The 123,684-nt window shown below is 35.7% G+C and overlaps 4 protein-coding genes and 1 long non-coding RNA gene across 12 annotated transcripts in view; 2 read left to right on the top strand and 3 right to left on the bottom strand.

Annotated features, from left to right (window-relative positions):
* The window catches only part of LOC127833411 (nardilysin-like), a 119,846-nt gene extending 100,698 nt beyond the window's left edge, over window positions 1-19,148 (top strand). For both annotated transcript variants that reach the window (XM_052358640.1, XM_052358639.1), the window contains exons 29-32: window positions 6,951-7,041; window positions 8,517-8,633; window positions 9,756-9,848; window positions 14,859-19,148. In XM_052358640.1, the coding sequence (XP_052214600.1) occupies window positions 6,951-7,041; window positions 8,517-8,633; window positions 9,756-9,848; window positions 14,859-15,020 (463 nt within the window). In that variant the 3' untranslated portion in view covers window positions 15,021-19,148. The remainder of the gene's footprint in view (window positions 1-6,950; window positions 7,042-8,516; window positions 8,634-9,755; window positions 9,849-14,858) is intronic.
* Window positions 19,149-25,660: 6,512 nt separating this feature from the next.
* LOC127835427 (uncharacterized) lies at window positions 25,661-38,317 on the bottom strand. The gene is made up of 3 exons (XM_052361853.1): window positions 38,311-38,317; window positions 33,097-33,171; window positions 25,661-30,624 (listed from the first exon to the last, which is right to left on the bottom strand). Exons 2-3 carry the CDS (start codon window positions 33,166-33,168, stop codon window positions 29,299-29,301), a joined length of 1,398 nt encoding a protein of 465 aa, XP_052217813.1. The 5' UTR covers window positions 33,169-33,171; window positions 38,311-38,317; the 3' UTR covers window positions 25,661-29,298.
* A 15,421-nt stretch (window positions 38,318-53,738) lies between these two features.
* Window positions 53,739-55,558, bottom strand: LOC127834187 (uncharacterized). Of its 2 annotated transcripts, none has more exons than XR_008027831.1 (3): window positions 55,484-55,558; window positions 54,536-54,691; window positions 53,739-54,260 (listed from the first exon to the last, which is right to left on the bottom strand). It is a non-coding gene; the product is annotated as an uncharacterized LOC127834187 (long non-coding RNA). The 2 variants fall into 2 exon arrangements; XR_008027830.1 differs by having other exon boundaries at window positions 54,536-54,702; window positions 55,484-55,550.
* A 5,605-nt stretch (window positions 55,559-61,163) lies between these two features.
* LOC127834186 (adhesion G protein-coupled receptor L3-like) lies at window positions 61,164-83,317 on the top strand. 5 transcript variants are annotated; one of them, XM_052359828.1, is made up of 31 exons: window positions 61,164-61,316; window positions 61,648-61,879; window positions 70,338-70,468; window positions 70,827-70,847; window positions 71,333-71,542; window positions 72,440-72,661; window positions 73,013-73,198; window positions 73,379-73,561; window positions 73,917-74,117; window positions 74,642-74,824; window positions 75,161-75,262; window positions 75,549-75,649; window positions 75,834-76,016; window positions 76,196-76,297; window positions 76,676-76,796; window positions 76,901-77,023; window positions 77,322-77,394; window positions 77,506-77,602; window positions 77,700-77,743; window positions 78,062-78,173; window positions 78,785-78,888; window positions 79,016-79,118; window positions 79,458-79,608; window positions 79,827-79,896; window positions 80,023-80,089; window positions 80,279-80,364; window positions 80,733-80,859; window positions 81,235-81,276; window positions 81,490-81,576; window positions 82,036-82,276; window positions 82,549-83,317. In XM_052359828.1, the coding sequence occupies exons 1-31, from the start codon at window positions 61,262-61,264 to the stop codon at window positions 82,599-82,601; spliced, it is 3,813 nt and encodes a 1,270-aa protein (XP_052215788.1). In that variant the 5' UTR covers window positions 61,164-61,261; the 3' UTR covers window positions 82,602-83,317. The 5 variants fall into 5 exon arrangements, 4 of the variants coding, with proteins under 4 accessions (XP_052215788.1, XP_052215790.1, XP_052215789.1 ...); XM_052359830.1 differs by having other exon boundaries at window positions 76,919-77,023; XM_052359829.1 differs by having other exon boundaries at window positions 72,452-72,661.
* Window positions 83,318-116,675: 33,358 nt separating this feature from the next.
* On the bottom strand, window positions 116,676-119,823 carry LOC127835234 (kelch-like protein 24). Of its 2 annotated transcripts, none has more exons than XM_052361559.1 (2): window positions 119,703-119,823; window positions 116,676-118,649 (listed from the first exon to the last, which is right to left on the bottom strand). In XM_052361559.1, the coding sequence occupies exon 2, from the start codon at window positions 118,596-118,598 to the stop codon at window positions 116,838-116,840; it is 1,761 nt and encodes a 586-aa protein (XP_052217519.1). In that variant the 5' UTR covers window positions 118,599-118,649; window positions 119,703-119,823; the 3' UTR covers window positions 116,676-116,837. The 2 variants fall into 2 exon arrangements, with proteins under 2 accessions (XP_052217519.1, XP_052217518.1); XM_052361558.1 differs by having other exon boundaries at window positions 116,677-118,649; window positions 119,642-119,733.
* Between the last annotated feature and the right edge of the window lie 3,861 nt (window positions 119,824-123,684).

Genomic DNA, 123,684 nt, shown 5'->3' on the forward strand with positions numbered 1-123,684 from the left:
AATTATTTACATGGGAATCACCTGATATATGTTCACACATGCAAAGGTTTGCAAAAAATATTTCTTCTAAATCATGAAATATTTGCAAATTTGTGTTCAAATCACCTGCCAGCAAAACATGGTGTTCTGCGTAATTCATATTGCATAACAGATAATTGCTATACCCTTGACACTACATTTGTTTTTAGCAGGGGAAGAGTTGAGGGCTATATAAGTTGCAATTAGTATCATATTGTTTGTGTATTAAATGGACGTTTATTAGTATTTTTAACCAATCCAGCTTTTAAAAAAAACTACGTTAGACACAAAGGCACAAAATCAGTTTTTAATTCCTACTAGTACACCACCTTTATTTCGACCAGCTCGCCTAGGAATTTTAAATGGTTAACAATACCATACATAACAAAATAATTTGTTAAGCTTTTTAATTGGGCTGTCATACGACTCCCAATTTTTTCATTATATCGATATAAGTGTAAGAAATAATGGGTCAACTAGTTTGGATCTCAGGCATGCAACATTCAATCACAGTAAAGAAATATCTGACCACGGAGGGCCTTGGCCACAGCCCTAGTCTACATTTTGAAGGAATGTCGCTGCTGTAACTCGGAACTGTCGGTTGTTTTTGGTGTAGCTGTGATGTTGAGCCTTATGTCTAGCCTGTATATTGACCCTGTTTTCCACTAACTCTTGCCTTTGATAGAGGACACCATTCTTGAATAAGAATTTATACCAAGCTGATGCAGCTCACAGACTTTTGAGTACTGAAACTGAGTTGAGTTCACTGTATATGCCTATACTTTTAACACAAAAATGACACACCCTACAATATTTATGCCCCCCTTTGAAGAAGAGTGGGTATCTTGTTTTGCTGGATGTCGATGGCCACTGCTGGTGGGTCGGTCTGTCTGTATAACAGTTTGTTTCTGATCATTGATCAATAACTAGTCCATGAATTGACCAATTGGCATGATGCTTCCCATGTGCATTTGCCTTGGACAGTAAATGACTGAATTGAAATTAGGGTCACTTGGTCTAAGGTCAAGGTCACTGTCTCAATAAGTGTGAACATTGTTTTGGATCATTAACTCATCAACGTATTGACTGATTGGCTTGATTTTTCCCAAGTGCATAGGCCATGGAAGTAGATGACCCCTATTGAAATATGTGTCACTAGGTCAAGGGTCAAGGTCAATGTAACAATAAGTATGAAAATCGTTTCCAATCAATAACTCATCAACCAATAGAACCATTGGCTTGATATTTATGCCCCCCTTCGAAGAAGAGTGGGTATATTGCTTTGCTCATGTCGGTCGGTCGGTCGGTCGGTAGGTCGGTCGGTATGTCGGTCCGTCCACCAGGTGGTTGTCGGATGATGACTCAAGAACGCATACGCCTAGGATCATGAAACTTCATAGGTAGATTGATCATGACTCGCAGATGACCCCTATTGATTTTGAGGTCACTAGATCAAAGGTCAAGGTCACGTTGACCCGAAATAGTAAATTGGTTTCCGGATGATAACTCAAGAACGCATACGCCTAGGATCATGAAACTTCATGTGTAGATTGATCATGACTTGCAGATGACCCCTATTGATTTTGAGGTCACTAGGTCAAAGGTCAAGGTCACGGTGACCCAAAATAGTAAAATAGTTTCCAGATGATAACTCAAGAATGCATACGCCTAGGATCATGAAACTTCATGGGTAGATTGATCATGACTTGCAGATGACCCCTATTGATTTTGAGGTCACTAGGTCAAAGGTCAAGGTCACGGTGACCTGAAATAGTAAAATGGTTTCCGGATGATAACTCAAGAATGCATACGCCTAGGATCATGAAACTTCATGGGTAGATTGATCAAGACTCGCAGATGACCCCTATTGATTTTGAGGTCACTAGGTCAAAGGTCAAGGTCACGGTGACCCGAAATAGTAAAATGGTTTTCGGATGATAACTCAAGAACGCATATGCCTAGGATCATGAAACTTCATAGGTAGATTGATCATGACTCGCAGATGACCCCTATTGATTTTGAGGTCACAAGGTCAAAGGTCAAGGTCATGGTGACCCGAAATAGTAAAATGATTTTCGGATGATAACTCAAGAACGCTTTTGCCTAGGATCATGACACTTCATAGGTACATTGATCGTGACTCGCAGATGACCCCTATTGATTTTCAGGTCACTAGTTTATTCTGTTTTCACACTGTCCAGTAAAGAGACTTACAAATTGAATTTTTGACACATGTTCATTCATAATGATGTATAAGCCTTTGTTTCTGTGCCAGTAAATACTATGTTTATGGAAATGACGTGAGAATTCAACATTTAAAAAACCAATGTAATATGATATGTTATATTATATGGCAACAGGACAGTTGTGATTTGCTGGTTCAATTCTATTTAGCTTGACCATCCAAGCGGTTGATAGCTTTGACAAACTGGTGGTCTGAAACATTGAGAAAATGTCACGATTCACTGACAATAAATCAAACATGTAATTCTTGCTACGCAGTTTGCATTTAATTTTGTCAATTCAAATTATACATAAAAATATAATTAATTTTTAATCTGCTTGTTAATTGAAAAACAGCAACACAGTTTGTATGTATAAAACAATGTTAATACATAAATAGGATCAAGCATTTTAAAATATCAACTTAGATTTAGTTTCCTTTACTGTACAGGATTTGTAAAGTTAGGTTAATATTTGTGTATTGAACAAAAATAACAACAGTGTAAAGAAAAGTTAATTTGGGGATGTTCTATCCAAACTCTGAGAGTTCAGATTTCCTCAAATGCCAAGCAAAGATTGTAAATTTCAACCCACTCTGGTTAGTTTTCAGAGGCACATATAATTAACTTTTGAGCTTAGTGTCTCATTTGTAAATGCATTACTGTATTAACTCCAAATCAACTAGTACAAGTGGTAGGCCAGTATTACATGGACTGGTGTTCACTGTTTACACAGTTTCACAACCCCATCTGATACTGGTCAGTATCTTGGCAAGTGGCCAAAGTTGGGAGTGGAATTAATGGTCTATTACATAACTGACTTCTGTGTGTGGTAAACACATGATACTGGTCATGTGGTCAAGTTGCACTTGTATACATTTGCCCAATACACAACACTAGCCTTGGCTATTTTTAATCAGATTGCATTGCTATCTATGGTGGTCATTGACTAGGGGAGTTAACTGCTATAAATAACATGTTTCATTACCATTAATAAATAAAACATTACAAATTGTGTGCACGTTTCACATATTGTCAAATAAGTCAAAATGTGTGAAAGGAATCCAAAAAATCAAAGACTCAATCATATAATGGATATAATTGATTAGTATAGGTCCTGATTGGTTTTTGCACTATTAATTGGATACATTTCACAGGTCATTGACATACAGTGACAAAAACATATTCACACAATGGCTGTCACTACAACGAAGAGCCCATATTAGGGGGCATGCATGTTTTACAAACAGCCCTTGTTCACATGTGCCTTTGCCTCGGACAGTAGATAACCCATATTGAAATTAGGTCACTAGGTTAAAGGTCACTGTCACAATAAATGTGAAACCGTTTCCAATCAATAACTCATTAACAAATTGACTAATTGGCCCTATACTTTACATGTGCATTGGCCTTGGACAGTAGATGACCCTTATTGAAATCGGGGTCACTAGGTCAAAGGTCAAGGTGTCTTATAAGACACTGATAAGTGTAAAAATTGTTTCTGATCAATAACTTGTCAACCAATTGACTGATTGGCTTGATACGTTCCAGTGTTGTTGTTTTTATCATTTTGGTAATGGGGCCAGGTCCCTTTGGATTGGGAAAATTTGCAGCTTTTTGATGGAAATTTGTGCTTGAAAAACATGTCTGCCAAGGGGTGGGGCATTTTTCCTAATATATAGTAAAACCTTGTTAACACTCTAGAGGGCACATTTATTGTCCAATCTTGATGAAATTTGGTAGGAAGATTCATCTCAATAATATCTTGGACGTGTTCGAAAATGATGCCAGTTGGTTGAATAACATGGCTGCAGTGCATTTGTCCTTATATGGCTATAGTAAAACCTTGTTAACACTCTAGAGGCCACATTTATTTTCAGATCATCATGAAACTTGTTCTGAAGATTTGTCCCAATGATATATTGGACAAGTTGGAAGATGGTTACTGTTGCTTTAAAAACATGGCCACCAGAGAGCAGGGCATTTTTTCTTATATGGCTATATATGGCTTTAGTACAACCCTGTGAACAATCTAGAGGCCACATTTATTGTCCAATCTTCATGAAACTTGTTCAGAAGGTTTGTCCCAATAGTATCTTGGACAAGTTTGAAAATGGTTTCGGTTGGTTGAAAAACATGGCCGCCAAGAGGGCGGGGCATTATTCATTATACAGATATACTAAAACCATTTTAACACTCTAGAGGCCACATTTAATTATTGTCCAATCATCATGAAACTTGGTCTGAAGATTTGTCCCTATGATATCTTGGACAAGTTGGAAAATGGTTCCGGTTGCTTTAAAAACATGGCCACCAGGGGGTGGGTCATTTTTTCCTAATATGGCTTTATATGGGTTTTGTAAAACCTTATTAACACTGTAGAGGCCACATTTATTGTTCAATCTTCATGACACTTGGTCAGAAGATTCATCCTAATTTATAAATTATATCAAAACCTTATTAACACTCTAAAGGCCACATTTATTGTCCAATCATCACGAAACTTGGTCAGAAGATTTGTCCCAATCATATCTAAGATAAGTTTACAAAATGTTCCGGTTGGTTGAAAAACATGGGCACCAGGGGGCGGGGTATTTTTCCTTATATGGCTATATAATTGCTATATTAAAACCTTGTGAACACTCTAGAGGCCATATTTATTCTCTGATCTTCATGAAACTTGGTCACAAGAATTTCCCAATGATATCTTGGACAAGTTTAAAAATAGTTCCAGTTGGTTGAAAAACATGGGCACCAGGGGGCGGGGTATTTTTCCTTATATGGCTATATAATTGCTATATTAAAACCTTGTGAACACTCTAGAGGCCATATTTATTCTCTGATCTTCATGAAACTTGGTCACAAGAATTTCCCAATGATATCTTGGACAAGTTTAAAAATAGTTCCAGTTGGTTGAAAAACATGGCCACCAGGGGGCGGGGCATTTTTCCTCATATGGCTATTGTAAAGACTTGTTAACACTCTTAATGTCACATTGATTGTCCAATCTTCACGGCACTTGGTAAGAATATTTGTTTTAATGATATGTTGGATGTGTACCAAAATGTATCTGGTCTGTTGAAAAACATGGCCGCCAGGGTGTTCACTATTCATAAAAGTTGGTTGCAACATTTGTTCTAATGACATATTGGGCTGCACAGATCAGGTCAGTTCCTTTGAATCTCAGGTGTGCGACTTTTGGCCTTTCAGTCTCTCTTGTTGTCAATTTAAGTGGCAAATGGCCATGGAGTTTGAATTTTCTTTAGAATAACACTTTAGGATTTGTTTGCAAAACGCTTTCAGATATACTTACCTTATTTTTGGTGTGTGGGTTAACTTACATGACTTACAGATCAAGTGCATGTTTTTTTTGCAGTTCATTAACTTTTTTACAAAGTACCGGGCCTTGGACTTAAAATTTTTTGGTAAAATAATACTTATCCAAATTTAGGGTACTTACCTAATTTTGGGTGTGTGAGACTACCTTCATGACTTACTGATCCAGGCTGAGTTTTGGTTTGGTCCATTTATATGTGATGAGATTACAAGTGTGAGACTACCTTCATGACTTACTGATCCAGGCTGAGTTTTGGTTTGGTCCATTTATATGTGATGAGATTACAAGTGTGAGACTACCTTCATGACTTACTGATCCAGGCTGAGTTTTGGTTTGGTCCATTTATATGTGATGAGATTACAAGTGTGAGACTACCTTCATGACTTACTGATCCAGGCTGAGTTTTGGTTTGGTCCATTTATATGTGATGAGATTACAAGTGTGAGACTACCTTCATGACTTACTGATCCAGGCTGAGTTTTGGTTTGGTCCATTTATATGTGATGAGATTACAAGCCTTTGAATTTTCTCTTAAATAACATTTTCCCAGACTTTTTCCCTTAAAACTTTCAAATATTGACTTTTTGGGAATGTATAGGTCATAAAGCGCTTCTTTGAGACCTAAGCTCAATTTGAGACATGTGTGGAAAGTGGTGTGACTGGTACCCTTTGGGCAAGTGTCTTGTTTAAGTTTGTTTTGATAATTAATTACCTCTTTGGTAATCACACTTTGCATTTAGGTTTCGAAAAATGCTCATAGCTTCTATGTTGCTTCAAATGTAACATTCATATTTGGTATGCATGTGTATATGGATAAGGCCTTTCCATACGCACACAAATTTTGACCCCTTTGACCTTGACCTTGAACTTAGTGTCCGCGTTTAGGTTTCAAAAAATGCATTTTGGTTTTGAAAAATGCTCATAACTTTTATCAAAGCGTTTATCGGGGGCTTATGTCATTCTATGGAGACAGCTCTTGTTTCTAATGGCATGAGTGAGTGACACCAACACTTTTGTTTTTCTGTTGAAGAAATTAACCCTTCCCCTCTTAGAAGCAAAGTGAAAATGGCAATTAGCAAACAGCATAAAACAAGAACAGCCTGTGAGTAACTGGCAGTCTGTTCAGGTTTTATTTTGTTTGCTGCTCATCAGCATCAAAGGTTTGGAAATGAAGCCTAAAAACTTGAATCTTGTAAGAAAGGTCTTAAATATAATTTTATAAGGGACTACAAATGCATGCAAATACTTATCAAAATGGTAAAGGGTAAAAGGGTTAATCATATGTTGAAATTATATTTTGCTTTTGGTAACGCCAATATTACGGAGGCTCATGTTTGCATTTTTGAGCGACTTTGGTCCTTGTATGCCTGCAGTATGCGCTATGTGGATGATCGGCTCGAGGAGTTCATGAAGGAGATGAGACAGCTGCTGGAGAACACGACTGACGAAGAGTTTGAAGAACTGGTAAACATCATGTACTATTGAGCAGCGTTATGGGCAAAGTGTCGTCACAGATTAGTCTGTGCAGTAAAAACAACAGATACCGCCGAAATAGGATTTTTATTAAGAAGGAACTTTCTTCAAAAACAAAAATTGCATGAAAGCAGACAGTGTTGTCCCTGATTAGCCTGTGCAGACTGTGCGGGCTAATCTGCAATGATACTTTATGAACATGCATTAAGCCTGGTTTATGATTTAACAACATCATTCACTGATGGAAAGTTTTAGGTTACACTATACTGTGAAAAAACAAGTTTATAATTAATTGTATATTTGTTTCTGATTTATTTATCAAGATCTTTTTTTCACGATATAATAGCAAAACTACTTAAAATTTAGTCATATAAGTGTTAAGTATTTCAAAACAGCGTGTATTTTCTCTTATTAAAAAACCCAAGTTTTTTTATGCTCCCGGAAATTTTTGGAGGGAGCATATTGTCGCTGCTACGTCTGTCCATGCGTCCGTCCGTGCACAATTTTTGTCAGCGCTTTTTCTCAGCAATTAATGACCGGAATTCAATTAAACTTTATGGGAAGCTTCACTACCAAGAGGAGATGTGCATATTATCAGCCGTTTCTGGTCGGATGATTTTTCACAGAGTAATGGCCCTTTGAAATTTTCCATTAACTGTACATATAGTGCAATTCTTGTCCGGGCTATTTCTCAGCAACTTATGACAGGAATTCAATGAAACTTTATGGGAAGCTTCACTACCAAAAGGAGATGTGCATATAATCAGCCAGTTCTGGTCGGATGATTTTTCACAGAGTTATGGCCCTTTGAAATTTTCCATTAACTGTACATATAGTGCAATTCTTGTCCGGGCTATTTCTCAGCAACTAATGACTGGAATTCAATGAAGCTTTATGGGAAGCTTCACTACCAAGAGGAGATGTGCATATTATCAGCCAGTTCTTGTCGGATGATTTTTCACAGAGTTATGGCCCTTTGAAATTTTTCATTGTACAAATAGTGCAATTCTTGTCCCAGCTATTTCTCAGCAACTTATTACGGGAATTCAATGAAACTTTATGGGAAGCTTCACTACCAACAGGAGATGTGCATACTATCAGCCGGTTATGGTCAGATGATTTTTCACAGAGTTATGGCCCTTTGAATTTTTCTATAAACTGTACATATAGTGCAATTCTTGTCCGGGCTATTTCTCCCCAACTACTGACAGGAATTCAATGAAGCTTTATGGGAAGCTTAACTGCCTTGAGGAGATGTGCATGTTATTTGTGGGTTCTGGTTATATGATTTATTTAGAGAGTTATGGCCATATTTCAAGTTGCTTAACCATCTATCGTATTATTTTGTCCAAAGTTATGCCCCTCAAGACGTTTCCTTTTATCTGAATATATAGTGCAATATTGTGACAAAAAATCTTTGGGGAGCATCACCTGTCTTTGACGGTTTCTTGTCTTTTTTTAAACAGATCGAGTCAGAGATTACCAGTCGTATGATAGAGGACACCTGTCTGGAGCAAGAAGTGGGTCGATACTGGCACGAGATCACAAACAACTCCTATGTGTTTGACAGGCACTTGAAAGAGGTATGAATAGTCAATAATTCCTGTATGTTTGACAGACACTTGAAAGAGGTATGAATAATCAACAACCACTGAGTGTTTGTTAGGCACTTGAAAGAGGTACCAGGTATGAATAATCAATAACTTCTGTGTGTTTGACAGGCACTTGAAAGAGGTATGAATAATCAATAACTTCTGTGTGTGTTTGACAGGCACTTGAAAGAGGTATGAATATTCAATAATCCTGTGTGTTTGCAAGTCGTCTTTTGTCTGTTGGGTGTTGTCAATATTTGCTTCTGAACACTCTCGAGGCTACATTTATTGCCAAAGCTTTATGAAACTTGGTCAGAACACTTATCAAAATGTGTTTAATTGGGTCAGGATTTCTAAAGCTAGGTCTCTAGGTCCAATTTAAGAAAAAAACTTCTGAAAATTCTAGAGGTCACATTTATTTCCCAATCTCCATGCAACTTGGTCACAACATTTATCCAAATGATAGATTGGAAGATTTTAAAACTGGGTCATATAGAGTTAAAAACTAAACAAGTAGGTCAAAGTAAAGAAAAAGCTTGTGAACACTCTAAATGCTGCTTTAATTGTTGCCAAATCTGCTTGAAACAAAGGCAGAAAATTTGTCCCAATTAAATCTTGGCTGGGTTCGAAAATGGGTCATGTGGGTTCAAATACTAGATCTTTAAGACAAATTAATGTAAAAAGCTTGTGACCGCTGTAAAGAAGTCACATTTCTGTGGGAAATATTCATTAATTAAACTTTCTCTGCAGATCACATTGAGCACTAATCTGATGCTTCGGTATGTCAATAAGATATATTTGGTTGACAGCTCAATTATTATACAAATATACAGAAATTTTAACACCAACATATGAGAAGCAAGGCAGTTTGTAAGGCACCTTTTGAGCATTTAATTGATTCCATTTAAATAAATAAATAAATAAAATAAACTTTAATTTGTTAACATTTCTAGTTACGTGTGTGAGTTACACTTTGTTGCTGGATAATAATTGACACAGAAATGGTATGATAAATAATACAATTATTTCAGATAAGAGATACTTTTATTTCAGATAGGATACTATTTTTTTAAATAAGATACTATTATTTCAAATAAGATTCTATTATTTCAGATAGAGATATTGGAAGACTTAACCAAAGAGGATATCATTGATTGGTTCACTGCAGAGTATTCTGGAGAGAACACGAAGAAGCTGAGTATACAGGTATTGTACACTAAACTTCAATTAAGGGGGTTTGCGCTGTTTATTGCCATAATTGATAAAATTGACCAAAGTGGCGACAATCTTTTTCATGTTGCGTATTTCATTTTAAATGTTGCATATTTAATTGCAGACAGAATATTTTTTTACTGTGAAAATCTGTACTACCAAGAATCTCATTCGGTATATTGACTCCTTGAAATGTTTCAGTATAATTTATAACCATTACGGTACTTTTAATATTTTTATTATTATTATGGACGAAACGTATTGAAAGTGTCTAAATTAAGTGGCACCAACTTTTTATGAACCAGTGAAACCACTGCAATTGCTTATGGTCAGATTGTAACCAGTGAAACCACTGCAATTGCTTAAGGTCAGATTGTAACCAGTGAAACCATTGCAATTGCTTAAGGACAGATTGTAACGGTGTACGGAAGAAACCCCCTCCGGAAGAAACCCCCTTCGCTAAAAACGGCAGGGCGGAAGAAACCCCCTTTCATAGTTTGCATACGCGGAAGAAACCCCCTCGCTAGTTTTGCATAGGCGGAAGAAACCCCCTTCCATAGCGGAACAAACCCCCTTCCAGACGATTTAGTAACATTAAAACGCACGGTAATTGTTTACAGAAGTTCACTTTAATTTTCAGAAAGTTCCCGGGAAGCATGATTCAAATTTTTTTTTAAAAACGAATGCTTCGGTTATTGAAGGAACATATGTACGAAATATCTTCGTCACTATCGGCTCTGGGCGCTAATTTTGTTATTTTTATCAACCTATTACAAGTTAACGCATATAAAATGGTATAATCTCACTGAAACAAGTGCAATACAAATTCACACGAGCATCTCATCATTAACAACTTGTGAAAATACGGCCAGTACACCTCTTTACTCAGCACATAACAGTTTGGAAATAGATTTTCGCACCTTCATTTAATTATGTAAAAGGTCCTTTAATGTACCGGCTATTGTAGATAATGATGAGAAGTTGTGTCATGATCGGCGCCTTTGCGGCTCGTGTGAAGTTATGTACAGTTTTGTTTAATTACATTAGTATTCGGCTATAATTGTGTGATTTTAGGGAATGATTTGATTTTTGTAAATAAATGTAAATATATGCGTGATCGTTAATAAATGCGTGTCTTTTTTCAACAACAAATTGTTTATTGCTTTTTAATATATGCTTGTTTGAGATATTTGTAAATAAATGTAAATATATGCCTGTTTTATCATTAAATGCGTGTCCTTTTTTGCAACAACAATTTGTTTAATGTTTTCTAGTATATGCTTGCTTGATCTTTGTACATAAATGTTAATATATTTCATTCTATTTTTGTCTATTTTATCCTTCAATAATAATTATTTCCCCCATTTCATACATTATTCGTTTTATTACCATCTTGATTAATTCTTCACAGCTTGTGAACAAACGGCCAGTACACTTCTTTAATCAGATTTTCGCACCTTCATTCAATTATCACGATAGCGATGTTTGAGTTTCACAGATTGAATATTTAGTGTGTATCATTAACAACTTCATTAACAACTTGTGAACAAACGGCCGGTACATTTCTTTACTGTAAATCCGAAACACACTCCCGTAAGTTGGTGTAATGTGTTTAAAACGAAACACACTTCCAAATGTAAATGTTACCGCAACGTTGAAGAAATATTTTTGCAGTGTAAATTTTATTTTGTGTCGACTCTTTTTCTCAATAAAAAGGGCGCGAAAATTATGCAGCATAGAAAGTGTGGGTGTATTGAGCGTTGTAACAAGCACACATCAGGGGATTGATGCATGTCCGGAGGGAATATTTCATCAAGTCTATAAATAGTCACTTATGCCGAAATTTATTTGATACAAGAGAAACAAGGGACAAAATTGTCACAAAACCAGGTTTTCATTGTGAAAAAAAAATCTGATAAAGGGAGAAAACTCAAACTGAACTTTTGAAATGACCAAAAAAAATTAACCCCCTTTGTAAGTTTTTTTTTTTTTTTTAAATCTATTTTTAGTCGTGGCGACCTTGACATTGGAGATATTGACGTGATTCTTTCGTGGGACACACCGTACCATGATGGTGAACAAATGTGCCAAATGATTTTAAAATCTCACAATGAATGACATAGTTATGGCCAGGACAAGCTCATTTATAGCCATTTTTGACCTTTGAACTCAAAGTGTGACCTTGACCTTGGAGATATCGACGTAATTATTTCGCGCGACACACCGTCCAATGATGGTGAACAAATGTGCCAAATGATTTTAAAATGTGACGATGAACGACATAGTTATGGCTCGGACAAGCTCATTTATGGCCATTTTTGACCTTTGAACTCAAAGTGTGACCTTGACCTTGGAGATATCGACGTATTTATTTCGCGCGACACACCGTCCAATGATGGTGAACAAATGTGCCAAATGATTTTAAAATCTGACAATGAACGACATAGTTATGGCCCGGACAAGCTTATTCCGCCAGCCCGCCAGCCAGCCAGCCCGCCCGCATTCGCCAATCTAATAACCAGTTTTTTCCTTCGGAAAACCTGGTTAAAAATGGCAAGGTTTGTGTTAAAGATATTATTGAGAGCTTTTATCGTTAATATTTACCAGAAAGTGCTTTAAAAATGTTATAAACGGGATTATCGGGAAATGAATATAAACTTGAAAAGTAGCAAGCATGCAGTAATAGAGTCGGGTTGAAACGGATGTATTGGGGAATCGTTCGAGTCGGGATTTTACTACCTCTGCGGGAAAGACTTAACACTTAGGTTCCGCCTCTCTGAAAACACGAAGGGGGTTTATTCCGCCTGTCTGAAAACTCGAAGGGGGTTTCTTCCGCCTATGCAAAACTAGAGAGGGGGTTTCTTCCGCGTATGCAAAATGGGAAAGGGGGTTTCTTCCGCTATGCCGTTTTTATGGAAGGGGGTTTCTTCCGAAGGGGGTTTATTCCGGTAATCGATTGTAACCAGTGAAACCACTGCAATTGCTTAAGGTCAGATTGTGACCAGTGAAACCACTGCAATTGCTTAAGGACAGATTGTAACCAGTGAAACCACTGCAATTGCTTACGGTCAGATTGTAACCAGTGAAACCACTGCAATTGCTTACGGACAGATTGTAACCAGTGAAACCACTGCAATTGCTTAAGGACAGATTGTAACCAGTGAAATCACTGCAATTGCTTAAGGTCAGATTGTAACCAGTGAAACCACTGCATTTGCTTAAGGTCAGAGAGTAACCAGTGAAACCATTGCAATTGCTTAAGGACAGATTGTAACCAGTGAAACCACTGCAATTGCTTAAGGTCAGATTGTAACCAGTGAAACCATTGCAATTGCTTAAGGACAGATTGTAACCAGTGAAACCACTGCAATTGCTTAAGGTCAGATTGTAACCAGTGAAGCCACTGCAATTGCTTAAGGACAGATTGTAACCAGTGAAACCACTGCAATTGCTTAAGGTCAGATTGTAACCAGTGAAACCATTGCAATTGCTTAAGGTCAGAGAGTAACCAGTGAAACCATTGCAATTGCTTAAGGTCAAAGAGTAACCAGTAAAACCACTGCAATAGCTTAAGGTCAGAGAGTAACCAGTGAAACCATTGCAATTGCTTACGGTCACAGAGTACTCAGTGAAACCACTGCAATTGCTTAAGGTCAGAGAGTAACCAGTGAAACGACTGCAATAGCTAAAGGTCAGAGAGTAACCAGTGAAACCATTGCAATAAGTTTAGTTTAAACCTATTTATTTTAGCTCGATTGCATCGAAAGGCTTAGGCTTATATAAACACTCTCGAGTCCGTTTCTTGTGCCTAGAACCAGTACTTGGTGTCTTTGGGGGAGATCAAAGAACGCTCCCACTGTGGGGATTCAACCGGTGACCTCCCGGTCGCTAGGCAGACACCATATCCATTACACCATGGCAACCCATTGCAGTTGCTTAAGGTCAGAGAGTAACCAGTGAAACCACTGCAATTGCTTAAGGTCAGATTGTAACCAGTGAAACCACTGCAATTGCTTAAGGTCAGATTGTAACAAGTGAAACCACTGCAATTGCGTAAGGTCAGAGAGTAACCAGTGAAACCATTGCAATTGCTTAAGGCCAAAGTGTCATTATGCCTTGCCAATGTGTTCATGCATAAAATTGATCTTTAAACCAATCTGCCGAAAATTGGCAGATTGTTATAAAACTACGTGTCTTTTATGTGGTCATCAGTCATGGTTTTTCACATCAGGCCTTTCTTCACAGAGAACCTTTGGTGCATCTTTTAATGTTACGTCGAAAATATTTAGTCCTTGAATCATCAGAATATTATTCAATTCAATAGAAGTGTGACTGCATGGTCCGTCTCTTTAAAAAAATATCTTGCTTGTTAATTAAAACCACTAACCAGCTTGCTATACACGGTATTCATATTCTATCAGCAGTTACCGTACATTTGTAACCCTTTACCACTTAGTTACGTATTTAAACCTTTACCACTCAGATACATATTTAAACCTTTACCAATCAGATATGTATTTAAACCTTTACTACTTAGATACGTATTTAACCCTTTACCACTTAGATAATTATTTAACCTTTTACCACTTACTATTGTATTTAACCCTTAACCACTTAGATACGTATTTAACCCTTTACCACTTAGATACGTATTTAACCCTTTACCACTTAGATACGTATTTAACCCTTTACCACTTAGATATGTATTTTCACCTATTTGTAGTCCCTCAGACAAATATATTTAGTTAAAGACATTTGTTACTAGATTCAAGTTTTAAAGGCTTCTTTCCAACCCTTAGATACTGATGAGCAGCAAACAGCAAATAACCTCAACAGACTGCGAGTTACTCTGTGCTGTTTACACTTAGCCATTTTCACTTTGCCTCTGAGCAGGAGAGGGTTAAAGAAGAACATGTTCTTAAAAAAAAAAGAATTGTTACCACGTTATGCAATGATCATCTCACTATATTTACAGCTAATGTAACATTTTTGCTTTGCTGTCAGGTTGTTGGAAAACAAAGTGCGTGCTTCACCAATGGCAACTTTCCAGATGAATCAGATCACACCATCAAACTTCTGAAGGACCCTGAACAGTCTGCCACGCCTATTGAAGATATAAATGAGTTCAAAGCACACCTGCCCCTTCATCCGTACACTTGTGTATAAAATGGATTAGTTTAAACATATCTGTTTCCAGGGTAGAACCATTACTTGGTGTCTTAGATTGTTATGATATAGAAAATTTGTTTTAATTTTTGTAACAGAAATGTAAAATAGGGTTTTACAGTCTTGAGCAGGAAAATAATTGATTTCTAAATTACGTCTTGGAATGATCTAACAGCCCATAATTATACCCCCATTACCATTGGTAATGGGGGCTATATAGGAGTCACTTTGTCGGTCGGTCCGTCAGTCGGTCTGTCTGTCTGTCCCGAAATTTTATTCGATCTTCACCAAACTTGGTCACAAGTTGTATCTAGATGATGTATAGGTCAAGTTAAATTATGGGTCATGCCGTGTCAAAAACTAGGTCACAAGGTCACTTATTGTGTTTTTAACCGAAAGTTTTCCGGACCATAACTATGTCATTTATTGTTAGATTTTAAAATAACTTGGTACATTTATTCACCATCATAGGACGGTGTGTCGTGTGGAAAAAGTACATCAACATCTCATAGGTCAAGGTCACACTTGGAGTTCAAAGGTCAAATGCATGTACGGGCCATAACTTTATCATTTATTGTGAGATTTAAAAATCATCTGGCAAATTTGTTCACCATCATTGGAAGGTGTGTGTGCGAAAGAATTTTGTCGATATCGCCTAGGTCAAGGTCACACTTTGAGTTCAAAGAAAGGTCAAATGCATGTCCGGGCCATAACTTTATCATTTATTGTGAGATTTTAAAATCATGTGGACAATTTGTTCACCATCATTGGACGGTATGTCACGCAAAACAATTACGTCAATATCTCCAAGGTCAAGGTCACACTTTGAGTTCAAAGATAAAAAATGGCTATAAATGAGCTTGTCTGGGCAATAACTATGTCATTAATTGTGAGATTTTTAAATCATTTGGCAAATTTGCTCACCATCATTGGACAGTGTGTCGCGCGAAAAAATTACGTTGATATCTCCAAGGTCAAGGTCACACTTTAAGTTCAAAGGTCAAAAATGGCCATAAATGAGCTTGTCCAGGCCATAACTATGTTGTTCATTGTGAGATTTTAAAATTATTTGGCACATTTGTTTAGCATCATTGGCCTGTGTGTCACGCGAAAGAATTACGTTGATATCTCCAAGGTCAAGGTCAAACTTTGAGTTCAAAGGTCAAAAATGGCCATAAATGAGCTTGTCCGGGCCATAACTATGTCATTCATTGTGAGATTTTAAAATCATTTGGCACATTTGTTCACCATTATTGGATGGTGTGTTGCGCGAGAGAATTACGTCGATATCTCCAAGGTCAAGGTTACACCTTGAGTTCAAAGGTCAAAAATAGCCATAAATGATTTTGTCCGGGCCATGACTATGTCATTCATTGTGAGATTTTAAAATTACTTGGTATATTTGTTCACAATCATTGGACAATGTGTCATGTGAAAGAATTACGTCGATATCTTCAAGGTCAAGGTCGCACTTGGAGTTCTAAAGTGAAAAATGGCCATAAATGAGCTTGTCTGGGCCATAACTACAGTGTATGTCATTCATAGTGAGATTTTTTTTAATGACTCTGTACATTAATTTTGTTCACAGTTATTGGACAGCGTGTCATGCAAAAGAATTCAAGAGTTCAAAGGTCAAAATGGCCATAAATTATAATGGCATAATAATTCTTAAAAATTGCCATTTAGATTCTCTTGTTTTGTGAAGACAGCTTGCAAAATAGTCTGTGTCAATGCGGCATGTGGGGGTATACGTCACGTCTGTGACAAAGCTCTAGTTGTGGAATGTTCTCCTCGTGCGCCTTGAAAGTATGTCATAGGTGCATGTGTTTTGTTGATTCCTGTGAAAAATGGGTAGTGGCCTACATAAAAAATGACACTCAGACAGATAGGGGTAGAACTACTTATGAAGCCCATGTTTTTCGCCTTTTGAACAGTTTTTGTGTTTTTTGTTAAACTGTAAATTTATTTAATAATGCTAACAATAACATTGTGTTGATTCGTATACAAATTGGCCATATTGGTTGGATCTTAACTTGTTGTATTTCTGGTTTTGAAAATTGCAAACCCTGAAAACAATTTGTATGCCCCCAAAGAAGGGCATATAGTGATCGCACTGTCCTTCCGTCCGTCCGTCTGTCTATCCGTCATACTTTGCGTTTAGGTTTTGAAAAATGCTCATAACTTCTATGTCGCTTCAGATGTGACATTTATATTTGGTATGCATGTGTATATTGATAATAAGGCCTTTCCATACGCACACAAATTTTGACCCCTTTGACCTTGACCTTGAACTTAAGGTCCGCATTTAGGTTTCGAAAAATGCTCATAACTTCTATCAAAGAGTTTATGGAAGGCATAGTCATTCTATGGAGACAGCTCTTGTTTGTTCAATGTAATATGTGGATCCAAAGTGCATGTTGAATTTAGAGTCTGAACAGTAGTATTGGTTTCACAGTGTTAAGGTTACTAAAAAATCAAGTACTAATCAGTGTACCATCTAACACCATTTACCTATCCACTAAACAGTGAGATTTGATTGATAATGTTCTTAACAATTAAGGAAGCTTTGGATGACCTTTCTCATAAAAACGACCGTAAACTATTAACGCATGAAATAAGTTGTGATAATTAATATGGTCTATTTAATGCTGTGTATGAAAATGGTGCTTGTTTTTTAACTTGGCTTTGTAAATTTATTGTCATGATGTATATAAAACCAAAGTTTAATTAGGTCAATATGAGGTCTGTTGTTCTTACACACTTTAGTAAACAAGTAAAATCTTGCTAGTGGTAAAGAAATTCAAAATTAATTTTATTGGTGTTATTTATGTAGCAATTAATTTGTTTGTCACATTGTCGGCCATTCATTTAATGCATAACTTTCATTCAGTGAATGCATAACTTACCCTTCAATTAAATCCTCTTTCTGTACAAACTTTTATTTTAGTGGTAACGTTGATATTTAGTGTTATGCCTTTTATTTTCATGTTTGAATTAAGTGTGATGTGAACAGTTAATAAGTGTTTATGCTCCCCCCCAATAAAAATTGGAGGAGCATATAGTCGCCGCTTCGTCTGTCCGTCCGTGCACAATTTTTGTCCGGGCTATTTCTCAGCAATTAATGACCGGAATTCAATGAAACTTTATGGGAAGCTTCACTATCAAGAGGAGATGTGCATATTATCAACCGGTTCTGGTCGGATGATTTTTCACAGAGTTATGGCCCTTTGAAATTTTCCATTAACTGTACATATAGTGCAATTCTTGTCAGGGCTATTTCTCAGCAACTAATGACCGGAATTCAATGAAACTTTATGGGAAGCTTCACTACCAACAGGAGATGTGCATATTACATGTATCAGCCGGTTATGGTCGGATGATTTTTCACAGAGTTATGGCCCTTTGAAATTTTCTGTTAACTGTACTATTTCTCCCCAACTACTGACTGGAATACAATGAAGCTTTATGGGAATCTTAACTCCCTTGAGGAGATGCGCATGTTATTTGTGGATTCTGGTTAGATGATTTATTTAGAGAGTTATGGCCCTTTGAAATTTTTAAGTTGCTAAACCATCCATTGAATTATTTTGTCCAATGTTATGCCCCTCAAGACGTTTCCTTTTATCTGAATATATAGTGCAATATTGTGACAAAAAAAACTTTGGGGAGCATCACCCTTTTCCGACGGTTTTTTGTTCATTTACATATAAAAAGTGTGTTAAACCCCCCCCCCCCCCCCCCCAGAAATGTATTGTTTTTAAACCTGGCTGATGTTAAAACTTTTTAATTTACTAAATATTCAAATATTTATTAATTTTACTTAACTGTTTATATTTTATTTTTGAAATGTTAGGGTCTGAAACAAATGCAGAAACATGTTTTGCATGTACCAGTATATGCCTTTAAAAAGATTGGAGATATCATATGTCAACGACAGTTTAATAAAAGACGTATATGCTCAGGCAGTACCGATATAGCGATAGTAATAACTTGTTTTTTGTAAGCCTTCGTTGGTTTACATAAATTTCTAAATTTGAAAGATAATCAGTATTAGTCCCTTCACACAAACATTAATGTTTACAAAAGTTTGCAGTATTGGTTATGTATAGAAATTAAATATCTTTTGAGTGGTTGCCTTAGTGTTTTATTGTTCCCCATGTTTTTCTCTGAATCCGAACAGTCTAGAGGTTTGTTATTTTGCATGTAAGGTTTTATCGTGGTTCTGTGCTAAGTTTGTTAACATCATGCCCCTGGGATGTAAACTTGCCACACCTCAGAGGGTAAGTTATTTATAAAGACTTTTATCGTAAATGTCGGTATACTACAAAAACTATTCTCTGTAATTGAAAGGGACAAGGGTTTGATATTTTGTGTGTTACATAGTATTGTTTTGCTTGTCATAATTTTTTTTTTCGAATAATGCGATCGGGTAAAAAACTAACCGTGCTAAGGGGTCATACCATTCATGTAGACGTATATAGTAAAAACCGTTAAACATTTTATTCTCTAGAACAGCAAAAGTCGTTTGAATTGGCAACAGTACGATTATGTAACAGATTGAAGTCGTATTTACAGTTTAATGCATTAACATGTACTTTTATTGCCTGGTTATTCTTGAACGACGAAATAGCGAATGCAAAATGGAGACACGTATTGTAACAGCACCTTGGTATGAACAACAAGATATTCGGCAAACATGCATACTTTGAAATAAAGTTTGAAGTTTATGTTTCGAAATGATTAAATTGAAAAACAAAAAATAGACAATTGTGTAAGTTATTTCACTTGTGAGTCGCATATTCACCGCATGAAATGTGTGTTATTTTAGTCAAACCACACGTTAGTGTTAGTAGATACAAATTATACTACGGGAGTTCACATCATATGTGTCCTCACAAGGCTTATTATGACTTTATTTCTCCGCCATCGAAATATATCGTGTGTTAATATGTGACACGCAGCTTTCTTTCGAAGTAGTCAAATCACACTTTCATAACCGCGTCATGCGAAAATGGGTCTTATGGTGTTGCGACCAGCGTAGCTCGAGTCTAGCCTGTGCTTTTGCGTAGTATGGTCAGAGGCGATGCTGTCCGCTATAAAATCAGTCAAGGTTTTATGGTCTCATTATGTATATCCTGACCAGACTGAGACATGCGCAGGCTGTGTGGGCTATAGCTATGATGGGCGCATATGGCATAAGACCCATTTTCGCATGACGCGGGTCTTTTTAAATCTCATTGCGAGTTGTAAATGATATATTTTAGCACAATGCATTTCGATATAAAATTGAATTCAAACAAGCTAACGCAGCAAACTTGAAAATTAGGGTAGCCTATCTAGGCGTTCAGGAACGATTTCCAGACGTGCTGACCGAGTACGGCAAACATGTATGGTTAGATAATTAAACGATTATTCTCATTACGTGACAGTAGACTATTTCGGAAGTATTTTTTTTTATCTTGAAAGCAAAACTGTGTTTATTGATAGTCAATTATGTCTTCCCCTGACGATTTAGTGACCGAGTACAGACCCTGAAATTCTGCGATTTTTACGCGTAATTGTAACTTGGCCACAATTTGTGTTTATGTGTCGTTAGAACATGCAGAGAGTAGTCCGGAATTCCGTACATTGAACAGTGTTACATCCTTTACGCTGTGCACAAACACAGTGATGCAGCAAAATTTCATGGGATTTCTCTTAAAAATCAGCCTATAAAATATTCGAATGTATTAATTCGTGCCTGCTGGCGTTATGTAGAGGTCATTTAAGGTGAAAAGCTTGATAAAACAGCTTCGCCGAAAAAGCGTAATGAGTGACACCGTGTGAACTACTAGGGTAACAGGTAATGCATAAACAAAAATTACTGGTCAACAGCGCTGTCTTTATACTGCTCGCATATGTATTTATTTTTGTATTTTCATCAATTATCTTATTGTTGATTTTGATTTGTACATGGTGTCAAAACAGTTTTGAAAAGGGAATTTCAATCATGAAATTACATTCTTAGTGTGATAGGTATTTGATATTCCCACAATATTCATTTTATATGATGGTGATAGCAAATTTTATTGTATATTAACTGGTTGATGTATTCAATGTATTTATTAATGGGATACGCTACTTTACATCATATTAACGGAGCAACTTTTATTTTATATTAATTGGTTGATGTATTCAATGTATTTATTACTGGGATACGCTACTTTACATCATATTAACGGATAAATCATTGTCTTGTTTCTTGCATAGAACTGGCGGTTTTTAGGGCTGTATGATCGTTACATTTGGTAACGGAAACATTTATCTCAGAGCGGCACTAGAGAAGGTCGAATTAAAGTGTGTTTTATAAATATGTATCTGCAAATTATGTCTCATATTATTTGAATAATGTGAATATGTATTAAAACCTTCAGAACGTGTGCTCAAAATGCAAGGTGCATGTTATATTTTGCGTACAGTAAAAACTCGCTTAACGACCACCTCGCAATTACGACCAACTCGCTAAGACGACCACCATTTTTCAGTCCCGATTTTTTCCTTCTACATTTCAATGGTCGTTAAACTCACTATCCGACCAACCCGTTCATCCGCTATTACGACCACTATGATCAGTACCAATCACCGAAATTGCTCTAAAAATACGACAGTTATGATCAACGTGTGATTTTTTAGTCCATTCTAACCTTTGTTTAGCCTTACTTGTCAGTCTTATTTCTTGCCATCATCCTTTCTACGTTATAAGCGTTTTGATTACCACAGCGCTCGCCTAGATTCGATCTTTTTCGAGCTTGTTGCACATCCGAGTAAGGTCCTGTTTTACGCAATTCTACATTTTAACCACGATGTTAAAATTGCCTAAAGACTCGTCGTTTTCCATGAAGAACATGAATAATCGTATGCAGTTTTATCTCGGTAGTCTTACGAACAGTTAGAACATGACATTTAGTACATACCGTTTTTTTGGGAAAAAGATATTAAATAGTGTTCGTTGTATTTAGAAACAAGAAATATCTTTAAAAAAGATATACGGCGTAAATAGTTTAATGAATGAGATCAAGGATAGCGAATGTCTTTTTCTGTGCAGTTCTTAGCTGCATCACACGCAGTACGGGATGTTACGGGGAGTTTTCGCGGCTTATTTTACATTATAACATATTGCTGGTCATAAACCTATAGATACAAAACAGAAAACCAAAAGAAGAATGGAAGTGAAATTTAAACATATGAGTCAACCGGCCACACGAGAACAAACCTGTTTTAGTGGTCTGTCGGGCATTGCTATTTGATTCGATTATTAACAGTATCGAGAATCATCGTGCTCATGCTTAAAGCGATATTATGGGCATTTTGCACTGTTGAATTGAGCTGAAAAGAATTAACAGGTCAAAATAGTTAGTTAAAATGTGGTTACTGATCAATTATCTGCAACTCACCTTGCTACCAGTTGTTTATAAAAATATATTTTATATTCGATATTCTTATGTGACCCACCCAGTCCTGTAAGCCGAAATGATCCGTAAAACAATATTGTGTCTTTGTGTCGTATGAACAAATCTGCACTAAAACTAAATTTAGGTTCAACTCGTAAACGCATGATCAGTTGTCAAACGAAAGTACGGTTAATATTCAAATGCATTATTTTTCTCTTTCTGGTATATTGTTTTAGTATGTTGATGCTGCATTAATTACTATAAGTGTATATGAAGTAGAAACATCAAAAATAATCAACGGTTGCGATAGACACCTGTAAACTGTTACATGCTCATAATATCACTTTAGTACATTAGGCAATATGGTGGAATATTTATTGTTAAATTTATTAAAAATAATATTTATCATTGTATTGTTGAAAACACATTAAGAATCTATTATTGACATACCATAATTATATTGCTGAATATCTTCTTTTAACATATTTCGGGTCTAAAGAAAATTCCAGGTAACCTAGTTCACGGATAGCGTCTTTATTATATAACGATTATTTTACTGACCGCGAACTCCGGTGATGACCTGTATATAAACTCTGAATGTCCGCGACTTGACCCGAAACCTCGCGGGTTGAAATGCAATTCTTTAAAGTGAGGCCTCGCTTCCACTGCTCTTTATACTTTTACATGTTAACATGTTGACAGGAATATGGAAGTAAGTACTAAATATGAGAACATAGCCTTTTAAGTATAAACGCTTTTGCGCTGGTAATACTCTGAAAATAAAAGGTGTACGCACAAACTGTATTGATGTCGAGAATTGAGTGTAAAACTGTTCTATCTATTAAGCCTTTTCATTAGAGATAAAATTGTTTCATACAGTAAAACAGTGGTACAAAGACGCGGATATGTTTCCAATGTTCTGGTGGTATACTCAAATCAGCCAATGGAATAAATGAAGTGTATTCATTCGTACCTAGCCGCGGGAAATTTTATTTGAATTTTATTGGACACTTACAAAGGTCAGGCTAAGGTGAAAAGCTGGCTTATGCAGCTTACGCCGAAAAAATAGACCGACCACGTGATGGTATGCTTCTAAAAATGTTGTTTGGTAAATAAAATACATTCACAATAGTAAGCAAAGTTACCGTGAATTATTACACAAATCTTTTGCAGAGAGTACATTTTATTTTTACATGATGCTCTTCCTCATTTTATAAACAAGACTATTATTAAGGTTGCACAATGCCACCACGGGCTGAAAAGATGTCGTTTTGAAGTAGCCCACTCGTTTCAAGCCATTGGCAGAGAATTCTCATCAAGCTCTGAAATTAAATATAACGACTTGAGTTAATTATACAGTACTCAAGTATTTATTTTATAAGCTCCCCATGACACGCATTGCTCAAAGAGAGCTATTCTGATCATCATATGTAAGGCGTCCATCGTCGCGTTATGTGAGGTTTGCGGTGCGAGTGCGCGTAATCACATTTGTACACGTTACCACTCTAGAGGCCAAATTTCCATCTTATCTTGTTGAAACTTGGTCAGAACTTTTTATCTGGCCAATATAAAGGTCGAGTTTGAATGCGTCCACAAACCATGTGCCCAGGTCAAATCTTTGAAAACCCTTCATAACACGCTAGAGGCCGTATCTAGGGTTCAATCTGTATGAACTAGTCAGACTGTTTATCTTGACATGTTTTGTGGCGCTTGTGAATCTTAGTCATGTTCTTCTCAAACTAGGTCACCTAGTCTAAAAACAAGAGCACCTGGTCAATTCTAATAAAAACCTTTTAACCACTCAAAATGCCACATTCATTATTCAATCTTGATGACACTTGGTCAGAATATTCATTATGGCAATAGCTAGGCTGTATTTGATTATGGGTCAAGTGCATAAAACTTGTTCACCAGATCGAATCTTGCAAAACTCTTGTTACCGTTCTTGAGTCCACATTTAATACTCATCCTTTGTAAAAACTGATAAGCATGTTTACTTTGACAATACTTAGGTCCAGTTTTATAATGGGTCACTTGCGTCTACAAACCCGGTCACCAGGGTAAATCTAACTACACTAGAGGCAACGCTTTTGATTCGAGCTTTATGAAACATTTTCTTAACCCATTTATGCCTAGTGGACTCTCCCATCCTTCTAAATTGGATCAATTTATTTCCAAAATTAGGGATGTCTAGTATATTTATTTCTAAATATAGAATATTTCTTACAGAAATTCCTTTAAGCAAACAGCACAGACCCTGATGAGACGCCGCATCATGCGGCGTCTCATCTGGGTCTACGCTGTTTGCCAAGGCCTTTTTTCTAGACGCTAGGCATAAATGGGTTAATGTTTATCTTTACATAATCAAGGTCAAGTTTGAATCTGTATCAGATGCGCCTAGACAACCACGTCAAATCGTAAAAAAACTTGTTATTAATCAGTTATAGTAATCTATCTCATTGACTCATAACCAAGATTTTTGACGATGCTGTTTCAGCATCGTCTACGGTATGATACCATCAAAAAAATCTACACAATGGCGACCTATGTAAAAGACCGAACCAGTCCGATTGAGATAATGCTCGGTGTGTAGAAATACCGAAATTACCGTAATCCCACGAAATCCCCAGAGATCCAGCGAAATCCCCAGAAATCCCCCCCAAAAAAACTTAATATTGATTATTTCTCAAAATACTGCGGATATTAATATAGAATATTGCAAAATACACTGAAATCACTGCTGAAACATTGCTTTTATCCAAGTTTGATCGTGAAAAACTAAAATATAAACATTATAATTGGGATTCGCAGTATGACTTCATAGTGCATATGACCCAGACTTGAACTATGCCTAGATATTGTAGATACACATTCTGACGATGTTTCATAAAGTCCTATATTTTAACAAACAGTATCAATGTCATGAAATTCATTTCCTGATACTGCTTTTATGTATTGCACCATGTGTTGTTTTAAGCAATAATATTCCCTGGTTTTATTTTGAAAATTCAGGTCAAAGGCAGCATACTCTATTATGAAAGATTATGAACCCCCATGATCCACCATATGATAGTAACTGTAATCAAAGCGCTGAAGGCACTGAAGTTATTTGCTCTTTGAATGCATTCAATATTACTTATAGTCACAGGACACGAAGTTCGACTTTTTAACGTATGCCAATGGAACGGCCACGAAAAATGTAGACACCAATGTAATTTACTTTTAATTGTCTACATTGATGAGATTTTGAGAAAACATCAAGGAGGAAAATGACATTAATTTACAATCTCTCACAGTTTTATACAGGATTCACACAAACTCCACTTATGATTACAAAAATGAAAAAAAGAATTTCAACGTATATCTAAGCTGGCGCTAAGGAGAAGTCTGTGAGTCTAACATAGAATGAACCACAACATAATTCTTATAATAAATATATTTATCACAGGCATTTTATTAAGTTCTCAATCAAACCACATTAAAAAATATTTAATATTTTTCGCCTTTCAAACTCTTATCAAAGCACAGACTTTTTATAGCTATATATTCATATAAATTTTAAAAATTTCAGAAGGCTCGCATTCGCAAAGGTCATATTATCGGATGGCTCAAATTGTTTTCACAGTGCCAGTCACAATTTTTACATGTTCTATTGGCGTAGAGTAATTACGGTACTCTATATATACATTAATACTTGGATACATGAATGGGTTGTTGTTGTTTTTTTGTTATAATATAACATACATTTCTGAAATGCTTGGAAAGATATACCGTAATAACTCTAAGTTTTTGGACACTCTAAGTTTTCTGACACCCTATTTTTAGCAAAAATAATTATTTTTTGCGACTCTTAATTTCTGACACACGGGGTTTTGTCCATAATGTCTCTTAATTTTCTGACAGTATAGTTTATCGCGCTATTCTACAGACTTTAGCCCTGTTTTTTCGCTTACTTGTGACACCTTACATAACCAATCTTAAAGAAGTCACAAATCTACAGAAAATTAATATTTATATTAGATAATTGACTAACTGGCTTCATTTTATATCCTGGTGTTAACAGACAAAACCAGACCCACTCAATTCAATTTAGTTCTTTGTATTAAATAACCTAATATGCCCAAATAAACTTGGAGTTTTTTATTTTCTTCGTTATTTTCTTCGTTTACCTCTAGCATTTACTAGTGTCATTTTATCAATGATTCACCTATATTTTGCACTAATGTTTCTGGAATACTTAACACATGGGGAGACGTTTTGGGGAAGTTTTGTCCGAAACATTTTGCAAATGGCATTGCCCTTTCCATTGTGTTCCGAAGTTTCCTCTTTCATAATGTGTCTTCATACTATGAATTTTTCTAGCAAATAGTTTCCTGACAATTTAACATCTTTCTTCAAACAAAATACTATTTCAAAAACAGCTATTACATGTATTACTTGGCCAAAATTGTAAAACTATTCTAAAAACAAATTTAAATTTGCATTATTTTTAAGTTTCGCATGCCCTTACATAAGCTGGGTACCAGCCCTTTGAAGAAAATCAGAGGTTAATATTCCAGACAATAAAATGCATAAAAACATGAAAAATTGCCACTCCAGGTAACCAGGTTTTAAATTTTTTTGTTACTGAAATTTTATTTAAATCATTGTGCTGTACTAAGTTATGTTTGCATATAAGCTACCTACACGCAAAAATTGTCAGCACAATACATCCATCCTTATTCAAGTTATTCATCTGAAAACAGTTGTTTCTATTTAAAGTAGCAGTGACTTGGAAATTACTCCAACTGGTCCCCAGTGAATCCTTAGCTAGGTCTTGTAAACTTATTGGCGATAGCTTGCCTTTAGCCAGTGGAACTAAAACTGGATATCAGTAATGTCGCAAAATTTAAACTTCGACGGTAGCAATCAAAGTTAAATCTTGCACAAATTATCTTTACTAAATTTTAAATTAGTCAAGAACCTGTGGTCTTATTTACGGGTGCTTCCACCCGTCCATTCGGACAAATTTCCATGTAACTTGAACACTAGCCGAGCTAGTAGAAATTAAATAAGTCATTAGTTTCTACTACTACCACGGTGAATATGCATATCGATGGCCTCTCTGTCAAAATGCTGCCTCTCTGTTCATTCTCGGCTGCCTCTTTGTTATATACAAGAAAATGGATGATCGACATTCACAAAACTGGTAAGAAAATATAAAATTAAAACCCGTAAACACAGTTGTGCATAAAAATAGAAGGTCCATGACTTGAAGCATATATCCAGCTAAAAATTCACAGTATTCCGCAAGTCCAAACACTTATCACAACTTCTATTGAAGATGGAATGATGACGAGGTTGGTGGAACAATCGTGCATACATGCCACTTTGATGACTTTTTAACATAGTTGTTCCCTAATATGTCAAATATCTAGTGTCGTTTATATCATCTTTATAATCAAATTCTTACGTTCAATGTACGCTATATAGTAATTTTCATCAATTTTACTTTAAAAATGCCTACTTTCGCTTTCGTTGTGGCACGGGAAGCCTCTTGATTGGCTCACTTTTCTGGCACGGGTAGCCTATCTAGCCGTCGATTGACACTGGCATGGGAACACACTCCATTACATTTTAGGCCGCATAGCCGTTCCTCGCAACAATGGGAATGGTGTATTTTAAGCATCGCAATTATAAAATTATTATCTTTATCATGAAATAAATTTATGTTAACTGTCATAAAATTCAAGTTCAATATTTTGACACCAGAATTGTCAGTTTCACAATAGTTAACAGAAATATGCCACGTAAAGTCAAGATTATCTGCAGTATTTTGTTCTTCTAAAATCCAGTGCCATATGCGACACTCAAATCTTGATTGTCGCATGTCGACTTTAAATGTCGAGTCATATCGTGCGTCGCTTAAATGTCGTGCGTCGGCCTCGAAGGTCGACACGCAACAATCTACTTGGCACTATCCGGATTCCGTATTGAACACGTGTTAAAATTATTGAGTATTTAAATTTAAAATGGCAGAATATTGTATGTAAATATCACTTTTAACGTAATTATTTGGACTAATGCTATCGGCTACATATTTGTTGTATCTTTATGTAAATGTATAAATCCGTCTGTAATGAAAATCGCGTTGATAAATTGCTGAAATAATGAACGCATATTGTGCCACGTGTTTACAGTACATAATGCAAACACCAAAGATTCGTTAAAATGCCACGACTTCATGGATTTTCTTGTGCAAGTCAAGTAACTTGTCGCCGGCTAGCCTATGATTTTCAAAAGGGCCCATTTTAAAACGTCCTTTTAAAACGGCTTTTTACAAGTGGATGAACCAGTCAATAAGTATCATGCCGTCCCTGCCCATAGACTCGGACTAGTTGCTTCCTGGTTCACTGAGCCCTGGTATCAAAGTTATGTGCTGACGTCCCCAAAATCGCGATGGTTGATTAGGATCGAACAACGTTTTATGTTTAAAAAGAGATATTATATACTCTCTTTAAGGAATACAGATTGTGCATCTTTTGTATTAATTACATGCTACGGCTGATCGTTTACATTAACTACTGCATTATTTAGACGAACCAGTTCCTTACTACACGCCACTATTTCATTTTCAAGCACGGCCGAAAAAAAGCGCCATCACTTATGAAGTTCAAGGCGGATACATATTATTAACAACGATGCCTTTCATAAAAACTCGGCGGAAGATCCATCTCACTATTCCACTCATTTGTCCTTGTATCTCCTGCAGGATGATATCCGAGACAAAACACCACTATCTTTTCATTTATACGTTGCACGTATCTTACCATCTCAGTTCCATCCTTTTAAAGCACTTCAATTCATTATTAATTTAATATTCTCCTGTGAATATCCGTCAGATCATTTTCAGAGCAGCCTTCTTCGATCATCTCCATCAGTACCTCGTCCTGACGTCTCCGTATCTCCTGTAGGATAGCATCAGTCATATCCACAACTACGTTCTCAAGGGGGCAAGTAATCAATCTGTTCATTTCCTCCAGCGCTAGCATCTCCAGCTCCATCCTTTTCATGCTGTACCACAACATCGGCTCTGGGGACGCGACAATAGCCCTCCGTATCTTTGGCAATCTGAGAATTACCCTCGGACCTTCTGCCATCATGTCCGTGATAACTTCTACCCAATGACTTTGCTGCCTGTACGTCAAACCACTGGCTGCCATTAAATTCCTTTCTGGAATCATGTAATATGACAGATGTTGTGTGACAATAGCAGTCCTAAGTGCTCTCAGTCCGTCATGCAGCCAGTGAAAAAAACTCTGAGCATAGAACTTATTTTGTGGGTTACTCTCAGCTTGCCATAATACTATATTTTTCATCACGTATGAGGTTATTTCTTTCTTAAGAGGCCTTAACACATCTTTGACGATCATTTTAAGCATAACATACACTTTCGCTTGTGTGTCATTAAGGTTGTTCACTAGTTCTGACTCTCCGGTGTTAAAACCAATCCTCCATTCCATGTGCTTGAATTCACTTTCCTTAAAACCCACCGCTGTTACATTAGCTCCTAACGATACGACTTTCTGAACTAAGACCGGTGACGGCCAATGACGGGGTCTGGAAGCCCATCTCTGTAAGATGCTGGGGCAATGACAGCGTAGTGCGAATACATGGTCAGTGTGAAGCTCACCTCCTATCAACCTCGGTAGCGACGGCCCCGCTCGTTCATGTCTCACCACTGATGAATCTGTAGAAGAATATGCCGACATTTCATCAAGAAACAAACTACTACTTAATAGAATGTCTCCTTGTCCATTATCACACTGAGCAGTGTGGATTACTTTGAAATGTTTACGCGCTTGTCTCTCTAACAACAGTCTACAGTGTCCCGAATATGCACATGTATCCATCCTGTACACTTCTATGCCGTCAGGTAAGGTGTGAAGACTTATACCAGCTTCCACACAGAGAATACCTTCCAAAACGAATAAGGAGTCAATGTCGCTTTCATAACAGCAGGTTAACCCCTCTGCCTTGCTGCCAGCTGTGATCATAGTTACATCACTTTCTCGTGCATTCATCAAGCTATCACGCTCTTTGTACTTCTCAACCCGCCACCGTCTTATCTGCTCGCCGTACCCAAGCCGAGTCATTATACTGGTGATCTCCACGGAAACACATTCGACATAATTCTGAAAATAAAATAAATCATACAGTCATTTAACGACGCACAGTAGTATTTTATTTGTAACTATAAACACATCAAAAATACACTTTCCGGAAGTTGAGTGAAATATTGTTTCAGAAATATTGTAAGTTTTGTTTATTTATTAATACAGTGTAATGCATTATGATATACGATGTTACTGAGTGTTTAAGTATTAAATACAGAAAAAAAATGCAAATACAATGAACACAGTATTTTTTTCTTATGTGTTAGTAATGTGTTTATTAAATTGCAATATAATTAACATTAAGTTCTATCAGTAGTATTGATAGACACAAAGACACACAATTGAAGTTTGGATAATAATTATAAATTTTCATTTTTCAAATTTTATACATAAAAAGTAATTGTAGTATGGATACTCATAATAAATACATTGGCATCTTAATGGGTTAACAGTAACGTATTTGTTGTACGGATAAAATTAATACATTTTATTACATTTTTATCAGTTAACAGTAATATAGGTGTAGTACGGATACGTCTTATACATATATTGGCATTTATACGTTAACAGAAATGCATTTGTAGTATGTACACTATTAATAAATAGAATTACATGTTTGTACTTTAACAGTAATTTATATTTTGTAATTAAAGTGTATTCGTCTTAATTTTTATTATCAACAAGGGCTGTTTGTAAAACTTGCATGCCCCCCATATAGGCTGTCAGTTGTATTGGCAGCCATTGTATGAATACGTTTTTTATCACTGTGACCTTGACCTTTGACCTAGAAACCTGAAAATAAATAGGGGTCATCTGCCAGTCATGATCAATGTACCTATGAAGTTTCATGATCATAGGCCAAATTATTCTTGAGTTATCATCAGGAAAGCATTTAACTGTTTCGAGTCACTGTGACCTTGACCTTTGACCTAGTGACCTGAAAATCAATAGGGGTCATCTGCCAGTCATGATCAATGTGCCTATGAAGTTTCATGATCCAAGGCGTAAGCATTCTTGAGTTATCATCTGGAAACACTTTTACTGTTTAGAGTCACTGTGACCTTGACCTTTGACCTAGTGACCTGAAAATCAATAGGGGTCATCTGCCAGTCATGATCAATGTACCTATGAAGTTTCATGATCCTAGGCCTAAGCATTCTTGAGTTATCATCCGGAAAGCATTTTACTATTTCGAGTCACTGTGACCTTGACCTTTGACCTAGTCACCTGAAAATCAATAAGGGTCATCTGCCAGTCATGATCAATGTACTTTTGAAGTTTCATGATCCTAGGCCTAAGCGTTCTTGAGTTATCATCCGGAAACCATCTGGTGTACGGACCAACCGACAGACCGACCTACATGTGCAAAACAATATAACCCCTCTTCTTCAAAGGGGGCATACATATCAGTTTTTGAATTATGTTAAGATGTATGGAAAGTATTTTCAATCATTTAAAGTTAGTTTAAGATAAATTTACGTAGAACCTCACATGCAGAATGTCTTTCTGGAAGTTTCTATATGTTTAACATATTAAAAATAATCAAGTCTGTTTCCTCCTTAGATGTTTATTGATAGATATTTGGTTACCAGTACTCCAGTCATAATGGAAGGACTTAAATTATGGAAATTAATTAATTTCACAAAATCTGACACAGAATAAATATCATGACAACATGTTAATAAATCAACAAATGGAAAAGTTATGCCTCTAACACACGTTCCAGGCGCAAAAATACCACAAACAATTGTAATAAAAATAGGCTATCAGCAGATATTAGCGTGCTAACTGTTATGTTATTTTGTTAGAAACCTTAATTATCGAAATATAATAGGAATTTCAATAATTATACCTCTGAAAATTGAGCCTATAACGCACTCGCATGCACCTAAATCAGGCTGTTACGACATTTACTGTCTTATCAGATATAAATATGGTATAAACAAGCTTAAGATGTATTTACGAGCGGAACATTTTAAACGAGTACAAAGCTTTAATTTCGGGTTGTTTATTAAAAAAACTGTTGTTTAACTTGGTAATTCTACAAACGGAAATATCTACCCGTAAAGTTCTTGCACAAGTACCTAAAAGATTTTATTTTCTTATTTCTTATTAACCAAAAATATCATTTCTTAAATCTTATCATTGATTTTATAGTTTTTAAATATGTGTACTCAAACATTTTCAACGTTGAGAATTAAGTCCGTTTCTTAACAATATTTTTCACTGTTAGGTTTGATTTAAGGGTTTGGTGCACGTGAAATTTGAGTATTTTCAAGTTCGGACAAAACTAATGTGGTGGTCCACAGAATTATTTATAAATATATCCGGTGTATGAAAAATAGTGAAGTATATGTTAAGTGTTAACATGTGTTATTTTGACGCGGCCTCTAAAACGAACTTATTACAAATGGCGATTATGCAGTGCCAAATTAGGTCGCAAATAGACCCTGCGGCTGTCTTTAATGCAAACATTATGTGCAGACTTGCCTGAGACTGATGATTGTGTCTGAGATTGCTTTCAGATTCTAACTCTGTACACCCGATACCTCCTTCCGCCATTTTCTGAAAGTAAATCGGAATTTTTATTGGAGAATATGGTATTCCATATGTTCTTTAAAAGGCAAACTACACGTTCATATTTTGTTTTCATTTAAATAAAATGTTTAATCGGTGTTAACGTTCGGATAACCACGCATCAAACGTTACACAAATGTTGTAATCAATCTATAACTTATGTTGCATGCCATATCATGAAGCAGTCTTAGTACCTATGTGACATAGTCTTTGACACACATAATACTAAATATGCGCAAAGTCCTTTTCAATATTCATAATGATTTATTTGTATTGATTTAATTTCAACACACGTTTCCAATATTCGTAATAATCTAAACTGTAAGTTAAATGAAATGGCCTTTTGACCCCATGACAATAACAAATTGTGTGAACGTTATGTTCGTCGGTCTCTCGCTCTCTAACTAACCAACCTCTCTACGGACGAACAGTGTATTAATATAGATTGGAACACCCAATGCTGACGTATCGATTTCTGACGGGATCATGTGCACGACTACATGCCCAAATGTAGCGAAGTAACATGATATGCGAAAGACAAAAACGGATTGTAGTCCGCTATTTACATGAAATCATACAACATTCAATCTGCAGGATGCATACCACAACGCATTTTAATTAACGTGATAAGCAATGATTAATTAACTTGGTGTGTTATTCTGGTCGGTGTTGACGTTATTTATAATTACCATCTGTGTCGGTCATCTGATATCGTTCTGAAGGATGTATTCGCTAATTCATTATTTAGCTGGCCAATTGAATTCTTGTTGTTAACAATTTTCTAATGCGCATAATATTTTGTATACTAATATTTTATACAGTCGAAACCCGATGGCTCGAACTCGCTTGGCTCGAATTTCCGGTTGGCTCGAACTCTCATCAAAGCACCGATTTTTTATTGCTAAATATTTATATAAAATTTTGTCGGATGGCTCGAATTCGCGAAGCTCGAATTATCGGATGGCTCGAACTGTTTTCACACTCCCGGTGAAAATTTTCACACGTTTTTTGTTCGGATGGCTCGAACTCGCTTCTGGTCGCATAAACTGTTAATCAATAAGGACCGCTTGTTTAACGTCAATAAAACATTCTGTCTGTCTGTCTGTCTGTCTGTTTAAAGGCGCTCAATAATTGATTTGGTATAGCACCAGAAAGGCCGTTTACCAAAAAGGCCGCATAAGTGAACCAAAAAGGCCTCATGGTATATCAGAAAGGCCATACAATATTTTGTATTATCATTGAATAGTTATGTTGAATACATTTATCATATCTTTTAACTAGTCATAACTTGTTTATTAGTCTACTTAAAAACCGTTAATTTTTAATAAACAAAGTCGGCAAAAATATCGCGAATTATCGCATACAGTATGAAGTGTTCGTTAGTCACAATATTTTTCGTTGAGTAATACTAATAGATGTTTCAGTTGTTGTTTTTTTAAAGCCGTTAATTTTGTAATCAAAGTCGGCATACTTACCGCCAATAAGCACGAAGGAATAATCCGTTTAAGAAAATTTTATTTTTCTCTGAACTCTCTGTTTGCGTCTAAAAGTGTAACCAATGAGTAATGAAGGTGTTTTAAACTTACGTGGCGGCCAAATATATATATAAGATCCAGAATTATTGAGAAATATATAACCCATATAATTCATTATATAAGTAAGTATACCGGACTTTATTTGGCGTTTGAAATATAGTGTTTTTAAATCGTGTAAATTATACGAATTTCTTCACTAGTGTTAATTTTGTGTGTGTTGATATTGTGTGAGTGTTGTGGTATGAGCATTGTTATAATCGTATCACATAGTCAATGTCGTCAAAAAGTAGCATACACAATATATAGTGTACCACGTTATTCTTGATTACTATGTTAAACAATAAAATAAATAAATTAAATATACGTATATGGATAAGTGACTGCAAAAAGACAAATATTTAATATATTTAACATATATAATTAAGTACATAATATATCATTATATATTATTAATTTCCTCTTAAACTATTTTTTGCAATTTTTAAAATATAAGAAGTTGAAAGAATTTGCATGAACAAAGAAAACACGCTTATCAGACCGGGTATCCAAGTGTCAAGGGTCATTCACAGTTTGCGGCATCTGTTTTGATAACGGATTAGTAGAACGCCCACATATGGTGTAAAATGACACTTATTGGCACCTATTGATAATTACTTGCGCATTTTAAAATAGTTTCTTAACTTTTAACGATATAAAACTAGCTACATTAAATTCGGAAGACTTAAACCGAAAGAAACAAAAATGCTTTATTCTATGTGATATTATTAAAAATTATAACAGATTGTCTATATTATTGCGCAATTCATTAGCATAAAAAACATATTAAGCAAAGTTTATAATGTCTTTTTTATTAGCCGACTTCATTAGAATGTCAAATTTATTTAACGTTGGCCACCTTGAAAAATATAGTTTTAAATATTCCATTCTAATTTCTCTATATAGAGGACAAACAAGTACAAAGTGACACTCGTTTTCTATAGCGTGTCCGTTGCAAAACTTACATTTTCTATTTTCGCGTAGTATCTTATTATAACGACCGCGTTCGATCTCTAATTTATGTGACAAGTATGCGGCGAAACAATGCACCACCTCCGAGTTACCGGCCAAGGTCGGTCAAGTTTACGTTCGGTGTTGTGCTGGAGAAATGCACGTGTATATTGTTAAAATTATGTTGTATTTTGTCAAGTTCACTGTATATTCTATGTATTTTTTTGTAAATGTATTTTTTGTAATAAATAAAATAAAAAAGTTCATACATGTTTTATGTCGTACTCCATTTTGATTAAATAGAAAATAGAATTCACATGTTAAACAATATTATAATGTTATTGAAATTAATTGAAATTCTGTATATTCTGTAATAAAGAAAATACAAAATTCAAACATGTTTTATGTCGTACTCCATTTTCAATTGATTGAAATTATGTATATTTTGTAATAAAGAAAAAAACAACTTCATACATGTTTTATGTCGATCGCCATTTGATTAAATAAATAATAGAATTCACGTGTTTAACAATAGTGTTATGTAATTATGTTGTATTTTGTCAGTGTGACTGTATAACGTCTGTAAATGTCTGCTTGTAACTGTATATTTTATATAATTTTAGTGCTTGTGCTTGTACATTGACTGTATATATCGTAAATGTATTTTAAACATACACAACAGATAAAGAAAATAATTAGCTTCATACCTGTTTTATGACTTATTCTATTTTGATTTATGTGTATTTGTTTGTAAAAAAAAATTAAAACCTTTAATAATAATAACTGCTTTAAGGCCTTTTTGGTTCATTTTTGGCCTTTTTGGTAAGGCCTTTTTGGTATGCGGCCTTTTTGGTTTTCGGCCTCTCTGGACCTAAACCATTAATTTTTAACACCAGTTGCAAACATGTCATCGACTTGATCGTAAATTCATTTGAGTAAAAGATGTCATTTTGTATTAATGTAATCAGAAATTATCTCGAGGAGTGCAAAAACTCACAGCACGTTCAATCTCAATTGGATGTAATAGAAAGCTTCGTTTAACGACGACAGCTAAGGAACGCAACACAGACTGACGTTATGTTATTCTTATAAAAATATAAATAACTAAATGTAGAACTGTCTCATATGTAAATGATGTGTATATAGTGCCGATATAAGTTTTGTTCATTAGCGCTCTGTGTTACCAGAAAATGTTCTACGTGAAAACGTGCTGATATAATTTACTAAATGATATTTAATCGATTGGATTTTTTACTGTTTTTAAATATTTATAAACAAATGTATTAAGTATATATTTGTTTCTTATTAATTTAAAAGCAGGAAGTAGAACGAAGTAGTACTGAGTTTAAGCAGTATGGTGTGTACTCTTCAACTGGAGGTGAATATGAACTGCAGAATTGTTCGTAAACAAAATGTTAATAGAAATCGGATGGCTCGAATTCCGGATGGCTCGAACTTTTGTTGCCGGTCCCGACGAGTTCGAGCCATCGGGTTTCGACTGTATAATATTTAACTTGTTACGTCACACCTACCTGAATATTTCAACGCGTTAGAGTCTCATAGCCCCAATGTTCATAATGGGCTTATTCGCCTGTGGAAAACTGAAAATGAACGATGTTTCAACAAACGGGTATAGAGTCAAGACAATATAGACATGGTACATGTAATATCAATAAATCTGTTGTTAAAAACAACAACAGTGGTTTTTCTTATATACGAACAAATAGTCTTAGGTACAAAACAATAGCGGTACTACTTATAGACGAATTAATAGTATGAGTAAAGCCAAATCATTACTGATGTCAAAACTAAACGGGTATTCCCCGCTGTGATATTATTTTACTATTTTTAGAAACACAAGTTTGAACTTGCATTCACACACGAGTCACGGTCTGTGAAAACCAGACTTAATGCATGTGCGTTAAATCTGCACAGACTAATCAGGGACGAATCAGCCTTAATAAGATTTTCGTTAAGAAAAGACTTCCATAAACAAAAAAAATTCCATAACAGCGGAAAGTGTCTTCCCTGATATTGCCGTGCGGACTGCACAGGCTAATCTGTGACGATACTTGACGCACATGCATTAAACCCTGTTTTCAAAGAGCGCCTCATATGAAGTAACAAGACAAAGATACCATATCACCCTCGACTAAATCAAACTGATAATAAATCACAAGCAAAAGTTAAGGTTAGTTAGTTTTTAATAATGTTTAAAAATGTCTTGCACTTTCGATTTCAAGATCCATTCTGAGTTATAAATTCGATGTGTTGACAATGTTCATGTGCAATTATAAATTATTTTTTCAGCAACGCCGATTTAAATTTGACACAATGTTAGGTTTCACCTTAAACAACTGACACAAGCAAACACACATTAAAAGTTCAGTTTTACAAATTACATGTTTATTTAAAGTCTGCACTTTCGATTTCAAGGTTATAACAAAGAAATTATAAGAAGTAAATAGTTCGATGGGTTCTCAATTTACGTTCGCAGTTATACATGTAATTGATATTTCCTTATATGATGTTGTTTTATCAATACTTAAATAATCTTTGAAGATGAGAATCAAATAACTTTGAAGATGAGAATCAATCTACTTACGGAGGTTTTTGTGTGACGTCACAAGAGGGGTTTTCCGTTACTAAAAATAGATTGGCCGTCAACTTCTCGATCGCGGCCTATTACATTGTATCAGAGTAAAGGTCGTCGGAAGACTTAATACTTACAATTTCACAAAACAAAACTATAAATACCCGTATTCTTTTTAAAGTAAGACTTTAATAAATGATATTTAAAAAATTATAAAACATATAATAATTTGAATATTATTATAAGTGGTGTTGATGCGATAGTGTTATTTTTTTTATCAGAGATTGAAATTTAGTGTAAGGGGTGTATTGAATCAGTTATAAAACAAAGCCCTTAAATAGCTCAATACATTTGATTTTTCAATCTTGAAATGTAGTTTTAATTTTCTTTTACATTGAATGAATTTTCGTTTCGTTTAAATTGAATGAAAATATTAATAATTTAAGTATTCCAATTGAAAATTACACCTGCATATTTTGCAAATTAAACTGTCTTTGCATGTACGTGTATATTGAAAACTCGTCTCTAGTGATAATGAGCGATACAAATCTAGCATTTTATGATACCATAAATCTGCACATTTAATTTATTTTACGCAAGTACTTTATATCCGTATATAATGACCAAACGCGTTTGCTTGTTTCCATGATGATGTTTCGAATACTGCAGTAACACACGATCTTTACACATTATAGCAGAGTTTAGATTTGCAGGTACCCGTTAAATACGTTAATTGTGTAGCAGTAAATTTGTAAAATATTTTAAATGTATAGTTATTAAACACTTCATTGTTATGTTTAAACTGGCTAATATACTAGTATATACTTAATAGTTCCTAGCTGTTAATCCATTTCGGACAAATGTCTATTTTTTAAATATGTTAAAATATTTTATTAAAGCAACTGTTCAGTTTTTGACTTAATATGCCTAGAGATGACATGGAGGTATCATAAATTGTGTTTAATGACCAGACACATGTGGTTTGCAGAGGCGTATCCAGAAAATTTTCAAAGGGGGTGGGCTCAACAGGGGAGGGTGCGGGAGGGGTGTCCCCTTCCGTCGACTATTTATTTTTTTAATGGCACATTTAAATGATGAGTTTTCCTGCTATCTAATCAGCATTTTGCATGATAAAAGTGCATGTAAAACAAATAAGAACTTGAGTTCACACATCAAGTGTGACAGATGTACGGACAGACAGACACACAGGGGTAAATCAAATGTCTCTCAAACCACTAAAGTGGTGGGAGACATTATCTTTATCCATAACTTTTTTAACAGAGTTAGATGGGTGGACCTCCTATTTAACCTTGTTGGATATCCTACTAGGTCAACTTAGGTACAACATTAAAATGTTTATGTCCATGTCCCTATGAATGGAAAGCAGGCACACAGCGGACAACCTGTCCTGACCCATTGATGATCTTAGTTTTGTCTTAACAAGTCCTTGGGCACTGATACTCTTTTTACACTCGCATGATGTAACAGGGAGCACACATGATATGGACAAAACAGTGTAAATGATGGGGTACAGCTGGGAATCACAATATGCAACAGAGCCCTGAAGGGTAGTAGGAGGGTTGGGTACACCTTTCCACCTAGCCTGCCATATAAAGTGCAACTCAGCAGGGAGGGACTGAGGGGAAGGGAGATAATCAATGAACCATTCAAGGTCACTAGCACTGACAGGAGAGGCGCACATTTGTTCAGGTATAATTTCAATCCCATGGCTGCCTTAGTCTGCAAATCACTGAATCGGGTGTCCATTTCGTTCACAAAAGTGTTAACAAAGGGAGTCGTTAGGTTTCTGTGTAGTTTAATTCGGGTGTTGCTGCCTCAATGTTGTCACGCTTTAAGAAAATGATTTAGTTTCATATAGCAAAGTAATTCTTCATTTTTGAGTCTTTTTTAATTTTAAAAAGTATGGATGAACATCAAAGCAGTTAGCCCGATTTGTAAAAAAAAAATTAATCAAAAAAATAATTGCCATTCATTAAGTGTGCAGTTGAATTTCACTGGCAATAACTTGTTACTCAAAAGGATTATCACTCTAAAGAGCTAATACCAATAAAATTCATCAAAGAAATTACCGAAAAAATAGTTATGATTGTCCATTGCGTTCGTCTAAACTCTTTAATTGCTACAAATTGAAATATTGTTTTTCACAAGTCTCATGCGGCAGCCATTTGTAAACATTTATCAATAGCTAAATGTATGGATGAATTTCAATAGTTGAATGTATCTTCTTCAGCCAATCAAATAGCGCAGTTTATTACTTACAGTCAATGAAGCGTGCACTTTAGCTGACGAAGGTTAGATCGTCTGTACACATGCCTGGGGGCTAATCACACAAATCGACAGCTGTTTATGGCTTAATTAAGGACATATGACAGGAAATGCACAAGTGGACTGAAACTGTAAGGGGCTCATTTTTATTAAAAATCGTGTCTAGCCAGCCAGCTGGGGGGGGGCTTTAGCCCCCTAGCCTCCCATCTAAATACGCCTCTGGTTTGTGCAGAGACCCCATACAGAGTCATACAAGTATATGTCCCTGGATTTAATACACACTGTTTTCTTAGTAAATGTCTGGACAGTATCCGATCATATCGAGATAATCGGTTTGTGATAAAAAAAGGGGCAATTAAACACTGGGTTATAAATGCTGAAACAAAGAGTGTCAAAACTGGTGTGAACAATTAAATAAAAGCATTTACATTTATCAAGAGGATTTAGTTAATCTGCAACAAGGTAAGTTTCAGTTTCTATATGTTGATTACATAAATTCAATTAATTTGTTGTTTGTTTTCGTCCTTATTTGTGTTCGTTCATTGGATTCAATTTAATCTGAAAGAATTTCAAGTTCTGAGTATTTTTTGTTCTTCAAAAGGGTCGCGAATATGATTGTAACCTTATCACGATGCGGTTCATCACATGCAAACAATAGCAGAATGGCCGCAGTTTTGACGGCCAAATTTTGAGCATGCGCAAACGTGACGTCATTATCGGAATCCCCAAAACCTCCTATTTACACAAGCACGATCAGGTACCGAAATCCCTGCTGTAAAGACCTTCAAGTGTCAAAAATTCATCTGGCGCTTTTTTATATATTATAAAGCAGCGGTACAGTAAAAAACTTAACAACACTATCCCACTTCTGTTGAAAAAAATTGACTTGTAGCGGGGATTTCGGTTATTCTACATTCGCCTAGCAGAGTTGTCGTTCGTGTTTCAACATTCAACAATGGCCGCCCCCATGAGAGTCTCGTGTCAAACCTTTCTTACAGCATAAATTGGCTTGTTTCGCTATTTAGAAGCTGTCATTTAGGATATATGAATTATATATTCACTAAATCTCCGCTTATGACAACAATTGATTGAATTCGAAGGATATACTCGATGTGAATGAAGGACTTTCTGGATCGTTACAGCTTGACACGGCAAAACTGGCATACTGGTAATTTTAGTTATCAATTTAAGTCACATTTTGCTTTATAAATTGTATTCGAGCATTTTGCGACTTATTGAATGACTATTATACCCGATATCAACATTTCATCGGGGATTTGCAGATCACCAAGCTGTCCTGAAATTCAACACTGATTTCAAACTCTTTACTGGTTTGTACTCTTTCTTCAATGTTAGTACTTTTTATCATTTTAAAGTTAAATGAATTGTGTCACAGTAAAAGAGACATAAAGGCCATTGTGGCCAGTTTGGATCTAGATCAGCCTGCGGTCGGTTGAAAGCTGTTTGCTTAAAAGCGGTTTTCTGACTATAACAAATAATTTAAAGGGATCTTCTCACGGTTTGGTAAATTGACAAAATTAAAAAAAAAAGTTGTTTCAGATTCGCAAATTTTCGTTTTAGTTATGATATTTGTGAGGAAACAGTATTACTGAACATTTACCATGATCTAATATTGCCAATATATGCATCTTTTGACGATTAAAAAACCTAAAATTTAAAGCGTTGCAACGCTAAACGATTGAATAATTTGGAGAGTTCTGTTGTTGTCGTTAAATTTTGTGAAACGACGAAGATTGCTCATATAATGCATAAAATACTTAAACCATGTATGCTTGGAAGAATAGCCGAGCGGGTTACTGCGTTTTAACTCCAGATTACTCCAGGACTCCGGGGGTCACTGGTTCGAGTCCAGCTGCCGCTACTGTTTTTCCTTTTTTTTAAATTTTATTCTTGATTTTTTACTGGAGCTTTTAAGACCCAATGTTTACATTTATCAATATAAAGCATTAAATGACTTATTTCAAAACATGCCAAAACTGTGAAAAGGCCCCTTTAATTGGATACTGATTGGACTGCGCTTTTCCTGTGACCTGGCTCAAATAATAGGATTGTCATTAATCAAATTATTTATTCGAACATTAATCAATTTTTTTTCTTGTCCCTCGGGATCAATGACTCCAGCACTTTCCTGTTGAGAATTGAATACTGCTTCAGGCGATGCTAGGGGGCGTGAGAGATGTTGCACCTTCCATTATCGCTTAATTGTTCATTGTCGGCTTGGGTACTACTTTCATGTACCCCGGGTACTCTTAGGTATACTTACATGTACCCCGGGTACGGTAAATATACTAAAACGTACCTGGGAAAATTAACCCTAAATCAGTCGTTGTCGACTATTTTAATGCTCCCGGTAGAGTGGCATATAGCAGTTGAACTGTCCGTCAGTCAGTATGTCAGTCTGTCCGTCCGTCCGAAAAAAACTTTAACATTGGCCAAAACTTTTTAAATATTGAAGATAGCACCTTGATATTTGGCATGCATGTGTATGTCATGGAGCTGCACATTTTGAGTGGTAAAATTTCAAGGTGAACATCATCCTTCAAGGTCAAGGGAAGTAATAAGCTTTAAATGGACATAGTTATCCGACCTGCCCACGTATATATTTTTGTTAAATAAATCAAAGCGGCGCAGTAGGCGGCATTGTGTTTCTGACAAACACATTGTGGTAAAAGGTCAAGGTCATCCTTTAGGGTCTACGGTAAAAAATACAGATTTAAGGGAAGTAATAAGCTTTACAAAGGGAGAAAATTATTCAATATTGAACACTTTATATATTTGGCATGCATGTGTATCTCATGGAGCTGTAGATTTTGAGTGGTGAATCTACAGTCGCGGTATTGGCTTTTAATTATTTGCTACTAAAAATAGAGATTTGTTACAGACAATTATTTTCCAGGGAAGTAATTTATATAATTATAAATCTCATATTATATATTTCCTTACCAAGAATTGAAGTTCTTTTCACAGTTACTGTACAGATTATTATTGGTTATGAAAAAGAAAAAAAACTCTGGCTATGATCTCTTTTAAACCACAGGCCTTGGTTGTCAGTGATGTCTGACATTGTCATAATTGACTGTGAGACCCCCCCCCCCCCTACCCCCTGGTTGGATTGGACAAAATTCAAGGGAAGTAGTAAGCTTTAAAGGGAGATGATTTCTATACCTGCCAAATGATAAATAGAAATTTTATTTCAATGCGGCGCAGTAGGGGGCATTGTGTTTCTGACAAACACATCTCTTGTTTTTGTATTAATTATATATTCACATTTATGTCAACTTTCTGTAACACATACTCAAAAAGCATGTTGATGCAGTGTTTTTTTAAGAGAAGTTTGTTAAAGATAATCGGTTGCGCGTTTAAAGCGGGTATGTACGATTTTTATATGTGCTGAATTGTAAAATATTGATACAAATATGTTATAATAACACACAATATGCAAGAAAAATTATACATTTAAGACGAATTTAATAAAATACAGCAAATACAAATTAGGGCCCTGAGCCGATTGTGACGAAGATAATTCGTAATTATTTTCCTACAATAACCGATGCATTCGTCTTTTTAGTTAGTGTTTGTGTGTCGTATGAATCGATATCGCTGCAGGAATTTCAAATGAACCGTTAAACTAAATTTAGATTCACATCGTACATGCATGATATACATGCTGGCGAATTCGGCTGTACAGCCTTTTTCGATTTCAGAATTAAATATCTGGCTTATTTAGCATTTTTCGACACATGTTCTTCTTAACTTTTATTTTAGTTCATATTGAAATATATGTATAATAAGTTTTTACACATTTTATATTAATAATTAAATATTTGACAAGATCGTATATACCCGCTTTAACAACATCGGATTTTGGGCGCGAATACAACTCGGGTACAGTCTAATATGGACCAAGTACAATTACGTATATTTACCGTACCTGGGGTACATGTAAGTACATGTATACATAAGAGTACCCAGGGTACATGTAAGTATACTGAAGAGTACCCGGGGTACATGTAAGTATACTTAAGAGTACCCGGGGTACATGTAAGTAGTACCACAGCCGACAATGACCAATCGAGCTCCATTATCTCTCATGAACCGACGCAATTAAACCGAGTCGGCAATATTTGACTTAATTTTTGGTTTGGTTGCTCTCGAGGGATCGAAAAATTTCAGAATCTTCCTAAAAGCCCTACGGGTTTGATCCCCAGAAGCGACATTGAAAACTAGCCAACTTTGTTACAATGATAATGTGAATTTTCTCTCACATGATGTTCATCAGTTATATTATATAAAAACTCACAGCAGTAGTTAACAACTGGACAATAATTAATGAACGCATCTTTCATTGTCTTTTACACTTTGATTTTGACATGGCCTAGATTTAAATATGTGTTGACTTAACCAGCACTCTTGTAACAGAGCTAAAGTTTAAATGTACCATTGAAGATCACCTAAATCCAGATTTGCTATTATAGTAGTGTGGAAAGTTTTAAGGTTGTGACAAGTATGCAAAAATTGGTCATTACCCAGAGGCCACAACTGATGTATGACTGTTTTAAAACAAGAAAAATCAGTGCCTGATTTAGATTTCCTTACATAGTTCAATAAAAACTAATTTCAGAAGCCTGGTAACAGTTTAACGTTAATGTTACCAATGTGTCAGACCAGGGCCTTGAATTTGAAAAATAGGACATGCATGGTCAAGTCTTCATGAAATCAGGACAAAAAATTGTATTTTAAGTCCTAAATTGACCTGACTATAGTTCTCAGATTATTAAAAGCTCAATCAGTATATTTATATCATTATTTATGCTTTGTGTTTTGTAAACATATACACAATCATGCAGTTACATGATAGCAATAAATAATACCAAAGCTACCCATACTATAAAGGTCATTGACAAAGCCTATGGTAAAAATGTGAACACATTGAGTGTAATCGCCCACTCGTACCAGCAAAAACAACACGTTGACAGGTTGTCATTTTTGACAGTTCTACTTTCACTTTCATTTTGTGATATCAATCTATTAACAATTATGTGGCTGAGAAAAATATCGCCATTGTTATCCCCACGCTTTTTGAAAAAAAGGTGGGGATATTGTGGTGATCTCCGCCGTCCGTCCGTCCGTCTGTCCGTCCGTCTGTCCGTCCGTCCTGGCCACTATCTCCTCCTACACTAAAAGCACTAGAACCTTGAAATTTACACACATGGTAGCTATGAGCATATGTGCGACCCTGCACTATTTGGAATTTTGATCTGACCCCTGGGTCAAAAGTTATAGGGGTTGGGGTGGGGCCGCGTCAGAAATTATCACTCATTTTTTTAGGTTATTTTACATTTACTTCTTTATTTCTACACCGATTCACTTCAAATTGATACTGGACCTCACCTATGACAATACGGTCAATCTCAACCATGCATGGCCCCATTCCCAACCCTGGGGCGCCCCGCCCACATAGGCCACACCCACCAAAAATTTCCATTTACTATAATTTTTTCATTTCTACACGGATTCACTTCAAATTGATACTGAACTTTTGTTATGACATTAGGGTCAATCTCAACTATGCATGGCCCCAATCCCAACCCTGGGGCGCCCGCCCACATAGGCCACACCCACCAAAAAATTCCATTTACTATAATTTTTTCATTTCTACACGGATTCACTTCAAATTGATACTGAACTTCTCTAATGACATTAGGGTCAATCTCAACTATGCATGGCCCCATAACCAACCCTGGGGCCCCGCCCACATAGACCACACCCACCCAAAATTGCCTTTACTATAATTTCTTCATTTCTACACCGATTCACTTCAAATTGATATTGAACTTCTCTTATGACAATACAGTCAATCTCAACTATGCATGGCCCCATTACCAACCCTGGGGCGCCCCGCCCACATAGACCACACCCACCCAAAATTGCCTTTTACTATAATTTCTTCAGTTCTACACCGATTCACTTCAAATTGATACTGAACCTCTCTTATGACAATACGGTCAATCTCAACTATGCATGGCCCCATTACCAACCCTGGGGCGCCCTGCCCACATATGTCACACCCACCCAAAATTGCCTTTTACTATAACTTCTTCATTTCTACACCAATTCACTTCTAATTGATGATGAACTTCTCTTATGACAATACGGTCAATCTCAGCTATGCATGGCCCCATTACCAACCCTGGGGCACACCTAGGTCAAACATTCGGCGTGGGGATACGCGTCGGCCTCTGCCGCGCCATTTCTAGTTTTTTATACCCCCGGTAGGGTGGCATATAGCAGTTGAACGGTCCGTCAGTCAGTCAGTCAGTCAGTCAGTCAGTCAGTCAGTCAGTCAGTCAGTCAGTGTGTCAGTCCGTCCGCCCGTCCTGGCCACTATCTCCTCCTACACTATAAGCACTAGAACCTTGAAACTTACACACATGGTAGCTATGAGCATATGTGCGACCCTGCACTATTTGGAATTTTGATACGACCCCTTGGTTAAAAGTTATGGGGGTTGGGGTGGGGCCTGGTAAGATATTTTCACTCATTTTTATGTTATTTAACATTAACTTCTTCATTTCTACACCGATTTTCTACTAATTGATACTGAACATCTCTTATGACAATACAGTCTCAACTATGCATGGCCCCATTACCAACCCTGGGGCGCCCCGCCCACATAGACCACGCCCACCCAAAATTGCCTTTTACTATAATTTCTTCATTTATACACCGATTCACTTCAAATTGATACTGAACTTCTCTTATGACAATACGGTCAATCTCAACTATGCATGGTCCCATTACCTACCCTGGGGCGCCCCGCCCACATAGGCCACACCCATCCAAAATTGACTTTTACTATAACTTCTTCATTTGTACACCGATTCACATCTAATTGATACTGAACTTCTCTTATGACAATATGGTCAATCTCAACTATGCATGGCCCCATTTCCAACCCTGGGGCGCCCCGCCCACATAGGCCACACCCTCCTAAAATTGCCTTTTACTATAATTTCTTCATTTCTACACCGATTAACTTCTAATTGGTACTGAACTTCTCTAATGACAATACAATCAATCTCAACTATGCATGGCCCCATAACCAACCCTGGGGCACCCCGCCCACATAGGCCACACCCACCCAAAATTGCCTTTCACTATAACTTCTTCATTTTGTACACCGATTCACGTCTAATTAATACTGAACTTCTCTTATGACAATACGGTCAATTTCAACTATGCATGGCCCCATTACCAACCCTGGGGCGCCCCTGGATCAAACATGCGGCCTGGGGATAAGCGTCGGCCTCTGCCGCGCCATTTCTAGTTTAATAAATGGGCCACATTCTACTTTTTTGCAATATTCATTTCGTCTAAAATGTAAAACATGTTTGAAGACTATTCTGGAGCGGTAAGTCGACAATGTAGCAAAGAAGGACTCTGGCTCAACCCATTTTACAACTGCGTATCTAAGCGCGTTGCTGACCTGATGTCAGCGGTGAGTATACAATATTTTTTATCAATGCTTGAATTGAACGATGGCTATACTTAATGTTATATACTTACCTAATAGTAAGTTTGAACTGACTTGAAAAACAGCAATATTATTCAAAGACTTATGTAATTTTTGCTATCAAAATTATTTATAATTTTGTACACACCGTTTCTCCTCAATTAAGGTGGAGAGTATCAAAGAATCCCCATCAGCAGCGAAAATCACACACAGTCTAGATCAGCTAGTAAATATAACAAAACCTGCCAACGGATCATCCTATATCGGCGAGCTTAACGCCATTACTAACATGCTGGATACCATAGCAAGCGTCGGCGATAACATCGAGGTTACGGACGAGCAAGCTAATGTGAAAAATATTAACCGACATATCATGATTGTTAGTGAAATGGTTTTCATTTTTTTTAAATAATTAGATACTCGGTTGAAGCAAAAGCACTGTAGCCAGTATATCTTAAAATAAAATTCATTCTGCGTGAATCTGCGGCCATACAAATGTACTTCATTAATTGTGTATATGTTGCTATAGTCGTTCTTTTCAACAACAAGTAACTTACTGGACACTGACAACGCCGAATCATGGCAATCAGGGGCCAACCGTTATGAAAGCGACGGGTTGACGGATGGATCGGTAAGATCCGTAGAAAATATGAAGTCATTATTATAAATATATTTGTTTGAGTTCCTCTATCATGTCAAGCGTTTAAAGTCCTCTGAACGACATACGGCAGTGGCTTATACTATAATAAATTTAAGATGATATAATATGCTAAAAGTTTGTTTGTACATTTTGAAATAAACACACCCGTATAGTCTATCCTATGCAAAACAACACCACCAGAGCCAGAACAACATACATTTTCTGTTTTCTAAGTTTACATCATAAATTGATTTAACCTAAAAGAAAAACACACAAAACAGGTGATACGTCATTCATATCATTTATCACCTAAATGTTTATATTAACTTATGTTATCATCAACTCATAAAGTTTTATTTTACATTTGCAGAGTACGGCTAAGCCCGGTGCGATAAAAGTTCTAAATGTGGTAGACAAATACACAGATATTTTAAAGAATTCACTTGGAAACAATTCCGAGAGTAGTAAAACTATACAATCGGAAAATATGGGTAACCCCTTTGTTCCCTTTGAACGTAGTGTATTTTTCTTTATTTGTTTGTTCCTGTATTTGTTTATATATAGAAGCGATATGGCGTGTTATATTTGTTCTCAGCTTCTTACCCTATTTCAGTTGTGCATGTAAGTATGGTTAACACAACCTCCGATGAGTTACAATTCCCAGATAAGCCGCTCGGAATTACAAGTTCAGTTATTCCGCCGAAGGCTTCAGTATTAGGTACGAGAATATTTTGTGTGTGTGTTCAAAATTTTCCTTTGTTTTGATACAGTCTAAAAAATATTGTTGTCGAAATAATAACGTATATTTATGTTACATAGTCTGTATAGCAGTGTTAATAATATCGATATTATTGCGATGTGTTTCTTTTATTGCTGTTACTCCATCTCTTGTGTAAATGAGAATTTGAACTCCTTTTTAGCAAATGGACTTTAATTATTTGCATCTGTATGCTATATTTGAAATTAAGTTACTTGAGTGTATTTGAAGTCACACAATTACAACATTAAATACTTTGTAGGATCAAAAACAATCGCAGCAGTGGTGTACAGAAATCTGTCAGGAATCATTTCATCAAAGTTAACAAATGTCAGGTATGTAGTCTTACTAAGTATCTGTAACCATAGAAAAAAAAACCTAAATATTGCAAGAAACATGGATCGTTGTACTGCCTTAAGTAGTGAACAGATAAGGATTATTTTTAAAATGTCACTATTTGTATACGCATGTATGCATCAATGGTTTTATAACAACAAAAAGTTATTTGAACCCTTTTCGTATTATTGAGGACTAATGAGCGAATCAGTAGAAAAGCTCTAAAATGGACAATTATTTGTCAACCTATAAATAACTCAGGCTATGGAGCCTATGGTCTGGTCGTAAAAAATGAAAGTTACAAACGTATTATGTATATCAAGTATATTTTCTAATTTTCTATGAAATTATGAGCGAATCAATGTGTTAGTAGAAAATAAGTGTTTCAACTTGCAATAATATGTAATACACTTAATTTACTGTTTTCTATAAGACTTGTAACAGACAACATTTTAAAAGGCGATAAGAATAATATAAATATTGTCTGCAAACATCATTCAGTATTTTATAATAAAAAATTTACAATAAAATAACAATACTATACTATGGGTTTTGTGCATGGGTCATAATAATAAGTATTGATTTCTTAAACAATTAGCAGCTTGGCATTTCTCAGTACTGGTAATTATCTGGATTCATTTAAATGTCACAAATGGAAGGATTTTATACATTCTTAACGGACACAAATATCCTTCCAATCTGCCAATTGAAATCACAAATTGACACCATTTACCAGTGCTGTGTATTGGTATTCGGACAATCGCTCCCACGGACAATCGCTCCTAAGCTAATTTTGACAAGGCGGGCATTCGCTCCTACCTTGTTTTGACAACCGGGACAGCCGCTTCTACATGATTTTGACAACCCGTACAATCGCTCCTACATCATGTTGAAAACCCTCACAGTCGCTGCTACATTATTCTGACAACACGGACAGTCGCTCCTACATTATTTTGACACCACGTCATACAATTAGATGCAAAACCGTAAAACGTTAGATACGCCAATCAAAGGTTAACACCTATAATTAGCCGAAAATTAAATTGTCCTACATTGTTAACAGTTAGCCGATTCAACATGTGTCGATTTTCAATATGCATGTCTTTAGAGTTGCAATTTCCTGTGTATTATTCAACGTAAATATGTAAATTGTGTCATGTAGATTATGGCTATTAGGGTGTTAACATGTCCCCTATCTGTGGGTATATCTCAAGTTGATTATAACAGACACAATATGGTATCAGATAAGAAATTAGCCCTCCCCCGTTATATCAACTTCACATCATAAACATTAATCACTATTAGCAGCACCCTGTCGACAGAGGTTCCACACCCTGTCCCCTGCACATGTTGATATTTATAATGAGTACAACGAAGTTATGTTCAACGCGATCGTACTGTAGAATGACCACTGCGGGGAATCATGTTATCACAAAATAACATCGTACGCACAAAATGGCGGAACACGCTCTCGCTTAATGACGAAAATCAAGGTATTCTCATAGTTTATAACATCAAAATAAATGATAACTATGCGCAGAGTACCCGCTTAGTCGCCGTATGTACTCCTGTAATTGTCGTTTTTCTGAGATTTCTGTAGTTTCGTCAAACATTAAGGAACAATAAACAATGACAACTGTACATCGTCTGAACATACTTCATTTTGACGCGGTTGCTATTCAAGATGAAAAACAACGAAATAAATACAACATTTATTGCTTTAGAACATTCTTATAATATTTCGTACAATGATTTGCACGTTGTTCAAGCTGTTTCAGATCTGTGGCGAGGAATTTGAAAAATAGTACATCGTCTGAATTGTTTTTGTTTTAGTACATCGTCTGAACGGTTTTTAGTACATCATCTTAACTGCTTCTGTTTTTACTTTTAATGCGATGTTTATCATAATAAAATTGAAATAACATCTGTGATCAGCCAAGCGATTTTTCGTCCAAATAACGTTCCGTTCTATGATCAGAAAATACAAAAATCCAGTGTTATTTTACATATTTACATAGTGTTTAATTTTATTAAATTACATTTCTTAAATTAAATACAAGTCACGCTTGAAAAAGGTTGTTATTTATATATATACAGGCATGAAAATAATATAATACGAGGTATGTCATTTGGACGAAAGATCCTTGGCTTTTCACATATTTATAATTAAAAAGACAAAATTTCGTTTGCAGTAAAACTTAACTAAACTTAACTTTTCTTTTTACATACTCGGCGCATGCTTAATGTGAGTGCTTGTTAAAAATATATGCTCGGCTCGAAACAGTGGCTGCTCTGAACTTGCAGTTATTTTTGTCAAGCTTCAATAATATATGTAGTTAAATTGTAAATGTAAATGTTAGTCTGAATTACATATATGTGGATATCGATATATAATTATTTTTGTGAAGATAAAATATTGATGTCATCAAATAAATTGGTATAATTAGATGTCTGTTATATATAGCTGTTTTGTTATTTCAGAATGCGCCAAAAGTCAATTATATCGATTCACCGTTTGGAGAGAAAGCGCTCGAAACCATCGCAAACAATACGATTAGTTACACCAAAACGCATTTCATCAACTGAACGTCCCACTGAAGTTTGTCTGCAACAAATTACACATGTGCTAACGCCCATTAAGTCATCATTTCGTTCACCATTGTATACAGTATCTCCACCCAAAAAACGAGCAAAGAAAAGCATTTCTGCAAGAGCTCTTTTTCAGCAGCAGCCATCTTGTAAAAGAAAATGCCGTGGCATTCATGACGCTACTGAATCAGATTTTCTTCTGAACATTAACAATGGATCAGTCAAAACGAAAAGCGAACAGTTAATCGATATCCAAGAAGTGGAATCGATATCGTGTGAATCTCAAAGCTATGAGAACACTACAACACAAGCAGACAATGTAACGAGGGATGGCTATCATACTGCACGTAATAATCATGTTTTTCAACAAAATGAAAATCAATTACAGACAGAATGCATCTCTTTCGAACAAATGCGTGATTTTTCAGCTTCGCCTGAAATAGTAAATGAGAGCAATGGAGGTGTTACGCCAGATCGCGACTCTGAACAAATACCACATACTGTTTATCAACAAATTCAAACCTTATTACCAAACGTGATCGAACTGTTATCCTGTAAAGATAGATTGGATTTGGCAGTTAGGTTCAATACTAGCAGGGACACTGTTTCAAATATCACAAATACCTTCATCTGTGTGTTACATGAAATTTTATTTGAAGGAGTTCAACAGAGTGTTGGAATACCAAGTCAACTTAAATGTAAAGGGTCTATGCCAAAATCTTTTGATAATTTTTGTTCTGCAAGGATCGCAATAGATGGAACATAAATAATACAATATGTTCCATCTGATATGAACTGTCAAGCTCTTTCCTACAGTAATTACAAAAGCAGACATACTGTTTAAGCGGTTACTTCTGTGGCACCAAATGCATCGTTAGTATATTGTTCAGATCTTAATCCTGGCTCTACATCAGATTCAGCTATTGTAGAACTATGTAAAGTTTTAGACCAGCTACAGCCAGATGATTTGATTTAGCAGATAAAGGTTTTAATATAACTTTCATCTGGTGTCTTGTTAAACATCCTGTATTTTCTTTCTAGTAAAGGTCATTTTACAAAGAAGGAGGCTGAACTTTGCTTTAAGATAGGAAGGAGTAGAATCCATGTAGAACGAGCCAATGAAAGATTAAAGAACTATGATATTTTAAACCATATTCCGTCACAAAATAGGCATTTGTCAAACAAAATAATTCAACAATGTTGTTGTCTTGTGAACCTTCAAGTACTACTGCTGAAGGAAATTGCTGCTAAATTTGAAATAACATAGTAAGAATTAATAAAATAAAAAAAAAACTGTATTCATATTCATGTATTATTATTATCTCATGCCATGTTTTCTGTTAAGACAGACATATGTATATCAATAAAAAGGCAAGCTTTCTTGCAGAGTTTCAAAAGGTTAATATGTTATAAAACAGCGGAGTATATCAAAGCACGACACAACTAACCTAATGATAGACACGCTTATAAATGAAACAAAGGGCAATAACTCATTAAAAATTGACAAACCGAAATAACACATGTTAGTACTAAATGTCACAATATCTCAATAGATATAACCACACTTGGTTAAATGTCATTAAACAGAAGGATTGCACTGCCTTTAATTAAAAGAGGGTAAGAATGTTTTGAAATAAAAGTCAATCATTATGGGGATGCCCATTGCCCAAGAATCATCTTTCACTATACGAATGATCTGCATGTCTTCAATCACACAATCAAATCACAACAATTTGTCCCTGTAAGGTAGAGTTGACCCTAAATTTGGTTCCAGTAGTCATGGGTCTCTTTTAACATCAACACGTCATGAGATGATGGCTCTGATACAAAAAATGTATCAATGAGTTGCTCTTTAAAATCAAAGACCATTTGCAGCATTGCACTGGATGGAAGTGTTCAAGTTGCAGATTCAATTTCAAATTAAACTGTTCTAGTTGTGATATTCAATAAAGGCCTTAATTGATTTTAATGATTAGAAAAGAAATAAGTCAGTTATTTGTTTTTAAATTGATCATCCTCTTTTTTGGAAAAATAAAAAAGGGCCGCAATTATATCAAAGACGTTTAAATGAATTTATTTAGATGAAATCATTTACCTAAGAAGAAGTCTTTATTGGAACAGCATGCCTCTGCAACAGGCAAGTCCTTTGCCCAAAATGGGCACTATATTTCTATGATGTCTGGTGACAATAACCGTTGCCCATTTCGCTACAAGTAAACAGGTCTACTGTACTCCCCCCGAACGAGTCCATCTGGAAAGGATCTAATAATACCACACTGGTGAAGCCAAATACCTTTGATATAAGAAAAGCATTAAAATTATGTAACTTAACCCATACAATTCACTCCACATCGTATACTAGATGACACTGTTTAACATTGTTATCAAATTTTGCCTTGAAATAGTACCCAAGATGAACTGTGCTGGTGCAAACATACATATACATCTTTTTACAATGTTTTACACTAATGTTATTACAATTTTATTATGATAAACCTCGCATTAAAAGTAAAAACAGAAGCAGATGATGTACTAAAAACCGTTCAGACGACGTACTCAAACAAAAACCGTTCAGACGATGTACAATTTCCAAATTCCTCGTCACAGATCTTAAAAAGCTTAAGAACGTGCAACACCTTGTACGAAATATTCTAAGCATGTTATAAAGCAAAAAAAATGTTTCTAACACTTTGTTTGTCATCTTGAATAGCAAACGCGTCAAAATAAAGTATGTTAAGACGATGTACAATTTTCATTGCTTATGTTTGAGAAAACTACAGAAATCTAAGAAAAACGACAATTACCAGAGTACATAAGGCGACTAAGCGGGTACTCTGCGCATAGTAATCATTTATTTTGATATTATAAAATATGAGAATACCTTGAATCTCGTCATTAAGCGATAGCTTTTTCCGCCATTTTGTGCGTACGATGTACTTTTGTGATCACGTGATTCACCGCAGTGATGACAATCGCAATAATAAACATTCAATTGTGTTTTGTTCAGACATTATTAAACAAAATAAGTTGATTAATTATTTACCAAATCGTATTTCTAACATGATGGCCATCTTGAGCATCGACAAAAGACTCCTTGCTGTCCGAGTCAGATTCAGACAAATATTTATATATATATATATATATATATATATATATATATATATATATATATATATATATATATATATATATATATATATATATATATATATATAAACAAAAACGGTGTATTATTTTTTGCCGAAGCTTTCGACCTCACGGTCTTCATCAGCGGCCATTTTTTATTTTCAGATGTTTTATTATGAACGGAAATGACGTCGTGCATTTCCGGCGTCAACGTTGTTTACGCGCCCTTTTATTAACGTTTATTCTTGCACGTTGATGCCATATGGTCGGTATGTCCTTAGTTTTGACTTCCACAATTGCTCCATGGTTTTGCGGTACTCGTCCGACCCGCTGAGTTTTTCGAGACCCATTATTTGGAAATCATCCATGGAATGTCCGTCGGTGTAGAAATGTTCAGCTACCGGGTCACTGTGCTGTGTGCGAATACGCGACAGATTCAATAGATGTCGCTGGTACAGAGTTCCGCCGGTCTCTCCCACATACACGAACCTGCGACAGCGACGACAGTTGACCGCGTACACAACATTGGATGATTTGCAATCAACATTGTTTCTGACGCTGTACCTCCTGCCGCTGGGATCTGTGAAATATTCCGCCTTCATCATATACGGGCAAATGGCGCATCTCTGCGCCCCACAGGGCCCGCTCATATTGGGTTTTCGGAAGAACATCCTGTTGTGTTTTTTGTGCACTAGGATGTCTTGCAGGTTGCAATCCCGTCTGAAGGCTACTAATGGGGGCTCAGAGAACACTTCCTTCATTCTATCAGACGTGTGCAGCGTGTGTAGGTGTCTACGGATGATACGGCCGATGTTGGGTAGTGCGCGCGAAAACGTTATCACCAGCGGAATCCTTGTATTATGCTCCGGGTTTGTCTTTTCGCGCAAAAGGTCCACTCTCTCTTTATTGTCGACCTTTATCAATTCGGTCTCTACAAACGCCCCGTCATATCCACGGTTCACGAGCTGTGTTTTCACCGCCTGTCTGTGCTTCCGGTAGTCAATCTCCTCTGAACAGATTCTTTTCGCACGCACACCCAGACCATACGGTATTGCTTTTTTTGTAGACTCCGGGTGCGAAGAATCCTTGTGTAGGTACAGGTGTTTATCGGTAGGCTTAGTATATAGGTCGGTTTGAAGGCGCCCGTTCCGTATTGATGTCACCGTGTCCAAGAACTCTAGTTTTTCTGAAGAATAGCGGAGCTCGAGTTTAATGCGAGGGTTGATTCCATTTCCTTGTGTGTGGAAAGTTTTAAGTGCCTCGATACCATGCGTCCATAAGCCCCACACATCATCCACAAACCGTAAGTATGCGAGTGGTTGCTTTTCTTACCGCCGGAACAGTTCCTCTTCCCAAGCACCCATATAGGTTGATGCATAGTCCAGAGTTCCTGGACACGGTGACATCAATACGGAACGGGCGCCTTCAAACCGACCTATATACTAAGCCTACCGATAAACACCTGTACCTACACAAGGATTCTTCGCACCCGGAGTCTACAAAAAAGCAATACCGTATGGTCTGAGTGTGCGTGCGAAAAGAATCTGTTCAGAGGAGGTTGCCTACCGGAAGCACAGACAGGCGGTGAAAACACAGCTCGTGAACCGTGGATATGACGGGGCGTTTGTAGAGACCGAATTGATAAATGTCGACAATAAAGAGAGAGTGGACCTTTTGCGCGAAAAGACAAACTCGGAGCATAATTCAAGGATTCCGCTGGTGATAACGTTTTCGCGCGCACTACCCAACATCGGCCGTATCATCCGTAGACACCTACACACGCTGCACACGTCTGATAGAATGAAGGAAGTGTTCTCTGAGCCCCCATTAGTAGCCTTCAGACGAGATTGCAACCTGCAAGACATCCAAGTGCACAAAAAACACAATAGGATGTTCTTCCGAAAACCCAATATATGCGGGCCCTGTGGGGCGCAGAGATGCGCCATTTGTCCGTATATGATGAAGGCGGAATATTTCACAGATCCCAGCGGCAGGAGGTACAGCGTCAGAAACAATGTTGATTGCAAATCATCCAATGTTGTGTACGCGGTCAACTGTCGTCGCTGTCGCAGGTTCGTGTATGTGGGAGAGACCGGCGGAACTCTGTACCAGCGACATCTATTGAATCTGTCGCGTATTCGCACACAGCACAGTGACCCGGTAGCTGAACATTTCTACGCCGACGGACATTCCATGGATGATTTCCAAATAATGGGACTCGAAAAACTCAGCGGGTCGGACGAGTACCGCAAAACCATGGAGCAATTGTGGAAGTCAAAACTAAGGACATACCGACCATATGGCATCAACGTGCAAGAATAAACGTTAATAAAAGGGCGCGTAAACAACGTTGACGCCGGAAATGCACGACGTCATTTCCGTTCATAATAAAACATCTGAAAATAAAAATGGCCGCTGATGAAGACCGTGAGGTCGAAAGCTTCGGCAAAAAATAACACAGCGTTTTTGTTTAAATACAACAAGGCTAATAGAGACTTTGTTTTATATATATATATATTTATTTATTTATATATGTCGTCGCTGTCGTTCTCAAACCTCGTAGCTACAAAATGCCAACTTTTCAGGAGAGAGAAAAGACCGTCTCATTTTTTTATAGCAATGTTTTAGAAATTGAAATTCTGTAAAAATACCAAACAAATGAAGCTGCAAAATACGGTATAAGCCGTAGACGCGTAAGTCATACTGATAAGTCATACTGACAGTCAGACATGGTAGCTACGATATTTTGTCATCACAGTTTTGTCATTTTTATGAGGTACGCCAATTTGTCCTGATAGGAAACCTCGTAGTTGCAAATAAAAAAAATTATAAAAACGTTTTTGTCAAATTTGTCCAAACGAAACGACGTACCTATAGGTGAAATGGCGTCGCTACGACTTTTCGCCGGGAAAAAAGCCAACAATCATTCTACAACATTTCGTCACGTGGCTTTTTCAAGGGCTCTGATTGGCGTAGAGCTACGAGATATAGCACAAAACACGCGCCAGACTTAATATATTCGGAAAAGACGAAACAAATATTTTGAAAATTTTGGAGCTACGAGGTTTGAGAACGACAGCGACGAAAAAAATAACACAGCGTTTTTGTTTAAATACAACAAGGCTAATAGAGACTTTGTTTTATATATATATATATATATATTTATTTATTTATTTATATATGTATGTATATTTGTATCAATATAAACTAATAATTGTAAAAAATACGGTATTTTACAACTTTTTTTTCTTCGTCGTCGTGGATGTCCCTTTAAGTTGCGACAAATACCACAGTCGAATACCGGTTCTTTATTCAGAGCATTTACATGTGTGAAATTAACGTCACTTTCGGTTTAAATGAAAACGGCGAGTAAATCGGAATGTGTGAACATTCGCGACTTTGTTGTAATCGTTCTCGCTAATAACACCGTGAGTGAATTTAAGTGAGGTGCGAAAACGCTTTTAAATGTACTCAATCCGATAAATAAAGGTTTTTTACGGATTTTAAAAAAACACGGCATTGTACCTTTAAGTTTGATAAAAGCAAATTGCTAAATGCAGGGATTGGCGTGTGGCTGCGTAAGTTATGTACATTCGGATTTTATCAAACTTCCGTGCGTCATGTTGATTAACATTTAAAGGGGCCTTTTCACGTTTTGGTAAATTGACAAAATTTAAAAAAGTTGTTTCAGAATCGCAAATTTTCGATTTAGTTATGATATTTGTGAGGAAACAGTAATACTGAACATTTGCCATGCGCTTACATAGCCATTATATGCATCTTTTGGCGATTTAAAAACCTGAAAATTATAAAGCGTTGCAACGCGAAACGATTGAATAATTTTGAGAGTTCTGTTGTCACTGTGAATGAACAAAAACTGTCACGTGACCACAAAAGTCAACGTCAGTATAAGTCACAAATCAATAAGCTTGCATATTATTTTATTAAAGTGATATTATGAATTGAGCTGAAAAAATAACAGGTCAAAAGAGTTAGTTAAAATGTGGTTAATGACCAATTATCTGCAACGCATCGTGCTACCAGTTGTTTATAAAAAAATATATATTATATTCGATTGTTTACGTGACTGGTGAGTCCTCTTAGTCGAAACGATCCGTAAAACAAAATAGTGGCTTTGTGTCGTATGAACGAATCTGCATAAACTCAATTTAGATTCACATTGTAAATCGAATCATTCCTGTCGTCAGTTGTCAAAACGAAAGTACGGTTGATATTCAAAAGCATTATATTTCTCTTTCCGGGATTTTTTTTTCAATATGTTGATGCTGCATTTTTTTTTTTTATAAATTATATTATTACTAATAGACTGTTGTATCATCACTGATCAATCTTTGTATTATGTAATATTATGTCCTATATAATTTTTCCGCCAAACGACGTTACGTTATTGTATGACGTTGACGTCACTTCCTTCGTATTTGTTTATATAAATGTACTACTGATGAAGGCTATGGCCGAAACATGTTTAGTACCTAGACATTTTTATAAACAGTGACGTGTTTGTACGATTTATTTAAATTTATAATTTTATTGATGCTGCATTAACGAATATACGTGTATATGAAGTGAAAACACCAAAAAAAACAAAACGGTTGCGATAGACACCTATAAACTGTAAGATGCACATCATATCACTTAAACATTAGTTCATTTTTGTTGGTGCAGAATTTATATATGTCGTGCATTAATTTATGACATCAATCTTAACTTTTTATATCTAATTCAAATCTAAATTAGCATAAATTATATTGTTTCACATGTTTTTCATTAAATTGAACGCTTGCATTTATTCGGCTACTGCCGTTTGCATTTTTTTGCTACTGACGTTTGCCATTCCTAAACGTACTACTGACGTTTGCCATATTTGTTTTCACTCTTTAAACGTTTATTTAATAACTGGTAGATATTTTTTGTTTGTTTATGCATAGACATATGTAATATATTTTCGTCCGGTAAAGCATAGACAGTTCTGTGATCGTTAATTTTCAAAAACACTGACTCTTTGTAATTTTACTACTGAAGTTTGCTTCTTAAATGGAAATTTGCGCCGAAGTGTTCTCGAAAACCAGAGCAACACACAAAACGCGTGATATACCGATCGAAAGCTATATGCATGCCATATTGCCTGCACTAGGTCGTATGAAAGTCGGAGGATGATCAGCAAAGATATTGGGAAAAAAAACCTACCTTGCGCGGCTGTTTGTTGTCATAAAATGACTACCGACGTTGACTTTTGTGGTTACGTGACAGTTTTTGTTCATTCACAGTGGTTGTTGTCGTTATATTTTGCGAAGCTACGAGGATTTCTTATATATAGTATAAAATATATATTGCATTGTATGCGGAAGGATGGTCGATGGGTCTAAGTGATAGACTTTTAACTCCAAGACTCCAGGGATCAGTGGTTCGAGCCCTGTTGAGATTGTTTTTTTCTTCTTTTTTTTAAATTATATTCTTATCATTTTTACTTGAGTTTTTTTAGAACAAATGTATACATTTATCAATAGAAAGCATTTCATGGCAAAAATCAAAACATGCCAAAATCTGTGAAAAGGCCCCTTTAAATGCGACAAAGAACGCGATATCTAGAGTTCGCGCATGTTATCATATTAATGATAGCGTTTGTTTGAAATATTTCGTGTGAATAGTCGAATGCTAAACGGTAATATAAAACATGGTCTGGACAATAATTTGTACAGTATTTATGTGGATAATAATTGACCAAAGAGGTAAATATACGATTGAAAATAATGTGTTTATAACTGATGGCATATTTTGCAGACGCAATGGATGTGCTTTTAAAAAGAAACGACCCTACAAATTAACATAAATCGATTTTAGTTATTAACATTATTATTTCCCTCGAATAAACGGTAATTCGCATGTAGCATACAAACTGCCGAAAATAGGTCAGACGTTAAAGGAAATAAATATTCCAAACATTTAATTATATATATTTTTTAATATAAATTTTCTGTAATAAAAACCAACATACTGGAAGTTTTACTAGGAACTATTTGGAGTTTTTTGTTTTGTTTTAAAGATAACATTTGATTTAAGGAAAGGCCGCGTCACAAGACTGTGGAGCCAATCATCATCTTCATGGAGAAACGGGTTCTTTTTCTTCGCCTTTTTACCCCAACAATTACCGGGACGATGAAACTTGTACATACACAATCGAGGTTGCTACAGGACACAAAGTCTGCGTCATAATTAACAATTTTGCCGTTGAACCGGGTTATGACTATTTAGATTTACACGATGGCCTGATAACGTCGCTCGTCTTGAAAAGGTAATATAAATGAACGCGGCACATACTTGACTCGTTTTTAGATGGTCGCTTTAGCGATCGTCTAAAGTGCTTAGTGTAAAATTCAGGTCGGAACGGCCTAGGTATGATTAGCCCAACTCCCGCTTACTACGCGCGAAGAAAGAGTTGTATAATTTATGCAAGAGGTTTGAGTTCTCCAATTATGTTTATTCACAAATGGAAACATTATATTAATATCGTGTTAAATGCAATAGTTTCGAATGGTGTTTTATAGAAAAGAATAAAAAAAACAATGATCGTATTGTACGTGTCGCGGAGGAGATTGTTTATAAATGATTAAAATAGTCCACTTTCTGCTGCGTCTGCGTGACATAGTATTTTCGCTCATCTCATTCATAAATCTGAGGCTGGCGATAAACAAAGGGGAGTCCGGGTGAGAATAACGCACTAGTATAAGGTTACGCTTGTTTATATTCACAGGTCTCAATTAATAATACGTTGACCACGAGTTCAACAATTATTACAGGGATACGATAGACAACATAAAAAATGTTTCATTATCGCTGAAACTGTTAAAAAACATTTAAATATAACAAGAATATTCTCTAAAAATGTAGTCTTGCTGTTTTGAAATACGGTTTGGAATTTTGGTTTCTAAATAACTTAATTCAAAACAAAGTTTAATTATAGTGTTTTTTACTTTTTAGTCGCATATTTACCGCATTATAATGTGTGTTATAATAGGCAAACCATACATTAGTAAAATTCAATCTGCCTTCGCACATAGAAGGAATGGGTCAATTATGTGCTGCGTTTCCTTTGCTAACTTCAGTTAGAGGTCAATTCTTTACGTAATAGCAATCACAAGGCCCCGGCTTCAAAGGAATTGCTGAGCGTTCTAACATAATAAAAGTCGTAGTCGCATGGTACCGGGTATTTGCGATTAGCGTCCTATTTGGTCACGTGGTTCTTTTTCGCGGGTGTTTTGGCATTCATGATATGAGGCTATTAATAGATGCGCCTGTCGATGGTATCCCTGTCGATAAACAAAGGAAAGTTTACGGGCGATAACAACGCAATAGGTTACGCTCTCACATACAACTCAATGACGTAGTACAGGTCGTAAATTGAGAAATTTGGGGAAAAGTTGACGCTTATTTATATTCTCAATTTATAAAACGTTGAACATAAGTTCAACAATAACTTCAGCGATACGATAGACAAAAACAAAAAAAATGTTTCAAAATCGCTAAACCCGAATATAACAAACAATTTATAATAATAATACGAATGACCTGTTTCATAACCTCGTTCATGCTACTAAAGCGGGTATTTCTGGAAAACGTTCTTTGGTTCTCAACAGATAGCGGCGATCTTTTGTATTTACGGGTGCTACGTTTTAGTATATTTACTGTACCCGGGGTACATGTAAGTATACTTAAGAGTACCCGGGGTACATGTAAGTAGTACCGGAGCCGACAATGACCAATCGAGCGTTAGTAGAAGGTTTAGCTTGTTTATATTCACAGTTCTCAATACATAAACAGTTGGATATGAGTTCATCAATTACTACAGGCATACTATAGGCAACCTCGAAAATGCTTTATAATCGCTAAAACCGAAAACAACTAAATATATTATATTAAATATATTTATAACAATAAATGGTTTTTTTAAATGTAGTCGGCGTATACGCTGACTTTGAAATAAAGTTAGCAATTTACTTTTCTAAATAATTAAATACAATTAAACAAAAGTTAAACTATTGTGTTGTGTTTTTCACTTGTAAGCTGCATATTCATCGCATGAAATGTGTGTTAGCATTGCCAAACCACACATTAGTGTGAGTAAATAAAAAATATACTACGGGAGAGCACTTCATATGTGTCCTCATATGCCTTGTTATGATTATCTTTCTTCACTATCGAAATATATCGTATGTTTATATTTGATTTAAACGCAGTTTTCTTTCGACACATTTAAATCACAGTCAAAAGCGCCGTCATGCGAAAATGGGTCTTATGCGTTTCGGCAAGCGTTTGTTAAACCCAACATGTGCTCTTGCGCAGTCAGGCCATAGGCGATGCTGTTCGCTTTAAAATCACTCAATATGTTATGTTTCTCCTTACCAGAAGGAGGGATAGCTGAGTGGGCTATTTATATGATGGGCGCATATGGAATAAGACCCATTTTCGCATGACGAGGGTCATTACAACTCTCATTGCGAATTGAAAATGCCACATTTAAGAACAGTGATTTTTGATACAAAATTGAATTCAAAATAGCAAACTTGTTAATAATGGCAGCTTATCGACACATTAAGGAATGATTTCCAGACGTGCTGTCCAATACGGCAAACATTGTGGTATGATAATTAAACGATTTTCTCTTATCGTGACACTATACTATTTCGCTAATGATTGTTTTCTCATCTTGGAGGCGAAAGTGAAATTCTGCGAGATGGATTGTAACGCGTAATTGTAACAGGGCCACAATTTGTGTCGTTTGAGCATACAGAGAGTAGTCCGGAATTCCTTACACTGAACAGTGCTACATCCTTTGAATTGAGCACATACGCAGTGATGTAGCACAAATTCAGAGGTTGTATCTCGAATCAGCTTATTAAATATTCTAAAATATTCACGCGTGTCTGTTGGCGTTATGTAAAAGTCACTAAGATGAAAACTGAAACAGCTTCGCCTAAAAGCGCATTAGTGCTCTATACCTATGTTTATGTTAGCGTTGTTGACACCGTGTGAACTGCTCGGATAACAAGTAAAGCATAAACAGCAATGTTTATATACTTTTATTCCTCCATATACAAGATACGAAGATTATTGTATATTTTGAATTTGTATATGGTGTCAAAAATCAAAAGTTTTGTACACGGAACTTTCATTATGAATTTATATTCTTGGTGAGATAGTCATTTGATATTAGAAAAAATATTCCTTTAATATGATGGTGACTGCAAATTTTCTTTATATTAAGTTCTCATTACCATTTTTATCATACTGTCTATGCTTTCAAAACTTCCAAAAAGCATGCTGTTTTTATTTTGTCTTAGTTATTTTTATGAAATAATAAGGATGATAAAAAGTGCACACAAAACTCGACCCGTGCGCTATGACACACACTTTATAAAGTTGAATGGCGTGTGTTCATTTCAAACTTGCGATTGATTTTGAAAAATGAATTGCGTGTTAAATTATGCAATAGCGAACATCTTCAGTGCCTTCAGCGCTTTGATTATCTATGTGTTGATTTTCGCCTCATACACTCTGTGGTTTCGTCTATGCGGCGACGCATAGACTTGTAAATCTGTCTAAAGGCCACATGTGTGCAATTTTGGCGCATAAATAAGCCACGTTAGAATTATTCATGATACATTTAAACACGGATAATATACTAATTATAATGGAGAAGAAAAGGATGATGATAATCATTACGATTTTGATATATACGGAATCCGGATAGGGCCAAGTTGATTGTCGCGTGTCGACCTTCGAGGTCGACGCACGACATTCAAGCGACGCACGATATGACACTCGACATTTGAAGTCGACATGCGACAATCAAGATTTGACTGTCGCATATCGGGCTGGGTTTTAGAAAAAAAAATATTGCAGAAAATCTTGACTGTCGACTGAATTGTAGACTGTCATATCGTTCGTCGCGATGAATGTCGCGTGTCGCTTTGGATGTCGACTTCAATTGTCGCGTGTCGACTTTCGAGTGATTAAATTCAATTTTAACGGTGATAAAATTGAAATTAAAAATAAAACACATGAACGACTTCCTGCAATCATCTTCCCTGTTAGTGACCAATTTCCGAAAGAAAACTCGTGCCATACCTAATACAAACCCCGAAGGACGGCAAGCAGACGTCGCTTTCGTAAGACGCGCTTTACGTCGATCGTGTAAAGCACACACATGATCACCCACCGCCCGGGTTTGTACCGGATATGCCGCTATAGGACCGCGGAGCAATCTTCGTCGCGACACCGGAAGTCAGGGCACTACCCATACACGTACTAATTAGGAAATCGACAAGAAGCAGCTACGTGTTTGTTTATGGAATGTTCAGTTTCTTTTATCGAAAATAAATGGCAGTGACATTCTAAATTTTATTAATACATATGACATTCGGAAACGTGGAATTGTAGTTAAGCAAACATCCATATTGATACTGTTAATTGTTTTTCATGCACCCGTCCAAAATGAAACAAGAAAGCATAGTGAGAGAGTGGCGGTGTTACCGTATATTTTAAGAAACAATATTCTAATGCATTAGAATTAGATAAACTTAACAATAAAGGTATACTATGGATTAAAATGAAAAACAAACGATGACTGTATTCAGAAAATGACATTTTTGTATGTGCATGCTATATACCACCATGCGAATCACGTGTTTATTTCAATGTAAACTCGCCAACATTTAAAGGGATCTTTTCACGCTTTGGTAAATTGACAAAATTGAAAAAAGTTGTTTCAGATTCGCAAATTTTCGTTTTAGTTATGATATTTGTGAGGAAACAGTAATACTGAACATTTACCATGGTCTAATATAGCCATTATATGCATCTTTTGACGATTTTAAAACCTAAAAATTATAAAGCGTTGCAACGCGAAACGATTGAATAATTTTGAAAGTTCTGTTTTTGTCGTTAAATTTTGTGAAACTACGAAGATTGCTTATATAAGGTATAAAATACATCAAGTATGTGTACTCGGCGGAATAGCTCAGTAGGCTAAAGCGTTTTTACTTCAGGACTCTGGCAGGACTCCAGGGGTCACTGGTTCGAAACCTGCTTCGGGCAATGTTCTTTTCCTTTTTTAAATTTTATTCTTGATTTTTTACTGGAGCTTTTACGATCCAATGTTTACATTTATCAATATAAAGCATTTAATGAATAAGTTAAAAAATGCCAAAATCTGTGAAAAGGCCCCTTTAAAATCGATTTTTTAGCAGATAGCGTCTGATGTACTTGTCTATAGTCAGCAAGGTCATATCATGTTGTACGTGATGTAATAATCTTACGTATAAAACATTTTCAAGACATGCACAGACATTGTTACTAAGCATACACTATCACCAAACATCAGATTTAATTTGGTGTAATATATGGATTTGTAAAACTCAGGATGATCAGTAAAGTTAACATTTAGTGAAGTCATCAATTATTGATGTAAAAAATAACCGAGTGTATTTATTAGATACACGTAATTTTCAATTATAATCGACACCTAACGGCTTGTTACAATCCAGCTTTTTTCTTGGATTTTTTTTTCCAAACACATTTTATGTCCGCACGGTATTAATGAATTTCTTTGTCTATGAAGTCTATTTTGCCTTCTGCTTTACATTGATGAAAATCCGAAATATTTTTTTTCACATTTAATAAACTTTTAAAATTCAATTTGTTCTAAAATAATATTTTTTAAAAATCAATCAATCAATCAATCAATTGATCAATCGATCAATCGATCAGTCAGTCAGTCAGTCAGTCAGTCAGTCAGTCAGTCAGTCAGTCAATCAATCAGATTTACGCTCTTTCCATAGCGACCAGCTAAAAATGGATTTATAGTGTAACAAGAATCTGATATTTCTACCATATATATATTCATTTGTTGATTATCAAAAATAATTTTATTTTATTTGAACTGGTTCTTTTTAAACAATATCATCCACTATCTGGAAATCCTAAAAATAAACGAATTTGTTGGTGATATTATCTCTTAAGCATCCATGGGCTGCCAAGATTGCTGAACGGTGAACACACGTTGTCGACATTGGGGTTACTTCACACTCGCATGTGTTTTGTTTTATTTAAACATGCGATTTCGACAGCGATAATGTATTCTATAAATCAACGGATCGGTTCAAAGTTTTAAATGTGCTCAGAGTGAGATGACATTGATTGATTGACTGATTGATTGATTGATTTTTATTCAGGTTTAAAACACACAATATACAAGTTATCATTCAAATTTACATAACAATTTTAACTAAAAGTATTTGTGAAATTAATAGTATTTGTGAGATTGCTGCAGATCTAAACCTATAGTATAAAAGCTGTCATAAAATAATATGAAATTAGATTATACAATGAAAATGAACGCAAAAGTGCGATAAGATGAAAAAAAAGTCTTCAGAAAGCTTATCACCTCAAATGAGATTTGAAGGGAACATATCAGCAACTGCCTCACACTTAAAATATGATTTAATGATACTCTTATGGTTTATAAAATATTGCTTGATTATCACAGTTAAACATGTCACATATAGAGGATATTTGTTGGATCCGGTGGATTATCGATTTTAATTCACGAGTGATCATAGAAAATAATATTTTCACGAGTGGCACAGCCACGAGTGAAAATATATATTTTCTATGATCACGAGTGAATTAAAATCGATAATCCACCGAATCCAACACATTGTCTTTTTATTTAATGCATTTTTCACAGTTTATATACATTGTTTAAGAGCTAAACTAAAGAATTTTGCTGGGATAATGACGTCATTTCGTCAAAAATTGACGTCATTTCACAGTAAACAATGAAAATTATCGATAATTCTCACTGATAATTTTCACTGTTTGAAACAGTGAAATTATCAGTTTTAATTCACTGATATTTCTCTATAAACCACCGGAAAGCATTAAATAAATATTTGTTATCACAGATTTTCAGCACAGACTAGTAATTTGATATATTATAGAAACAAATTCACAGCTTTAGGGGAACTTAGTATGCAAAATGAAATAACTTATACATTATAGTGTAAAAACCTAGGATTGCCCATGAAAGCTCGAAAGCTTATTTCCAATGGGGTCCAGTTTAGGTTATACTTACTATAGTATAATACACACTATGAACAATAAGTCCCTGATAATTTGAGTATACATGTTAGTTGTAATTATCATGTTTCTATAATATATATGCCATGATGACTTTAGCACAAATATTCTAAAAAATACAATTAAAGTGTTTTAGCTAAGCACAATAGATGGTTCTTAACAGCTAATTTGAACTTATGTTTATTATCAATTTTCTATATTGTATCTGTATCATTTTCTTTACCATGGCATTTGGGCACTCTACAATTGTATGTGTTTGTCCTTGTTGAATATGAATGGGTATCTTTCACAAATACACAATTTTCTTTCAAGTATGATAGACACTTGTCTTTAACAATTTCAAATACATGATTCAGTCTTAATTGCTTATTTCTATTCTCAACATTTAGCAATGACATATCTGACAGGTTACATTGGTTAATACTTTCTCTAGGACTCATTCCATATATAAATCTGACAATTTTATTTTGACATATCTGTAATTTTTCTTTTAGACCTTTATTTAAACTTGGATACCAAGAGAAACAAGCATAGTCAATGTGACACTGAATCAAGGCAGAACATAAATAATTTTTAGTCCTTGTATCTAAAGAATTTGCATTTTTATACATAAATTTAAGACGAGAGTTTACTTTGCTAACAATGTTGTTTACAATATTTTCACCAGATAATGTGTTATCAATACTAACACCAAGATATTTGACGGCAGTTGTCGGTTCAATCGTATGCCCATTGCATTTAATTTCAAAATCTTTGAGTTGTTTTAACTTTCTCTTTGGTCCATATACAATTCAATCAGTCTTCCCTAAATATAGGGATAATTTATTGTCAACTGACCAATTTGAACATGAATTCATGACTCTGCTTAATTTTTCAGATATAACATAGAGGATATTTGTTGGATTCGGTGGATTATCGATTTTAATTCACGATTGATCATAGAAAATATATATTTTATATGATCACGAGTGAATTAAAATCGATATTCCACCGAATCCAACAAATTTTTCTTTTTATTTTATGCTTTTTTCACAGTTTATATACATTGTTAAAGAGTTTAACTAAAGAATTTCGCTGGGATAATCGTTTCGTAAAAAAATGACGTCATTTCACAGTAAACAGTGAAAATTATCGATGATTTTCACTGATAATTTTCATTGTTTGAAACAGTGAAATTATCAGTTTCAATTCACTGATATTTCTCTATAAACCACCGGAAAGCATAAAATAAATGTGGATCTTTGTGTGCATACAAAATAGCGCTATAATCAGCATTAAAGTAACGATACATTTAAGAATGTGTGAATATTATTTTACTGTAAACCTTATTTTTTCCTGTTCAAAGATATGTCTTATTTGTAAATAATGTACTGCGCCGTTTTATCGTAGTACATATTAACTAAGATATCAATTAATAAATAATTAAAAAGACTATAGATGGTCGTATACAGTAAGCTACTTTAGCAATACAAATAATCTCACAGAGAGAACGTCCTTGAAAACGACTATAAATGTTTCAATAGTATTATTCCAGCATGCATTAGCAAATATACACATTAAGCATTTATAACAATACTAATTTTATTTCGTTTTGCTTATGTTGTGATTTATAGATTCAACAAAACATTTTCAAATGGAAACGAGCATGTGTTATCATCTGGAAATATGATGACGGCTTTTTGGCATACCGATATCTCAGTTGTGAATAGCGGCTTTTATGCACAGTTTAAAGCTGTATTGAATTGTAAGTATCATCCGTTACATGTAAATTTTCAAATTCAAATAAAGATAAATATTAACGGACTCTCCTGTGTGTAATAAAAGCACTCTGAAGCAGACTTTTTAAACCTAATTTTACTTTGTAAGTCTTTACCATATTGCACCAGGACGCGGGCGATTTCAAACAAGTGGCAATATTTGTAGGGCAATATAATACAAATCATACAATGCTTTTAAAACGAACGTCTCTTAACAATGTATCGATATGTAATGCATATTTGCATATAGTTTAACAACGTACTTATCATATGTACCATTCAATATTTTTTCAAATGAACTTACGATGTACTTGAACATAACGCATACCTTTTTTGATATTTAAGGTTCTGAATGCAGTTCAGCGGGTATGTGCACTTATTATTATTGTTAGTATATTTCTTGTAAGCTTAGCTTACTACCTGCTGGCAACATTTTACACCACCCGTCATCGGATGTACAGTATATGTGTGGTATTTATACACGACGAGCTGATATATATTGTTACGCATCCAAATAAAAGTACCTAAAAAGATGCACACATTTTCACACTATGGTTAAAGAAAATCACAAATTATATAATAAGCGAGTTACAGAACGCTAATCTCCTATCTCATAATGACTGTTGAAAACTATTTTGTTCATGAAATGACTACTGTGCAAAATCAGTTTCAAACAAGTCTTTAAATAGTAAATATTGAAATCACTGTGATGCTATTAAAAGAATTGTAATGCAATCTCAGGTATAGGTCAAACTATCGATTGGGTATAGTAAGTAAAATAGATATATTCGATATACATGCATATGTGCAGTGTAGTAATTGGTGTAATATTCGATCAGTTGATTTTTCAGATTGTAAGCAGTGGTCTGGATTAAGCGATCTGCCAGTGAATCAGATGATTGCATACCCCAACCACACGACATGTATTGGAGATACAGTCCTAATGACATGTGATGCAGGTTACCATGTCGTTAACGACCCAAGAACACACACTGAGATGGCTGTTTGTACATCGAATGGAATCTGGAGTCCACACACATACTCGCGCTGTGTTCCTATAGGTAAAGCTTTTTTAAATTCAAATTGAAGATGTGCTTTGTTTTTCTACTTTGAAGAATACCGTCCGTAACCAGTTAGCAATTCAAAAATGTCAAAACGTAACACTGCATACGTTGATGAATATGCATGTTTGACTTTTAAATTTAGAATGTCTAGTATTAGACTCGAACGACAATTTTACAATTGAATTTGTACTAAATACTAAAAACGCTATCGTCAACACGACGGCAATGTTCTCTTGTTCACCGAATCTGACGTTGGAGGGTAACACAACAATACAATGCCCGATAGATGGACGATGGACTGGACCGGTTCCAAATGTGTTGCGCGAAGGCGTTGTTTGTCTGACATCTCTGAAAAAAGAAAACAAAATGTTGTATGACACTAGACGCTTTTATCATGTGACCGTCACTTATTTCCTGAAAGCTTAGCTTACTACCTGTTGGCATTTAAACGGCCACTTTTTACATCACCTGTCATCGGATGTATATGTGTGGTATTAATACACGACGAGCTGAGTAATACTGTTCAGCATCAAAATAAAAGGACCTAAAAAGATGCACACATTTTTAGACTATGGTTTTAAGAAAATCACATATCATAAACTTAGCGAGTAGCAGAACTCTAATCCTCTATCTCATATTGACTGTTGTGAACTACTTTGTTTATGAAATGACTTCTGTACATAATCAGTTTCATACAAGTCTTTAAATAGTTTTTCAAATTAAACTGATGTGAAAGTAAATATTGAAATCAGTTTGATGCAATTAAAAAGTATTGTACGGCAATTCACGTTTAGGTTAAACTATCCATTGGGTATAGTAAGTAAATTAGATATATTCGATATACATACATATGTGTAGTTCATATTTACAGTAAATTGTGTAATATTCGATCAGTTGACTTTTCAGACTGTAAGCAGTGGTCTGGATTAACCGATCTTCCAGTGAATCAGAAGATTGCATACCTCAATAACTCGACATTTGTTGGAGCTACCGTCCTAATGACATGTGATGCAGGTTACCATGTCTTTAATGACTCAAGCACTCACACTGAGATGGCTGTTTGTACATCAAATGGAACCTGGAATCCACATACATACTCGCACTGTGTTCCTATAGGTAAAGGTTTTTCAAACTTCAAATTGAAGATGTGCTTTGCGTTTCTGCTTTGAAGAATATCGTCAGTAATCAGTTATCAATATTAAAAAATGTCAAAAAGTAACAATGTATACGTTGATGAGTATGCATGTTTGACTTTTAAATTTAGAATATCCAGTATTAGATCGGAACGACAATCATACACTTGAATTGATTCCAAATGCTACAAAAGTACATCGAATGGAACCTGGAGTCCATACACATACTCGCACTGTGTTCCTGTAGGTGAAAACTCGACTTAAACACATTTACCTTGATTGAAAACGTTTTCCAGAATAAATTTGATATTAATGTTCCATTTGTCATTTCCAGACTGCGGTTTACCACCAGCATTAGCAAACGGAATGATGAAGCTTATGAATAATAAGACACATTTTCAGTCGCAAGCAGACGTTATATGCAAACACGGCTTCTTTCTCAACGGTAGCTTTAGTACCTTCAATTGTACTGATGACGGGCATTGGAGTCTGGATGATTCGCACAGATGTCTTCCTGTCGGTGAGCAACATAATATATACTTGATCAATATAATCAGACAATATGATATACCTGTATTATTTGAAGTATGTGTTGAAACATGATTAAAACATGTACACTATATTGTACTTGTGTTTGCAGGATAAATACAAAATGGTGCAAGTTAACAGAAAACGTACTTTTCTATTTATTATTTTTCAGATTGCGGATTGCCGCCACCCTTAGCAAACGGAAAGGTGAAGCTACTTAATAACTTGACAACATTCCCGTCGCAAGCAGAAGTAACATGCAATCGTGGTTACTTTCTCAACAGTAGTTTTAATATCCTCAATTGCACCGAAAAAGGAAGTTGGAGTCAGGATTCGTACAGCTGTCTTCTTGTTGGTAAGCAACGTAGCTGATTGCTATTTCTATGATATACTTTTCTGATGTATAATTGTACATGTTATACATGTACGTTAATGAACGTATTCATCTCTTGGAGCAACGAAATTACTAAAAAAAATATGCAGACGTTTTTCTCATAAACAAAATATATAAACTTGCTTCACATCTTTATGCCATTTTATACTATCAACAGACGTCCTTACAGCCTAAAACATACCGTTTCGAACAAAAATCGGCAAATTGTAATTTTTAATAATTTGGGTGTTATCACTTGTTTTCATTGATTGTTTAAGTCTTTCGTTAGTCAATTGTCAAACATAACAGAACAAACGTTTATGCTTGAATCTTACAGATTGTAGTGAGTGGTATAGTAGTTCGCCGAAGCATCAGACAATTATTTACAAAAACGCGACAAGTTTCGGTTCTAAAGCTATAATGACATGCAACCCGGGATACCATGTTGTCAACAAGACCAATATACTATCTGAATCAGCTGTATGTACAGAGAATGGAACATGGAGTTTACCTTCATATGCAGTCTGTGTTCAATCAGGTAATGCAATGAGAATGTGGGTCGGTAGGTAAGAATGAAATGTTTTCAAACTCGTGGAGCAAACTTCTGTCATACTTCTGAGTTGATGACATTAAAAGAATAAATAATATCCTAACATTTGTGTAGACGAGTGCAAGGCTCTTCTTTGTATGCCCAATTGATTAATACTGTCCTCAGTTACGTGCCGTTTAGCTTATCAATTGGTATGTATATGGTATGTCCATGTAAATGGTCATAAGTAAACAGTTTCCATATTGGTCAATTGATTAAAGTGTAACTAAACATATGAGACGCTATAATCTTTTCAAGTGTCACACATTGTTGTCTAAGCTGATCTTAAACATGGCTAAAATAGCAGTATGTGGGTATAAGTAACGCAGGGACAATGCTTTTGAAAATTCTAATTTAAAATGTGCTTCGTGTTTCCGCTTTGACGAACGCCGTCAGTTACGTATCAATTAAAAACAAAAAAAAAGAAACCATGTATACGTTAATGAATATGCATGTTTGCCTTTTAAATTCAGAATGTCCAGTATTAGAGCCGTACGACAAGCTTACAATTGAAATGGTTCCAAATACTACAAAGGCTATCGTCAACACGACGGCAATGTTTTCTTGTTTACCAGGATTGATGTTGGTGGGTTACGCAACAATAAAATGCACGATAAACGGACAATGGAATGGACCTGTTCCAAAATGTGTTGCGCGTAAGCGTTGTTTTTCTGACATCTCTGAATAAAAGCAAAAAATTGTTGTATTACAGAAGATGTATTTATCATGTGACCGTCCCTTATTTCCTGTTGGTTATAATAATGCATGTGTACAGAAACGAAAACTCACTGCTCTATGACAAGGGAAGAGTAAATGACTTTGCATGAACACTATGCTTATTTTGTGTGTTTATTAACATGCAATAGTTTGACTTCTATTGTTTGTTTATCGATATCTTTATGCTACTGAATTTTTTACGGATGACTTTAGCACATAATTTATGCAAAATTATATACAAGAAAATGAAAGAAATTCCGTATACTTGTTTTAAGTGGAAAAGGCTGTTCGAAACTGTCCGGTTAACATCGATACGAAAGACAGAACCTGGCAAGAAACTCAACCAGGGACAATTGTTGTGGAAAATTGTCCAAATGGTAATGTATTGTAGCTATGTTCTTACCTTTATCAAATAATGCATTACTCGCACATTTCAATCAATTAATAAAACACGTAGAAGTATTAATTAAAAAGACTGTACTTAAATATTTACCCATCTTCTGAAAATATCGGCAGCGTTAGACTATTAGTTTATTGCTGTCATATTTGTGTTGCAATACAGGGAAATTTGTGAATAATATAATTCATGCTTATTTAATAAATGGGCCACATTCTACTTTTTTGCAATATTCATTTCGTCTAAAATGTAAAACATGTTTGAAGACTATTCTGGAGCGGTAAGTCGACAATGTAGCAAAGAAGGACTCTGGCTCAACCCATTTTACAACTGCGTATCTAAACGCGTTGCTGAACTGATGTCAGCGGTGAGTATACACTATTTTTTTTATCAAAACTTGAATTGAACGATGGCTATACTTATTGTAATATACTTACCTAATAGTAAGTTTGAACTGACTTGAAAAACAGCAATATTATTCAAAGACTTATGTTATTTTTGCTATCAAAATTATTTATAATTTTGTACACACCGTTTCTCCTCAATTAAAGGTGGAGAGTATCAAAGAATCCCCATCAGCAGCGAAAATCACACACAGTCTAGATCAGCTAGTAAATATAACAAAACCTGCCAACGGATCATCCTATATCGGCGAACTTTACGCCATTACTAGCATGCTGGATACCATAGCAAGCGTCAGCGACAACATCGAGGTTACGGACGAGCAAGCTAATGTAAAAAATATTAACCGATATATCATGATTGTTAGTGAAATGGTTTACATTTTTTTTAATAATTAGATACTCGGTTTAAGCGAAAGCACTGTAGCCAGCATATCTTAAAATAAAATTCATTCTGCGTGAATCTGCGGCCATGCAAATGTTCTTCATTAATTGTGTATATTTTGCTATAGTCGTTCTTTTCAACAACAAGTAACTTACTGGACACTGACAACGCCGAATCATGGCAATCAGGGGCCAACCGTTATGAAAGCGACGGGTCGACGGATGGATCGGTAAGATCCGTAGAAAATATTAAGTCATTATTATAAATATATTTGTTTGAGTTCCTCTATCATGTCAAGCGTTTAAAGTCCACTGAACGACATACGGCAGCGGCTTATACTCTAATAAATTTAAGATGATATAATATGCTAAAAGTAGGTTTGAACATTTTGAAATAAACACACCCGTATAGTCTATCCTATGCAAAACAACACCACCAGAGCCAGAGCAACATACATTTTCTGTTTTCTAAGTTTACATCATAAATTGATTTAACCTAAAAGAAAAACACACAAAAAGGTGATACGTCATTTATGTCATTTATCACCTAAATGTTTATATTAACTTATGTTATCACCAACACATAAAGTTTTATTTTACATTTGCAGAGTACGGCTAAGCCCGGTGCGATAAAAGTTCTAAATGTGGTAGACAAATACACAGACATTTTAAAGAATTCACTTGGAAACAATTCCGAAAGCAGTAAAACTATACAATCGGAAAATATGGGTAACCACTTTGTTCCCTTTGAACATAGTGTATTTTTCTTTCTTTGTTTGTTCCTGTATTTGTTTATATATAGAAGCGATATGGCGTGTTATATTTGTTCTCAGCTTCTTACCCTATTTCAGTTGTGCATGTAAGTATGGTTAACACAACCTCCGATGAGTTACAATTCCCAGATAAGCCGCTCGGCATTACAAGTTCAGTTATTCTGCCGAAGGCTTCAGTATTAGGTACGAGTATATTTGTGTGTGTTCAAAATTTTCCTTTGTTTTGATACAGTTTAAAAAAATATTGTTGTCGAAATAATGACGTATATTTATGTTACATAGTCTGTATAGCAGTGTTAATAATAGCGATATTATTGCGATGTGTTTCTTTTATTGCTGTTTCTCCATCTCTTGTGTAAATGAGTATTTGAACTCCTTTTTAGCAAATGGACTTTAATTATTGCATCTGTATGCTATATTTGAAATTTCGTTACTTGAGTGTATTTGAAGTCACACAACTACGTCATTAAATACTTTGTAGGATCAAAAACAATCGCAGCAGTGGTGTACAGAAATCTGTCAGGAATCATTTCATCAAAGTTAAAAAATGTCAGGTATGTACTCTTACTAAGTATCTGTAACCATAGAATAAAAATCTATCTTGGTATTTGAAATAAGTACTTAACTATGCAACATACGTAGAATGTTATTACTTTATATTGCAGTGATTCCACTATAAATTCAGAAGTTGTGACAGTGACGTTGGATAACTGGGAGAACACCACAAACTTTGTTGTTGATATAACAATGGAATACGCTCGGGTACTTTTATGGAGTCTCATTCAGTTTTTCTGTGTGTTTTGTATGTGTGTATTTGTGTTTGATATTATTGCACACACTGTTTCCGGTTTTATTCCAGAATCTTCAATCAGCCCCAATTTGCAGTTTTTGGAATGCTTCAATGTATGTATTGATGTTGACTGTAAAATCTTTGTCAAACTGAAAAGACAAATCACCATTTAAACTATCATATTGTGTTTTCATGATCATTTTAATGTTTTTTAACGGTTTATTTGTGTGTGAATATTTGATGGTATTAACTGTCGGAATAACCCTGGTATTACGTTTGAATCTGGTCAGGCCATGTGTTATATATGTTAATTAAAAATTAATATTGTTTTGCATCCAAATTAAACGCTATATAATGTTCGAAAGGAGTCAAGAACTGAATGTTGTATTCAATTATTGATACATATACGCCATTTCCTGAAAACCAACTAGATTTTCCTGGGACACCACCGGATGCCGTGTCATGTCCTCCAATCATTCTAGCGCAACATGTCGTTGCACGCACCTGACGAACTTTGCAATTCTTATGAGTCCATTTATTCAGGTATTATTTTGATGTGATATTATATTATAATCTATCCTAATTTCGCATGGTTGTGTAGTACCCTGTCACTGTCTACCTTTTGACCATTTTTTGTTTACTGTGTGTTGGTTCTATATTAAATGAAGCTGTAGGAATATAATATTCACGAAATAATATAATAATGATGCTAAACATTTAAAATAAAAGCATTAACAGGTTTGCTACAGGTCAAAATAAACACGTGTATTGTCGCTGTTTATGGAAAATTAGGGATATATCCTTTTTATGTAAATATGTTTTAAAAATTATAATATATTGTTTTACAATCTCAAAGTGTGTAAAAACAAGCGTTGATAAGTGTAATATCGGTTATACAAATTTTATCCCGAATGTTTATACGTACGTCGTATGTCTCGCTGTCTTTACCTCTCTCGGTATGCCTTTCTGTATGTCTGACTGTCTGTCTGTAAGTATGTCTTTCAGTCTGTCTGTCCGTCCGTCTCTGTATGTTTGTCTTTCTGTATGTATGACTACCTGTCTGTCTGTCTGTGTCTGTCTGTCTTTCTGTCTGTAAATACACTGTTTATATATTATGTAATGAAATCACTGTAACGATGTTATTATATTTTCAGAGCAAGGCTAATTCAAAAGACCTCGACATCATTTCCATAGTTGGTTGTTCGATATCATTAGCCGGCTTGACGTTGACAATTTCTTTCCATATAGTGCTTTGGAAGTGCGTTCCATTTTTACATTCTCTCTATTATTGTTAAACACCAATGTAATACTTTAAATTTCACAAGCAAGCGTATATTTTGATATGAAAGTATTTAAAGTTCTTCAATATGGAATAATTATTTCAGGTATGTAAGCAAACGACGTGTTGCTGTCTTGTTGAACCTGTCTGTGGCCCTCATAATTTCGTACGTTATGTTCATTGGTGGCATCGACAGAACGGAAAGCAAGGCAAGACTGAATATAATAAAGTACAACTTAATACTGTTAATGTATTTTTAACAAAAATAATGATAATGATTTAAAATAAAGGACATAGAATACTTCGCAGTGACGACCGTACCTACTAGGTGACCCCTGAATTAATAATGTTTTCATAAATGCCCCATCAATAATTAATCATGTTTTTATGAATTTTGCGGCACTGTTGATGCTTTTATTGATGCTGTGGTGTATTTCGATCAGCACCTGTGTACAGGCAATCAATTACTTGCGTTCAATAACGGAAAACTTGATGCAAACTCATTTTTGAATGGATCATGTTTAATGATGAACATTTTCCAATTTCAGATCGTATGCACTACGTTGGCGTCCTTGTTGCACTATATTTACCTGGTAGTGTTCTCCCTTATGTTGGTTGAAGGTATTGACGTCGCCGTGTCAATACTAATTGTCTTCCAAACACGATCAAAACTGAAATGGATGCTGTCAGCTGCTTGGGGTAATTATCGCTCGATTTCAAGGCAGTGTACTATATATCTACCACTTTTTACGTTATATTTTAAATTGTGGGGTTTAAAAACAATTGAGACTATTAAACATGACTTGAGAGACTTATTTATTGATTATTAAGTCTATTAAAGCACACATGTGTTTACCGTTTAACTTGTCAGGCTAATAGATGTGTAATTTATTGTTGGTGTACATTTTAACGTTCAGTTGTCCCTGCTGTGGTCGTTGGGATATCGCTTGGTGTCACCAAGACAAAGGGATATGGAAATGAAATATCGTAAGTGACCAAAACATTGTTTTTGATTATTGGTACGGATCAAGGGGTATTTTGTGTTCAGAATGTAATCATTACACTTAAAAGCAAATATGCTGATACGTATATGTCTAAACTTTAACATTTTAGATGCTGGTTGACAATTAAGGGAGGTGTCATTTGGGCGTTTGTTGGACCTGCACTGTTAATCGTTTTGGTACGTTCTACGTAATGCTAATAATGTTAAAAATAATATTTTGGAGTACTGCTAAATCAGCATCATATTTATACCATTATGCACAACTATATCCTCTACAAACTTCTTATTTTAACAATTAATGAATTATTATCGTCATTATAATTTGAATTCTCGGTCATGTCAATTTATGTTGGCCTTGTTCCGCAGGTCAACTTCATCATCCTAGTGATTGTGATACGGGCAACACTAAGATCGTACACAATGGCAAAGAAGTCAACGGTCGAAAGATCAAAGTAATTCATCATTTATTGACATTTTCACAATAGCACATTTTGCACTTCGCATTTTGTTCCATCCCCGCACAGTACAATAATCACTAAGCTTCAGTTATGTAGATATCTAAAAGTCAAATAGTGTAGCAGAAAAAGAGTTACGAACATTATTAACGTATTCTTGGCAAAGTGGAGTATTATTTACAAGATTTGTATAATTATATGATTATCAATTAAATGCATCACCAAGTATTATCGTCTTACCTTTTCTACAAAACGATAGTTCGAGTACTTCATAATGTTAATAATTGAGTGATTTATCATAAGGCAAAATATGACACTTTATTTATGCGCACATATCTTTATTTCGCATGTTATTATCCACTCAGGTCAGCAGTATGGTGTCTATTAGTTTTACTACCGTTGATGGGACTTACTTGGGTTCTGGGGGTTTTCTATCTGGACGAAAGCATGGTCTGGGTACAATACGCCTTCGCTGTCTGCAACAGTCTCCAGGTACTCAATGGAATAAATATAATTAAAATGTTCGTCATAAGGTGTACGTTTTAATGATGATTTTACAGGGACAGTCTTGTATATTTTTTCAAAACATATATACATTGTTAAAATTCTTGATTTATATTAAAGTAATTACATTTATCATGAGGTGTTCCATATCGCATCAAACTTGTACAGCATTGCAGCAACTAAGAACAGTTTCGTGCTTACTCAAAACAAAAAAAACACCTTAAGATTGTATCATGATTTATATGTAAACATAACACGTTAGCTTCAATTTTTTTTTGCCAATGTAAGCGACTTTCAGATGATTCAATTAAATTTTATGTTGTAATAATATGAAATTGATACTTTATTTGAAAATATTTTCAGGGTTTGGTGATTTTCATTTTCCATTGTGCATTTAACAAAACGGTAATTTACTCAAATTTACATTTACGTTTACTAATGTGTTGATTTGGTAACTGATGAATGAATGTAAAAAATAAAGAAACTCTTAAAAGCTGTGTACTACTTAAACAGTTTCAAAATTGTTTTTATAAATTAATATGTGTACCCAATCTTATTGCCTAGAGCAAACTAAACAAGCTAGTCATAAATGGATAATAAACACTTTGAATATTGTAGCTCTGGAAGGCATATAAAAAGAAAAAACAAAGGTCGTCGTACGCCAGTAGAACTTACCTCAAATCTAGAAGCACATCAGTAAGATCGGTAAGATCGCATAACATCAGTTCATTTTTATTATTACATTTTCTGGTAGAGATTTATGTCTGCTATAAAAGTATCGCTTAAAATGCCCATTCTCAAAATGTCCAAACGACTTTAGATTAATAAACAGTCGTAGTCTCTACTTGAGATTTCTTGTTAAACAGGTTATATATTTTCATGCAATCAATTTTAGTCTAATTCTTCTATGAAGTATTTGATAGAATAAATCTGATAAAACCGTCTCAAGTATCGTGCTAATGTATTATCCGCTGCTGACCCGATATAATCAAATGCTCCCAACAAATATGTTTCTTCAAACATGTTCAAAGGTCGCAGCTTATCCTTGATCTGCTGTATTATAATGTTATATCATCGTTATCTCTACATCGATTCTTTTTCTGAAATATATTTGAGAATATATACAAGAATATATAATATCTTATTAATCATATTATGATATAGGTTATAACGGAAAACAGTGAAGTAAGCTTGAATGTTTACGACACAATTGAAATACCGTCAGCAGGCGAATCGGCTAATATACGTTACGAGGACTTATCGATCAAACAGCCAATGCAAACTGCTGCAAATGCTGACAAAGAAGAGCAAGGCGATGGTATCAGTAAGCACTCTGAGGACAACGCTAATGATGACAAGCTCAGAAGAAACGGTGATCAGGAAACGGTGAACACATATAACAATGGTAATATATATGCAATAAATAATTGATTATATTAATTATAATGTTGTATTTTTATGTTTAAAAAATCGACAAAATATGCGATCTTGAATAATTTGAATTAATAAATATAATAGAAAGAGGTAAATTACTATGTCGTTATTTATTGTTTCTTTGTTTTAGTTATATGTAGTGTGTAGCATGTTCAAATACATTCGCATTACTCACTTAATGCCATATCGTAAACAATAAAAGCATTAAACATATATTAATGCAATATGATTTCATGTTTTTAGACGTTGGGCTGGAAATTCTGACAGACAAATACCTCTATAGTACGGTGCTATAGGTGTTGACGTGTTACTAAAGTAAAAGACGATGAGGGGCTTTTTGCATGTACCGTTTAGTCAGTCTCATGAAGACACGGAGATTATTCAGTTTATGTACTTACTATGCTGTTGATGAAAGCACTACTGAAAATAATAATATTCAAGTCGAAGAATGGTTGGTTTATATGTATTCAATGTCTAAACATTAAAAGTTTTTTTGAGTGATAACGGCTAAATGCATGATAGTTTATTATTTAATCAAGAGATTTATTTGATCACACATTGGAAATACCGCCTCGTTCGATAAGGCGGTGTCTTTTAACCGCCACACAACACTTCAATGTATGTCCTATTTGTATAATACACATCACAGTGAAGGCCTTACTTGTTGAAATGACTTTTATTTTGTAATATTTGTTACAAACATCAAATTTATTAAATTATATAATCGTTGAAACTAACAAAGATGCATGTACAAAATTAAGTGTATACATGTTGCCGACTTCTTGCAAAAAAATGTGAACGTTTAATGAATTCCAAATTGCCTGATTTAACATAACCACGAGTGTATAGTATGTAACCATGTATGATATGCATACAACAAACTGTATTTTCCCCCTTGTATTTTCTTCCTTACTGTATACTTAACTTGAATTGAAACATTCTAGAAAATGTGTTGTATAATTTTCTTCCTAACTGTATACTTATCTTGAATTAAAAAATGCTAGAAAATGTGTTGCTTAGTTTCGTTTTTTTCTTTAATATTAACAAGCATGGGAAGAGGACTGTGTGATAATAAATGACTCAAACATTGAAGTGTGCAGGGTGTCGTTGGACACGAATAGAGCCACGTTAATCTTAGAAAGATAAACTTATGAACGCATGTATATACTGACTTCCACAGTATGATTTCTGAATATTAATGGCTCCCCAAATTAACACAATCTCTTACATTCGAATATAACAATGAGATATTCAGGAAATATTCAGACCACCGCCTAGCATGTAAGGTAAACTTTAAAAGCGAAGGTTACAACGAAGTTTACCTTCCGTGCCTATTGTTTTTGTACAGATTATGGAACCCGATCTTTTTATTTGAGTAGTAAAAGTATTGCATCAATCAAACCTTAAATGGTAACACATTGGTTATAAGCAACATTAATTGTAACTATGATTTCTCTGAAACTACAGCGGCTCCTGGAGATAATTATAATATTGATTTGAAAACATCGTATTTTGATCTTGTACACAAAGTGCGTGTCCCTTGGGTGAAAACGGGTCACTTCCTAGTGTCTCAAGGTTTTTACTTTGAGACATCAAAGTCAAGAGCTCTGATAATGAAATATGGAGGTATGTGACACAAGTTTATGGCCGACATTTTATCATCGCCACTTATGTTACAAGCTCTAGCGGTATAACGGCTGTGTGTGTTTGTACTCTATACAAAGGTATTGAGGTATGTGGCACAAGTTTATTGCCGCCATTTTTCATCGTCACTAATGTAACAAGCTTTTTGGTTTAATGGATGTATGTGTAATTACAGTCTAGATAGTTTTCCTGTCATATTATTACAGTGTATATTTAACTGAATGCATTTTGCGTCGATGCTTGATCGTCAAAACTGCGACACTCGCTATAGTTATAGTGGAAGTCTGCTTTTAATTGTGCGTCATCGTCAAAAATTATATTGCGTTAAAATAACCTATGTTTTTCGAAAATTTTGCAAACAAAAATATGAACTCGTTATGTTTTTTTCAGACATTTAATTGTTTACTTGTCCAAGTCAATAATCAACTCGGTATTTTTACAGTCTTTGGTAAGCTGTTTTAGCCCTAAGCGTTCTCTTTCATTTTCTGATTATTTTTTTAATGTTTTTATTCGCATAATCGGATATACATGCTTTTAGCAAAATAAATCATATCATAAATACATATTCACAGTCAGAGTGGGATGAAGTTTTTCTATACAGAGAATTATTGTACGCAATAATGATTGTTATTCTACCACTAGTATAGGCAAGTAAGCCGTAGCATACAAATAATGTCAATAGATAACAAAACACACGAATACAAAAAAGCCAAATAAACAAGAAAATAGGGCAAACAAAAATGGAAAGGTAAATCATGTGAAGCAAATTTAAACAACTAGGAAGCAACCGAAGAATCAATGATATCTTTTAGTTAAAAAATTGCAAAATAGATAAAGTTCACTACTTTACGGATACGTTTTACAGACTTTGATGCCATATTTGTTTTTCGAAATAATTCAATGTGTTAAATGACAGCCTTATATTGTATGTTGACCTAAAATCTGTATAAATTGGACAAATGCATAGAAAATGAAATTCAGATTCAATCATACCAGTAGTACACACTTTACGCTTACGATCATTGACGTTTATATTATTAAATCTTTCCCTTTCCATTTGTAAACGATGCGAACACAATCAGAATCTACTGAATGTAATTCCATGCCTTTCATTATCATTACACTGCAAGTGGGTTTCAAAACACAAATCTTTTTTAAATATGATATCATATTTAAGTTTACTTTGAGACTTAATACATTTAAATCAAGTTGGATTAAACAGAACGAACTCTTTTGTTTCAGCATACAAATATAATCGATTTCATGAAACTTGTGCAACCATAAATTACTGAAACCAAGTGTAATTTTAGCAGCATTTGGCAAACACAGTTTGCGGTCAATACGTTTGCAAGCATCGGCAGTAGTTAATGTATTAAATACTCTATTTATTATAGTAGTTTGTGATCTATTGATTCTGCACCTAAAGGTAAGAGCCCGTTCTTTACAAATGATATAATACGGGAAGCGACAAAGTGCACCTATTACAGCAGCATTAGATGTTTGTTGACGAACCCCAAGAATATGATTACAAAATTTGAAACGCAATGTATCTACCCAGGGCTTCTCATAAATTCCCCAAATTCGTCGCAGCTACACGCGATTATTGGGTCTTCATTTGTGTCAAAAGTAACATTTTCGTTTAAATATATACTTTGATTCTGCAAAATAATGAAAAAAGTGATTATATGATTTGAGAGCCTGCTAATTCTGTGCTTCATCTGCACGTTTTATTGAACCGTTATAGAAAAGTTAAGCTTCGAAGTACGTTAACACATCTTATGTTTCAATATTGTCGCCCTTGAGGTCCCATTTTTAATATTTCTATATTTATACTTTTGAAAAATACATTCCGTTGTTTTCCAGACAATTATCTTGAGACCCCACTTCTTAGAGTATTCTTTTATACAATTTAATTGATTTTGTAGACTATGGGGATCAGTTGAAAAAATTGCAATGTCATCGGCAAACATTAACATAAATAGTTCATTTATCATCATCATTTATACATAGGTTTGAAGATCTCAAATGCTCACCATTATCGTTGATACACAGAATGAACAAAAGAGGTCCCATATTTCATCTTATTATAAACTTATTCTGAGAATGACATTAGACTTGAACACAATATTGAACATGTACATATAAAATTATGGATTTCTGTGAATAAAGCATATTCAGCTGATACCTGAGATCACAAGTTTAATCTATAGGGCATCATGTATGGCAGTATGAAATGCTCTTTCATAGTCTACGAAGGTACATAATAGTTTTAAATTATTCGCGAAAACCTTCTAAATTATAGTATGTAGAAAAAAATATACAGTCAGAAATACTAGCATAATTTCTAAAACCAAATTGACATTCATTAAAATCGTTTCATTCTCGCTCCAATTATTTAGACGGTTGCGCAACGGTAAGACAATTTTTTAGCCAGTATATTAACTAGAGTTGTCTATCTATAATTTTCCGGCTTAGATTTATCACCCTTTTTGAACAATTGGACAATTAAGACTTTAATCCAGGACTCAGGTTATACGCTGTTATCAAATTACTAAGGATAATGTGGTCGCCTTATTTGATAAAGACACGTTTTGATGTTCGCGTACAGTTGACGATTATGTTATTGACATGATCTATATTATGCGTCGACAGAATACCAACTTTAAATACATGTTCTTCATTTTTTTCTTACCGGATGATTTATGATTCTTTAACTGCATGACTTCAATTCACGTTAGCATTTATCACACCATTTCATAGTTGGTACGTGTTAAAAGGCACTAGAAAAAGTTGTCTTTATTACAGTATGTGTTTACATTTCAAAATTTTCAGGACTTAACTACATAGTACAAGTCCATTGGGTTATCAGCGTTATTTACAGTGTCTTCATTCCATTCATTCATTTAAGTCATTTAATTTATTTCCATTTCATCTTTATTTATTTTCATGTACTGACATTAACGTGCAACTCCTCTATCCCACCCCGTCACCAATATTAGTACTAAAAATTACGTTTTTTTTTAAATAATTTATTTTACAAAAAGGTTGAAATTGCTGTTGTTGTTGTTGTCGTCACTTGTTAGTCGCATATTCACCGCATGAAATGTGTGTTATGTGAATATGGATAATTTATTTCCGATTGTCACGATTTTTCTTAATTTTTCTTATGTTTTTCTTTTTCTTTTTTTCTTAATAACAATTGTTCATCCTCGCTAAAAAATCTTAATCACATTATGAACACAACTGTTTACAATGAATATCTCCTCATAATATTTTCTAAATTATACTACTAAATAACAATCAAAATCTAATTTCTTTCATTTTGTAGTCAATGAACAACATGAATTATATTTTAATTACATATTTAATTGTTTAATTAATGAAATTAATGTATTTAATAACTGGTGTTACATGTCATACACAAAAACATATGTGGGCTAGGATGGAGGATGAATATAATAAGAAAGCATCCAAAAAATAACATGAACATCAGAACAAATTAAAAAATAGCATTACTAAAATAAGCATGTCGATGCAGGTCTTGTTCAAAGAGAATTTTGTTTTGTATTACGTAGCGCGTTTTACGACATCGGATTTGGGGCGGGAATAAAACTCGGGTACAATCTGAATTGGCTATGTACGTGTAAGTATACTTTCCGTACCCGGGGTACATTTAAGTAATATCCGAGCCGACAATGACCGATTTAGCGCAAATACAATATTTTCTTAGTAGAAAATATGATTCATACAAATAATGAAGTGTAATTTAAAAACATATGAACACAAATTATATCTCATATAATGTCACAAGAGTCACATTTCAAAGTATTTTATTACAAGAAAAAGGTGCATTTTTAAAAGCACATTACATGTAACAGGATTGGCATTGTATTTTCTGCATTTAATATGCGTTAAATACACTTGAACATGCAGACAATACACACGTTTAACAGAAAAAATGTATTTTTCTGTATTGCATCAGCATTTATATTCTTTTATGTGTCAAATTTATTTTTCATCTTCATAAAGACACTACCAGAAAATAAGTTTGTTGAGGTGCATATTTAGTGTGTTTTAAGTATATTTTCAAAGGCATTACAACACTCCTTGCAACATCGAAAAATTCAGGAGAAGTGTAGTAATCAAAAACAGTGTTATATGCATACTGGTTCCTATTTAAGAGCAGGAGGCCTTATGTGGTCTACTTGTGGTAAAAATAATGCATTTTGTATCCGCTGTTACTTCAAAAATATATCTTCCCATACAGTTCAATACAATTTTCAATTAACTACACTATGCGAAGTCGTAATAAATATAAGACATCAATCTGGGAAAAAGCTTTTCAATAATGTATAATATGCTGTTTTAATTTATAACTGTTATAGACACTTGCATATAAAACAGATTTTACGTCAAAGTTACATGTTTAATTTGATTTTTAAAATACTAAAAAATGAAACATTTTCCATGCTTGCATGAACACAGTTTATAAATGTAGTTAGAATTATAAAATACTAGTATGCCATTACTGTAAATAAAAAGTCCTGCAAAAGTGGTGTTTGTACTAAAAGATTAGAATGTAATTACTCTATATTTTCGGACACTTAAGTTTTCGGACACCCCTTATTTTAGCAAAAATAATTATTTCTCGTTACTCTTAATTTTCGGACACACAAGTTTTCGTCCATAATTAATGTCTCTAAATTTTCGGACAGTATATTTTACATTTCTATTTTTATCAAATTTCGGTCCTTTTTTGACGATTCTGGAACAGCAGCGTCCAAGGTTTGATAACCAGTAAAAAAATTCTTCACAATGGCGACCTATGTAAAAGACCGAGCCAGTCCGATTGAGATAACTCGATTTTTCAGTTACTTCCCTTGGCATTCGCCACTGCGTAGGAGATTGCTCGTTGATTTTCATTGATAACATTCTCCTAGCAGAGTTGTCGTTCGTGTTGATAAAGGTAAATATTAATAGAACAGCATACCCTGGGGAAACAGATTCAATAAGTGTATCAGAACGTTAATTTCAAATAAGTAATTTTACATCCATTTTATTTTTATGGACCAATGAAACAAATATATATTTTCTCTATTTTGTTTGATATTTGTTCTCGATTTAGTAAATAAATTGCGAATAAAAACATGTAAAATAAACTTTTTACGTGATCACAAAACTAAAGAATGCGAACGATTTCGAACCTGCAAATTGTAAACGCTGCACTGCTATGATATATATAGATAAAACAACATTTCTTTGCGCAATTGTCCGTCCCGCTAGCGCAGTGGTAAGGACATTCGCTTTTTTACCTTTACGGCACCGGTTCGATTACCGCTCCCGGCGCAATGTTATATTTTGTATGTTTTGTGGTCACCATTCCGGACAGGTGTTTTTTTCCGGATAATCTCATCCCCCCCGCAGCATTTTACCATATAAAAAATTAAAAAAGTATTTCAGTACAAAACAAATAGCTGGAAATTGCAGCTATCATTCAAATTTCGTCCCAACTGTCGTCAATCTAATCTTATTAGGTAGGAGTGCTGGACACACTCCGGGTCCCAACATTATGCAGCCTCAGCGCGGAGGTAACTCATTACCTTGGAAAAACACAAATACACACACTGGGTGCAGCCTAGGCGCGTATAGACTCAAACAAGGCAACAAACTCACGTGCGGGCACAATCATTTAAAATGTACATATTGAATACGATATTCTAACAGAAATTACACAACCACCTAAGTGTACATACCATGTTTGATATTTAGTTCGATTGTTAGATTTCAGCATAAACATTTATAAGGTCATTTCGCTATTAGTTAACTTATCCATATGTTCGTGGGCGAACTCGGATAGTCAAGTGCTCATACGATTGAGCTCACATGGTCCGGCTATGTGCTCATACCTACTTTCGAGAATCATCTTGAAGGTATTGCCATACTTAATGAACAAGAATGTGACCCGCCTCCCAGTTTCGCTCAATGGGTCAAGTTACCCACGGGTACTACTTCCCCGTACCCCTAAACTTTTTTTCGTACCAAAAATGTTTCGTACGCAAATTTTTTTCGTACCAATTTTTTTTCGTACCCAAAATTTTCGTACCCAAATTTTTTATCGTACTCAAATGTTCGTATCAACATACACAATTGTGGTGATATAGATAAACTTAAATGGATGTTTTATATCCATCCTCTTCAAAAGCATCGTCACACCAGTACTGCCAGTACTTTGATTCGATATCTAATGATCATGGGGTTTTACAACCAGATTAACATCATAAAACATGAGTTGTGCATGCCTGAGGGTCACGGACCATTACATTTGAGTTATTGGGTGAATAACCTTGTTAACCGGTATTAAACAATGGTTTCGCCCGATAGCATAAGCGTTATGATAATTAGCAGGGAAAGTGCCAATTAACAGTTCAATTATCTACCGCAACGGTACTACCCCTTCTCAGTAAAATAACTGTGACAAATATTAAAAGCTTCAAAGTGTCATGCACCCTATTGCAAGTTTTACTAACAATCGAAGGTGTTAGACAACAACTATCGGAAATGAACAAAAAGAATTCATAGTTTGCTTTTTTTATTGCGTTAATTGCAGGTTCATACTAGCGGTAGATCACATGCTCATCTTTGAACTCGTTGGTCAAATTGAAACCTTGTAGTAACTTTCTGCCAAATAAATTAAGCATTTAAAATGCAGTGCACACATATATAACTGTAAGTTATACCATACGGCATGGTATTTTACAAGCGCGTGCTATTACCGGTAGTCGTTGATACAATTGACGCTATTTTCGGACACTTCAATTTTCGACTCTAAGTTTTCGGACACCTGTATTTTGTGAATATTTTTCGTATCTAAGTTTTCGGACACGAATTTTTTTATTTATTTTTAAGTGTCCGAAAACATAGAGTAATTACAGTAACAATCACATATTCTGAATATGAAATTTACAGTTTTGTCTGAGAAAATCACCAAAATGATGCCCATACAAAGTTTGATATATCAATTCAAATTCACATAAATCATTGTTCAAAAACACAAAATTACTTCAAATCTGTTCACATAATATTGAAAAAAGCACAGTTTATGATTGTTATTGATTCTTTATAATGCCCCTCTTCAAAGAAGAAGGGGTACGTATATTGTTTTGCTGGATGTCGGTCGGTCTGTCTGTCGGTAGGCTAGTCAGAATGTCGGTAGACCAGTTCGTTTCCGATCCATAACTCGTCAACGAATTTACCGATTGGCTTGATACTTCACAAGTGCATCGGCATTGGACAGTAGATGACCCCCATCGAAATTGTGGTCGCTGGGTAAAAGGTTAAGGTCACTATCACACTAAGTGGGAAAATCGTTTCCGATCAAATACTTGTCAACCAATTGCCCGATTGGCTTAATACTTCACATGTGTCTGACTAATGGGGTTATTTACCCTCGGGACTTCGGTTAAAAACCATTGCCCGAGCACACTGCTTAACACTAGTACCTGATAGATAGATCGTGTTTCCGGCCGCCATGTTGGTTGTTTATAAATAAAGTTATATTTAAAAGCTTCTGAAATTAACCGCCAAAGTTAAAGGAAAACAGAGAGGCCCCGCAAGAACAGAGAAATCCAAATCCACTACACTACCGCTATTGATACCTTGCCCGTCCATGACTAATTTTTTTTTCTTTTTCGTAAATTCTTTAATAGCACTATTTCGGACGTCATTTGGTTTTCGGAAACTTTTTTCTTGGTTTTTATATTACAGTATATAGCAACTACCAAATGACTTAACATAGCATTATTATTTATTTATATAAACTTTTTGGGTTATTTACCGGTGCGGTGCGTGTTATTTATGTTATACTGTCAGGTTATTAACGGCAATTAGAATAAATTTATATATATTGGTTGATTGTCCCAGGATTGCGTTTGTAGTAATTATTCTTTCTTTATACCCTGTCGATTTATTTTTCTCATTCAATTCCTACAATGTCCTTTCACAACAAAACATCCAAGGGGCAGAGCAAGAACCTGGCCCCTTTACTAGGGGAGGCACTTTCAGGGTTAGATTCCCATCATCTTACTCACAACATCATGCCCTTTAAGTGCCTCCTCCAGTCAGTTGGAAGCGTAGGCCCCATTATGTCTTTTTTCACTATTTTTCAACTGGCCTCGTGTTTGGCTAAGGAGCTTCCTGGGCTCGTTGAGCGGACTGTGCCTCTTGCGTCCGGTTGCATTTTACTGCAACTCAAGTCCGCTCAGGCGCTTGCCACCCTACTCTCTAGGGGGACTTTCCACCTTGGCAGCGTCGCAGTCCGGGCCTTATCACCTTCAAACATGAGGTCAGTTTCAGGTTTCATAGCAGGGATCCCGGAAAGTCAGGAACTCATGGAACTTCAAGGAAATCTTATATTTAGCCCTGCGATTCCCCTTTCCGAACTCTCTATAACTAACTTGGAAAGGGTTAACCCCTATCGCCCTGCGCCCCCTGGCTTTCCGAGACTGGTCAAAATAACTTTCCTTACATCTATCCCAGTCCCTAACAAAATCCTTGTGAAGGGCACGAATATTGCCCTTGACATTCGTCCCTGCCCGGTCCAACCTGCCCGGTGTTTTAACTGCCAGGGTTTTGGACACATAGCCAGCAGGGGTAAATGCTCCAGCATCACTACCTGTTGCCGCTGCGCCGGAACTACTTGCCAGAGAAGGTGCACCAACAAAACACGTTGGTGCGCCAACTGTGGCGGCCCGCACTCTGCTTCCTACCAGGGGTACCCCTCCTATAAGAAGGCTGTCTCCTTAGCCACCTTCGCTCATTTTTATGGGGTCACCTGGTCCGAGGCGGAGAGCAGGCTATTTATGCCTGACACTGCGAGCCACAGCGTGGGCGCCCGTAACACAATCAACACAACCGGTTCCAAGTCATCAACCAAACATGCCTCTGCCGGTATTATCACGCCCCAAACCGAGAGGTCATGTCCTTTAGTTGAGGGGCTAGTGGGTAAGAGTACCCCCCCTCAACCTTTAAATAGGGAATCCCCCCCCAAGGTTACTATTGTGGAACCGGTAACCAAACACACACCCGATTTATGCACCACCCCCCCCCCTGTATCGCCTATCCAGGGGGATCCACCCACTAAGAGACGCCCTCCTGTGGCTACCAGGGGGTCCTCCCCGTCCACCACGTTGACCGACGGTGCTAGCGACACCACCTGTAGTGGTCCTACACTGTCGGACGACTCTATGTTTGATATCACGGGGAGAGACTCTCTGGTGTCAGTGCACTCCAGTATATTGGAGAACCTTTCTATCTCTGGTATCTGTGAAATAGAGGAGGAACCCCGAGTTAGTGTCCCCCCTAACCGTCCCAGAATGGTCGACTCCCAGACATCCCCAATGAGCTCCCCTTCCGACAACACCAGCAGACGTAACTCGTTTGCTGGGGACTCATTTATTAAAATCAAGGATCCGCCAGCAACAGGTCCCACATATAGGAAAATATATCTCAGCGAGCTGGCGGATCTGGTTGCTGAGATAATAAAGGACCAGAAAAGGCCCACTGGGAGTCGAGTTATATCTTACATTTACAACAAAATTGATTCTCGATTCAAAAATTGCAGAGAATCAATAACAAAGGTTATCCCCCCTGATAAAATTTTAACTAATAAAATCCATTCTGGAACTGGGGATCCTCCAATAGTAGTAGCAGATCCAGGATGCCCTCCCCCCCCCCGGCCAGCGGTACCCTCCCCGCAAATAAAAAACACGTTCGGCTTGCCAGGACCCCCGCGAAACTCAAAGGGGCCTGTGCAGGCCAAAAAACTAGGAGTTAAATCTCCTCACCACTCAATAAATCAGATTAAACGCAAGTTAATTTCGCACCACTATGGACAGTAACCTGCAAATAATTTCATTCAATGTTGGTGGTCTTTCCGCCAACAAATTTACTGAATTAAAATATTTTATTGACTGCAACCCTAATACCCATATCATATGTTTACAGGAAACTAAATTTTCAAATATTTCTGTAAAACAAATACCAGGGTATAACTGCGAATTTAAGAATTATGTTACTTCAAACCAAAATATTGCTGGTGGTCTTGCCATATATATTAAAAATACAATTAATTATGAACACCTGGGAGTGAACAACCAATTTAAATCTGATGGTAGCACTGCTATTGAGGCATTAGCAATTAAATTGGTTATTGACAAGAACCGGCCTCTTATCCTGGTCAACTTATATTCAAGAGGATGTGATCTTGAAACCCTGAACGGCCTCTTTAAGGAATTAAGGACCATTAAAGGACCCTTTGATGTAATATTCACAGGCGACTTTAATGCACATCACCCTGCTTGGGGTTCCATAAATTCAGATGCAGAAGGTCGGGCGGTAATAGAATGGTTGGACGAGCAAGATCTTATACTGCTCAATGACGGTTCTCCAACCAGGCTTAACCCCACTGGTTTAAACTCCCACATTGACCTTACTGCTGTTAATGCCAGGATAGCAAGTGCGTCTGCATGGGCAACTGTTAAAGATACCATGGGATCTGATCACCTCCCACAACAGGTTACCCTGCTCAACTATATTGCACAGGGAACTGAGGCCCAATGCTCAGGGGAGCAAAAGTTTTTATTGGAAAAAGCTAATTGGGCTCAGTTTAGGGACCTCTGCTCAGATCTCTCCCTTGCAGATGTAAACTCCCAGGATCCAAATCTGTTTTGTATTAACTTAACCAGCAGGATACTGTCCATGGCGGAATGTAGCATACCGGTCTCCTCCGGCAAGGTCAAAGCCAGAAATAGGGTCCCGTGGTGGAATGAGGCGTGCTCCAATGCGGTACAGGATCGTAAAAATGCTTTAAAAATTCTTAAAAAGAACCCCGCTGAGCATAATCTTCTTAATTATAGGTCCCTCGAAAATCAGGCAAAGCGGGTTATTTTGGACGCAAAAACTCAAAATTGGAAAGAATTCTGTGATTCAGCTATCATTAATAAGAAAAATACTAGGGATTTTTGGCAAAAAATTCACAGAATTAAAGGAAATTCATTCACCCCTGTACCGCTACTTAAATACAAAGGCGAAATTGCCACTACCCCAAGGGACAAGGCTCAATTTTTGGTACGACATTTCCAATCTGTCTCCAGTGACTCAAACCTTCCCGTTGAAACTCTGAATTATCAAAAGCGGTTTGAGACTGAGCACCGAAATATTTTAAATGAGCCTGGGGATAATAGCACGCCTCTCAATTTACCTTTCACTATTACAGAATTATTAAGTGCCATTAACAGCAGGAGCAACACCGCCACGGGGCCTGACAAAATAGCATATTTAATGTTTAAAAATATGCCAGCCATAACTCTAAAAATCTGGCTTAACCTATTCAATCAGGTGTATAGGACAGGCAGGATACCACCCGAGTGGAAGCAGGCGACAGTGATTCCAATTCCTAAACCCGGTAAAGACAAAAATGATTCAAACTCATATCGTCCAATAAGTCTAACATCACATGCAGGTAAATTACTAGAAATAATGGTCAAAAATAGATTAGAACACTTATTGGAATCAAATAACATACTAAATCCCTTCCAGTCTGGCTTTAGGAAGGGGCGATCTACTCTTGATCAGCTAGCTAGATTACAACATGATATTCTTTCTGCAAAAAATCAAGGGCAATCAGTATTAGCATTTTTTTTGGACCTTCAGGCCGCCTTTGATTTAACATGGACCTTCGGCGTACTAAAAAAGCTAGCTGACTATGGAATCACTGGATACTGTTTCCACTACCTCAGAGCATTCCTAGAGGGTCGCAAAATCCAGGTCAGGGTCGATGGGGAGGTATCAGAGGTAACCATAACCGACCGCGGCATCCCCAGGGGTCCGTAATATCCCCAACTCTGTTCTCCCTCATCGTAAACGGCCTACCTGATGCCGTAAAAGACTCAGGAATGGTTATCTCCCAGTTTGCCGACTATTCAAGCACTTGGTTAAAGGGGTCTAACATGTTACGCCTGCAGAAGAGGGCTCAAGCAGGCTTAGACTCCATATGGAAATGGTCTATTGAATGGGGATTCAAAATTTATCCAACCAAAACAGTAGAAGTACTATTTGGCGACCAATTTCAGCACTCTTTGGACTTAAATTTAGGTGGCACTAAAATTATTTTTGAAAAAGTGGTGACATTTCTAGGTATGTACCTAGATAAACTGTTAACCTTTAATCACCACTTCAAATATTTGGCAGAAAGGTGCGAAAGGGACCTAAACTTAATGAGAATGTTAAGAGGCACAGGTTTCGGATCAGATAAAAATAGCCTCGATATTATGGCCGTTTTCGGCTTTTTAACGCAGAGTTTTTATGTTAAGCAGTGTGCTCGGGCAATGGTTTTTTAACCGAAGTCCCGATGGTAAACAACCCCATACAGCAGTAAGTGAGAAAAGCGTTTCTTATCAATAACTCGTCAACAAATCGACCGATTGGCTTGATACTTCCCATGCGCATTGCTCTTGGACAGTATATGACCCCTATCGAAATTTAGGTCACTAGGTCAAAGGTCAAGGTCACTGTCACAAAAAGTGTGAAAATTGTTTCTGATCAATAACTCATCAACGAATTGACTTATTGGCTTGATACTTCACGTGCGCTTTGGCCTTGGACAGTAGATGACCCCTATTGAAATTTGGGTTTCCGCAAGGTTTCGCTAATTACAGATCTCCGTGTTAGTGTTACTCCATATTCGATTTACTTTTAATGTTATCATTCTCATGCTCACGAAAAATTCTTAAACCTGAATAAAAATATGATGCAAATATGAAATGTAGCACACAATTGCATGATGACATATTAACAATTCCGGTTAAAAATTCTACATAGTGTAATATTTATTTGGATAAAATGTGATAATGTCATTCACTTTATAATTATGATTAAACTGTCTTATATTTATACAGTATTTAGTTTCTGACAACTTACATTCAATTTGAGTGTCTGACGCTAAATTAGTCCTCGAAATGAGTACGCAATACTACTACCAGAAGAAGACATGTCTGCATGTATAGGTTTCATAAATTATGTTTTATGACCAGACATCTGCTTTCCGTGGCTTATGAAAACTTGTTGTTATTTAATATTTGTTGGCACAGTATCTGATCACAACGAGATAATAGGTTTGTGTTGAACACAGGCGCAATAAAACCACTGATCTATCAATGAACAAGATTATTGATTGATCTTTGATAAAACAACGCGTTAAAAAGGCTCAAACGAAGAGCGTAAAATGCGTGTAAACAATTAAATGAAACAAGTACTTCACTCAAGAACATTTATTTAATGAAATAACAATTAAAATTGGAAGTAAATATTACTGCTAATTCTGACAATGTCATCTTTTGTTGACAATATCATTACGTCGCAGAATGTTCAAAAGAGTTAATGGTTGAAATCAGATAAGGCGTTGCGTGAAACTATTAGAAATGGATACACGTTCCGCCTCGTTCTGGAATTCTGCTAGTCACGTGACTTCGCCCTCTTATCAATTTTGGCTGATTGTCATAAGAAGAAATACAATTGTTTACGAACGCAATATATTTTCTTTTCTAAAAATGGTCTTAGAAAATTTCACTTACAAGAGTTTAGAAACATTCTCAGAAGGAACTATTTCCCTCTATCTTGCAAATATTCTTTCAACGCCATCGGCGCTCTTGTTCTCCTTTTGATCATGGCATGGGAGGTTTTCGGGGATGTCGATAATGACGTCACGTTTGCGCTTGCTCAAATTGTGGCCGTCAAAACTGCGGCCATTTTGCTATTGTTTGCATTTGATGAACCGCATCGTGATAAGGTTACCATAACAATCTCTACATGACACATATTCGCGATCCTTAGAAATTGAAATTTTTTCAGAATAAATTGAATACAATGAACAAACACAAATAAGGACAAAACAAACAACAGATATATTTATTTTATGTAATCAACATATAGAAACTGATTTGAACCTATGCAGAGGGGGTAATCACGTGTGTTTGCCTATTTAGATGTGTGTAGATGTGTGGATGCTTTACCGCATTGGCAGGCGCTGCACGACCCGCGAACTCATTAACCGTGTCATCCTAGAGGCATTGTTTCGACATGTTCTTTGAGCAACACGTTTCGCACATACAATTTCATGGATTCGAATTGTGCACAACTGCTGCGTGTTATGTTACCTGTTGGCGTGTCGCCTAGCGGACCGCCTCTCCGTGAATATGATTTCTCAAAAAAACAAAAAGAATGTAAGATGTTACGAGTAAGGAGTTGTCAGATGTTCAACTACACGAGCTTATTTAACTTGTGCGCTAGCTGTATACATCTGTGAGAACGTATGCCTATAAACCACTCACTGTTCTGAAAGATGAATATTAAGCTCACAAGGTTATAGACTTTAGACAACGAAAAAAACATCATCAATATTCATCATACAACATATTCACAAGTAATAATAGTAATAAAGTTGGTAGCAACTTGTCTAATGTATAACAAGGTAACAAGGCACCAACACATCGAGATCTTTTTCACATGATTGCTAGCAATATATGTTTTTAGCTTGTCCTTGTTAAAAAACATCTTCCCGCAACACCGGTATGGGGCTTGTCCTTTGTGTTACATGACGCCTGAAGCCACTCCTTAACTGGAACTGTCGGCCACACTCAGTCCAAAGACGCGTCGTGTTTGAGTTCGATTCCATATTAGCCTGGAAAGTTCGGTTTCATATTTGAAAACATACTTTGTTCATTATTTACAGCATTTACGTGTTTACATTTTAACATAACCTGAAATAAGTGTAGCAAAACCTAACAAAATAAATCGACAACTAAGGGTGACATGTCAATTTTGCCATACTATACGTATTATATTAATGCCTAAATACCAACCAATTTTCACACACGCGCACAAGCAAATATATTGCAACCTGTGTGAATACCGTGACTTACATGAGCTCAATAAAGATAAATATCGAATTAGAAATTAAGTTTTCCTATAAACGGGACCCATTTTTGATCATTTCAAATCTGAAACCCATTTAAATCATGTACAAGTCTGGTTCATGAAACTTTTTATGACAGGTTTTTAACGTCTACTCCAAACCAGACCGCTATATAAACACATACATGCCATACGTCCCGGATTGTCCGGGACAGTCCCGGAAATGAAGAACTTGTCCCGCTGTCCCGGAAATCTGTCAAATGTCCCGGAATTGACAAAATCCATTTATACATGTACCTTATCTTAGGCTTAACTGCACCTCGAATCTGTGTATATCTGCAGCGTCTCCATGACAATGCCTACCCGAATAGGCAGACTACGCTACGTGTCAAAATCGATCAATTAACAGGGGTCCTGTTATCATATCGATTGTCTCACGTTCGCGGTCAAACCGAAAAGGCGGCATTGTTTAATGTGGTTGTTAATTGACTTTAATCTACTACGTCATTATTTCCCGCTGCGTAAGGGCAAAGGATAGTTGTTCACACATGTGAAGTCCAACATTGCTGAGTGAAAAATTAAAAGCAGTTTATGTTCGCACGTTTCTAATGTGTGACTGTCCGGATTTTAAGTTGACGATCTACCGGTACTGTTTTGTTGTATTTGTTTTATTGTGATTGGTTGTATGTATTGTGAATTGATTTAAGTTGACGATCTACCGGTACTGTATTGTAGTAATTTTTATTACATAAATGTTATAAATGAATAGATTTCTAAAGGCGTATCAACAACTACGCGTTACACACCGGTCTTAATAACACTAACGCAGTGACGTCACCATCTATGTTTAGAACGCTTACACTGAAAACACGTGGCTTGTATCTAGTAACGGAAGTAGTAATGTTTAATTTGACGTTAATAGATCAAGTGTATTTCGGATAGGCTTTCGAACTTTTGCAATTAACGATGCGAAACAAAAAAAAACGTACCAAAAATGCATGTCTATAAATATCGCTACATTTTATACATGTCCCGGAAAATCGGCAAAAGTCCCGGACAATTTAACTCAATGTCCCGGAATTGGTCTGAAAAATTATGGCATGTATGATAAACATAAAAAGAATACTCGTTTACGGATTATAAATATAAATATGCATCTTTTTGTATGCAGGAGAGTAATACAATAAGTGAAACCAAGCAAAGATCACAAATAACATGGCGAACGGCTCCCGCTAAGAAATTTTGCGGAGGGTAAAGTCGAGATATAGAGCGAATATTACTACGAAATAAGCGCCAATCAATTTCTGACTGCTATGGCTGGAAAGTGAGCGGCATTAAATAATTAAATTAAAGTAATAAAGAGTTTAAAATTACCTGTTTTGGCACGGACGTCTCAATCTTGACTTCTTTTAGATCATCACGTGATTACCCCCTCTGTTACAGATAAACAAAATACTCTTGATAAATGTAATTGTTTTTACTTAATTGAATACTTTCAAGAAATCGCCAGTAGCCAATTGTATAAATCTGGATATCTCTTATCCAGCGAATAACCTTTGGTTATCTTCAATTTTATGATAGGATAGCCAAAAGTTATCCGCTGGATAAGAGATATCCAGATTTATACAATTGGCTACAGATCACTAAGAAAACCATAAACCCAGGGACCTATACTAAACCACATGTGTCTGGTCATTAATCACAATTTATGATACCTCCATGTCATCTCTTTGCACATTAATTGAGCCGTCATTACTTAACAGTTGCTTTAATAAAATATTTGAACATATTTAAAAAATATCAGGCCCGTAGCCAGGGTTTTGAAAAGGGGGGTGCGATCGACGATTGTTATTGAGCAACGAAGTGGCGAAGGGGTATGCGCGGGAGGGGATGTCCCCCTCCTGCAATCGGGGGTTTCGGAGGTACTTCCCCTAGAAAATTTGAAAATGAAACGTAAACTCCTGCATTCTGGTCACTTTTTAACTGTATTTAGAGACCGAAGTTATAGAGCATTTCTATATGAAATTTCACTTTCATTGACCATACTCAGTGAATGAACCACAGGAATATGATATAATATACATGTATTCCCCACCACGTTTTTAAATGACCACCTTTTTGACGATGCTGCGAAGCATCGTCTAAGTTATCATATCATGAAAAAATTCTTCACAATGGCAACCTATGTAAAAGACCGAGCCATTCCGATTGAGATAGCTCGATTTTTCTAATCGGCATACCTCGCTGATTATCATTGATAAAGGTTTAGGAAGCTCAGATATAAATAGGACAGCATATTCTGGAAAAAGATTTAATAATAGTTTGAAAACGCTTATTTTAAATCAGTTATATTCAATCCATTATATGTTTATAGATCAATGAAATAACTATGCATTTCTGTATTGTATTTGACATTTGTTGTGATTCAGTAAATAAATTGCGAATTAAAACGTGTATAATTAACTTTCAACGCGATCATGAGTGTAAAGAACCTGCCATTTGTAAACGTTGTAGCGACTATGGTATATAAACAGCATAATAGCCGTATCATATCTGTGATACTCGCTCTTCTGCGTGCTTTCTCATTTTGCATATTTAATAAACTTTTCAAACATAAATTACAGAGCCACATCAGTGCACATACTATGTTTGACAATTCATTCGTTTGTTGGATATTGTTTGCTGTTTTAAACACATATTAGGTCATATCGCGGAGATTTAGTTAACCTTACCATGTGTTCATAGGCGAACTCACGTATTTAAGTGCTCTTACGACTATATGCTCATACCCACTATCGATCGGGAATCATCATGAAATTATTGCCATACTTAACGAACAAACATGCCTAAGCTTATTGAATTAGAGAAAAAGAACAATAATCAAAAGAGAAAAAGTATATGTTCATGCACATGGGATTGTGAAATCACGTCCGTACACATAGCATCATTAACTTAGGAAAGGAAACAACGAAATATAAAGTTTGGTATGATATACATGTGAAATTAGAGAGCATGGTGTAATTAAAGAGCATGTCAAGTTTTGAATTTATATGCTGAAACGTAATGTTATAACCCACAAACGTTTTACTGTAACAGACAGTTTTTTACGATAAGTGGTACAGAAAATACACGTTGAATACCTTTTTAAAGATATTTCTTGTTATATTTGATCGAGAAGGTAACCCGCCTCCCAGTTTCGCTGAAAGGATCAAGTTCCACACGGGTACTACCTTCCCGTACCCCTAATTGTTTTTTCGTACCCTACATTGTTCGTACCCATTTTTTTTCATGCCCATTTTGTTTTTCGTACCCAAATTTTTGCTCGTAACCAAATTTTTTTTCGCACCCATTTATTTTCCTACCCAAATTTTCTTTCGTAACCAAATATTTTTACGTACTTAATTTTTTTTGGCATAATTTTTGTACCCAAAATTTTTGTACCCATTTTTTTCCTACCCAAAATTTTCGTACCCACATAAACATTTGTGGTGATGTAGATAAACTTAAATAGATGCTTTTATATCAATCCTCTTCAAAAGCAACAACAAATTTATAGAATGTAAAATCAACAATAAAAACGGGATAAAATATCCTAATTTATTGGAATCTTGAAATCTTTTGATAAAATTGGTGTTTCTTACCATTCCAACATTCTACCATTCATAAATCGAGCAAATTAAATGGAAATATTTGACTTTTTCAAAACATTTGTTTGTCTGCTACTATGGATAGTATGAGAGGCCTAGCATTGCTCTAAACGTGCTAAGAGTGTTTTATACAACAAACACTGATTAACAAACTTATATATGTGACGTCACGCCAAAACCTCCTATAGGCTGTGTGTGTGTTTATAATCCTTTAAACAAGAGGACCTGACATAACAAGATATTATTGGGACAAATCTTCTGACCAAGTTTCACGAAGATCGGAAAATAAATGTGGCCTCTAGAGTGTTAACAAGGTTTTACTATAGCCATATTAGAAAAAATGCCCTGCCCCCTGGCAGCCATGTTTTTCAACCAACCGGCATCATTTTTGTACTCATCCAAGATATTATCGGGATGAATCTTCTGACCAAGTTTCATTAAGATCGGACAGTAAATGTGGCCTCTGTGTTAACAAGATTTTACAATAGCCATATAAGGAAAAATGCTTCGCCCCTTGGAAGCCAATTTTTTCAAGCAAACATAATTATTTTCGAACTCATCCAAGATATCATTGAGACCAATCTTCTGACCAAATTTCATGAAGATTGGACAATAAATGTAGCCTCTAGAGTGTTAACAAGGTTTTACTATAGCCATATATGGCCATATAAGGAAAAATGGCCCGCCCCTGGTGGCCATGTTTTTAAAGCAACCAAACCCATTTTCGAACTCATCCAAGATATCATTGGGACAAATCTTCTGACCAAGTTTCATGATGATCGGAAAATAATTGTGACCTCTAGAGTGTTAACAAGGTTTTACTATAGCCATATAAGGAAAAATTCCCCGCCCCTTGGCAGCCATGTTTTTCAAGCAAAGGTTACCATTTTTGAACTCATCAAAGATATCAGCGGGACAAATCTTCTGAGCAAGTTTCATGAAGATCGGAAAATAAATGTGGCCTCTAGAGTGTTAACAAGGTTTTACTATAGCCATATAAGGAAAAATGCCCTGCCCCCTGGCGGCCATGTTTTCCAACCAACGGTTATCATTTTCGAGCTCGTCCAAGATATTATTAAGATGAATTTTCTTACCAAGTTTCATGAAGGTCAGACAATAAATGTGGCCTCTAGAGTGTTAACAAGATTTTAATATAGCCATATAGAGCCATTTAAGGAAAAATGCCCCGCCCCTTGGCAGCCATGTTTTTCAAGCAAAGGTTACCATTTTTGAACTCATCCAAGATATCAGTGGGACAAATCTTCTGATCATGTTTCATGAAGATCGGAAATAGATGTGGCCTCTCGAGTGTTAACAAGGTTTTGCTATAGCCATATAAGGAAAAATGCCCCGTCCCCTGGCGGCCATGTTTTTCAACCAACCGGCATCATTTTAGAACTCATCCAAGATATTATTGGGATGAATCTTCTGACCAAGTTTTATGAAGATCAGACAATAACTGTGGCCTCTAGAGTGTTAACAAGATTTTACTTTAGCCATATATAGCCATATAAGGAAAAATTCCCCGCCCCTTGGCAGCCATGTTTTTCAAGCAAACGTAACCATTTTTCAAACTCATCCAAGATATCATTGAAACCAATCTTTTGACCAATTTTTATGAAGATTGGACAATAAATGTGGCCTCTAGAGAGTTAACAAGGCAAATGTTGACGCCGCACAACGGACAACGGAAGATGGACAAAAAGAGATCACAAAAGCTCACCATGAGCAGGTTGTGCTCAGGTGAGCTAAAAAAAAGGAAAAAAACAAGAGGGCCTGAAAGGCCCAAGGTATCCCCCGCAACATATGCTTTGATTGAGGATGGGTGCAAATTGGACGGATGAACATTCAACGTTTACATTTCAAGATACACAAGGCCATAAGTCTGTTTTAAACAGATGGTGTACAATGCCATTTGGCGTGCATCATCCTCTTATGCATATATATATACTCATATCAAGTTTAAATGAAATCCGCCAAAGCACTTCCAAGATATGGCTCCGGACACAAAAGTGCCGAACAGACAGCCGGACGGACGGACAACGCCAAAACAAATCCCTCCGCCTCTGGCGCGGGAATATATTCATACCAAGTTTCAAAGAAATCCCCCAAAGCGCTTCCAAGATATGGCTCCGGACACAAAAATGCCTATAGTAAAAAGCATTTTTTCAAGATACAAAGGGCCATAAGTCTGTTTTTAACAGATGGTGTACAATGCCATTTGGCGTGCATCATCCTCTTATGCATATATATACTCATACCAAGTTTAAATGAAATCCGCCAAAGCACTTCCAAGATATGGCTCCGGACAAAAAAGTGCCTATAGTAAAAAGCATTTTTCAAGATACAAAGGGCCATAAGTCTGTTTTTAACAGATGGTGTACAATGCCATTTGGCGTGCATCATCTTCTTATGCATATATATACTCATACCAAGTTTCAATGAAATCCGCCAAAGAACTTCCAAGATATGGCTCCGGACACTAAAAAGCATTTTTTCAAGATACAAAGGGCCATAAGTCTGTTTTTAACAGATGGTGTACAATGCCATTTGGGGTGCATCATCCTCTTATGCATATATATACTCATATCAAGTTTAAATGAAATCCGCCAAAGAACTTCCAAGATATGGCTCCGGACACAAAAGTGCCGGACGGACGGACAAGGCCAAAACAATATCCCTCCGCCTCTGGCGGGGGATAATAAAAAAAATTGGGGGGGGGGGGTAGGGGGGTGAGAGGAGGGTATAATGTGGGATTTGGTAATTTATTAGATGATTAAAAAAAAATAAAAAAATTGGGGGGGGAGGTTGGGGGGGGGGAGGGATTCTGGGTAGGAGCGTGGGGTATTGTTTGGGTGAAATCCATTGTGGTATTCAGGCAAGTGTTGTTTTGTCAAAGTAATAATAAAATGTGATCATAAATCAAGAAGTTATGGCAATTTAAGCAAAATGTTCATTTATTTAAGTGTAAAAGGGGCCATAATTATGTCAAAATGCTTGATACAGTGGTCTGCTTTTGTTTATAGGTTGGGGTCATGTTGGTAAACAAGTATGCAACATATAAAAGCAATAATTATGTCAAAGGATATAGGAAATATTTGGGGTAGTACGCAAACTTTAACATAGATTTATCAAAAATATGCATATTCTAAGTATAAAGGGGCAATAATTATAACAAAATGCTTGATAGAGTTGTCTTCTCTTGTTTATAGGTTGGGGTGATGTTGGTTAACAAGTATGCAAAATATGAAAGCAACATGTCAAGGGACAATGAAAATAAATGGGGTAGTACGAAAACTTTAACATTTGCTGCATATTCTAAGTGGAAAAGTGGCCATAATTATGACAAAATGCCTGATAGAGTTGTCTGCTCTTATTTATAGGTTTGGGTCATGTTGGTAAACAAGTATGCAAAATATGAAAGCAATATGTCAAGGGACAATGAAAATAATTGGGGTAGTACGAAAACTTTAACATTTGCACGCTAACGGAAACGGCACGGAAACGCCGACGCCAGGGTGAGTAGGATAGCTCCACTATATATATTTCATATATAATAGTCGAGTTAAAAACTTGATTGTTTGTGAAATTAGTCTCCAAATTGTGTAGTTTGTTACTTCAGATTAATCACACAAAAAGACAAAAGTTTCACTTTGATTTATTGAGTTCATTGCCAAAATTCAAGGGCACATTATACTGCAACAAATAGGGCCACACACAAAAACAAGATAACATATACACATTAGGTCACACTAGGTTGCTCACCTGATACATGTTTCAACTATACTATTATGTGCAGATTTTGTGAAGTTTGAATAATAATTGTGTTTTTTATCAAGACATTTTTACTCTGTATGACACAGATTTGATACAGTATGAGAAAAAATTAGAACAAAATAAGGTTTTAATACAAACATTTAAGAGGGCAAAAAGGCCATAGGACGCTCATCTGAGACACATAAAAAATTTTTTTGGATAAGTTTTGATTATATTTATATATAAAAAAACTAGGGGGGGGGGCAAATTTTGACCCTAGGGGCATTATTTGAACAAAATTAGAACAGGACAACCCTAAGATGTAGCAACCCAAACATAGAACACTTTACCCTTGCAGTTAAGAGAACAGATTTTTTACAATGCAAGCCTATATGAATCATGTAACCCCTGAAGCACAGTTAGTTTTGACCACAGGAGCGTGATTTGATTAAACTCAGAGAACACTACAAGATTTCACACATGAAATATTGAACCTTTGACCCTTTTGGTTTCAGAGAAGATTTTTGAAGTTGTTAACTATGTAAGTCTATATAAATTATTTGACCTATTGGGTGTGGTCAGTATTGACCCAAAGGGACATAATGTGAGAAAACTTTGCAGTAAACCACTATCAGAAGTGACATGCAAAATTACAAAACTTAGGGCCTCTTGGTTTCAAAAAAGATTTTTTAAGTATTCTCTTTGTACATACCGCAAAAGCAAAACGAGTAACCAATAAGGCAGGGTCAATTTTGACCCCAGTGGCCTGATTTTAACAAACTTGGTAGAGGGCCATCATAGTGTGTTCTACACCAAATATTTAACCGCTGACCCTTGCGTATCAGAGAAGAATTCAAAATGTACTTACTTTATAAGTCTACATAAATCTTGTGACCCCTGGACCTGGGTATTTTTAACAAGAGGGGGGGGGGGGGGGGGGGGCATTTTAAGAGACTTTGTAGATAGAGAACCAACATATAATGTTACAAACCAAGTATTAAAAGCATGTCCATGGTTTTAGAGAAGAAGGTTCTTAAAGTTTTCAATTTCTTAATATAATTTTAGCTCTGGTGACTTATATATGACTTTAAAAGAGGGTCACCCAAGAATTATTCCTTTGAATTTTTGTTAAAATCTGTTATGGGGCAAGGGAGAAGAAAAAGTAAACACACACACACACCTCACACAAGTACCTAAGGCATGCACTGACAGACGACGAACATCTTAACATCCTTAATGCTCACCATTAGCATTATGTGCTTAGGCGAGTTAAAAATAGACAGTTTGATAAGTTTTAAACATGTCAACACAATTTTTTGTACAAAAATTGTAATAGGACTTATGATTTATGTTTAATATTTGAGTATTGTTTTTTATTTTTGTCCACAGCTAGACAAGATGATTGAACAAAATAATTAGTTGCATTGACCCATAAGAATATAACTCAGACAACTCCTACACAATCCCTAAAAACATATCTCCTAGAGTTTCATATTGAAACACGGAAAAGTGATAGACCAATTTGTAACACAAGTATAATGATGTTAATATCCAAAATATGCTTTAAGTCAAGGGAACATGAAACAAACAAAAATTATGTCTTGCACTTCTATATAAAAAACATATCTTTGAAGTTTCATGTTGACACCAAGAAAGTACACATGTACAATGATGTAAGAAACCAAAATTTGCCTAAGTTTAAGGGTATATAACTCTGCAAGGAATATCGCAACAAACGAGACTATTATGCCTTGCACTTCTATATAGTATCATCAACATATGTATAAAGTTTCATTTTGATAGGGAGAAAAGTTAGTCTATTTTGCAATACAAAGTAAAGATGTGCACCTTAACTCTTTCAGTGCTGGAACCGAATTTTGAAGGCCTTTGCAAACAGTTTGGATCCAGATGAGACACCACAGAACGTGGCGTCTCATCAGGATCCAAACTGTTTGCTATTCTGATAGTATTCTTTGAAAAAAATCGAAGAAAATGCTAATTTTAGAAATTCAGCAGACAACATTTTAGCAGACTACAAATTTCCCAGCATGCAAAGGGTTAACAGACCAACAACCAACAAACCAAGGGGTTGTGTCCAGTGTAACTCTATCAAACTTCGTTTGCAGGGCAATAATAACAAACTCAAATTACAACAAATGCATTTAGAAAGGAAACACTTAATGCTTTTAAATCCATTATACTCTTTGAAAGGATGTTATAACTACAAAAAGTCAAGAGCATAAAGTTCAAACAAAATACATAAAACTGCAATTCAATTCAGAAACATTAACTATAATTTAGATCTAATTTCACTGCAAAATAAATTAAAGCACAATTCTAGACATGATCCTTTTCAAACTCCAAGTCTTGCTAAGTTATTTATCTTCAAATAGTTTAAACTTAGTTTCAGTAATAGAAAAGACAACATTAAATGTTGAAAAATACCTATCAGAACAACAACAAAACAACATCACGGTGGTTATGTAACATACAAAGCACGGCAGCACCAAATACACAATTTGACAATATTGAAACAAAGTAATACATGTAAACATGTTCCCGTAGCTGCATGGCTAGTCCCATGTGAATCACAGCATGGATAAAGATAACAATAGGCTACTGCCTTAAAGTTTAGCAATATATAACATTAGGCTAAGAATAAAATAACGGCAAGGTTTGCAGGGCCATTTCATTATATGTGTCGAATCGAGTATACTACAAAACAATAGGGAAGTGACCTGTTGTCAGTTTATCATATCTCTACGCCCCCATTTTTACCAGAAACAAAATATATAGCAGTTTTAACAGATTAATTGCAAAATGGCATTAATGTGGCGCATGTTATACAAAATCCTTCAATAGTAATTGAATCATCAAAATAATATTCCACCTCTTGATAAAACAAAATAACTCCTAACTTGGACATTGGGGTATTTGGACACATTGAGAACAGTACTTTTCAAACATTTAATTATCACAAAATCTGTTTAGGAAAAAGTTTAAGGTAATAACTGCAGTTTTCAACAATTTATATGGTTTCTCAGTAAACACAGACAAAAAGGGAAATCAAATATCCATGACAGGTTGATTAAAAAAAATCAATTGATAATTCTCTCCAAAATTTATATAATATTATAGTTGATAATATTCAGATCTGTACAGCAAGCTTACGTTCCACCCTACACAATATGTTTCTTAATTTTTTAAAGCTTAAAGCATTAACATTCTGTGACATACACACGGTACATGGGGAAAATACTTTACAAGAATGAATACTGTCAAAAGATATAACGGATCAGCGATTTTTTTCCTTCTTTATAAAGTACCAGACAATGGCACTTTCCCAATTAGGAAAATCTACAAATTTCCCATTTGCTGTCAAAAATTCCCAATTGAAGGTTTCCAAAAAATAATAATATTTTTTATTAATTAGATATAACATGTAGTTAGTTTTCCTATGCAGGTCTATGGCTTGAACATCACTTGACAACACTTAGTTATCAATTTAAAAAAAAATAAAAAAAAACAATTTCCCAATATGAAGACTGCATGATGCAAACTTCCCAGTTTCAGCGTTTTTTGCGCACATCTTTCCCAATTGGGCTGGTTCCGGTACATGATTGGGCAAAAACAATCGCTGTGGATGGTACATGTATGTATAAAACATTGTATATAGAATGAAAAAATGGTATTATAACATACATGGATCCACTAACATAACGGAATCCAGTTATATTTACCAATATCTACCAACACTATATTGACTTAAATATTCAGCGGGTACATTTTAATATTATAATGGCTAACTTAAAACAGAAATAACTAGAGCTTTGTCACAGACGTGACGAATACCCCCACATGCCGCATTGACACAGAATATTTTGCATGTTGTCTTCACAGAAAACAGTTTTAAAAAATGTTTAAAACGCACTAAGTGACCCTGTGACCTAGTTTTTAACCTGCCATGGCGGCATTTGGCCCATGTTCGAACTTGGCCTAGACATCATCTAGATACATCTTCTGACCAAGTTTGGTGAAGCTCTGATGAAAACTACTTGAATTAGAGAGCGGACACTATGCTCAATGTTCAAAAGCACTAAACTAAGTGACCCCGTGACCTAAATTTTGACTCGGCATGACCCATATTGGAACTTGACCTAGACATCATCTAGATACAACATCTGACCAAGTTTGGTGAAGATGAAAACAACTTGAATTAGAGAGCGGACACTTAATACGGACCGACAGACAGACCGACCGACAGACAAGCTCACTCCTATATACCCCCCTAAACTTCATTTGTGGGGATATAATTATTCAATGCAGCTTATTTCTAATTATGATTGTCGAGAATTTGGAATCAGCATATTAGATGATATGGCAATGAATACTGCTTATACTCTTAATGATCCTGCTTTCAAAGATTATTATAAACATTTAAATATGCATATTTCATGTTCATTCCAATAAATATAAGTGAAATCCAGGCAACGATTGGCAAGTTGCGATATAAATAAATCAATTTATCACCTGTGATAGTAAATGAAGTACAAATTCATTGACAAGAGTTCCGCGGTCGGAGATGACCGCATGGAAGCCGGATTTTTGATTTAAATGACAGGAAAGTACCTTTCGTGTTTTTGTCAATGCAATACTTAAATTACTGAAATATTGTTCAAAGGTCAAAATGAAATGTAAGTACTTTTCAAGGCATGAGCAAACCTTGTGTTATGTTTTGAATGCATGCATATACATGAACAACAATAACATTTAAGGTCACAAATATGAACTTGAATTGACAATTAGGAAAGTTTGATCTCAATTTTTTTATTTTTTAACATTTTTACATTCAAGGTCACGGTGACCTTGACCTTAAAATGACCAGTGGTCATCTACTAGTTCTGGCCAACCTTCATATCAAGTTTGAAGACTCTAGGTCTAAGCATACCAAAGTATTAACAACTTTAACATATTTACATCCAAGGTCACAGTGACCTCGACCTTCAAATGAATGACCTTGAAATGACCAGTGGTCATGTAAGTGTGCTTGCAAACCTTTACGTCAAGTTTGAGATTCTAGGTCCAAGCATACCAAAGTTATAACAATTTTAACATTGAAGGTCACAGTGACCTTGACCTTCAAATGAATGACATTGAAATGAGCAGTGGTGATCTTCTAGTACTGGCCAACCTTTATGTCAAGTTTGAAGACTCTAGGTACAAGCATACCAAAGTTATAACATGGAATAAGAACTTTAACATTTTTACCTACCAAAGTTATAAGAACTTTAACATTTTTACATTCAAGGTCACAGTGACCTTGACCTTAGAATGAATGACCTTGAAATGACCAGTGGTCATCTAAGTGTGCTTGCAAACCTTCATGTCAAGTTTGAAGACTCTATGTCCAAGCATACCAAAGTTATAACAATTTTAACATTTTAACATTTAAGGTCACAGTGACCTTGACCTTCAAATGAATGACATTGAAATGACCAGTGGTCATCTTCTAGTACTGGCCAATCTTTATTTCAAGTTTGAAGACTCTAGGTACAAGCATACCAAAGTTATAACATGAAATAAGAACTTTAACATTTTTACATTCAAGGTCACAGTGACCTTGACCTTCAAATGAATGACCTTGAAATGTCCAGTGGTTACTTACTAGTTCTGGCCAACCTTCATGTCAAGTTTCAAGACTCTAGGTCCAAGCATACCAAAGTTATAACAACTTTAACATTTTTACATTCAAGGTCACAGTGACCTTGACCTTCAAATGAATGACCTTGAAATGTCCAGTGGTTACTTACTAGTTCTGGCCAACCTTCATGTCAAGTTTCAAGACTCTAGGTCCAAGCATACCAAAGTTATAACAACTTTAACATTTTTATATTGAAGGTCACAGTGACCTTCACCTTCAAATGAATGACCTTGAAATGACCAGTGGTCATCTGTTAATCCTGGCCAACCTTCATGTCAAGTTTGAAGACTCTAGGTCCAAGCATACCAAAGTTATACCATGAAATAAGAACTTTAACATTTTTACATTCAAGGTCACAGTGACCTTGACCTTCAAATGAATGACCTTGAAATGACCAGTGGTTACTAACTAGTTATGGCCAACCTTCATGTCAAGTTTCAAGACTCTAGGTCCAAGCATACCAAAGTTATAACAACTTTTAACATTTTTTATATTGAAGGTCACAGTGACCTTGACCTTCAAATGAATGACCTTGAAATGACCAGTGGTCATCTGTTAATCCTGGCCAACCTTCATGTCAAGTTTGAAGACTCTAGGTCCAAGCATACCAAAGTTATACCATGAAATAAGAACTTTAACATTTTCGAGCACGCCGCCACCCCGCCCGCCCGCCCGCCCCCCCCGCCCGCCCGACAACATCAATCTATAAGCCGAGATTTTTTCGAAAAAAATCCGGCTAAAAACAATACCAGATCCACGGGATTGAAAATTAATTTCATAAACAAAAAAGCAAATATAACTAGACCTTTGTCACAGATGTGACGAATACCCCCACCGCCGCATTGACACAGAATATTTTGCATGTTGTCTTCACAAAAAACAGCGGACACCGTGCTCAATGTTTAAAGCGCACTAAGTGACCCTGTGTCCTAGTTTTTGACCTGCCATGACCCATGTTCGAACCTGGCCTAGCCATCATCTAGATACAACTTCTGACCAAGTTTGGTGAAGCTCAGATGGAAACTACTTGAATTAGAGAGCAGACACCATACTCAATGTTTAAAACGCATTAATCAAAGTGACCCCGTGACCTTGTTTTTGACCTGGCAAGGCCCATGATCGAACTTGGCCTTAAGAACTTGGCTTTAAGATCATCTAGATAAAACTTCTGACCAAGGAGAAGATCGGATGAAAAGTACTTGAATTAGAGAGCAGACACCATTTTCAATGTTTAAAACGCACTAAGTGTCCCCGTGACCTAGTTTTTGACCCGGCAAGGCACATGTTCGAACTTGGCCTTAAGATCATCTAGATAAAACTTCTGACCAAGTTTGGTGAAGATTAGAAGTATACTACTTCAATAAGAGAGGGGACACCATTCTAAATGTTTAAAACGCACTAAGTGACCCCGTGACCTAGTTTTTGACCCGGCATGACCCATATTCAAACTTGACCTAGACATCATCTAGATACAACTTCTGACCAAGTTTGGTGAAGATCGGATGAAAACAACTTGAAATAGAGAGCGGTCACTTAATACAGACCGACAGACTGGCGGACCGACCGACATTAGTTCACTCCTATTTACCACACTAAACTTTGTTTGTGGGGGTATAAAAACGAAGAAAATGGAGTTTATATCCATATGTTATGAATTTTGTGATAGAACAGCCATTGCCAAAATTTGGGGCTGTTTTATGGTCCCCCTTCACATTGGAATTTCTTTTATCCAAATGGGACCTAAAAATTCCCAATCGAATGTTTCTAAAAAAATCTCAATGTTAAAGAGGCCTTTTCCATTTTGTTAAAGTGACAAAATTAAAACAAGCAATGTGTTTGTGAAACACTATGTCCCCATATATTTGACCATTGACCTTGAAGGATGACCGTGACCTTTCACCACTCAAAATGTGCAGCTCCATGAGATACAAATGCATAACAAATATCAAGTTGCTATCTTCAATATTGCAAAAGTGTACATTAAATGAGCGATTTTGACCCATATATTTGACCTTTGACCTTGAAGGATGATCTTGACCTTGACCTTTCACCACTCAACATGTGCAGCTATATGAGATACACATGCATGCCAAATATGAAGTTGCTATCTTCAATATTGCAAAAGTTATGGCGAATGTTAAAGTTTGCCCAAACAAACCAACCAACAAACCAACAGACAGTGGTGGGGGACATAAAAAGTTGTTAAACCCTTTCCCACTAAAAAGCAAAGTGAAAATGGCTATGTGCAAACAGCCTAAAACCAGAACAGCCTGCGATTAACTCGCAGTCTGTTCAGGTTTTATGCTGTTCTTCAGTATCTAAGGGTTGGAAATTAAGACTTTAAAATTTGAATATAGTAAGAAAGGTCTTTAATTAAATTTAATTTTCTAAGGCACTACAAAGGCGTGAAAATATGTATGTCAGTGGTTAAGGATTAATATTCGCAAATTTTCGTTTTAGTTATGATATTTGTGTGGAAACAGTAATACTAAACATTTACCATGCCAAAAAATATCTATTAGCTGTATATGCATCTTTTGAGGATTTAAAAACCTGAAAATTATAAAGCGTTGCTACGCGAAACACTTGAATAATTTGAAGAGTTCTGTTGTTGTCGTTATATTTCGTGATAATACGAGGATTACTTATATAAAGTATAAAATACATATCTCACTATATGAGCTCGGATGGCCGATTGGTCTAAGCGGTAGACATTTACTCCAGGAGTCAGTGGTTCTAGCCCAGTTGACGGTTACTTTGTATTTTCTTTTTTTGATTGAATTCTTGTTTTTTTACTGGAGCTTTTTAGATCCAATGTTTACATTAATCAATATAAAGCATTTAATGACAAACTTCAAAACGTGCCAACATCTGTGAAAAGGCCCCTTTAAGTTCAACTCCAATCCAGCACAATAAGTTGAACCTTAGTTACTTTAATATTGAAAACACTTTTATTCTTAATCATTTAGTATGTACTTGTGAGCAAAAAACAACAACACTAGTTTACCCATTATAGTCAAAACGACGGTGTTTTTCCAATTCCAAAAATGGTGAAAAAAACAACATGAAAAGGTTTTAGATGATCTCTTTACAAACATGAGCCACACTCTGTGAATACTGGTGCAGTCTCACACTCTGTGAATACCGGTGCAGTCTCACACTCTGTGAATACCGATGCAGTCTCACACTCTGTGAATACCGATGCAGTTTCACACTCTGTGAATACCGATGCAGTCTCACACTCTGTGAATACCGATGCAGTCTACACAGACTAATCAGGGATGAAACTTTGCGCTTGTATTGTGTTTTTTTAAAGGGAGTCTCTTCTTAGCAAAAATCCAGATAAGGCGAAGTGTCTTCCCTGATTAGCCTTTGCAGACTGCAAAGACTTATCTGGGACAACACTTTCTTTCACATTAAGCTCAATTAAATTTTTATAGACTTGTCAGTATTAATTAGCCACTGACCAGATAATTAAATAAACTGCTCATAACCGAATATATACGAAAAAACAATAGGACAGTGTTCGCTAATCTCAGTCTCAGCGAAATCCTGTGAGCCCTCGGACCAAGACAAAAAAACTGCACGAGGTCCAGGAATAAACCTTATCGCTGGTATTGAATTCAAATAACTTGTTTGTAGTTTACTTGCCAGTCAATTGGAATTTAGACCAGTCAAAAAATAAAGAGTTTACCAGACCTAGTGGCTGGTTTTGGGACTTCTGCGACATTTGAGATCTCTAGTTTACCGGTATAGACAGCGGTTCACTTGTACGTCAAATGTGAAATATTGTCCAAATGCACACACATGTCTCTGTTTTCTCTCTGTAAAATCTGATTCTATGTACAACGCAGAACATCTGACTTTCCATAAAGCATGTTTTTTTAAAGTCATTAAGTCCCGTTCTCAGAACGCTTCTCAAATGTTGAATGGCTTTTGGTGTTGAATGCAAATGATGCCAAATGTGAACAAAATCATTAGGTGTGACTTATGTGTGAAAACAATAAATCCTGCACACACAAAAATTCAAAAAGTGCACAATAAAGCTTTTTTTACAGTGAAGATCTATGCATTTCTTAAATAAGCACCCTCCGATTATTGGATTCGATCTTTTTTTAGCCATAATGCTGAAAATATAACTAAAGAAAGCAACATTCATCCTTATACCTTAAACATAAAAGATACAAACAATTATCACAATGCGGTACAAACTGGTTATAAACATAGCAAAACAAAACAATGCCAATATGGATGATTTTGAACACTTTAAATAATTGAGAGCCACACTCCATGAATACTGGGCTAAATGCAAGTGCGTAAAGTGTCGTCCCAGATTAGCCTGTTTTACTGTAGTCTGCACAGACTAATCAGGGACAACGCTTTGAGACTTCCTTTAAACAAAACAAATCCATAAAGTGGAAAGTGTCCTTTCTAGCAGGGACCTATACAAACAAATGTTTGTATAGGTCCCTGTTTCTAGTGTTCATGTGCAGTCTACACAGGCTTATCTGGGACGAAGCTACACGCACTTGCATTAACCCTTTCCCACTCAGAAGCTAAGTGAACATGGCTATGTGCAAACAGCATAAAACAAGAACAGCCTGCGAGTAACTCGCAGTCTATTCAGCTTTTATACTGTTTGCTGCTCATCAGTATTTTAGAGTTGGAAATGAAGACTTCAAAATTGAATCTAGTAAGAAAGGTCTTTAATTAAATTTAACTTTCTAAGGGACTACAAATGTGTCGAATATGTATCTAAGTGGTAAAGGGTTAAACCCAGTTGTTCCCAGAGCAAGGCTCGCTTGAAATACTAAGTATCACATGTTAACTGTAACACAGCCATGACAAGCCCTGGCCTCCAACATCGCCTTCTCCTCAATGGTCCACGTCTTGGTCTCAGGGTCGAAACACTCCACAACAGAACAGGCGTGTGAGTCTGTCGCCCCCACAGCCTCTGTCATCCCTCCAATTACGTATATCTTGTCTTTCAGAACAGTCGCTCCGCTATTTTTATGCCTGAAGTTCAGATCAGGCAGCCTCTGGAATGTACGCTTCTCCGGATCAAGTGTTATCACGCGTTTAGTATCCTCCCATATGATATAGAACACCCCACCGAAAACTACCATTTGGGCAAACTGGATAGGTTCTGGCAAGATGAAGTGCTCTCTAAGGGGCTTCACAGCAATGTTTTCCACTGAGCCTTCATAACACACCATAGTGTTCACCTTGGCGTCACCCTGCAATCCCCCTACTTCGACAAGGAGATTCCCGATAGGTACGATCTTTGATAGAGTTCTAGGAAACAAGGAATGACCAACTACTGTCCACTGATTCTTGGCAGGGTCAAAGCATTCTATACAACCTTGGTCGACCATGTCGAAATTTGCGGTAAACGTCACTCCACCAAAAATATACAGCCTATCGTACAGAACGGCAGATGAATGTTTGGCTCGCGGTTGGGTCATGTGGGAGATCTCATGCCACTCTCTTCCCCTAGTGTCAAACTTCCAGACACTGTCAATAATCCTGCCGTCCAAAATGCCGCCAGCCACAATGATACAGTTCACAACAGCTGACACACTGAACCACGTCACGGGTCTGGGCAAGTCTGGCAGTGAACTCCAAGTATCCTTCTGGGGATCGAACATTTCTACGGTTCTCGTTACATATCCATTTATTCCACCTACAACTACTAATACCTCTTTTGCTATTGTGGAGGGACGAGGGTGGAACTGGGTATCCTGCATGCTTCGCCGCCGACGTCCATATCTGTCATGGATTGTCTCGTGCTTCACCTGTGCCTCTAAAACAAGTTTAAGGCATTCCTCACAGTTTTTAATCAATGGCTCATTCTCCATGCTTCTCAAGTTATTGATGTTCATCACAGGCAGTCTCACTTCTTGAAGAAACTGTAATACATATTGTTTTCGTTCGTCAACGTCAAACTTGATCCAGCGCATCACAGCATTGTATACAGTCTCTTCATTTCTAACCTCAATCAAGTCACTAGCAACAAATGCTAGAAGTTGTTCGTACGAAAGCTCTAAAAATTCATCATACTGAACTAATTGTGAAAAATTGTCAAGAGCATATTTGGATGAACTGTCCTCTAGACTCTTACAGGAATGAACTTGGGCGAATAAGTGAATTCCGAGACAATTTGATGGATGGAGTTCACTTTGAAGGAAATCACAACAAGCATCTACAATGGCAGGGTACTGAAATCTACAGCCAGCAGCTAGCATTTCTTGAGCATTGTCAGTTGAGATCTCTAGTTTACCGGTATAGACATAGTCAATTATTCTTTTGAAAGTCCACGGTGAAATATCGTCGAAATGGACTCGCATGTCTCTGTTTTCTCTTAGATCGTTTGTGAACATGGCTTGAAAGTAGGGACTGCTTGCTGAGAGTATATTTTTATGGCATGGAAATTCTTCCTGACCAAGGCAAAGAACTGTGTCAGTGAATAGGCGTTTGATGCGCATTTCATTCAGGTTTTTCAAAAGATCAATGCCATAACTAATTTCTTGAAGCACGTAGTTGCCATCCACTTTCCTCTGGCATCGCATTCCTGCCATTTTGAAGGCAGCCAGTTGTTATTAGAAAGAAAGGGTCAGCTGATGAATAACCTAAAATTTTAAAATAAAATGTTCCTATTCAATGACACCCCTAAAAATAAATTCACAATATTTCACATTTTTATGCAATCTCTCCCAAATGTATCTCCAGCATTACTAAACATATGAAGTCACAGTGACTGCATGTGGTGTAGTGGATATGGTGTCCGCCTAGCGATCGGGAGGTCACGGGTTCGATCCCCACTGTGGGAGCATTCTTTAGTTTTCCCCCAAAGACACCAAGTACTGGATCTAGTCCCAGGAAACGGACTCGAGAGCGTTTCAAATAAGCCTTTGGCTTTCTATGCAATTGAGCTAAAATAAATAGGTTTAAACTAACTATACATATAGAACACAAACTTTTAATCTAATATCAGCCATAGTGACCTCACACTAACTGGCCCCTGAATGCAACTCTATGCTAGGTCATCATGTCAGCTAGAGATAGGGGTTGTTACACACAAAGTTCAATAATGGCAAAATTCTACTAAATTGCGTGGCAGTCAGGATGGGTCACCTTGCATGATGATCTAAACAAGATGTGTAAAGTTTCAATATAAGTTATTTGTGTCATGCACACTTTTAACTGAATTTCAATTAAATGTTGTGTTAGCATGTTGAAAAAAACATGTTGGCATTAACTCTGAAGCATGTTTGTAACAATAAATATATACATTAAATTGATAATCAAATTCATTCACTACTGTATATATCCATAAAATATTTTGATACAATCGATATTGATACGTGAATCAAAAATCTTTATTTAATATATATGTATGTGGACATTGAAAGTATTTTTGATACCCAGGTACTCAACGGTAAAAGAAAACTGACGTCAAAATCATACAGATGTACACATTATATTACGCTGATTACGACACATGGTGGGTACGAAAACAGTCCTTGAAGAGAACTAAAATAATTTGCGACTTGTTGATAGATTTTTAGACATATTTGGTAGTAAGTATACATTTTTGACAATAAATAGGATAACGTCTTACATTTTTATCATACAGGCATGAGCTTCGCCGGTTTTAATTGATAAAAAGTCCTTAGGCTTACATATGCGATGTATGTCATTTCTAAGCTCCTGTCAACTGCAACTAATCGTTTTGTAACAACGGTTTTCATTGGTTAATTGTACATTAACGAGGCCCATCCTCTGTACATCGGATTACCCAAGGTATCGTCATACAGTTAAGCACAGGGCCGAATAAATACAATGAAAGAACGCACAAGGCAATCACTAATGAGCGTTCCATAGGTTACACACTGCGCCAGAACTCATGGGTCATCAAAGATTGACCCTGAGATGGACCTTAACTAAGAAGTTTATATAGGTCTCTGATCCTGGGGGCTTCTCAGACACATTTACGAGCCTCGTTCTAGGACAACTGTGTGTTCGTAAGTGTCGTCCCAGATTAGCCTATGCAGTCCACACAGGCTTATCCAGGAGGACACTTTTCGGCTCAATCGATTTTTCTTTTCGAAGAGACTTCTTTTAAAACTTTAAAACAAAAAATTCCATTAAAGCGGAAAGTTTTGTGCAATATTAACACTCGATTGGTTATAGGAGGTTTTTGTGTGACGTCACAAGAGGGGTTTTCCGTTACTAAAAATAGATTGGCCGTCAACTTCTCGATCGCGGCCAATTACATTGTATCAGAGTAAAGGTTGTCGGAAGACTTAATACTTACAATTTCACAAAACAAAACTATCAATACCCGTATTCTTTTTTTAAGTAAGACTTTAATAAATGATATTTCAAAAATAATAAAACATATAATAATTTGAATATTACTATAAGTGGTGTGGATGCGATAGTGTTATTTTTTTTATCAGCGATTGAAATTTAGGGGTGCATTGAATCAGTTATAAAACATAGCCCTAAAATAGCTCAATTCATTTCAATCTTGAATTGTAGTTTGATTTTATTTTACATTGAATGAATTTTCGTTTCGTTTACATTAAATGAAAATATTAATAAATTTAAGCCTTCAAATAAAAAAAAACAACACCTGCATATTTTTCAAATTGAAATGTCTTTGCATGTACATGTATATCGAAAACTCGCAATCATCTTCTGCAGTGATACTGAGCGATACAAATCTAGCATTTTATGATACCATAAATCTACACATTTAATTTATTGTACGCAAGTATTTTATATCACTATGATGACCAAACGCTATTGCTTGTTTTCATGATGATGTTTCGAACACTGCAGTTACGCACGATCTTTACACATTATAGCAGAGTTTACATTTGCAGGTACCCGTTAAATACGTTAATTGTGTAGCAGTAAACTTTTACAATATTTTAAATGTATAATTTCGGACAAATGTCTAGTTTTTTTTTTAAATATGTTCAAATATTTTATTAAAGCAACTGTTAAGTTTTTGACTTAATATGCCAAGAGATGACATGAAGGTATCATAAATTGTGTTTAATGACCAGACTCGATCATGTGGTTTATGCAGAGACCCCATACAGAGTCATACAAGCATAGGTCCCTGGGTGTATGACACACTGTTTTCTTAGTAATTGTCTGGACAGTATCCGATCATATCGAGATAATCGGTTTGTGATAAACAAAGGGGCAATTAAACACTGGGTTAAATGCTGAAATAAAGAGTGTCAAAATTGGTGTGAACAATAAAATAAATAAAAACATTTACATTTATCAAGAGGATTTAGTTAATCTGTAACAAGGTAAGTTTTTACAGACAAATAGGATCAAATCAGTTTCTATGTGTTGATTACATAAAATCAATCACTTTGTTGTTTGTTTTCGTCCTTATTTGTGTTCGTTCATTGGATTCAATTTAATCTGAAAGAATTTCAATTTCTGAGTATTTTTTGTTCTTCAAAAGGGTCGAGAATATGATTGTAACCGTATCACGATGCGGCTTATCAAATGCAAACAATAGCAGAATGGCCGCAGTTTTGACGGCCAAAATTTGAGCATGCGCAAACGTGACGTCATTATTGGAATCCCCAAAACCTCCTATTGTCGGCTCGAGTACTACTTAAATGTACCCCCGGTACTCTTAATTATATTAAGGGACCTATACAAACAAATGATTGTATAGGTACCTGGCATACTGAAATGTACCCCTGGTATGGAAAATATACACACGTACCCGGCCAATTATAGATTCTACCCGAGTTTTATTCCCGTCCAAAATCTGATGTCGTAAAAAGCGCTACGGGTTTGAACAAAACCTATCTCGACATGCGGATTTTGAGGAGGAGTGTGGATAATATGATGTCATTTTAAGAATAAAGACATAACAATGAACACAATTAATTTGAAAAAAAAGCCGACAATGGCCAATAAGAATTCCTCGGTACGTTTCAGTATATTTTCCGTACCCGGGGTACATTTAAGTATACTTAAAGGTATCCGGTGTACATTTAAGTAGTACCCGAGCCGACAAAGACCAATCGAGCGCAACTGCCCAGTTACGCAGCTGATAGAAACACTTTTGATAATATAATGAAGTGGCAAGAATGTTCTTAAATTGTGTGTTTAATGTACTGAAGTTCGATGTCATATAATAAACGAGAATAAGAATTTACGAGCGCACGTACTGATGTCCGAGTTCACTTAGAATACTGAAAACAGCGGTAATGACAGTGTCAAAATATCATTGATCCTCACTTTGGAGGAACGGAACGTCATTATTGCTCGTAAAGGGTCATCCCGGATAAGCCTGTGCAATCCGAACAGACTGATAAGGGACGCCACTTTAAATTTTGATAGCATTAAAGAATATAGCGAAAATCCACTTTACGCACATGCATTTAACCTTGTTTTCACAAAACAAAGTTCATACATTAATATTTTATATAAAGTATGTTTATGTACATTTACATCGACTTACTTGATATTTGAATGATTTGGTTCTACAGAATAAATCTCGCATTCTATGCTCAGCAAACTCGCAACAAATTTGTACACTCCTAATTCATCATTGGTTTATGAATGTTCTGCAATTTAAGAACTTTCAAGTTACATCACAAAAAAACGCGATCTTTTGCGTAAATATACCGCTTCATAACAATTAAAGCAAAAACTATTGAGCGTTTCATAATTATATTGGTTCCTCATTTTTGAAAAAAATCCAGAGATCGAAATGGCTTTTGTGATAATAATTGTATTGCATTATTTGCATGTACACGTTATAAGTGTTATAACGACTTTATTACTGTACTCGACTACACAACTGTTGGTGTATTTTCTAATAAGATCAGTAGCTTTAACACTTAACGAAGGCTAAACGGTATAAAACGCTTACGAACACATTTAATGGGCTTTTCATTTTGACATTTAAAATCCATTAATCTACTTACCAGCAAACTATACACTTAATTCACTGATTTATGAACATATAATAAGTATATGGCATTATCAATAACCCGTAAACATAATTATTTTCAGAAATCATAATGTGAACCAGGCGCTGAAGTGGTCTGTAATTAATTCTTTATATTTATTAACATAACATTAATGCGTATTTTTTTTAAGTTTCAGGCCTCTAGATCTAAACGCGTTTTGTCAATAACATGGTATATAGGTGTAATAATGTCCATTTAAAATGTATTATGAATCATGAACGCAATTATTTAAATTTCAACTCACACAGTAAATTTAATTTATATTTATTTTGTACAAAAATGGTTTTCCAGCTGCACTGGGTATAGCCTTGACTATAATCAAATGCCCTTGACAAATTTATCAGTGATAACTGATCATAAATAAAATACCGGATAGAAATGTTACTCAGGAGCTTAAATCAATTATTGATCCTCTCACAAACCATAATTTATTGCCCATTAGCATACTGATAAATTAATAGCCAATACAAAGTCAAAAGCATGACCTTTCGCTGCAAATGTGGCATTCTTAAATGGCCGAGACAACTCTTTGTAAAATATATCGAAAAAAACGGTACGCGATAAAATATGGTACTATTTTTATGGGAATACAATCACTGACTTACCAAATGGTGTATGTTTCAATATTTTGTGTAGGAGAGAA

This window comes from Dreissena polymorpha, chromosome 6 (genome assembly GCF_020536995.1).
Source record: "Dreissena polymorpha isolate Duluth1 chromosome 6, UMN_Dpol_1.0, whole genome shotgun sequence".
Classification (NCBI taxonomy): Eukaryota; Metazoa; Mollusca; class Bivalvia; order Myida; family Dreissenidae; genus Dreissena; species Dreissena polymorpha.

What these genes read in the sequence shown, in the direction of transcription:
- LOC127834186 (XM_052359828.1), top strand. Translation starts at nt 61,262, where the DNA reads ATGGTCTGGACAATAATTTGTACAGTATTTATGTGGATAATAATTGAC. An exon ending in GCACAGATGTCTTCCTGTCG is followed by an intron (nt 73,199 to 73,378) that starts GTGAGCAACATA and finishes ATTATTTTTCAG; the next exon opens with ATTGCGGATTGCCGCCACCC. An exon ending in TTCCATATAGTGCTTTGGAA is followed by an intron (nt 78,889 to 79,015) that starts GTGCGTTCCATT and finishes TAATTATTTCAG; the next exon opens with GTATGTAAGCAAACGACGTG.
- LOC127835427 (XM_052361853.1), bottom strand. Translation starts at nt 33,168, where the DNA reads ATGGCGGAAGGAGGTATCGGGTGTACAGAGTTAGAATCTGAAAGCAAT. An exon ending in GACACAATCATCAGTCTCAG is followed by an intron (nt 30,625 to 33,096) that starts GCAAGTCTGCAC and finishes TTTTATTTTCAG; the next exon opens with AATTATGTCGAATGTGTTTC.
- LOC127835234 (XM_052361559.1), bottom strand. Translation starts at nt 118,598, where the DNA reads ATGGCAGGAATGCGATGCCAGAGGAAAGTGGATGGCAACTACGTGCTT.